The sequence below is a fragment of the Microcaecilia unicolor genome, chromosome 5, assembly GCF_901765095.1.
Source record: "Microcaecilia unicolor chromosome 5, aMicUni1.1, whole genome shotgun sequence".
Lineage (NCBI taxonomy): Eukaryota > Metazoa > Chordata > Amphibia > Gymnophiona > Siphonopidae > Microcaecilia > Microcaecilia unicolor.
The window spans coordinates 245,452,671-245,596,849 of record NC_044035.1 but is presented as its reverse complement, the minus strand read 5'-3'; positions in this window follow the sequence as shown (position 1 = coordinate 245,596,849).

Below are 144,179 nucleotides of genomic sequence, written 5' to 3'. Positions count from 1 at the left end.
TTATAGAATTTCTCTCCACCTACTTAGCACTCTTCAATAAAGAAGCCACTTTGTATGTAAGATTTGTGGTGGAACCTTTGGGTAACTCAATCCTCCTTGGAGAAGTTGGCCTTACTCACGATTTCTGAAATCCTCTCATTTCCTCTATCTGGGTGTATGAGACACAGATCAGTGACTGGAATTTTCTTTTGTCCTTGGAAAGGTAGCAGCTCTTGATGGAATGGTTTTGTCTGTTTAAGCCTCTTCCTTAAGTCCTGAAAAATAGCTCACGCTGATGGAAAATCATTTTCTCCTCCAGCGGATCGGTGGATTCCATCTCTAAATCACTCCATCCTTATTGTGAGTTTGGGATAATACACTGGTGCAAAACTCTAAAAAGACACACGCTCTGCCATTTGGAACAGATGGTAAATTAAAAAGAATGGGGAGTCTTGCCTTTGGTTATTTCTGCTCTAAATTGTAAAACTCTTACAGCTGTATACTAACTAAGTTATGTGTTTAATCCTTACAGTGGCAGTATCCCAAACACCTCATTTCAGACTTTTAATTAGGAATGATGTCAGGTGGATTGCACAGCTTAAGTGGAAGAATGAACAAGAAAACAAATGGATTTTACTGCATAACATTTCTTTGTTGACTCTTGTTACTGAATTTGGAGTAGAGGTCTTGGCTCTACCAATTCTGTGCTCACAATACATTCCCATTGACTACACCATGGCAGCTTGAGGGGGGGGGGGGGGGAACATTACTTTTCATTTTGGTCCAGTTATACTTGTATGTTATAATTGAGAGCACAAATGCAATTAACTTGGTGGATTTTTTTAACCACTATTAGGAATGTGCATCGAAAAATGACGTGGAGGGGCATTTTCAATACAACGTCTAAATCTGAATTTGGACGTTTTACACAAAACGTCCAAATTCTGAACAGGAAAGAACGTCATTTTTAACAAAAAAAAACCCCATATGTCTTTATTTTTTGAAAATACTGTTTTGAAAAACAGTTTGTGATTTGGACGTTTTGTTTTTTGGTCCATATTCGAACAAAAAACGTCAAAATGCAAAACGCACAAAATCAAGCCATTAGGATACAGAACACATGAAAAGTTTCAGTCACAGGAAAGCATTCATAGAGGATAACAACGTTCAAACTGCTGTAGAATCAGTTCTGTTACACTTGTGGAGGAAACTGTGAACCCTCCAAAACTCACCAGAAACCCACTGTACCCACATATAGATGCCCCTTCAACCATAAGGGTTATGGTAGTGGTGTACAGTTAGGGATAGTAGGTATTGGGTGGGTTTTGGGGGGCTTAGCAAACAAGGTAAGGGAGCAATGGTGAGATGTGTGCCTGGGGACATTTTATAAAGTCTACTGCAGTGCCCCCAAGGATGCCCTATTGCTTTCCTGGGATGCCACTTTTTCATTATTCTACCTGATGCCAAGCTTTCTATTTGTTATAACATCTGAGCCTTGTGTCTATTGTTTATTAGTAGATTTGGGCTTTGAATTCAGATCTATAAATAAAAAGGAGGTCTCATTACATATATCTAAACACCAGAGTGCTATTTTTCCATACTTCATAGCAAGAGTGTACATTCCCTAATTACCTCCCAATACAACTGAAGCTTTTACCTCCTCAGTGCATGTAAATAGTTTCATCCCTGTGTGGATTCTCTGATGCCATGTAAGGCTTTCTTTCCCATCAAAGCTTTTACCACACTCGGAACATGTAAATGGTTTCACTCTATTGTGGATTTTCTTGTGTATTGTGAGGCCTGCCTTCTGCCTAAAGCCTTCATCACACTCAGGGCATGTATATTGTTTCACTGCAACATGGATTCTCTGGTGGAATGTGAGGTTGTCCTCAATGACACTTTTACCACACTTTCTATATGCAACTGTTTTAACTTCCGAATGGATTCTATGGTTCATTGCTAGACCAGTCCAACAGTGAAACAATATACATGCCCTGAGTGTGGTAAAGGCTTTAGGCAGAAGGCAGGAAATGCTGAATTCCAGCAACATGATTCTTGTCTAGCTCTTATGATCCTATTGATGTTGTAATTTCTTTTGATTTTCTTTATTTTAGTACATATTGTAAATGATCACTCAGAAAGTTTGCTAAGTGGGTAACGTGGAGGGGCATAATCGAATGCAAACGCCTATCTCCATGGGCGTCTATGTCCGAAAATGGGTATGTGAAGAGGCGGGACAGACCGTATTTTCGAAAAAATGGACGTTTTTCAGCTGGGCGTTTCTTTTTTTTAGCGATAATGGAAAGTAAAAACGCCCAGCTCAAAAACGTCCTAATCCGAGTCATTTGGTCATGGGAGGGGCCACGATTCATAGTACACTCGCCCCCCTGACATGCCAGGACACCAACTGGGCACCCTAGGTCAGTGCGGTGGACTTCAGACAACGCTCCCACAGGCTTAGCTCCCTTACCACAGGTGCTGAGAACCCAACCTCCCTCCCCCAAAACCCACTACCCACAAATGTACAACACTACCATAGCTCTTAGGGGTGAAGGGGGCACCTACATGTGGGTACAGTGGGTTTTGGAGACCTCCCATTTACCAGCACAAGTGTTACAGGTAAGGGGGATGGGCCTGGGTCCACCTGGCTGAAGTGCACTACAGTACCCACTAAAAGTGCTCCAGGGACCTGCATACACGCAGGCCTCTAGGACTTGTTACTGCTATATAACATTGGCACACCAGTTGACACCTGAAGACTAATCTCTCCGAAAACGTCCTTTATTGGAATAAGCACGCTTACTCACAGTTAACTGCAGATCAGAGGTTGTGCTCCACTGGCAAAGAGTCTCCCTGGTACTGAGATTAGCAGTAGGTCCGAGCTGGCAGAATGCTGTACAATGCCCTCTTTCAGCCACATTCAAGGTAAGAACTAAGTTCTGTAACGTGGCTAACACGTGAAAGGGATCTAAAACTGGCTTACAAAATGGCCACTACCTCATGGACTACCGGAAACAAAACAGGGCATACTCTGACCCAGTAAGCAGAGGGAAAAGCACCATGGGAGTAGAGCCTACCAGCTACCAACATCGTGAGCATTTGCCACAAGCTAGTGGAATTACGGAGCCCAATACCCTACACCCACCACAATGCATTGCTGATGTGACTCTGCAGTGCGCATAACAGAAAAGGTGTCACACTCACCAAGAGCCACATCAGAACCAGGGAAAGGCTGTCACAGGATAGAACACATTCTGCTGTCATGGAGGTGGGTACGGCATTTGAGGCTGGCATACAGGCTGGAAAAAAAGTTTTTAAAGTGGGGTTTTTTTGGTGGAAGCGGGTTAGTGACCACTGGGGGAATCCGGGGAGGTCATCCCCGATTCCCTCCAGTGGTCATCTGGTCAGTTGGGGCACTTTTTTGGGACCTGTTCGTGAAAAAAAGGGTCCAAAAAAAGTGACCCAAAATCGCGGTAAAAACGCTTTTTTTTTTTTTTCGATTATCAGCTAAAGACGTCCATCTCTCCTCGGCTGATAACCACGCCCCAGTTCCGCCTTCACCATGCCTCCGACACGCCCCCGTCAACTTTACCCGTTTCCGCGACAGATTGCAGTTGGAAACGCCCAAAATCGGCTTTCGATTATACCGATTTGGGCACCCACGGGAGAAAGACGCCCATCTCCCGATTTGGGTCGCAATATAGGCGTTTTTCTCTTTCGATTATAAGCAGGATAGTAGAACTTGAAACTATGTCATCACATACAGTTCCTGATGCTTTCTCAAGCATCAGCTTGAGAAAAATTATTGTACCTCTTTTTAGACTAAAAATATTTGTCTAAGATAATATTGGGGTAAACACTAACATCCTGGTTTCAAAGGTATGCTTTTTTATGAGTCTGCTATGTATATTGAAGTTCACATATGGTGCAAGGCTGTAGCAGGCTAATGTAATACATCTTGAATCTTCCAGTTCTACTACTACTACTAGTTATCATTTCTATAGCGCTACTAGACATACGCAGCGCTGTACACTTGAACATGAAGATACAGTCCCTGCGGTATAATGGAAAGCCGATTTTGGACGTTTTCAACTGCACTCCATCGCGGAAGCATACAGAGTTGATGGGGGCATGTCGGAGGCGTGGCGAAGGTGGAACTGGGGCGTGGTTATCGGCCGAGGAGAGATGGGCTCCTTTCGCCGATAATGGAAAAAAAGTATGCGTTTGTAGCTAGAATTTAGGGCACTTTTCCTGGACCCTGTTTTTTCACAAATAAGGCCCCAAAAAGTGCCCTAAATGACCAGATTACCCCCAGAGGGAATCGGGGATGACCTCCCCTGACTCCCCCAGTGGTCACTAACCCCCTCCCACCACAAAAAATGATGTTTCACAACTTTTTATTTTCACCCTCAAATGTCATACCCACCTCCCTGGCAGCAGTATGCAGGTCCCTGGAGCAGTTGTTAGGGGGTGCAGTGGACTTCAGGCAGGTGGACCCAGGCCCATCCCCCCTACCTGTTACAATTGTGCTGCTTAATGCTTAGTCGTCCAACCCCCCCAAACCCACTGTACCCACATGTAGGTGCCCCCCTTCACCCCTTAGTAATGGTGTAGACTTGTGGGCAGTGGGTTTTGAGGGGGATTTGGGGGGCTCAACACACAAGGGAAGGGTGCTATGCACCTGGGAGCTCTCTTACCTTTTTTTTTGTTTTTGTAAAAGTGCCCCCTAGGGTGCCCGGTTGGTGTCCTGGCATGTGAGGGGGACCAGTGCACTATGAATCCTGGCCCCTCCCACGAACAAATGCCTTGGATTTATTCGTTTTTGAGCTGGGCACTTTCATTTTCCATTATCACTGAAAAACAAAAACGCCCAGCTCACAAATTGTCGAATAAAACATGGACGTCTATTTTTTTTCGAAAATACGGTTCGGTCCGCCCCTTCACGGACCCATTCTCGGAGATAAACGCCCATGGAGATAGACGTTTTCGTTCAATTATGCCCCTCTATGTGAGCTAAAACAACCATAGATATCAAAATGTAAGGGGGTTACAAAGTTTCCTTGCTTACCAGAGTGGCTACAGAATACTCTGTCAGTGAAGTGGAGCAGTATAGTATTATACAAGTATTGTGATACCACAGTGGGGGGGGGGGGGGGGGGGGTGTTAATGCTCAGAGTATAAAACCCTGTATACTGGGATGAACTGCTTTCTTTTCCTACCACCTGTACTTGGGAAAGGGAAATGGGACTTGATATACCGCCTTTCTGTGGTATTTTGCAACTACATTCAAAGCAGTTTACATATATACAGGTACTTATTTTGTACCTGGGGCAATGGAGGGTTAAGTGACTTGCCCACAGACACAAAGAGCTGCAGTGGGAATCAAACCCAGTTCCCCAGGATCAGTCTACTGAACTAACCACTAGGCTACTCCTCCACCTCCACTTGGGAGTGCTAGAGCTCCAAATTTGTGAATTCACTATACTGTGACCCAGGTACACAGAATTGCACTTATCCACTTTGCTGCCACTTACATACCTAAAAAAGTGCTAGATTTACATACACAACTGGCTTGTAAATGTTTGGGCCCCCAGTTATACAGGTCCTTGGGCCAGCTCTTTTTAACATTTTAACATTTTAACAGTTGCGGCTCTATGCCATGGAGGCTATCTCTTCTCCCATACTCCCCGCCTAGTTGGCCGTGGAGGAGGCGTCGGGTTACTACTCTCGCCCTCCTGTAGCTTCCAACCCCTCCTCCTACCACAGTCTCACTGCTTCTCATCCTTTGAAGTCCACTCCATCCGTCTATTCTACCCGTTGCCACTCAGAGTGGCAGTCATTTACCGCCCCCCTGATAAATCCCTCCCTTCCTTCCTCACCGACTTCGATGCCTGGCTTTCTGTTTTTCTTGAACCCTCATCTCCATCCCTCATTCTCGGAGACTTCAACATACACGTTGATGACCTGTCCAACTCTCACGCTTCTCAGTTCCTCACTCTAACATCATCCTTCAACCTCCAGCTTTGTTCCACCACCCCTACTCACCGTGATGGCCATTGCCTTGACCTCGTCCTCTCCTCTTCCGGCTCACCCTCCAATTTCCACACCTCAGCTCTTCCTGTCTCTGATCATCACCTGATCACCTTCACACTTCTTCACCCTCCCCCTCAGCCCCGCCCAACATTAACCACTACTTCCAGGAATCTCCAGATTATTGACCCTCCCACCTTATCATCTAGTATTTCTAATCTCCTCCCCTCCATCATGTCCTCCGAGTCTGTTGACGAGGCTGTCTCCGCTTACAATGCCACTCTCTCCTCTGCTCTGGACACCCTTGCACCATCCACCTCCCGTCCCACAAGGCGTACTAATCCCCAGCCCTGGCTGACCCCTTGCATCCGTTACCTTCGCTCCTGCGCCTGATCTGCTGAACGCCTCTGGAGGAAATCTCGCACCCATTCAGATTTCCTTCACTACAAATTCATGCTATCCTCCTTCCAGTCCTCACTATTCCTTGCCAAACAGGACTATTACACCCAATTGACTAATTCTCTCAGCTCTAACCCTCGTCGTCTCTTCGCCACCCTTAACTCCCTCCTCAAAGTGCCCTCCGCTCCCACCCCCCCGTCACTCTCTCCTCAATCACTGGCTGACTACTTCCGCGACAAGGTGCAAAAGATCAACCTTGAGTTCACTACCAAGCCACCTCCTCCTCTTCACCCTTCAACCCTCTCCCTCAACCAACCAACCCAGACCTCTTTCTCCTCCTTTCCTGATATCTCCGAGGAGGAAACCGCCCGCCTTCTTTCCTCCTCAAAATGCACCACTTGTTCCTCTGATCCCATCCCCACCAACTTACTTAACACCATCTCTCCTACTATCACCCCCTCCATCTGTCATATCCTCAACCTCTCTCTCTCCACTGCAACTGTCCCCGACACCTTCAAGCATGCTGTAGTCACGCCACTCCTCAAAAAACCATCACTAGACCCTACCTGTCCCTCCAACTACCGCCCCATCTCCCTCCTACCCTTCCTCTCCAAGACACTTGAGCGCGCAGTCCACAGCCGCTGCCTTGATTTTCTCTCCTCTCATGCCATCCTTGATCCGCTTCAATCCGGTTTTCGCCCTCTTCACTCGACAGAAACAGCACTTTCTAAAGTCTGTAATGACCTGTTCCTTGCCAAATCCAGAGGCCACTACTCCATCCTCATCCTCCTGGATCTATCCGCTGCTTTTGACACTGTCAATCATGACTTACTTCTTGCCACACTGTCCTCATTTGGGTTCCAGGGCTCTGTCCTCTCCTGGTTCTCCTCCTATCTCTCCCACCGCACCTTCAAAGTTCACTCTCATGGATCTTCCTCCACCCCCATCCCCTTATCTGTTGGTGTTCCCCAGGGATCGGTCCTTGGACCCCTTCTCTTCTCAATCTACACCTCTTCCCTGGGCTCCCTGATCTCATCTCATGGTTTCCAGTATCATCTCTATGCTGATGACACCCAACTGTATCTCTCCACACCAGACATCACCGCGGAGACCCAGGCAAAGGTATCGGCCTGCTTATCCGACATTGCTGCCTGGATGTCCAACCGCCACCTGAAACTGAACATGTCCAAGACCGAGCTTATCGTCTTTCCACCAAAACCCACTTCTCCTCTTCCTCCACTTTCTATCTCAGTTGATAACACCCTCATCCTCCCCGTCTCATCTGCCCGCAACCTCGGAGTCATCTTTGACTCCTCTCTTTCCTTCTCTGCGCATATCCAGCAGATAGCCAAGACCTGTCGCTTCTTCCTCTTTAACATCAGCAAAATTCGCCCTTTCCTCTCTGAACACACCACCCGAACTCTCGTCCACGCTCTCATTACCTCTCGCCTGGACTACTGCAACTTACTCCTCACCGGCCTCCCACTTAGCCATCTATCCCCCCTTCAGTCTGTTCAGAACTCTGCTGCACGTCTCATATTCCGCCAGAACCGATATACTCATATCACCCCTCTCCTCAGGTCACTTCACTGGCTTCCGATCAGATACCGCATTCAATTCAAGCTTCTCCTTCTTACCTACAAATGCACTCAGTCTGCTGCCCCTCACTACCTCTCTACCCTCATCTCCCCTTACGTTCCCGCCCGTAACCTCCGTTCACAGGATAAATCCCTCCTCTCAGTACCCTTCTCCACCACCGCCAACTCCAGGCTCCGCTCATTCTGCCTCGCCTCACCCTATGCTTGGAACAACCTTCCTGAACCCTTACGCCAAGCCCCCTCCCTGCCCATCTTCAAGTCTTTGCTTAAAGCCCACCTCTTCAATGCTGCGTTCGGCACCTAACCCTTACCGTTCAGTGAATCCAGACTGCCCCAATTTGACTGCCCCGATCGGACCGACCGTTCACTTGTCTATTAGATTGTAAGCTCTTTGAGCAGGGACTGTCTCTCTTTGTTAAATTGTACAGCGCTGCGTAACCCTAGTAGCGCTCTAGAAATGTTAAGTAGTAGTAGTAGTAACATCTTTGTGAGTGATATTGCAGAAGGACTGTCCAGTAAAGTTTGTCTTTTTTGTGGATGATACCAAACTCTGTAATAGGGTGGACACCCCAGAGGGTGTGGATAGCATGAAGAGAGATCTAGCGAAGCGTCAAGAATGGTCCAGAAATTGACAACTAAGATTTAATGCTAAAGAATGGAGGGTCATGCACTTGGGCTGCACAAATTCAAGGGAGCAGTATAGTACAGGGAGTGAAGAAGTACTGTGTATGAGAGAAGAGTGGGACTTGGGGGTGATTGTGTCTGATGATCTCAAGGTGGCCAAACAGGTAGAAAATGTGATGGTCAAAGCCAGAAGGGTGCTCAGGAGCACAGGGACAGAAATGGCCAGCAGGAAAAAAAAGGTATTGGTGACCTTGTATAAATCTCTGGTGAGGCCCCATTTAGAATACTGTGTGAAATTCTGGAGACCACACCTACAAAAAGATATAAACAGGATGGAGTTGGTCCAGGACAGCTACAAAATTAGTCAGTGGTCTCTGTCATAAGAAATAAGAAATTAGTAGCAGCAGATAAAAAGTAGGGTAGTGAGGGAACAGAAACAAAAGGGAGTTGCCATGGAAACGGTCACCTATTCCTTAGTTTGCTGAGACAAACTGAAGAAGATTGTCAGGGACCCCTTCTGTCTTTCAGACCTTGCATTTATATAGAGTTTCTCAACCCAAAGTTGAGGAGTGGCCTAGTGGTTAGAGCATCAGTCTTGCAATCCAGAGGTGGCCAGTTCAAATCCCACTGCTGCTCCTTGTGACCTTGGGCAAGTCACTTAACCCCCCATTGCCTCAGGCACAAACTTAGATTGTGAGCCCTCCTGGGACAGAGAAATATCCAGAGTACCTGAATTTAACTCACCTTGAGCTACTACTGAAAAAGGTGTGAGCAAAATCTAAATAAATAAATAGTATGGTGACAGACTTAAAGACCTCAATATGTGTATTCTGGAAGAAAGGAAGGGGAGAGGGGATAGGATAGAGACATTTAAATACCTCTGTGGCATTAATACACAGGAGGTGAGCCTCTTTCAAATGAAGGAAAACTCTAGAATGAGAGGGCATAGGATGAAGATAAGAGGTTATGGGTTCAGGAGTAATCTAAGGAAATACTTTATTCACGGAAAGGGTGGTATGTGAAATAGCCTCCTAGAGGAGGTGATGGAGACACGGACGGTGTCTGAATTTAAGAAAGCGTGAGACAGGCACTTGGAATCTCTTAAGGGAAGAGGGAGATAGTGGTTCCTGAGGATGGGCAGACTGGATGTGCCATTTTGCCCATATCTACATTCACGTTTCTCTGTTTCTACAAGGTTGCAGAAAATGTTGAAATCAGAAAGTTGTTTTACTTAGATTGCAGTTGCCTTCCAGAGTACCTATAATTTACAGCCTGAGAAGAGAGATGTTTTGCTTTAAGAGTCAACAATCCATTTCTAGTGTAGTTGTGCACCATTCCCCCATTAAAGAGTCATTCCATCATTTAGATAGCAGCATAATGGATAGGACAGAACAGACAGCCATATTATATATGAGACCAACAGATGTCGCTGAATGTGCCTTAAATTTTATGATGAGGCAACACTTCCATTCTACATTACCAAAAATGAAAAACCCATCTATATTAATGCCATTTCTGCTGTTCATAGTACACTTCCTTATATCTATCAATCTTGTAGGCACTTTTTCTTTTTTGCATCTGGTCCTCCCATTGCACCTACTAATACATTAGAAAAATAAGCTGAAAGCTTCAATTAGCCAAAGCAGACAAATCAGCAGAATATAAGATTATTCAGTCCCCACCTAACCAATCTCCATTAGGTTAAGCATTCATAAACAAGTACAAACACCTTTTACACTGAGAATCATTTGTCTGTGATAATGTAGAAAGACAGGCTGTTTGACATTATTAGAAGTGGAAGGAAGGGTACTAAGAGGGACCAGCACAGGATCTAAGCATGCATATGCTAATCAATTCATCACCAGAAAGGCTTTCTCATTAACTTAATATAGACAGATCCCCCTCATTACACAGGAGCCCCATGTTCAATTCACCTTTCTTCATGATGAAATGTCTCCTTTTTAATGGCAGTGAAGAGTGGTATATGGAATGTGTCAATTTACTGCAATGAACTGGAACCTATTACAATATGCAGGTCTTATACCAATACAACACAATACTAGTTTTTATAAACCACAATTACCCAACCAATATGATTCAATGTTGAGTACAAATAAGAAAACTATCTCAATAAACCAGGATGTAACAATAATAAGATTCCTAACATAAAAACAGTAAGAACAAGTAAGTTAAAAATATCTGAAAGCGATAGCTCTTCAGCTTCCTCCTAAACTGAAAGTATCTAGTTTCTTGTACTCACATAAGCTGTACATTTCCCCTACTTGTTGTATACCAAAGACTTCATTTGATGCCATATTTTACCCTTTCATTGCCACCATTTCATTTACTCCTTTTCTCTGATCAGGTTTTTGCTGTCACCCTCCTCTGCCTGAATCCAAGTAAAACAGAGATTCCGGGGATTTCTAACAGGTACCTGACTTCAAAATACCATTTTGGAATGATGAACTGCCTCAAAAATCACAAGCCAGGAATTTTGGGACACTGCTAGAATCATCACAACCTATACAAACTACTCCTATCAGCTGCGGCAAATAAAAAATCCCTCACCATATATTGAGAAGACAAGTTTGATAATAGAGATCCATGCCACGATAAGATTCTTGGCTAGATTACTGTAATACCCTGTACATTGGTCAAACCAGAGACAGTGTGCTTCAGCATTAACTAATTGAGAACACTGCAGCATGACTGATAGGTGGTTGCAAGTGGTGTGGCCAAATTACATCCTTCTTGCAAAAAGTGCACTGGCTACCGCTACTCTATAGGGCCAAATTTAAAATTCTATCTTTGATTTTCAAGGCCCTAATGAAGTAAGTGCTCAAGCCTACAGTTAGGTATGTATATGCCGACCTATACTCTAATCTATAACGCAAATTTCACTTGTAATTGCAGTTATAGAGTTGGCACTTAGGACTAGGTTCTATATATGGCACCAAAAGAATTGGCACCAAAAACAGCACTATTCTATAAGCCACGCTTAAAGTTAGATGGGGTTTATAGAATAGCACTTATGCCTGGGATTTGCACCTAACTTTAGGTGCAGCCATTTGCACCAACTGGAATGTGGTGCAAATTTATGCACCTACATTAGGTGCATACTCCCGTTATTCTATAACAATGCATGTTAATTTTAGGATTGCCCCCATTCCACCCATGACCCTCCTATTTCCGCGCCCCCTTTGTCAAACTGAGTGTAAAATTTAGGCGCAGATCCTGTGCTTACTTTTACGTGTGTTTAGTTCAATTAAATTTAATTAGTGACAATAATTGCTTGCTAAAAAGCCAATTATTGGCACTAATTAGCTTGCTATTTAATTAAATTGTGTGCACAAATTGGAAGCATATCCAAATTTGTGCATGAAATTGTTGGCGACTTTTACAGAATTTATTTGTGTCTAATTGTTGGTGCACTTTCTTGAATCTACCCCTTAATGCCTGTGGCAGCTGACTATCCACTCATTCTGCATCCAGACTAGCTTGTCACACACCTTGTAACTAAGTCCAGTTCCATATTCCTTATGCAACTCTACAAATAATCTGCCCTCAATTTAGTCATCCATTTATTTATCCCAGTGCCTTCATCCTTCACATCTTGTCTATTTATATGTCTCAACTGCACGTGCCGGGTCGGCTGCACATAGGTATTTCATTGCATTGTACTGATATTGCAAGCATCTATGTTGTTGAATGTTTTAATGTGTTTCATTTGTATTGTGCTGACATCATAAATATGTATGTTACATGAATATTCTTCCAGGCTACCTATTATAGTGTATCATTTACATTTTGCTGACATTTATCATATTTCTGTTATATGAATGTTCTACTCTCCTGTTTTAAGATGTATATTTCTGATACTACATCATTTCACAGTTTGCCTGTCTCCAAGTTTACCTCACTGGGGGGAAGCTATCAATGTGAGCTACCATTAAGATGTGTTATTTTACTGTTAACTCCAGTTATTAGAACTAGGTATCATTGCATTGTCCTAAAATAGCACAAGTTAGTAGTACAATAACACATCTTAATGGTAGCCCACATTGATAACTATGTCCCATTGATTTTATTTTATGGTTACATTTGGTCATTTTATTGTTGTTACTCTGTAATGTAAGTGTTTTATGTCAAGCTATACCTGTTGTACACTACTTTGGATGAATTTCTACAAAATATGATTAATACATTTTAATAAATAAATGAATAAATAAGAACCATTTCCATCATTCTTTTACTGTCCCTTTCTTGATTTTCCCCTTTTCTGTTTCTCTCTGCACATGTGCAAGGCTGTCTTATGGGGTTTGTGACCTCTGTAGTCTTACAGGGTACTATATACAGTGGGGTGCTGCCATATTGGTGCCTCCTTTCCCATGCAATTTCATCATGTAAATTCTTCTCTTCCATCTGTCCTCACTGGGTATTTCAGGTAGGGTTTTATCCTGGTTCACTTCTTTTCTGTCTTATCGCTCCTTTCAAGTATTGTCTTCCAACTCTATCTCTGAGAAAAGGGAACTACACTGTGGCATCCCTCAGGGATCAATTTTCTCCCCCCTTCTTTTTAATTTATTTCTTAGTCCTCTTGCTGCACTGATTCAAACTTTTGGTATTTCAGTCCATCTATACGCTGATGATATCCTTTTACTCTATCCCACCTCTCCACTTTTTCCATTGCTGGGTCCACTCCATCTATGCTTTGATGCTGTTGCTGCTTGGCTAAAGGGCCATTATCTAGTCCTCAATACAGAGAAAACAGTTGCCTGCTGGTATACAAATGCCTTATCACCACCTTCCTCTCCCATTCAACTCTTCAAGATTTCAATCACTAGCTTCCGTTATTTGGGTGTAATTCTTGACTCTTCCCTATCTTTCTTACCACAATTGTCACATCTGTCTATAGTTAGTTTTATGGTCTTTTGGCAACTTCGAGCAATTTGTCATCTCTTTGATTTCAACCAGTTTCATACACTCATTCTCTCCTTTTTTACTTCTTGACTTGATTATTGCAATTTTATTTATGCAGGATTACCACATGCAACAATAAAGAAATTACAAACCCTTCAGAACGCTGCTATCCATCTGTTCTGTCGTGCTCGTCATTACGATCATACCACACCTCTGTTGAAACACTGTCAATGGTTGCCGGTCCAACAGCAAATTCTTCATAAAGTAGCAACTCTGACTTCCAAAGATATCCAAGTAGGTTCCCCTGATTATCTTTCATGTCTCACAATTCCTTACTTACCAGCCAAAGTGCTTCGTTCCATAAAAGATCACTGTCTTGTCCTACCGAGTCCCAATTTCGCCCTCCTTGAATCCACAAGACATAGAACATTTTTCTTTCTTGACCCTCATACTTGGAACAATCTTCCTCTCCTTCTCCACAGCAATTCTTCCTTTAAAGACTTTAAATTAGAACTTAAAATATGGCTTTTCAAACAGGTCTTTGGAATAGCGGACAGAGATCGCCAGCCTCCCCTCTCCCTTTTTCCTGTTGTTTTATATTTCCCTCTCTCTGTCCCCTCTTTTCTTTGTTATCTCACCCTCCTTCTCCCCTCCTTCCTTTAGTTCTATCTTTTTTCTTTCTGTGTGATTGCATTACCTTCCTATAAAAAAATGGAGTTCCTTTCTTTCTTTTCTGCAATTCTTTACCTTGTGCACCACTCTGCCCTGCCTGATTAGCTAGAGTGGTATAGTAAGTAGCAATAAACTATAAATTATGTAAGTACATAAGTGCATAAGTAATGCCATACTGGGAAAAGACCAAGGGTCCATCGAGCCCAGCATCTTGTCCACGACAGCGGCCAATCCAGGCCAAGGGCACCTGGCAAGCTTCCCAAACGTACAAACATTCTATACATGTTATTCCTGGAATTTTGGATTTTTCCAAGTCCATTTAGTAGCGGTTTATGGACTTGTCCTTTAGGAAACCGTCCAACCCCTTTTTAAATTCTGCTAAGCTAACCGCCTTCACCACATTTTCCGGCAATGAATTCCAGAGTTTAATTACACATTGGGTGAGGAAACATTTTCTCCAATTTGTTTTAAATTTACTACACTGTAGTTTAATCGCATGCCCCCTAGTCCTAGTATTTTTGGAAAGCGTGAACAGACGCTTCACATCCACCTGTTCCACTCCACTCATTATTTTATATACCTCTATCATGTCTCCCCTCAGCCGTCTCTTCTCCAAGCTGAATAGCCCTAGCCTCCTTAGTCTTTCTTCATAGGGAAGTCGTCCCATCCCCGCTATCATTTTAGTCGCCCTTCGCTGCACCTTTTCCAATTCTACTATATCTTTCTTGAGATGCGGCGACCAGAATTGAACACAATACTCAAGGTGCGATCGCACCATGGAGCGATACAAGGGCATTATAACATCCTCACACCTGTTTTCCATACCTTTCCTAATAATACCCAACATTCTATTCGCTTTCCTAGCCGCAGCAGCACACTGAGCAGAAGATTTCAGTGTGTTATCGACGACGACACCCAGATCCCTTTCTTGGTCTGTAACTCCTAACGTGGAACCTTGCATGACGTAGCTATAATTCGGGTTCTTTTTTCCCACATGCATCACCTTGCACTTGCTCACATTAAACGTCATCTGCCATTTAGCCGCCCAGTCTCCCAGTCTCGTAAGGTCCTCTTGTAATTTTTCACAATCCTGTTGCGAGTTAACGACTTTGAATAACTTTGTGTCATCAGCAAATTTAATTACCTCGTTAGTTACTCCCATCTCTAAATCATTTATAAATATATTAAAAAGCAGCGGTCCTAGCACTACCCCTGAGGAACCCCACTAACTACCCTTCTCCATTGTGAATACTGCCCATTTAACCCCACTCTCTGTTTCCTATCCTTTAACCAGTTTTTAATCCACAATAGGACATTTCCTCCAATCCCATGACCCTCCAATTTCCTCTGTAGCCTTTCATGAGGTACCTTGTCAAACACCTTTTGAAAATCCAGATACACAATATCAACCAGCTCCCCTTTGTCCACATGTTTGTTTACTCCTTCAAAGAATTGAAGTAAATTGGTCAGGCAAGATTTCCCCACACAAAAGCCGTGCTGACTCGGTCTCAGTAATCCATGTCCTCGGATGTGCTCTGTAATTTTGTTTTTAATAATAGCCTCTTCCATTTTCCCCGGCACCGACGTCAGACTCACCGGTCTATAATTTCCAGGATCTCCCCTGGAGCCTTTTTTAAAAATGGGCGTTACATTGGCCACCCTCCAATCTTCTGGTACCACGCTCGATTTTAAGGATAAGTTGCATATCACTAGCAGTAGCTCCGCAAGCTCATTTTTCAGTTCTATCAGTACTCTAGGGTGAATACCATCCGGTCCAGGAGATTTGCTACTCTTCAGTTTGCCGAACTGCCCCATTACATCCTCCAGGTTTACCGTGAAGTCAGTGAGTTTCTCTGACTCGTCCGCTTGAAATACCATTTCCGACACCGGTATCCCACCCAAATCTTCCTCAGTGAAGACCAAAGCAAAGAATTCATTCAGTCTCTCTGCTACGTCTTTGTCTTCCTTGATCGCCCCTTTTACCCCTCGGTCATCCAGCGGCCCAAACGATTCTTTCGCCAGCTTCCTGCTTTTAATATACCGAAAAAATTTTTTACTATGTTTTTTTGCCTCTAATGCTATCTTTTTTTCGTAATCCCTCTTGGCCTTCTTTATCTGCGCCTTGCATTTGCTTTGACACTCCTCATGCTGCTTCTTGTTATTTTCAGACGGTTCCTTCTTCCATTTTCTGAAGGCGTTTCTTTTAGCCCTAATAGCTTCCTTCACCTCACTTTTCAACCAGGCCGGCTGTCTTTTGGAGTTCCGTCTTTCTTTTCTAATTTGCGGATTGTGTATGGCCTGGGCCTCCAGGATGGTATTTTTGAACAGCGTCCACACCTGTTGTACAGTTTTTACTCTCTTAGTTGCCCCCCCTAAGTTTTTTTTTTTTACCGTTCTTCTCATTTTATCATAGTCTCCTTTTTTAAAGTTAAACGCTAACGTATTTGACTTTCTGTGTACAGTTACTTCAAGGTCAATATCAAAACTGATCATATTATGGTCACTGTTATCAAGCGGCCCCAGTACCATAACGTCCCTCACCAGATCATGCGCTCCACTAAGGACCAAGTCTAGAATTTTTCCTTCTCTTGTTGGCTCCTGCACCAGTTGCTCCATAAAGCTGTCCTTGATTTCATCAAGGAATTGTATCTCTGTAGCGTGTCCTGATGTTACATTTACCCAGTCTATATTTGGATAATTGAAGTCACCCATTATTATTACATTGCCCATTTTGTTCGCGTCTCTGATTTCTTTTATCATTTCTGTGTCTACCTGCTCATCCTGGCGAGGCGGACGGTAGTACACTCCTATCACCGTTTTTTCCCCTTTTATACATGGAATTTCAACCCACAATGATTCAAAGGTGTGATTTGTGTCCTGCTGAATTTGTGAGGGGGGAGGAGAGACTTGTGAGGAGAAATAGTGCTGGCTAGAAGGTGAGGGGAATAGAAGGAGATGATAGGCACTGGAAGAGAAAGAAAGGTATTAGGGAAAGGGCTGAAACAAAGAGGGGTCAGCGTGGAGCAAAAAAAAACAGGAAAAGAAAAAAAGAGTGGGAGGGGAAATCAGGAAGACAGGGCAGAGAGAGAGGGAAATATGAGAAAGCTATGAAGATTGAGGAACGGGGGAGGGGGTAGGTAAAGGAAAGAGTTAGGTAGGAGGAGTGGCCTAGTGGTTAGGGTGGTGGACTTTGGTCCTGGGAAACTGAGGAACTGAGTTTGATTCCCACTTCAGGCACTGGGGAAGCTCCTTGTGACTCTGGGCAAGTCACTTAACCCCCGATTGCCCCATGTAAGCCGCATTGAGCCTGCCATGAGTGGGAAAGCGCGGGGTACAAATGTAACAAACAAACCAATCAGGGAAGGAAAAGAAGGGGAACAGGAGCGGCATTGCAGTTCAAACCTGCAGACCACGCAACAGGAGCCATTAACCAGGGGTGCATCTTAGGCAGCAAGAACTCCCCACCACCCTCCCATGGCCTCTGCTAGGGTACTTGCTGCAGTCAGGTAGAGGTTACCCAAATCACAGCACATGAAGAAGAAGATAACCCTAAGGAACCATATTGGTGCAGGGGCCACATAAGGTTATGTTCAAAGAAAAGGTGCCCTCTGGAGTGGGGACACCTGCTAATGAGTTGAAATGGTGGCAACCCCCCTCTTACACAGAGGGACTTGCATGGTGATGCATATAGGCCCCAGCGGCAATCTCTGGAAATGTTAAGTTGCATGATAATGATACAATGGCTCCTGACTCCAGAGGCAGTGTGGCTCACGGGGTTATCCTACAGTTAGAATACCACGGTGTTCAGGTTGCAAAATATTGTAAGCCTAACAGGAATATTGTTGTTTTTTTCATGATGATGTTGTATTGTTTATGCTAATACTGTGGCCATATAATAAACTTTTTTATTCAGAAGAAATAATGGATAGCGGCCTTTCTAGGATGCAAGGGAAGGTAAAGGGAGAACAGATGGTGAAAGGAGCAACTAGTTGACAGTTCCCCCCTTTGAGGGGGCTGCTGTTCTGGAGCCACTGTCACATTCAAAGAGGGACACTGAGCTGGAGCCACCACCAAAAGGGAATGGAGGTACCAGTTTGAGGTTTCCCAAGGACACCAGCTGTCTTAGAGCCAGCCCTGTACATGTGCATTAGGGATGAGGAGGCCTCTCTTCTAAAATTCACTGATATTTATCTCAACACTACTCTTTTAGGGATCTGTTTAGACACATTTTGATTCTGACAATTAAAAAGAAAAACAACAACAAGAAAATATATTCAGAGTCTAGTTTGCTTGCACTGAGTTGAATTTATGCAAACACTAGCAGATCTGAACTAATTGAAGTGTTAGAAAATTTGTACTATGTGTGAAAAATCTGCAAATGTATTTGCACCCAAGCCAGGTGAATCTGAGATCTGAAGGATGTGCAAATGGTTCAGTTACCTGAAACAATTCATAGTCCTCCTAGGTTTTTAAAAAATCTATAGTGCAAACTATTTTCAATGGATTCCTTCAGTAAAATTGTAGAAAACCTTATCCTATATAATAAAACGCACCTCCAACATTCTGAAGCTAACTGCATGGCTGAGGCATTCCTGCTCTCTGTATCCATCTCCTGAATTGACATCACGTACTTCTGAGTTCATCACAAGCAGAAGTGACCAACCACACGAGGTTTCTCGGCTTCAGAATGTTGGAGGTGCATTCTATTAAATAGGATTGGTCAGTTCCTTGAAGCACAGCCAGAGCTCAGCGTCCTGCACAGTAATGCTCAGACACCAGAGAGGGGGGGGGGGGGGGGGGGGGGGGCTGACACCAGAGAGGGGGGAGAGGTATCTCTGTCACACACATACTCTCTCTCTCACACACACTCTCTCTCACACACACACTCTCTCTCTCTCTCACACAATGTCTCTCTCTCTCACTCTCACACACTGTCTCTCACACACTCTATGTCTCACACTGTATCACATTCACTCTCTATGTGTCACACAGTCACTCACACACTCTCTTGGTCTCATACACTCAGTCTCACAGAGAGTCTGTGTCTCACACACTCTCTCTCTCTCGCACACACTGTATCTGTGTGAAACACTCTCTCTCTCTCTCTCTCTCTCTCTCTCTCTCTCTCTCTCTCTCTCACACTGTGTCTCACATACGCACTTGCACACACTCTCATTCTCACACACACACTCTCTCACACCCAGACTCACTCTCTCTCTCTCTCTCTCTCACACACACACACACACTCGCACATTCACTCTCTCTCTCACACACAGTCACTCTCACATACACTCTCTCAAACATACATACTCCGAGGAAAACCTTGCTAGCGCCCGTTTCATTTGTGTCAGAAACGGGCCTTTTTTTACTAGTAAATAAATAAGAAAGAAAGAAAGAACGAAAGAAAAGCAAGCTCATGACAAGATATGGGTAGGGTTCAAAAGGTTTGTGTTAAAGCAGTTTGCTCGTGAGGATGTAAGAAGAAGAACTTACAAATGTGTAGTATATCTTTATTGATCCATAGTTTTAGAAACTATAGGTAAATGGGGCACTATGCTACTTTTTTTTATAGGCCTAAAGATGCAGATGAAACCAGAACATATCAATAATATTTCTGGGATATTTTTAGATGTGCTGTAGTTCAGCCTGGGCTGAGAGATTCTCGTATTCTGATTTATGGCATCAATCCAGCTGGTAGCTGTTTACAGGAGCACTGGAACAGCTATAAATCAATAAAATAAAATGCTCATAAGACCTATTGAATGTGTCTAGATATGCGTCTTAATCTCTTCCTTTACCCAGTGAGAACAGGCAGCAGCAGCAGCAGATTTAAGGGGATATATCTAACAGTAGTGGGCATAATAATGAACCCATTCAATGTTCAGTGGCATGAGGGCATAGCAATGAAATGTCAAAACCAGGTGGCACTGAAGGTGAAACCGAATGGCCCTTGAGGCACAATGCTTATCTGAAAAAAAAAAAAAAAAAGGAAAAATTGACACCCCAGAACTACAGTTGCAGAGATTTGGCAGAGTGGCACAAGATTTTGAAGCTGTTCATCTATATGGTTATTTCTGTAGAGTTTGCATTAAGAGAACAGTAAGAGGGACTTTATCTCGTATCTGACATGGCTGATGTTGGCAGAATTTTCAGAAGTTGTGGCTATCACTGCTAATCCATAATCAATGACACTTCATTCTTCCAGCAATGTCCTCAAATCTATAAAAATCAAAAACTTTGTTAATTGGTAAGTTATTGCCTATTTCTAGATGTGTTTCGCTAAAGCCAAAGTGCCTATTAACATAGTAACATACATAGTAGATGACGGCAGAAAAAGACCTGCACAGTCCATCTAGTCTGCCCAACAAGATAAACTCATATGTGCTACTTTTTGTGTATACCTTACCTTGATTTGTATCTGCCATTAAGGATGGTCTGTTCACCTGTCTGTTTGTTTGTATGCATTGGTTTGTGTGCACATATGCAAACAAGTCTGTGCTGAAGAACAGTAGGAGATGCAGCACGGAAGAGCTGAATGTGCCATGGGGTTATCAAGTTCTATTGTATTGGAAGAATGGGGCAGCTGCAACAGTGGTAAAGATGAGATGAATGTGCTGTGGGGATGCAGAACCCTGTGGAAGAAGGACAGTGTAGCCGTATCAGTATTGGCAAAGAGAGCTCAGATGTGCTGCTGTGATCCCAAACTCCATGTTACAGGAAGAACAGGGCAACTATGGTAGTGACAAAGAGGATCAAAATATGCCACATGTCAAGCTCCGTGGCACAGGAAAACGTGGCAACTGCAGTGGCTGTGAAGAGCAGCAGAAAGTGCCATGAGGATCCTATGCACTACATCACAGAAAGAATAGGGCAGCAGTGCCAGCAAGAAGAGGAGCTGAATGTACTGCAGGGGTTCCGAGCCCTGTGGTTGTCACACTGTAAGTGTTCACTTTTCAACTTGTTTTAATGTACTGCTAATAAGATCATCACACTTACATTTTCCCATAATCATTTGTTCCTGCAAAAAATGTATTAAGTCCGTGTAGTGGGGAATCCCTTCTAGAAACTCCATATGCATCCCCAACATCACACTTATTTATAAATATTCATAAATATGAAACCTATTTTGAAAAAAAAACCCTCTAGGATCCTTTCTCATGCTAAGCAAATATTTCCACCATGTTTATCCAGACTTCCTCTTTCATCAGAATGCCATTTTCCTATCCTTCTTCTTATGTCTCCCCTAGACTCACTTTCATTCTTTCTCTTTCCTACACCTTTGTAAAGCACCCAGATTCATCCAATATACACCTCATTTTAGATCTCCATTTTCATTATCTTCTCTTTTTTTACTCTCATACATTTGGGGGTGATACTAATATATATATATATATACAGTGGGGGAAATAAGTATTTGATCCCTTGCTGATTTTGTAAGTTTGCCCACTGACAAAGACATGAGCAGCCCATAATTGAAGGGTAGGTTATTGGTAACAGTGAGAGATAGCACATCACAAATTAAATCCGGAAAATCACATTGTGGAAAGTATATGAATTTATTTGCATTCTGCAGAGGGAAATAAGTATTTAATCCCTCTGGCAAACAAGACCTAATACTTGGTGGCAAAACCCTTGTTGGCAAGCACAGCGGTCAGACGTCTTCTGTAGTTGATGATGAGGTTTGCACACATGTCAGGAGGAATTTTGGTCCACTCCTCTTTGCAGATCATCTCTAAATCATTAAGAGTTCTGGGCTGTCGCTTGGCAACTCGCATCTTCAGCTCCCTCCATAAGTTTTCAATGGGATTAAGGTCTGGTGACTGGCTAGGCCACTCCATGACCCTAATGTGCTTCTTCCTGAGCCACTCCTTTGTTGCCTTGGCTGTATGTTTTGGGTCATTGTCGTGCTGGAAGACCCAGCCACGACCCATTTTTAAGGCCCTGGCGGAGGGAAGGAGGTTGTCACTCAGAATTGTACGGTACATGGCCCCATCCATTCTCCCATTGATGCGGTGAAGTAGTCCTGTGCCCTTAGCAGAGAAACACCCCCAAAACATAACATTTCCACCTCCATGCTTGACAGTGGGGACGGTGTTCTTTGGGTCATAGGCAGCATTTCTCTTCCTCCAAACACGGCGAGTTGAGTTCATGCCGAAGAGCTCAATTTTTGTCTCATCTGACCACAGCACCTTCTCCCAATCACTCTCGGCATCATCCAGGTGTTCACTGGCAAACTTCAGACGGGCCGTCACATGTGCCTTCCGGAGCAGGGGGACCTTGCGGGCACTGCAGGATTGCAATCCGTTATGTCGTAATGTGTTACCAATGGTTTTCGTGGTGACAGTGGTCCCAGCTGCCTTGAGATCATTGACAAGTTCCCCCCTTGTAGTTGTAGGCTGATTTCTAACCTTCCTCATGATCAAGGATACCCCACGAGGTGAGATTTTGCGTGGAGCCCCAGATCTTTGTCGATTGACAGTCATTTTGTACTTCTTCCATTTTCTTACTATGGCACCAACAGTTGTCTCCTTCTCGCCCAGCGTCTTACTGATGGTTTTGTAGTCCATTCCAGCCTTGTGCAGGTGTATGATCTTGTCCCTGACATCCTTAGACAGCTCCTTGCTCTTGGCCATTTTGTAGAGGTTAGAGTCTGACTGATTCACTGAGTCTGTGGACAGGTGTCTTTCATACAGGTGACCATTGCCGACAGCTGTCTGTCATGCAGGTAACGAGTTGATTTGGAGCATCTACCTGGTCTGTAGGGGCCAGATCTCTTACTGGTTGGTGGGGGATCAAATACTTATTTCCCTCTGCAGAATGCAAATAAATTCATATACTTTCCACAATGTGATTTTCCGGATTTAATTTGTGATGTGCTATCTCTCACTGTTACCAATAACCTACCCTTCAATTATGGGCTGCTCATGTCTTTGTCAGTGGGCAAACTTACAAAATCAGCAAGGGATCAAATACTTATTTCCCCCACTGTATATATATATATATATACACGTTTAATATGAGGTGTTGCCTGCATAAGTGGGTTTAAAAAAATCTCTCTGCATTTATATGATATAGATCACTATGGATAATCTGAAAATGAGCTGCCTAGTTTTAGGTGAGAGGAAAAGAATGTAAATGGTTGTATTCTGTATTCTGGGCATACTGTAAATATGACAGAGTCACTCTGCTGCTTATAGAGCTTCACTGCTTACCCATAGAGGCATGTGTACAATGCAAACTATGTACAATGATATTCAACACAATATATGGAAGGGCTCCCTTTTATCTGTTAAATAGGATACGCCTCCCAAATGGTAACAGGTCCAAGGTACTATGAAATACACTGGCACTGCATTTTGCTCACCCCAAGGTGCTCAAAGAGAATGTTCTCATCATGCTTTGCTTATGAAGTGGCTGCAGTTTGGAACTCACATCCTCACCAAGACCCCGATACTCAAAGCTCTGGTGCTGAAGTGAACAGTGCTAGTTCCATACGCTTTTCATTTTATTTTTCACTTGAAAGGTTTATATTTAAGTACAGAAAACAGGTGCCAATTGTGTGCTTTCACTTTCAGGTTTGCTCGGACACACACACATTTGTTTTTCAGTACTGATGCTTAGAGGCTTTCAAAACAAATGAAAACTGGCAGGTTTTAAAGAGAAAAATCACAAGAAATTTTCTCTTCAACCCTCTCGATGCCAGCTCTGAGCTGGTGTTATGTTTCCAGAGGGAAGTGCAGGGTTTGCTTGTACACAGTTCTCTGAGCATTGGGAGGCAATAGCAAATGGCCTCATTTAAATCCGTTTGACTACATTTAAATACAATTTGCAGCCATCTCTGGTCCACGTGCTGTTTCTTGCACTAGAGTCCTCTGAGCATGCTGCACAGATTAGCACTGGCGCTAGTCCAATGCTATTTGATTCTAATACTGGGGTTAGGGTTTGAGCATTGGGCCCCAAATTAGGATATTTCAAAAGGTCTTAAAATCTATCACTCACAGTTGCTGCTGTTATAATGTTCATACTAGGGTCTATCTAGTTTTCTTATATTGGAATCTGCATAGAACCTTACAGTATTTGTAGATGGTAAGAGAAAACCTAATGTAGTCTAGTAACTTTCACAAGTAAGTGGCTTCTTACACATGGAAATGACCTTGGAGTGGAGGAGTAGCCTAGTGGTTAGTGCAGTGGATTTTGATCCTGGAGAACTGAGTTCAATTCCCACTGCAACATTGCAGCTCCTTGTGACTCTGGGCAAGTCACTTAACCCTCCATTGCCCCTGGTACAAAATAAGTACCTGAATATATGTAAACTGCTTTGAATGTAGTTGCAAAAACCTCAGAAAGGTGGTATATCAAGTTCTATTTCCCTTTCCCTTATAGAATACAGCCTAATGGAAAAGTATGCATGAGGATTTGATGGCATGTACTTTGTCAGTAAACATGAGTGGAGGAGTAGCCTAGTGGTTAGTGCAGTGGGCTTTGAACCTGGGGATCTGGGTTTGATTCCTACTGCAGCTCCTTGTGACTCTGGACAAGTCACCTAACCCTCCATTGCCCCAGGTACAAAATAAGTACCTGTATATAATATGTAAACTGCTCTGATTGTAACCACAGCAAGGCAGTATATCCAGTTCTATCCAGTCTTGAGCATTTGGGGTAAAGCATGGGCAGAGTGTATAGTGAATTGATTTGCACTTTTATGACCACTGACAAGTCAGTTATGACCCATGACCTGCATAACTAAAGGCTCAAACTTAAAATGCCTGAAAGCTGCATCTTTACTTTCTGCTGAGAGCTGTAAATTCGAGGTCATACTGATTCAGCAAGGAGCACTCTTCCCCTCCCTGACAGAATTGGTGCCATTGACTCTATAAACAATAGATACATGTTTAAATTATAAATTCTATCATGTACATGCTAACCTCTAGGCATGCACATTTATACCAGCTACAGAGATGCTCTAAGGTGCCCTTTTACTAAGCTGTGGTAAAAGGGGGGGGGGGGGGGCTGCGCTAGCGTCATTGTGTGTTCTTGATGCACGCTGAGGCCCCCTTGTACCGCGGCAGATAAAAGGCTGTTCATTCTTGACAAAAAGAAATGGCACAGCCATTTCAGTGGGAGCCCTTACCACCATTCATTGAGATGATGATAGGGGCTCCTGTGCTAACCCAGCAGTAAACGGGCAGCCTGCAGCGATGCCTGATTACTAGCTGCTTAAGTTCTGGCGCCACAAAAATTGAAAAAAAATCCTGTAGTGCCGGAAACGCTGCACACTGGGGATGAAAACTACTGCCAGGCTCCTGCGCTAGCCCAGCAGTAGTTCCGGATTGGCACATGGCAAGCCCGTTGCCGCGTGCCAACCCTTTAGTAAAAGGGCCCATACGTGACTGTGCCTTAATAGATGTGTGTTTTCAGCCATTTGTGCTAGTATTCTATATTTAAAAAGTAAGCACCTGCTTTTCTTTAGAAAACAGGCTTAAAAGAGGCTCCGTAACCAGCGTCTTTATTAGGCACCCTGTTACAGAATTACCCTCCTCATGGCTAGTATTTATCCATTTCAGTTAGGGTGAGATTTGAGCAGGAAGATGTGACGCTCGATGTTATACAGATAGCAGCAGTATTCAATGGCAACTCATATAACTTATGAAGAGAGGGACATATTTACTATATTTATTTGGATAAGTTACTGATATATATTTATGTCAGTATTTTCAGTGTTCTGGCCTGAATGCTTAGGTCCAATGAAAATCCACCTAATGATAAAGCTGGATGGGGAAAAACTAGAAATTCTGCATTCTTTTTCCTCACTCCTTTGCTTTGGAATACTCTGCCTCGCTTTCTTAGAGAGGAATCCTCTTATTCTCTGTTTCATTAAGACCTACCTTTTCACCCTAGCATTCTCTTCAACTTGACAGTGGAATACTTTGAGAGAATGACTAACCTGCTTATTTTTGAAAGGAGAAAAACGTCCATGTTCGGGAGATGGGCATCCGTTTCCCGTGGGCGGCCAAATCGGTATAATCAAAAAGCCGATTTTGGTCATCTTCAACTGCACTCCGTCGCGGGAATGAATAAAGTTGACGGGGGCATGTCGGAGGCGTGGTGAAGGCGGGACTGGGGCGTGGTTATAGGTTAAGCAAAGATGGGCACGCTCGACCTATAATGGAAAAAAGAAAGGCATTTTTAGCAAGAATTTAGGACACTTTTTTGGACAAAGTGCCCTAAATGACCAGATGACCACTGGAGGGAATCACCTCCCCTGACTCCCCCAGTGGTCACTAACCCCCTCCCACCAAAAAAAAAAAACACTTGCAAAAACCTTATTTCCCAGCCTCTATGCCACCCTCAAATTCCGTACCCACCTCCATGACAGCAGAATGTGTTCGATCCTCTCACAGCCTTTCCCTGGGTCAGATGTGGCTCTCGGGTGCACTGCAGGGTCACATCAGCATTGCATTGTGGTGGGTGTAGGGTATTGGGCTCCGTGATTTCACTAGCTTGTGTTACAGTCTCACGATGTTGATAGTTGGCAGGCTCTTCTCCTATGGTGCTTTTCCCTCTGCTTACTGGGTCAGAGTGTGCCCTGTTTTGTTTCTGGTAGTCCACGAGGTAGTGGCCATTTTTGTAAGGCCGTTTTAGATCCCTTTCGTGTGTTAGCCACGTTACAGAACTTAGTTCTTACCTTGAATGTTGCTGAAAGAGGGCGTGGTACACCCAGTGGTGTAGCTAGGTGGGGCGCAGGGGGAGCGGTAGCTCCCCTAAACAGATTTTTATGAAAAATGGCGCCTATGCCACATGCAAACCAATATCTTCTCTGCCCCCTCCCACGCGAGTCGTGCGTCTTCTGTCTCTTCTGCCGCTCTCTCCCGTCTGCATGGTCATTTTGACTGAAGCGTTCTTCTTCTACCGCCGGCGATTGACACAGCCAGCCAGCGTTGGGGCCTCTCCTGAGGCGCGTCCCACCTCTGCGGAAACAGGAAGTTGCATTACAGTAGGCGGGACGTGCCTCAGGAGAGGCCCCGACGCTGGCTGGCTGTGTCAATCGCCGGCGGTAGAAGAAGAATGCTTCAGTCAAAATGACCATGCAGACGGGAGAGAGCGAGCTGAAGAGAGAGAGAGAGGTGTAAGACGCGGGGCAGTGGAGAAAGATGTAAGTCGCGGGGGGGGGGGGGGGGGGTGGAGAAGGGAGAAAAAGCTGGCCAATTTCGATTAGATCGAAGTGAAAGTGAGCCATCTAGTCCACTGTATTCAAGGAAGCCAGACAATTTGATTAATTTGTTTTCACTCCCCCCGCGCAGCCTTTTAGGTACACAAATGGATTATTCTGTTGTTTGTGCATGTTTCAGGGACAAGTGGTTTATAAGTCAAAATAAAATTAAATATTTTGTTTCCTGCAGATCTCTTTTGCTTAAACATAAATGGGCTATAAGCCCCTAATGCAGTCCATTGGTTTTCCTATATTTTATTCTTGTGATGACTTATCTTGTGCCAAAACTAAAAACTCTTACCTCTATTTGGTCAATGATAATAGGAATGCTATCCACCCTAAAAAGTTGTTTTGTGGCTGTACATAAGGAATTGTGGTATTGAATAAATAAGTGTATGTTTGTGTCCCTAGTCATGCATCCTAAATGTATATAATCCTTTCAAGAAATCCAGTTAGTTTAACATTAGTGGAACATAGCCACAGAAGCATGGTATGGTCGCATTTTTAATATGATAATACTAGGACCCAGGTAAGGACCAGGTTATTTTGAGTTAATCTTCACTGGCCCAAACTTGCTTTCCTTGCACTGTTTATAGAGTCTGGCTTCCTTGGGCAGAGAGAAGGGGGGGGGGGGGAGGTCTCTATTTCAATTTTTGCTGTTGGTGGTGAAGTTTTCTTTTTATTTTTGTGGCTCCCTATTTGGTATTGGATTGGTATTATGGAATATTGTCACAATTTGGGTTTCTGCCAGGTGCTTGTTACCTGGGTTGGCCACTGTTGGAAACAGGATACTGGACTAGATGGACCATTGGTTTATATTATATAGATGAGGGTCTGTCCATGTTCTGTATGTGTGACTGAGGTGAAGGATTCTGCAAGCATGTAGCATTTATGTAGGAATGTGTAACAGTGCAGTTTGTTCCAGTTTCCCAATAGTAGGTTAATTGATGCTCCAGAGCCCAGCGTAATATATTTAGCACTGTCTTTTCATAGGTGGGTTAGGGCTGTTATGGTGTGGTAAGTTTTGTGTTGTATGGCATTGTTTCCTAAGTTGGTTCTGGAGTACCCCCTTCCAGTCAGGTTTTCAGGATATCCACAATAGATATGAATGACATTGATTTGTATATACTGCCTCCATTACATGCAAATCTTTTTCATGCAGATTCATTGTGGATAGTCTGAAAACATGAATGGCAAGGGGGGGGGGGGGGTACTCCAGGACCACCTAGGGAAACACTTCTCTAGGTTCCACTGTAATATTTATAGCACCGTCTTTTCATAGGTGGGTTAGGGCTGTGGGTTAGGGCTGATATGGTGTGATAAGTTTTCATTATAAGTTTTTTGTTGTCTTTTTGCAGTGGTTTGTGTTATTTCACAAAGTGTCTATCCCTATTTGAAAGTAGACTCTAGGGCAAGGTTTGGTGGCACTTGTCACCCAAGTAAAAATGCTCCAGAATAGTGTTCTTCACATCCTGTAGAGTCACCACACAAACAAAAGCCCATCTGATTTAAACAAGGTGTCTAGCAGTGGAAGGAATGTGTGTGCTATTCCTGAGGTGATGGTCACGATTTGAATATTTTTACTTTGTAGTTAAGAAGACAGGTTGCCTTCTCTGGCCAGTCCAGGGATCTCTTCTGCGTCCTGCCTCCTGATGAAACTTACTGTTTCCTTGTAGGCAGGACACAACAGAGACAGCCTGTATTAATCAGTGCTCGCTACAGCCCCTGAGCAACAACACAGACACTGCTGTGTAGCTGACACCAGCTAGCGCCTATTTTATAAAAGTCTGCTCTCCCTGAGATCAAAACCTGGCTACGCCTCTGGGTACACCATTCTGCCAGCTCTGAGCTACTGCTAATCTTAGTACCAGGGAGACTCGTTGCCAGTGGGGCACAACCTCTGATCTGCAGTTAACTGTGAGTAAACGCGGTTATTGAAATAAAGGACGTTTTTAGCGAGATTAGTCTTAAGGTGTGAACTGCTGTGCCAAGGTTATACAGCAGCAACAAGTCCTGTCCCTGGAGCAGTTTTAGTGGGTAATGCAGTGCACTTCAGGCAGGCGGACCCAAGCCCATCCCCCCCTACCTGTACCACTTGTGGTGGTAAATGGGAGCCCTCTAACCCCCCCCCCAAAAAACCCCACTGTACCCACATGTAGGTGCCCCCCTTCACCACCAAGTGCTACGGTAATGGTGTTGAGTTGTGGGGAGTGGGTTTTGGGGGGGATTTGGGGGTCTCAGCACCTAAGGTAAAGGAGCTATGCACCTGGGAGGTAATTAATGTTTTTTCCTATTTTTTAAAAGTGCCCCCTAGGATGCCCGGTTGGTGTCCTGGCATGTGAGGGGGACCAGTGCACTACAAATCCTGGCCCCTCCCACGACCCAAAGCCTTGGATTTGGTTGTTTTTGAGCTGGGACGCTTCGGTTTCAATTATCGTTGAAAAACGAAAACGCCCAGCTCAAACAAACGCCCACATCCAATGCATTTGCCTGGCACAAACCGTATTTGCAAAACTAAAGATAAACGTTCATCTTTTTCGAAAATACGATTCGGCCCACCCCTTCACGGACCCGTTCTCGGAGATGGACGTTCTTACACATGGGCGTTTGCGTTCGATAATGCACCTCTATATGACACAGCAGTTCTCCCCCCCCCCCCCCCCCCCCATGTCTCCTTCCCATCCAACCCCTGTTTAATTTTAGGTGTTTTCCTTTTAGTTTATTACCCCAACCCCTTTTCTATCTCTTTCTTTCCCATCTTCTGGGGTTCCTGAAAGATTGATGTGTGGGGTTTTTTTTTCTATCCCTACAATTTTGGAGTTCCTTTCACTTGTTAGTAATTTTATTGTTACTTTTCTAAACCACTTTGATTTGTGTTCAGTATGAGTGGTATAGCAAATGTTTAATTAACAATAAACGATAAAGATATTGGTTAAATCATTTGTGCAAGCTGCTTTAGGGCCCAGTTTCTGTCCTAAGCCCCTGCATGTCTAACACCATCCTTACGACAGTGGTTCTCAGACCTTATGCTTATGATCACTGTTTATAGCATCCTAAAAGTTGCCCTAGTCACACTACTGTTCTTCATCCCCCACTCCCACCCCCTCCTTGTCCCATCTTTGGGGACTGCAAAGGAGGAATTGGCAGGATCAAATGCTGAGGTAGGGGTGTCCAGTTGCCAGAGTTCAGTGAAGCTTTCAACTCTAAGGGAACCTTCTTCTTGGGCTCCTTCCAGGTAAGGGTAGAAACAGGACAGTACTGAGTCACCTCTACATGGTCATCCGTCAAACTCTGAGGGCCCAAAGAGTCTTCTGCCGGATACAATTTGGTTTTTGCTTTCCACTTCACTGTGGTGAAAATGAGAAATATAAAATGGTAAGTGAAGAATCTGTGACCAGGAACCCTCAGGATCAGTATTTATCCTTAGCAGCCATCTTGAAATTCTCTTTAGAAATCATGATCCAGGTGTTTTATTTTATAGTAGATCATCCTGTGCTAACTGGGCCATATACAGAGTCTTTGGTGTTATTTCACAAATCTCAGTAGTGAAGAACCAGGAGGGTGGGGTGGAGGAGGAGGGGGAAATTTTAAAATTAGAATTGAGTAGAGAGGTTATAAAGAGCAGATCTTCCATTTGTCTTGTATTTTCACAAGAATGGAGTGAGATGGGAGAGAAGATCAATGGCTCAATCTTGGATGAAGTGTATAGAGAAGAGAGAACCTGATTCAGATTAATTGAGGACTTCATCTGTACCTGGTGTCATGTAAGCCAGTGCAAACAGAGATTATAATGACAAAGAGGATTGTAAAGCCCATGTAACTATGTTATGTCTATAGTCATAAAGGAAAGTAATAATGGGAGGTGGGATTGGGGACAGCTTATTTTTCAGATGTTTATGAAGAACTGTGCCATGCAAGTTTTATTCCATGCTCTGCTTAACCTTCATCCTATCTGTATTGTGGCACAGCTTGTTACAGCAGAAACCACTGCTCACTGTTAAATTAAACCATTACAGCCACTGACAAATGCTTGCATTCAGACTTTCTGACAGGCGAGGGAGCAAAATTAATGTTCCCAAAAACAATTTGTTATAGTGGGATATGAAAATATTGATAAAAGTTTAGCTATTAATAGCCTGAATATCCTTGTAGGGACAGAAAGTAAAAGCTACCATCACATGACCCAAGAAACAGGTTAGGTGGTCAAAGTGAATGCTTTTGATGGAAGCACTGGTGCAGACTCAAGAAGGATAAGTTAGTTTGCTTGTAGATCTTTATTTTTATTAAAAATTTTGTATATACCACCTACATCAATAAAAATATATGTTATAACCAAACATATATAAAATCAGTGAACATTATATCAAGCATTAATAATGTGCAATATACATATAATTTGATTCCGTTGGATTCTTAATGAATCTCCTCTACCTATATTAAATCCAACAGTTACTTCCTGTCTCCTAGCTTCTCCTCTTATTCTCCAGGAAGTGAATATGTTTTAACTAACTTGTGAAATTTGTTTCCATCCAAAGTTCTTTCAGAAGGTATTTATCTGACTATGGCCCTCATTTTGAAAAAGAGATCAAATATTTAAAAAAACACCCATAATGCAAAACGTATAAATGCTCAGAGTCATTTTTAAATTCACTGCAATATCTTCACACTCATATAATTTTAGATTTAAAAATCTCAAATATTAAATTTAAAATATTAAATTTGAAATAGTTATATTTTAAATGGTTAGATTTTGAAAAAATTAAATATAGTGAGAATAGTCCATCCCAAATGGTAATAGCCAATCAATAAATGGCTATGAAATACTTTTCAATCATTGGCTAAAAAACCTCCTCAATATGCATGGTGTTATGTTCTTAACACCAAGCATATTTAAATATGAAAATAGAAAAAATAGCTACTCCTTAATAATATAAATGTTCATTAAAGACCTCAAGTTCTTCTTATAATCAAATATATTTATCTCAGACTTCAATATAAACTATCCTCCATAATATTTGCAAACCAAAAGGTCTTCAATGTAAATAGAGCTTAATCAAAATTTTGCTTTCTTGTTGAAATCTTCAATGTAGAAATGTTGGCATGGGCAAATGATCTCTCAAATGTCAAGGATGACAGCATGTATAATATAAAACATAATTTCTATCAATCTATTTCTGGTGAATAGAAGTAACAAAACCACCATCCTTTTTAATGACTTTCAGATCCAAATAGATCACAGATCATAATGTATGTTACATTGAATGGTAGGATAACAAGTGTTTAGCCAATTTAAAAAAAAAGATAGAAGACCTTTTTTCTGTGTTTCCCCAAAGCATACATAGTTGATAAAATGTACCCACATTTCAATTTGACATCTAAAAAGAGAATTCTTAATCCAAGTCTCTCATAAATAAAGCTGTCCCAGAAACCTTCTGATACAAAGAATTCTCAAACACACACAAAAAAAATGTAAGCTCTATCTTTGCCAAACCCACTATAAAATTCAAGGATACTATGGTCTAGGTCTTTTCTCCAAAAAGTCTCTGGCTATACCAAGTGCTTCATCCTGTGGTATGCTCATATAAAATGTGAGACATCTAATGTTACATAGCCATATATTTTTTTGTTGAATGCCTCATTTTAGAAGCCCTATTCATAATTTACATGTGCAAATACCAGCATTTACATGTGTTTACACATGTAAAACCTCAAAATATAAGAACATAAGCATTGCCATACTGGTCCATCAAGCCCAATATCCTGTTTCCAGTAGTGGCCACTTCAGGTCACAAGTACCTGGCAAGATCACAAGAGTAAAACAGATTTTATGCTGCTTATCTTATAAGCAGTGGATTTTCCCAAGTTCATCTTGATAATGGCTTATGGACTTTTCTTTCAGGAAATTATTCAAACCTTTTTTTAAACCCTGCTAAACTAACTGCTTTTACCACATTCTCTGGCAACAAATTCCAGAGTTTAATGTACAAATATCAAGTGGGCATATTGGGGAAGTGCTTTGGATGGTTCAAAAATCTACACGTGCATTCCCCATTACATAAATGGAATGCATGTGTATGACCCACTATTTCAACATCAAGATTTACAGCTGCTCTTTCCACATATAGGTTTGGTGAAGGTCTGGTTTGGTCCACTTTTTACCGGAGGGATTAAGGGAGTTCAACCCCTTAATTTGACAATTGCCATGGCTTATTTCCCCCTCCAAAAGGAAAATAAATAAGGTTTGTGGCCTCTGTTGACAATTAGTGTCATGCATACTTGAAGATTTGCACAATGTCAGGCCTGCACTTAAATATATAGTTGTCAAATATCAGATTATACAAGTAAGTTACTGCATTTCCTCCATTCAGTATTTCAGTGTGTTTCTTTGTGAAATGGTTGCTCCCAGGCAACTACACAGGGATTTCTGTATGTATGAGATAGCAGATCCTTTTCTTAAATGCTGTCAGAATTGTGCATGTCCCAACATGGATGGATCAATTCAGATTTTTATGTTCTATCTAAAATGGGTCTGCACATGTTTATTTGAAGAATTTTCTAGGTTTGAGAAGATTCACTAAGCTGATGTCAAAGAGAGAGATGCTGTCCCCTTTTCTCCAAGCTTGGGGTCCAGTGTATGAAAGGATGAATATAACATGTCACTTAGGTTGGGAGACCAAGTAGGCACCAGTTTGAAGGCTATTTTATAAAGACATATAGGGGTCATTTTACAAAGGTGTGCTAATCCTTAGTGAATGCTAAATGCTAGTGACACCCATAGAAATATATGGGCAACTCTAACGTTTAGCATGTGCTTGTTTTTAGCACACACTAAAAATGCTAGTGAGCCTTTGTAAAATGACCCCATAGGTACCTATATATCTTCATATAATAGCCATGTGAAACTCACACAATCATAGTTAAACTTAGTCACATACATTTTACACCTGCTTAGGAGATAGTATAAACAAACATGGCTGTAGTATGTACAGTATGTAGGTGTGTATTTTATTTCCTACAAACATACTTCATGACTCCACCCACACTTTGCCCCGGAAATTACACCTGAACATGTCTACATGTAGGTCACATAGAAAAATGCGCCTTCTTGTCATCACACATGCTTGTGTGCACATATCTCATGAGATGTTTTTTGTACCTAAAAAGTCTCACAAAAATTAAGATGTTTGCATGAAAGGTCCTTTATGAAATTACCTCCATGAGTCAGAAGGCATACCACAGGAGCTATAAGGAACTGCCAAGATGCTGTGCTCCTGTGGATTTCCCTAGGGAAAAAAGCCCTGTATCTTTAGTAGGAAAAGAAAGTATCCCTCATGGAGAGCCATATGAGGAGGAAGACAAGAGGAACAGCGTTGAGGAGTACCCATGAATTCCTTCCGCTCAAAGGAAGGAATGCTACTGCTTGGCCTGATGGTTCTTGCAGATGGTTAAACAGATCTTTGTCTGAGAGAAGGAAAGAAAGGGTTTCTTAAATTTTCCAAGAGCTAGAGTGAATCTGAGTAGAGGAGTAGCCTATTGGTTAGAGCAGCAGGCTGGAAGGCCCAAGTTCAGATCTTATGGCAGATCCTTGTGTCCTTGGGAAAGTCACTTTACTCTCCATGTTTTGGGCCAAGTTCTGGGCAGACTCTGGTAAGCATTGCCAGTCTGGGTCATTCCCTCCTTTGTTAGGCAGTAGTAATATAGTGATGTCTCACGCTATATGGAAGATGGCAAAGGCAAATCACTCCTGTATCATGCCAAGAAAACCATAGTGGGGGGGCCCTCATTGTTTTCTTGCCAGTAGCACTGTTCCCTCTAAGCTGTGTGGAAGTCTTCCAACTGCATTGCTACCAGTGGGGGGTGGTGCTTCACTTTTGTGTTTTTAATTACTAGGAACAGGCACATTTCCTGGAGTCCTGCAGAGCTTGCATGTCCCTCACTATTGAAAATATGAAAATGAAACAGCCTGCACCCCCCTCCCCCCCCCCCCCCCCCCCCCCCCCCCCCACTGGCAAGACTGTAGGTGGAGGACTCTTGCACATCTTAGAGGGAACAGTGGCCCAGCAGTTGGATAAACATGAAAGCACATCTGAATCTGGAGAGCAAACACCCCTCCCTGAGGAGAAGAAGCCCCAGTGTTGTATCAAGAGTTCTCAAGAAACTAGAGGGTTGACCTATAAAAGGAAGGGATTGGTTCTCTGCTTGAAACAGTATAGCTGCCCAGAGCTTCCAAGTAACCCAGTTCCAGAAGACAGATTTTAAGCCTGTCCTGAATTTTTGACAACTATATTTTGGTGCATTATGGAACCTGCAGGACTGATTTCAATGGTTAAAATCAGGGACTACTAGATTTCAGAAGTAAGTCCAAATCCGGACCAGCTAAAAAGTGTCCTTCTTGGAACTGTGTAACAGCAGCTTTGCCTGACCCTAAAGATTAGACTTAGGAATTTACCAAGTATGCCTCTGTGATTTTCAACTTGTATCATTTACATTAAAATATGTAGTTTTCACAACCTGCTAAACCTGGGTTGAACTTTTGCTTTACTGCTTTACCACCTAATTCTATAATCTTAGAGCCTAATATTCAGCTGGCAGTGATCAGTGTTTTGATAACCTCCACTGGCATTAAACCTGGAAATTCAATGCCAGGACATATCCAGGCACCAGTATTGATTTTTCAGGTTTCCAGAACCGGCTAAAACATAGCCAACTAAGTGTGAGGTTCAGCACTTAACTGGCTATGCATTACCACATAAAGATAGAACTGACTTTTATGAGATCCTAATAAAAACATTCACCCTTATTTCTAACTCCTGTTACTCTATTTTATATGTCTATAAGTTCCACCACCTCTTGCACCCTGTGCTGTCTATTAAGATGTTTTAATATGTATTGTGTTAACGTTGTAAGTAGCATCCCATGCAATAATGTATATTATTATTTTAATATGTTCATTGCTGTTATTGTCTATTGCCTATGTTCGGTCTTGGGTGAATTTCTTCAAAAAAGTGGTAAATAAATAAATGTATGAATTGTACTATATATATTGTCACTCCTAGACCATGGGCAACCTGTGAGTCAACCAGAGAAGAAAACTCTCTTTGAAGGGGAGGGGGGGGGGGGCATGTATTTTGTTACTGAGAGCACCATTGAAAATGAACTCTCAGATCATTTGCCATGGCCTTTTTTCCTAACATCAGCATGTATCTTAATGTAGTGAATGTAACCTTGATCATGTTTAACTCTGACAATAGAAACAGAGTTACAGGAATGCTGTTCTGTATATAGAGCTGGAGTTAGTGTCTCCAGATGGGTTAGTTTTGTATCTTCCGTAACTGGAATGAATTTCACTCTTAAGCCAGGGTATATAGGGTGCGATCTCAGTCACTCATATTTCCTGCTAATGTTTCTCTCAATTCTTGCACTACAGAGCGCTTCCTTCTGATTGAAGGCAACAAATCAAGATGCTTTGGGAATCATTTTTTAACTGGGCCAGTGGTGCCCAATACAGTTGATGACTATTTCTATATTATTCTGAAGCAAAAAAACATAAAAGTAGATCTATTCCATAAAGAAGTAATACCAGATGTCAGATTTAAGGCATGCATCCTTCTGTCCAAAGACCAGGAGAGAATGTCTTCAGCAATTTGGCTCAGAGAGTGCAATAGAGCAGAGGTGTTCACATGTTGAATCCCAGACATTGTAACATAATCCAGCTGGAAGCTACTATAAAATTAGCCATGAAAACCCATCTCACGTCACACAACATTTCCTCAGAAACTTGTGTGCTTTTCTCTATTATCACAGTGTCTGGTTTTCTTGCATCAAGCTTCTTAGTTTTTCCAACCCAATGGTAGTTGGAAAGAATTATTCATAAGGGTTTGAGAATATTTTTCTGTTTATATGTCTGACTTAGGGTAACATAATCTCTGAACATTTAATGGAATAGGATCAAATATGGCATGGGGTAAAACCATTGAAAAGATATACTGTTTGTAATTGGGCCAGACTAGACCGGGATTTCAGAGAAATAAGCTTCTCATCAAAATGGCCCAATGCCTTTCTACAGGATTAGTAGTTTCAGCATCTGTAGCAATGGCAAGATATAAACTTTGATATGGTGAAACTTTGCAGTTATGAAATTGCTCCTTTCAAACTGCCTCTTCCCTCTTTTCTATTCTCCTAGTCACAGACAAACCAAACCGACACATTACCACTCATGCAGACACAAAACACACACACAGTTCTAACCACAGGGCACTTCATTCAAAGCATGTGCTTGCACAGACCCCATGCTGACTGATGACATACTGCCATCACCATACACATTTAATTTTATTTTCTATCCAAACAAAAAGAATCTTTGAGTACTGCAGGATTCAAGCCCCTCCTCTCCCTTTCCTCCAAGTCAAAGACACACACAGAAACAACGCAGCTGCAGAAACAACACACACGCATGTGTGTGCATGTGTGCACTCACACACACACATACACACACACACAAGCAGAGGGGTTGTAAAGAATTCCATGAGAGAGGTGTGTGGCCAAGATGGCAGTTGTTTGAGTTTAGTGCTCTGTGTCTCTTTTACCTTTGGTTTTTCCTATGGGTAAGAAGAAGGGGAAAATGAGGGCTTTTCCCCTCGGAACCCACGCAACCTCCTCCTCCTGGTCCAATGGATAGATTTGTGATACACGAAGGTCCACAGGCATAAGGAGCTGAGGTATTTGAGCCACTGAGCATTGCTGCGGAGGAAGTGACCCCGACATATTCTCTGGCCTATGAGACCTCTCTCAGCCCCACCAACCGTACACCATCACAGCAACCGGGATCCTCCTCTGGAGAAGGTGCAAGACCTGCTCAACTGTCTTCCGAAGTGCTGGCAACTGCATGTGACCAAGAAAGGGAATCCATTTTAGGCTCTATTACACAGAAGACCGTGTTAACTGCACCGGTAAGAGAGGAGGGAATCTCTGATATTCCTTTAGCGATCTCATCACCGATCTGGATGGCTCTTCGAACGTTGGTTTGGGCTCACAACTGGGTCAACTGTCTTCATTTACTCCTTTTGAATTTTGCCCACAGCATCCTGCAACAATTTCCCCTTGATTCAATATGGAAAATGATCCTACAACTGGGACAGGCTTTATCTGTATCTTTAAATATATTTGGAATCAAAATTCAATCACAAGAGGATACATTTGAACAACTTGAAGGGAAAGTTACTGCCCTTAAACTTGAAATGGAAGAAGGATCCAAGGTACAGATGTCATTAATAACATTAACTTAAGATTTAAAGTAGAGATGTTGGAAAATCAGGCTAAGGCCTTAAATCTTCGTTATTAATTTTCCAAAGTTACCATTAAGATCCTCACGAGAAGTATTTATAAGGTATTTTGACTGAAATTTTGAAATTATTGAAAGATTCGCTGCCCCTTGACATAAATTTATTAGGTGCCATCAATTAAGAAGAACACAGATACTGAACAACAGTCTGAAGTGAGAGCAGCAGCATTAAATGTTTCACAGATTTTGGAAACTTCCGACTCAGAATTAACAGAGCTCATAACGCTGATGGTGACCTGATTTTGCACCTTTTCTTTAAATATAAGGAAACTTTGTTTATGGGTATGAATTTATCTGGATGTTGTGATGGATAAGAATTTATGGATAAGACTTTATCCGGATATTGTGCAAGGAAGACTGAGATACGTAGAAGAGATTTTCTATTGATGCGACCTGCAGTTTTCCAGCTAGGAGCACTTTTCTTTTTAAAAATTCCTTGCAAATGTATTGTTAAATATAGGTCCATAAAATATGTTTTTTCTATCCTGTTCAGCTATCCTTTCCTGGCTGCTAATAGAAAGGTTGGTTCGGCTTAGTGCGTACCACCCTTAGATTAAAGATATTGCTTGACTTAAATATTACTGGAGAACTAAACTGCACTCATTTGCTGCCTTAATTGTTTTTTTTATCTATCTTTTAGTTAGATTATCTCCTTAGCCACAGTGATTCACTTCATCCCCCACTTATGGTGGACTTTAGTAGTTAAATTCTAAACTAGAAATGCTCTTTGGTTGAACCTTTATAAGATTTTTCTTTATATTTGTATGTGTATAGATTTAACTACTTTTCTACACAAGCAGGTTTTGCTTCATTACTTATGTTTGTAAATTCATAATTTAAATAGCAATTAAAAAAAGAATTCCATGAGCCATGGGCTAAATGATTTCCCCAGTTACTCTCTATGGGGCAGTAGCATAGCCATGTTGAGGATGTGGGGGGAGCAGAAAGCTGACTGATGACAGTGCAGGCGCTTATTTTAAACATGACAGATCACGTGAAAAATAGGCGCCAATGCCTTCAGAAGTCCGTTTGGGGGAGTGGCCACTCCCCTGGTGACCCACCTAGCTATTCCTCAGCTATGGGGCCCTTTTACGAAAGGGTTGCCAGAACTATTGCCGAGCCAATGGAGAAAATATTTCTGTTATTTTTTATCACGATGCTAATCCAATTGGGCAGTGCCACACGCTGCCCGGTTACCAACGGATTACCACGAGCGCCCTTACTGCCACCTCAGTGGGTGTCGGTAAGTGCTCCCCACCACATGGCCAGGGTGCAATCAAGTCTACAGAGCATGGAATGGGTCTGGTCTGTTCTAATCATAGGCATCTTGGAATAAGAAAGTTTTCACATCAGTTATGGATTTTGATAAGGAAGATGAAAGACGCAGGTGAACCGGCAGTTTATTCCAAAGTTCAGGGCCTTGAACTGAGAAGATAGACTGATGTGTGGTGTCATGGCGGATTTCACAAAAGGAGGGGACTATGAGCTGGTTCTGTTGGTCTGAATGAAGAGCACAAGGGGGACAATAGGGAGTAAGAAAGTGGGACAAATAAGGAGGCTTAACTGAAGAGAGGTTCTTGTAGACAATGAGCAATTGTTTGAAGGTTAAGAGAAGGGTGACATGGAGGGGCATAATCGAACATAGTCGGCGAAATAGATCACCAGCAATCTATTTTGGCGGTGGCGCAACAGCTGGCCGGAACCGTATTTTCAAAAAAGATGGCCAGCCATCTTTTTTTTCAATAATATGGTTTAGCCCGGCCAAATGCCAGAGTTCGCCGGGTTTGAGATGGCCGGTTTTGTTTTTCAGCAATAATGGAAAAAAATGCCGGCGATCTCAAACCCGGTGAAATCCAAGGCATTTGGTCATGGGAGGAGCCAGCATTTGTACTGCACTGGCCCCCTGACATACCAGGACAGCAACCGGGCACCCTAGGGGGCACTTCTAAAAATGTTTAAAAAATATACAAATAGCTCCCAGGTGCATAGCTCCCTTAGCTTGGGTGCTGAGCCCCCCAAATCCCCCCCAAAACCCACTCCCCACAAATCTACACCACTACCATAGCCCTTATGGGTGAAGGGGGCACCTACATGTGGGTACAGTGGGTTTTGGGGGGGTTTGGAGGGCTCAACACTTACCACCACAAGTGTAACAGGTAGGGGGGGATGGACCTGGGTCTGCCTGCCTGAAGTGCACTGCACCCATTAAAAACTGCTCCAGGGACTTGCATACTGCTGTCAGGGAGCTGGGTATGACATTTGAGGCTGGCATACAGGCTGGTAAAAAAAGGGTTTTATTTTTATTTTGTTAGTGTGGGAAGGGGGTTGGTGACCACTGGGGGACTACGAGGAGGTCATCCCCCATTCCCTCCAGTGGTCATCTGGTCAGTTGTGGCACCTTTTTGAGGCTTGGTCATGAAAATAAAAGGACCAAGTAAACCCGGCGAAATACTGCTTAACGCCGCTTTTTTTTCCATTATCCGCAAAAGCCAGTCATCTGGTAGCCATGCCCATGCCTGCCCATGTCCCGCCTTCGCTACGCCGCCGACACGCCCCCTTGAACTTTCGCCGGCGCGGCGACAGGAAAGCAGCAATGGTGTCAGAAAAGCCGCTTTCGATTATACAGATTTCGCCGCTTTTGAGAGATTGCTGGCCATCTCCCGATTTATGTCGGAGGATCGCCGGCGATCATTTTCGAAAATAAGCCTGATGGTCAAATTTCCTATGGCTGATAATAACTTTAATAACTGTGTTTTGCACTAGTTGTAAATGGCGACGGTCCCAACTCAAAGTCCTTTATATAGAGAGTTACAATAGTCAAATTGACCAATGAATACGAGAATGTTAACTGCTGGAGGTTTAATGGAAAGGATAATGCGAGTTTTGAGTGCCATTTACTGAATCCAGTCCATGTTGTGTGACCATTTCCATTAAATCTGCATTCATCTGTTTTACTGTTTTTTCTATGATAGCTGTGAACCTTTTTGTTTATAGTCTACAGCCTATGCTGCAATTAACACTTCCATCTTTAGGTATTAATTCACCCCTCCTTTATCATTCATGTGTCAGATTTGTGCTGGTCTAATTCTTTAAAGAGCTTACCTCCTATTTTGCAAATTATACTGCTTCTTTCTCTCCATGTATTGGTGAACGTTTTCATTCATTTCTGCTATCCATCAAAATTCTTGCGTTACCAAGGGAGCAGCCACTCCTCCAAACGGAGTTCTGACGGCATTGGTGCCTATTTTTCATGTGATCTGTTGTGTTTAAAATACGTGCCGGCACTGTCGTCACTCGCTCCCCCCACACCCTCAACATGGCTATGCTACTACTGCCCTATAGAGAGAAAGTGGGGAAATCATTTAGCGCATGGCTCATGGAATACTTTTTTTGTTGCTATTTAAATTATGAATTTACAAACATAAGTAACAAAGCAAAACCTGCTTGTATAGAAAAGTGGTTAAATCCATACACATAAAAATATAAAGAAAGAAAAAGAAAGGTTCAACCAAAGAATGTTTCTAGTTGTCCGAGTTTAAGGATAGAGACAGGCTCTGGTAGTTTGATTTCATATTGAACCTAACCACGTTTTGAGTATTTGGGTGTTTACGATGCTGTTAAATATGCCTGGAGATAGTAGGACTGGAGGAAATAGCATAATGGTTAGTGCAGCAGGCCTTGAGCCTGGTGAACTGGGTTCAAGTCCCATACAGCTCCTTGCAACCTTGGGCAAATCACCTAACCCTCCATTGCCCCAGATGCAAAAACTTAGATTGTGAGCCCACTAGGGACAGAGAAAGAACCTGCATATAATTGCTATAGAAATGATTAGTAGTATAATTTATTTCTTAAAGGCCTATTCCTCTTTCTGCTCTTGGAATGTACAGTCTTGGCATGCACTGATTCTTATAGATTACTTTATGTGCATGGATTAATTTTCTTGTTCTCACTTTCAGTTTTTCAAAAGTTTTATGAGGCAAGTCCACAATTCCAAAGCTGTATGAGAACACCAATATTCCAATCTGATTGATAGCTTATATATTATTCTGTGCTGTTTAGGCACTTTTCAATGCCTGTTTTTGTCTTCTGTATATATTTTGCTGATCTTTTCTCTCAATAATTTGTGCTGGGTTCTTGCATCTTTTTCTATTCTGAGATATTTATATATGCTTTTCTGCTCAAGCTGATTTATACTACAGCCTTATATCAAAGAGATATTTTCGGCTTGCCTAAGTTTTCCATTATGGAAAGTTGCCTTTGCACATTTGTCCAGCACAAACGTCAATCTGAGTTACCTGAAAAACTCTTTACTTCTTGAGGTTCTTCTCTCAAATGACAAATTTAGAAGCTATGCAGTTTTGAATTATCCACAAATAATAGCTGTAATTTTATCTGATGGTCATCGATACCTCTAGAATAAAAACTAGATCCAGAACCCAAGAATGGTGGCAGAGAATCTCTGGAATATTCCTTGCTGGATCAATGACATGCTGTCCTACATAATAATTTAGATGGAGTATAGTTTATCACATTTTTATGATAAACTAGATTTATGCTAGTAATGCAGGGTTCACTCTGTACATTTCAAGGTAATTTGATAGCCAAGTGTCTGTCCCTTACAACAAGACATAATACTTTTATTCAGGAATATCCATATGTTCCTTTTTTAGGGGCCCTTTTACAAAGGCGTGGTAGGGCTACCGCATGGGTAGTATGTGGCAAAACAGCACTACTACATGGTGCTCTGTAGCGCCATGGGGTAGTTCTGTGTTTGCCATGGGGGGCAATGATATGACATACCTGGTGGTAATCGACCATCGGCACACACTGTCCAATTACCACCAGGTTAGCGTGTGAGCCCTTACTGCCTACTAAATAGGAGGCGGTAAGGATCAGCCAGTAAATCACCACATGCCAATATTTTTATTAGTGCATAGCCATTTACAATTTCTATTTAAAATCATGGAAATTCTTGCTGCAGTACAAGTGGCCTTGGCGCATGGCAATTTTCACATGCCACACTATTGCAAGCTGCTTTTTACCACAGCTTTGTAAAAGGACCCCTAAATGCCCTTTTGTTCTTATTAGAATGAATGGGGTCAATATTTAAAAGGACTTATTTAAGTAGCAGCATCTGCTATACCAGGGGTTCCCAAACTTTTTCAGTTCACAGCACCCTTAGTTTCTGAGCAATTTTTCACAGTACCCCACCCCTCGGCCACATGGATCTCTGCACCCCCTGGCCACATGGGTCTCCACCCCCCCTAGCTACATGGGTCTCTATACCCCCTCTGGCCACATGGGTCTCCACAACCCCTCGGCCACATGGATATCCGCACCCCCCCCCCCAAGACACATAGGTCTCCCTTTCCCTGCAGCCCTCTCTTTCCAGAAAGTCCAGCACACCATTCCCTGCAGCCTCTCTGCTACCATAAATTCAGCACACGTCTGCCTTTCCCAAATCCAGCATCGCTCACTACCTTCCTTCATGCAGGTCCAGGATCACTGCTGCTTCCTTCTCCCGCCACTGCTGCAGTGCTTACAGCTTACATTTTCAGGCTGTCCACAATTCACACAGGCAGGCACTCCAGGGCCTTCCCAGTTTGCCACATCCAGCCCTCTCTGATGCAACTTCCTGTTGCGAGGGCTGGATGCAGCAGAGAGAAGTCCCCACAGTGCCTGTGTGAATCTCAGAGGTTCTTTGTTTACCACCAGGGTGCCACAGCACACAGTTTGGGAAATGCTGTGCTATACAGATAAGTTCCACCGAAACATATATTATCTAGCTACTGCCACTGAATATCTTTATAGACTGCTGCAGCACTATTCCCTTGATATTATACAGGTTGCCCAAATTTGGGCACAGATTCCAGATCAACACCCAAAATAATTAGATAATGGGCTCCAGTGATTTAAATTTTGGAGCTAACAAGCAATTGGCACTAATTATGATTTGGAAACCAATCTCATTATGCGCTATTCTGTAACAATGGGTGCCTAAACTGGATTGCACACAATTCAAAAGGGGACATGGTCATGGGAGGGGCATGGGCAGGTCAGATGCATTTGCAGTGTTACAGAATCGCAAGGATCCAGGTCCAATTTGCACACCAGGATTTACACCAGGTTTGAGCTGATGTGAGTCCTTGCACTCAGAGTTGAGCACCAGATTAACAATAATAATAATACATGACACTTGCATTATTATTATGATTATTGTGAGATATAAGGACACTTATATGTCACACGTACCACAAAAGTTCCATGTACTAAGGAAGTAATATTTCACAGAAAGGGTGGTGGCGGCATGGAATAGCCTCCCGGTGGAGGTTGTGGAGTCGAGGACTATTCCAGAATTTAAAAAGGCATGGGATAAGCATGTGGGATCGCTTGGGAACAGGAAGAATTAGGGGTTACAGAGGATGGGCAGACTGGATGGGTCATATGGCCTTTTTCTGCTGTCATGTTTCTATGTTGCTCACAAAAGAGTAAACTGGACTAACTCCAGGAATATTACACATGATGGTCAACTAACCATCAAGAAAAATAATGCAGTCACGTTAAAAATGTCTTAAACAAGAAGGTTTTCAACAGTTTTCAAAATACCATATAATAAGATTGCCTTCTTAGATCAATAGGTAATTCATTCCAGTGGCTAGCTGCCAAATAAGCAAATGTGCCAGAGAAAACCTGTTTATAACCACCTTTTTTGGATCTGGATATTGTAAAAGTAGAAAACATCTAGATCCAGGCGTAATAATTCTATGTGATAATTGTATGAGATTTATCATATACTCTGGTACTTCACCAGGCACAATTCGAAAACAAGGCAGCAAAGCTTAAAGACAATGATGCCCAAAGTTGAGCATTGAATCCAGCACACTGAATTTTATCAGTGCTGAATTTTCAATGTTATTTATAGTATCTGGCCCTATCTGGATATTGCTAGGACAGTCCAGGAGTAGAACTAGAGTGGAGACCACAAGTATCTGGGTAGTGTCAATTTTCAGTGCTGCTACCCAGATAACTTAGAAAAGCAAAAAACCTGCTCTAAGTCTATCTTAAAAGATACCTGGATAGTGGCTGAATATCTCTTCTGTCCAGATAGAGCCAGGATCCCACCGCTCTATCTAGATATTCAGCAGCAGCCATTATCCAGATACTGCCACTGAATATCCACATTTTTCTGCCCATGGCGGCCATTGTTTAAAATTACCACTGATCGCTGTGGGCTCTATACAGGGCAAAAGGGGAGGGGGTGATCATACATTCTATTTGCATCTATTGTAGTGAACAACTTGCAAACCATAGGCAACTGGAGGCTGCGGTTTTTTGAGGGTATTAGTTGGGTACCCTTTTGAAAGAAGAGATTGCTTTTCTCTTCTTAACCCTTGCGCTGTTTATTCTGGCTGTCTGAACAATTTGTTTTTGGTTTTTTTTGCAGTTTGTTAAATCTCAGTGGAGGGATGTTTGAGCCAAATGCAAGGGCACTTTTCAATTTTGTTTTTTCAGGCCATTCCATAATTTTGATGTTTAGTTTTTCTGTTGTCTCCTGTATGCTTCTGCTTCTCTATTGTGCTGTATAGGATCCTCCATATAAGCTTCTCCAGAACTTTTCTCTCAGCTTTAGTCGGTGGTACTTTATATTCTTCCCCAGTTCCATATAGAGCTGTCTTGGATCTGTTTAAATAATTTATTTTGGTCTCTTTCTTCTTCATATCTCTGCTGCTACATTTGATTTGTTATTCAACAATATGAATTTAAGATCTCTTTTAGGGATTTGTATTAGTTTTCAGATGAATGGTCCAATGAAACTATACAGGACCTGAATGAACTGAAAAGCCATTTATTTTCAGTACTTATTATAAGCTATGGGGCAAGGAAAGCAGCTTCTATCAATGCTTGGTTATTATGAAGCTCATTGGAAATCAACCCATGACCTTTGAGAGTAGCCACTAGAGACTTGCAGCTGAATCTACAGGCATATTGCACAGTCAAAGAGCAGGCCAGTGAATAGTTATCCTCTTGGCTACAGAAGGGAAGGCAATCCTCTGGAGAATCCCATTGGTTTACTTTTTGGTATTTAGAGGCCCTTTTACAAAAGGGCGTTAGCAGTAGCACTGGCTTAGTGCCCAGTGGTAGTTCCAACTTCCGTCGCACGCCAATTCCAGTGTTAGAAAATATTTTTACATTTTCTAGCACTGGGGGCATGCCCGGCGTTAATCGGGCAGTGCTGAATGCTGCCCGGTTACCACCAGGCTACCGCCGGAGCCCCTACCTCCTCCTAAATAGGAGGCAGTAAGGGCTTCCCCAGGAAATGGCTGCAAGGGAAGTGTGTAACTTACTGTATGGACATTTCCTTATTTAAAAGAAAAAAAAAAAAGCCTTAAGGCAGCGGTAAAGGGGGCCTTAATCAAGGATGGGGGGGGGGGGGGGGTCTTGTTTTTGCTGCCCAAATAATAACTATTTACTGGCTGCTTCCTTGCCTATATAGATTCTACGGCTTCAGCTGTATGTCTCTATGTTTTAGTTCTGAGGGCCAAGGGTTCAATTTACCATAAGCCTGGCAAACAGGTAGCATAGAACATCTTTAAAAAAGACAAGGGGTTAATTATCCTGCTAGCAGCCATATAAACCTATCACAGCCTAACATCCACATCCTATGGATGATGATGTCATCATAAATCTGAAGCAGAAAAAAAAAACATAGTGGGAATGACTAAGCGGACAAATCCAATATCTAAGGTCTTTTATTAAAAATGACACACAGGTCTCAGATGATGAATACCACACAATTTTAAATTATAAATAATATCCGGACTCAACACAGGCCATACTTTGGCATTGTTGTCTTTATCAGGATTCTATTAGAACATTTTATTTATTTCAGCATTTCTACCCCACATTTTCCAATTAACATTGTTTCAATGTGGCTTACATAGAACAAGGGATTTACAATAGAAGAAGGATTTCGAATTAACATTGTTTCAATGGTGCTTATAGCAAGACAGGGGTATGCATATAGAGAAAGGGAGGTCAGGATAGTGGTGGCTGATCTGTTAGCAAGTGTAGGAACTTACAGAGTGATGATTTCTTATAATATTTAGAAAATAACCAATAATTACTGTCTCAACAACACTTTTCTCTGGAGCTGCTGCAGCAAAGCAAACTAAGAAACCCAACATGCCTCTCCCATGTTAATGTCTCCTTTGCAGTTACACACTTATTTATTGGGATTTATTAACCACCTTGAAGGGATTCACCCAAGGTGGTATACAGTAGGTACAGTTTAACATAAAACTTACAATTTTGTTAACAGCATAGCAAAAGTAACATAACCAAGAATAAACATAAATACAATAAATGAGGTAAACTTGAAAACAGTAAATTGAAACCTAATAATAAAACTACCCTGAAACAGTATAAAAAATAAACACATTTAACAGCACTGGAATTCAAATACCAGAGATATAGAACAATGTTAGCATAATACTAATGATACACCTAATAAGCATGCATTAAAAAATTCAACTAACATAGATTTGATGCTAAACGTTTTCTACAATACGGTTTACCATATAGCAGAGGGACCAAGAGCAGATATATGATGGGAACAAGATGTATGGTACAGAGTCAGTTGGGATAATTTGGTTGTTAGCTAAACTCAAGGCACGTTCTTTGTATAGTTAAGCAAGAAATAAGGAACTGATCTAAGTTACAGTGTGTGTAGCAAACTAGTTCAGGTGCAGAATGAGTGTATAGTCAGTCACCCTATTAAAGGCTTGGGAGAAGAGCCAGGCTTTCACCTGCTTCCTGAAGTAGAAGTAGTCTTAAGTTATATGTAGCCCCTCCGAGAGTAAATTCTAGAGCATGTGGGCTACTCTTGAGAAGACTCGCTGGTGAGTATCACATCGTACAATTTCTTTTGATGAAGGTACAGATAGTGATGATCCTTGAGAGGACCTTAGAGGTCTTAAATGTGTATAAAGGGCTAACTTATTCTTGTAGTACTCTGGCCCATTTTGTCTGAGGACCTTGAAAATGAAACAGAGAGTTTTAAATTTAGCCCTGTAAGGTACTGGTAGCCAGTGTAGCTTTTGCAAGAGGGGTGTAGTGGTCATGCCACTTGCAGCCTTCTATCAGTCGTGCTGCAGCAATCTGATCAGTTGGAGCTGATGCAAACTCTTCGTGATGTACAGGTCATTATATTAGTCTAGTTGTGATGTTATCATAGCATGGGCCACTGTGATCAGACTTGTCTTTTCAATATATGGAGAGAGATTTTGTAGCTGTCATAGGTGATAGAGACAATTTTTGAAGGTTGCTTGAATTTGTGGGATCAGAGTGAGTGATGTGTCTAGCAGTATCCCAAGATTCCTGACCTGTGATTTTAGGGGGAGTTCATACTTTCCAAAAAGTATTTTGAAGTTGGGTATTTATCCACTTGTGTTTGGTACAAAAAGAATCTGTGTTTTATTTGGGTTCAGGCAAAGTTTGTTGTTGTGTGCCCATTCCTGAGTTGCGGTTAGGCAGTCAGTTTACTCAGAGCTATGGGTAGATCTCATTCAATGGGTATGAGTAGTTACACATCATCAGCATAGATGTAGAATTTTGTGTCCATTGATCGAAGCAGCTCAGCCAGAAGCTTGAGGTAGATATTAAATAAAATGGGAGATATTATGGATCCCTGTAGCACCCCACAGTCCAGTGGCCAAGGTAATGATGTGCTGTTGCTGAACAGAACTGATTGTTGTCTATCTGGCAGATAGAATTTGAACCAAGTAAATACTGTGCCACTGATACCTGTTTCTGTCAGTCATATAAGCATAATATTATGATCCACAGTGTTGAAGGCTGCTGAGAAATCGAGCAACACTAGTATCGAGGCACATCCCCTGTCACGGTTTCTGTGCAGATCATCAAGAAGGGACACAAGAACTGTCTCTGTTCTGTATCCAGGTATGAAGTCAGATTGACATGGGTCTAGCCAATTACTTTCAATTAGCCAGTCATTGAGTTGACTGCAGACTGTCTGTTCTATAAGTTTTGTCAGGAAAGGAATGTTAGAGACCGGTTGGTAGTTTTCAAGCTTGTCCTGGTCCAGTGAGCTCTTTTTCAGTAGGGGGTGCACTACAGCTCTTTTCAGTGTTGTTGGCAGCTGTTCTTTCATAAGAGAGGAGTTAACAATTTTAGTGGCCCCTTCAATGAGGCCTGTGCTCGTTGATTGTACAATCTTTGCTAGGCAGGGATCAAAAGGGCAGGTTGTAGGCCATAGACCTTTCACGATATTTCAAGAGTTTCCTCTGTGATCTGGTTGAATTAGTCCCAGATGGCTGGTGTTCTCTTCATTAGCTGGTAGGAGCTTTGATAGGACTGTCTGTAGATCCTGATGGAGATCTTTAATTTTGTTGGCAAAATAAGTGGCAATATCATTGCTGGTTAGTTGTGACTGGGAAGGCTAGTTCTGTTGTGGGGTTTGCAGTAGGCTGTCTACTATTTTAAATAGCTGCTTAGTTGAATTAATACCAATTAACACCACTTAAGGGTCATTTTTGGCAGTTAAAGCCAATTGGTGCACACTTAAATAATCAAATTAGGCACTATTCTATAACTTGCGTTCATAATTTTGACATGCTAGTCATAAAATTGTGCACCCAAGTTTATAGAATTAGTGAGAGTATGTTCAGATGTTATTCCTGATCTTTCAGTATTGCTCTAAGGGATTCCGTTACTACAGGGACAAACACTGCAGACTTTCACCAGAGTAGTCTTGATATTTCATGATCTTCTCCAACTATTTGTCTTCAACATGACTGTCTCCTGGTATTGCCACATCTATTACCCACACCTTCTTATTTTCAACCACATTAAAGCTAGATGTGTTGGGTGGCAAGTGTTCATCAGTCTGTATCCTGAAGTCCCAGAGAATTTTGGTTTGTTCCTTTTCTACCATGATTTCAGTTTTGAGGTCCCACCAATTTGTGGTTATGGGCAAATGATACTTTCAGCAGATATTCCAGTGTATCGTGGCTGCTACTTTGTTCTGTCTTCCCTTGTAGACTGGTGATCTTTTTGTAGCCAGTTACTAGATGGTCCATAGTCTCTTTGGCTTTTTTTGCCCAGGAGGCACTTGCTGACATTGGACATATGATCGATTTTAGCCTTTATCACATTTGTTCAAACCAGTTGTTCCTGGGCTACTATGATAAATCCTTTGGTTTCTTTTTTCTAAGTCCCTTTTTTCAGGCACTGCCACAATTTGGATTTGTCAACTTTTCCTTCAGTATTTCATAAATACTATACCACTTTTGTCTTCAATGTCTTACTTGTTCTTGTTTGTAGACCTGCGTGGCTTCTTTAGTCTTCAGTAAACATTGTTGATTTTCTAGTTTTAGTGCATTCTCTTCACTATTGTTAATGTAGGCAGTCAGGCCTCATTTCTCCTCTTCCACTGTTTGTAGCACCTGCAGCAGTCTTCTTTCTCCTATGCAACACAGAAAATAAAGTCTGTCAACATCACTGTGGGATTGCAGAGCATGGTTGATAGTCATGATTTTTCATATTTTTCAATCCAAAGCTTCTAGCTCTGTCTTTAATGACAAGTATGGCCCAGATGTTGGTGGCCTTGATGGTATTTCTACCATTCATTTTAGACTTTAGGATTATCCTAATTCTTCTTATGTATTCTATGGTGATTATGGGGCCCTTTTACCAAGCCATGTATTCTTTTTATTTATTTAGATTTTGCTCACACCTTTTTCACTAGTAGCTCAAGGTGAGTTATATTCAGGTACTCTGGATAGTTCTCTGTCCCAGGAGGGCTTACAATCTAAATTTGTACCTGAGGCAAGTGACTTGCCCAAGATCACAAGGATCAGCAGTGGGATTTGCACTGGCCACCTCTGGATTGCAAGACTGGTGCTCTAACCACTAGGCCACTCCTCCACTCCTCCTATGTGTGCCCATCGTGCGCCAAATTGGAGTTACCACCCAATTACTGCATGGCCCTTGGGGTAATTTCAATTTTGGCGCGCGTCCACTATGTGCGTCAAAAAAAAATTATTTTCTGATGCGCGGCAGCTACGCACGTCAAGTGACATTTGATGTGCATAGACCATTACTGCCCGGTTACCATGTGAGACCTTAATGCTAGGTCAATGGCTTCCAGTAAGTTCTCAGACACAAAATGGATGCGCGGCAATTTTAATTTTGCCACACATCCATTTTCAGCAAAAATGTTAAAAAGGCATTTTTTGTAGGTACGCTGAAAAATAATTCTGTGTGCGCCCAAAACACGCATCTGCACTACTGCAGGCATTTTTCAGCACACCTTAGTAAAAGGACACCTGTGTTCTTTACCATGGTATGTTTGATGTTATCCACCTGTAGGATGTTCAATCCCTTGATGATCTTATTATGTGGCATTTAAATGCCTTCAGTGTCAACCATTTTCTCCTTTTTAAGAGGCAGGGTGGCACATTTTTCTAATCAAAAATTCCATGACTATATCTTCACTAAATATTTGGACAGTATTTAGCAACAATTCAATTTCCAGTTGTAATTTTACATACAGCTTCTAATCCATGTACAGTAGATGTGAAACTTTGGAAATTGTTTTTTGAGTCTGGTAGCCTAAGGCTCTCTTTCTCAACATTACTGGCAGTGGAATCATAGAGATCATAAACAACAAAGGAAAGAGTGAGTTGCCCTGAAATATTTCTTTCCCCTCATTCCCTTTCCTCCTTTCCTGAAGTTACTATTGAGGAAACTACACTTCTCCTTTCTTCCTCAAAATGTACCACCTGTTCCTCTGATCCCATTCCCACCCACCTTCTTAATGCCATCTCTCCTACTCTTATTCCTTTTATCTGTCACATTCTCAACCTCTCACTTTCCACTGCGACTGTCCCTGCTGCCTTTAAACATGCTGTGGTCACACCTCTCCTTAAGAAGCCTTCACTTGACCCTACTTGTCCCTCTAATTACCGACCCATCTCCCTCCTTCCTTTTCTCTCCAAATTACTTGAGCGTGCTGTTCACCGCCGCTGCCTTGATTTTCTCTCCTCACATGCTATTCTTGACCCATTACAATCTGGTTTTCGCCCTCTCCACTCAACCGAAACTGCGCTTACTAAAGTCTCCAATGACCTATTACTGGCTAAATCCAGAGGTCAATATTCCATCCTCATTCTTCTTGATCTTTCCGCTGCTTTTGACACTGTCGATCACAGCATACTTCTCGATACCCTGTCCTCACTTGGATTCCAGGGCTCTGTCCTTTCCTGGTTCTCTTCCTACCTCTCCCTCCGCACCTTTAGTGTTCACTCTGGTGGATCCTCTTCTACTTCTATCCCTCTGCCTGTCGGCGTACCTCAGGGTTCTGTTCTTCGTCCCCTCCTCTTTTCTATCTACACTTCTTCCCTTGGTTCATTAATCTCATCCCATGGCTTTTCCTACCATCTCTATGCTGATGATTCCCAAATCTACCTTTCTACCCCTGATATCTCACCTTGCATCCAAACCAAAGTTTCAGCGTGCTTGTCTGACATTGCTGCCTGGATGTCTCAACGCCACCTGAAATTAAATATGACCAAAACCGAGCTTCTCATTTTCCCCCCCAAACCCACCTCCCCGCTCCCCCCGTTTTCTATTTCTGTTGATGGCTCTCTCATTCTCCCTGTCTCCTCAGCTCGAAACCTTGGGGTCATCTTTGACTCTTCTCTCTCCTTCTCTGTTCATATCCAGCAGACCGCCAAGACCTGTCGTTTCTTTCTTTACAACATCCGTAAAATCCGCCCCTTTCTTTCCGAGCACTCTACCAAAACCCTCATCCACACCCTTGTCACCTCTCATCTAGACTACTGCAATCTGCTTCTTGCTGGCCTCCCACTTAATCACCTCTCCCCTCTCCAGTCGGTTCAAAACTCTGCTGCTCGTCTCATCTTCCGCCAGGGTCGCTTTACTCATACTACCCCTCTCCTCAAGACCCTTCACTGGCTCCCTATCCGTTTTCGCATCCTGTTCAAACTTCTTCTACTAACCTATAAATGTACTCACTCTGCTGCTCCCCAGTATCTCTCCACACTCGTCCTTCCCTACACCCCTTCCCGTGCACTCCGCTCCATGGATAAATTCTTCTTATCTGTTCCCTTCTCCACTACTGCCAACTCCAGACTTCGCGCCTTCTGTCTCGCTGCACCCTACGCCTGGAATAAACTTCCTGAGCCCCTACGTCTTGCCCCATCCTTGGCCACCTTTAAATCTAGACTGAAAGCCCACCTCTTTAACATTGCTTTTGACTCGTAACCACTTGTAACCACTCGCCTCCACCTACCCTCCTCTCTTCCTTCCCGTTCACATTAATTGATTTGATTTGCTTACTTTATTTATTTTTTGTCTATTAGATTGTAAGCTCTTTGAGCAGGGACTGTCTTTCTTCTATGTTTGTGCAGCGCTGCGTATGCCTTGTAGCGCTATAGAAATGCTAAATAGTAGTAGTAGTAGTAGTAGTAGTAGTAGTAGTAGTAATGTTCACCTGCCCCACTTCTTCACTGGCAGATGGGTTCTTCTTCCACTGACTCATTGCTTTCTGCACAAGGCTTATGATATTTTCACCACACTCTAGTTTTTTCCAGGCATTTCAAAATCCAACTGTGTGGCAATGAGTCAAGGACCTTCTTATGAACAATCAAAGCTACAATCAAATTTATTTTTCAATATCTGCAGTTTTCTAGGATCATTTTATCAATCAGAAGATACTTCATACCTCTGATGTTTTGACAATTTACTTTTTTTGTTCCATTGGAAGCAAATTATTTCAAGTGATCCTGGTCTGTGTACACTATCATTCCTGTCAGTAGTTTGAACTTTGTTGGCAGACAGGGGGTGTTCGGGAGGGATGGACCACTCGTGATGGCAGGGTCACAAGGGGGTTCGGATCAGATTGATTGGAGACTTATGTTGTTGGATTGGGGTCAACTTGTGGGGGAGTTGGATCATGTTGAGAGGAGACTTATGTTCTTTGATTAGAGTCAGATTCTGAAAGATCCCCTTATATGGGTCCTGGCCGTTATTCAGCTGGGACCCACATAAGGTATTATATGGGTTGACTGAATATTGGCCGAGTCTTGTGTAAGTACCAACAACTGACTTTTATCTGGTCAGGTCCAGATATTCAGTATTGGCACCTGCACATGACCTGGCATTCAATATCGGGGACTAATTGTGCCTGTGGCGATCAGCATTTAAAAAAAATTATTTCCACCACCTGCTAAATATTGACTGTCTTTTGTTTGTTTTTTAAAATAATACCACTTAGAACTGTCTATGACTAGAGGGATATATATTTTTATTTTTAGACATTATTGTTACAAATCCAAGAATAAATTATTGTAACAGTAACAGATGTAGATATTAATACAAAAACATAAAAAAGAGGAAAGAGAAAAATAGCTGTCACCACACACTGTCTAGTACACAGTCTACTATAAGGAGATGGGGAAATAAAAAACAAATTCAATTCAGAAATAACTGACAAGAATTTTAAATAAATTCTAAAGGGTAGACTTTCTAAAGTGTTTAAGTGGAAAGGAAAGGCTCCTGCCTGCTAAAACCCAATCAGTAGGCCATTCTAAGATATGGGACTTAAACTTTACAATGCCACTCAGTTTCTCCTCTGATCACAGTGGCACTCTGTAGTTAATCCAGGACAGTCCATGGGTGGTGTCGGGGAAGATCTGGCAGAGATATTCCATGAGTGCCTGCATAGCTATGTACTCGTTTTACAAGAGTGTGCACTATAGATGACAAATGGAAAAAAACAACATTTTGAGTTTTTCTGCGCTTTTTCATTTGCCAAAGACATGAAATGTCATGAGAAATGTTGTTTCATGTAAATGTACATCCCTATTGACTTTTTGGACTGTCCTTCCTTAATCTTGGCCTCCTGTGTTTCCAGATTTTCTCTCTACATCTCTGCATCAGTCTTCCTTCCAGTACTCCTTTCTTGACATCCTCTTTCTCTCTCTGTACCAACCATTTTTTCCAGACCTCTTCATTTTCTCTGTACTAGCTTTTCATATGATTTTTTTTTCTGAATCCTGTTTTCTCTCTCTGTACCATGCTTTCTTCTGATGTGCCTTTTGAAGGCTCCTCTTTCTTTCTTTCTTTGCATCCAACTTTATTCTGGCATTCACAATTAGGTCACTTCATTCTTTTTCTATTTCACTATCTATGGAAGCCTTTATTTGTTTTAATATGTTTTATCACATTATGCACTTTTTTCTTTAATCTTTAGAATTAGAGTTCTTAAATTTGCATCAGTTGTTTGTGTAGCTTTTTCCTTGGCATTATTCCTATTTCCTCTGGTTTTTGATTAACTCTTTACATATCCTCTTGCTTTAAATATACCACCTGATAGTTTAACCAGGCAGAAGCGACTCTTACCTGGGTAAACCCCACTAAATGACTGAGCACACAATATTCAGTGGCACTTAACCAGTTAGTGCTGCTGAATATTGCCGCTAACCAGTCATCTCCTAGCTGGTTAGGTTATGGGCAGGCTGAGGGTGGGGCATGGGTGGAATGAAAACTTAGGGGTCCTTTTACAAAGGCATGGTAAAAAGTGGTCTGCGCTAGGTGGGCGCATCTTTTGAGTGTGCACATCTTTTGAATGTGTGCTAGGTCACATTTTACCATGACTGGGAAAAAGGCCATTTATTAATGGGCCGGGAAACAGGCATGTGCAAAAATTAAAGCTGGTGCGCACCTATTTATGTCCTGAGCCCTTACCGCCAACCATTGACTTAGCAGTAAGGGCTCACGTGCTACCTGTGCAGTAACCATGCAGCGTGTGCCAACTTGAATGCTGCAGGCTTTTTTTTATACATGGATATGTAGCATTAGGCCATAGCTGTACACCAGTGCTGAATAACCAGATATTAGGTTGCTCCTGGGAGTTACTCAAGGATCACTGAAATTCAGCCCTGGTACCCAGATAATTACCTGGTTAACTTAGGACAGTCTTTCTTCTTTCCTAAGTTAACCAGGTAGCTATCTGGGAACCACATCTGAATATCACTTCTGTCTCCACCCAGAATCTCTTACTGGACCGCCCTGGCATTGCCCAAATGATGCCAAGGCAATTTGCCTGGATTATCAGTTGCACTCTCCAGGTAGTGCTGCTGGAAATCTGGGTTAAATCATGCTAAATATCAATCCCAATTTTTTTTCCCTGTCATTCTTGAAGTGGTCACCTTACTTAGCTTTGGTATCATATAACAGGGTCAACACGTAAAGCCATCTACAAAATCAGGTGAGAATGACTTATTTTCTGCCCTCTTTCCTGCAGTTACACGAGTCATCTTTGCACTATCTTGATACTACATTAAAATTATAGAAATTCATACCTGATATTTTAATAAAGAGATGGCATTTCCAAAATGCATGCCTCTCTGGGAAATAACTACAGTGCTCACTCATAGTAACATTCTTACCAAATCCCTCTTTTAAAACAATATCACTACAGTAGTGTATTTCTACATTAACCATAAAATTGTGTGGTACTATACATGGAAATACTTCCTGTTACGGGCAGTTTAAGAGTTGGGAGAGCTGAGAAACCATTTCACACCATCAATGAAAAGTTCAAAGAAAGAGGGGTGTTTTTGCACAGGAAGTGTTAATAAAAGCAGTCAAAGGGCAAATGTTAAAGCAGTTTAAGTAGAGCACTACCTTTCCCCTCTCCCTCATCTCTTAATCACCATAGGGAGAGTAAAAGGGTCCCACCCAACTTGGCCAGCACTACCTCCTGACCACCACCCACAATACCCAATAGTTGTAAACATGCTCTCTTAACTCCACTTCTGGGCTAGCCACCTTTTCCCTTTTTCTACCAGGCCTTCATACCATGTAGCCAGCTGCTGTTTCACCTGGGTGCCTCCCAGTTTAGCCAGAGCAGAAGTATCCATTGGCTCCTCTTGTCTTCTCTCCTCCCCCTTTTCTTCCCCTTGCCAGTCCATGGGTTCGTCACCAAACCCACCACTCACCTGCTCCTCATCTGATTGGGTAGGCTCAGAACCACTTCCCTTAGCCTAGTTCTCTGTGACAGGTTTTCCCAATTCCCCCCTCTTGTCCTTCTCCTAGCAACCTCTGGGGGCTGTTGGGAATGGAAGTCCCTGTTTCTATGGTATGTCCTACTCAGGGGCTATTGGGAGTTGTAGTTTTTCCCTTTCCTCCATTCTTCAGGGGAAAAGAACCCTCTCTCTTTCTCTCTCCAGCCTCCTCCTTCCCCCTTGCACTTTCATTCTCCCTCTCCTCCTCATATTCCTTACAATATACATACATAGGAGGAATTTAAAATGCAGCTTCTGTAGGGATCCATGTTTCAAACTGCGCAAAAGTTGATTTGCAGAGTAGGAGCCAAAATCAGTAATCCAAAGTTGAAGAATCTTGTGTAGAAGAGTTGGGGAAAGGCTTTTTTTTATAGGTTTCATAATAGCAATCTATTAGGCCTTTGGTGACAGCTGGAAGAGGCCAGCATTTGTCAAAAAGAGATTCCATGGAGTCCTCTGTGTACTTTTGCAATAGAGGATGAATATAATGGGAAAGTTACAAATACACATACCAGTCAGTGGAGGGGAGATTGTAGGTATCTTTAAGATTCTCAAATGATAAGACAGGATCATCAGGATCTAACACATGGGTAAGAGTAGTTACTCCCTCTGCACACCAGCAATGAAAACAACTGGGCTTCACTCACAGAGGAAAGTCAGCATTGCCAACTATAGATAAGTGTCTGGAGCAAAAAGAATGAGACTGGGCATCCAAATAGCAGATGACATTTAATGTGTGCAAGTGCAAAGTAATGCATATGGGAAATAGGAATCCAAACCATAGCTAAGTGGTGCAAGGTTCCACATTAGGAATCACCGCCCAGAAAAAGGATCTAGGTGTTATCATTGATGATACGTTGAAACCTTCTGCTCAGTGTGCAGGGATGGCTAAGAGAGCAAATAGAATGTTAGGAATTATTAGGAAAGGAATGGAAAAAAATGAGAATGTTATAATGCCTTTATATTGCTCCATGGTATGACCGCACCTTGGATACTGTGCAATTATGGTCACTGCATCTCAAAAAAGATATAATGGAATTAGAAAACGTACAGAGAAGGGCAACAAAAATGATAAAGGGGGTGGGATGACTTCCCTATGAGGAAAGGCTAAAGTGGCTAGGGCTCTTCAACTTCGAGAAAAGACAGCTAAGGGGAGATATGATAGAAGTCTATAAAATACTGAGTGGTGTGGAACTTGTAGACATGAATTACGTGCTTACTCTTTCCAAAAATAATAGGACTAGGGAGCACTCAACGAATAATTAAACTCTGGAATTCATTGCTAGAGAATATGGTAAAAGCAGTTAGCTTAGCAGGGTTTAAAAAAAGTTTGGATAATTTCCTAAAAGAAAAGTTCACAAGCCATTATTAAGATGGACTTGGGAAAATCCACTGCTTATTTCTAGGATAGGCAGCATAAAATCTGTTTTACTTTTCTGAGATCTTACCAGGTACTTGTGATCTGGATTGGCCACTGTTGGAAGCAGGATACTGGGCTTGATGGACCTTCAGTCTGGCAGTACCAGTATGGCAACGCTTATGTTCTTACTCATTCTTTATTTTGTTTCCTTACTGATTTAATCAGTCTTTTTTTATTTGTTTTCACCTTTTATTATTTCTTTATTTTATTATAGAAGCATTGCACTTTGACCTTTAGAGGGACTGCAGTTAAAACTAAAGCATGACTCAGGCATAGTATTCCAAAGCTCTCTGCTTCACACTGGTGCTGCCATCTGTATGCTTGAAGTATTGCTGGTAAGCTGGGTTTTCTTTAAATTAATACTTATCAGAGCTGTCTATTTTAAAATTATATATTTTTGTACTGTATTGATTATGATTTCTTTCTTTAGTTTGTAGGATTTATCTTATGAATTTATGTCCCTTTGGAATAGTTGTTTTTTTTGTGAATCACTGATCTCTTGTAAGTGTCTTTTTGTTTAACCCCCCCCCCCACCTGTTTTTATTGATTTGATTCTTATGATTTGAAGTTTTGTATATATTATTTATTATTTATATTATAATATGTTTAGCTGCTCCTGACAGCCCTTTGGCTACGATGAAACATGGTCCTTTGTGAGATAACCATTGCTTTGAGATGAAACATTTTTTGATTTTGGTTCAAGCAGTGATCCTCTCAAAATTAGATTATTGTCGTGTCTTATATTGTCTTCTTTCAGTCAACTTGACTGCTAGACTTCAAATATTGCAAAACACTGTTCCTAAGATGATCATGGGGCAAAAGAGATTGGATCACATTACAACTACACTAATCAACTAACATTGGTTACCCATTAAAGCCCGAATTATTTTTAATCTTCCATGTTGGGTATATAAAATGTCCTATTGTGTATGTCCAGAATACTTATTTTCTTTATTTTCATTTCTGTTATCCTCTATTTAATCACATGCTATAGATTCACGCCTTCTTTATTTTCCATCATTTGTAAAAGTAAGATTTAAGAAATCTCTATTGACATCATTTTCATATCAGGCAGTTTCAACATGGTGTTCACTCCCAGTTGAAAGCATATCTGTTGAAAAAATTTCTGCTTCAGTGATAACAATTTTTTTTGGTATCTGTTGTTCATTGTTGTGTAATAGCTAATTCTTGTGTTATCTGCTTTGAACCACTGACTGGGAGTTGGCAGACTGCAAGCACTGTTACCATTACCATTCCTGAATAAAAACTTGAAAACACTGATACTTATATTCTGCTCTTATGACTGCTTTCTGTGACATTTTCAGACTATGAACTCCTCTCTTGTGCTCCTCATAGCTACAGGTGTTTAGCCTACCAAAAAAGTTCAGTGGCAGCCACCTTGCTCTGCTCTCTCCTGTCCCCCCCACCCAGATCTGGCATTTCTCCCTCTCCCTCAGCCCCTGGTCAACCTCAACATCTTTGCTGTTGCAGCAACAGTGTACATCTGCTGCCTTCATCGTCCCCACGGGCTTTCCTATGTGCAGTCCCGAACTTGCTGACATCACTTCCTGTTTCCTTTCTGACCGAGGGGCAGTTGCTGGACCAAAGGCAGGGGGGGGAAATGCTGGATCCGGGGGTGGAGGAGCGAAAGATGCAGGACAAAGAGGGAAGGGGAGTTTTGGAAGGACCACCCATCTTAACTGTGGGTCCACCCAAAATGATAGATCTGACTGTGCCACACTTTCCAGCTATATTTTATTGACAGTCTCATCTTTTGTATTGTTGTTGCTTAGCCTCCCCTTTCACTGTGTTAAGTGAATTGCTAAGATTGTTGCTTAAATTATTATTTTCATCACTGTTGTGACAACTTTACAGTTGCCAGGTGCTTTCATGCATCACTCCCACCTTTTAGTACTGGGTGGGGCAACCATAGTCCTTGAGGCCAGAACCTATTTGGGTTTTCAAGATTGTCACAATGAATATGCATGAGATTGATTTGTGTGTACTACTTCCATTGTATGCAAATCAATCTTATGCATATTCTTTGTGAAAATTTTGAAAACCCAACTGGGTTGTGGCCCTCAAGGACCATGGTTGCCCGTCCTGTTTTAGTTCAAATGCCTTGAAACATATTGTCTGAATTTCTCACCAAGGATTCGTTTTTCTTCCACAGTAAGATACAGCTCATCATTACAGTATAGTCTTTTGTTTTTTCCATATATTGCCCCATCCTCCTATATATCTAAAACCTGATTTGGATGAGTATATAGAGTAGTGATTGCCAAACCTGTCCTGGGGTACTCCAGTCAGTCAGGTTTTCAGGATATCCACAATGAATATACATGAGATAGATTTGCATACCAAGGAGACAATATATGCAAATTAATCTCATGAATATTTATTGTGGGTATCCTGAAACCCTGACTGGTTTGGGTTTCCACAGGATAGGTTCGGTACACCTGGGGGAATTCTGTGCTACTGCACAGCACATAATTTGTGCTGAATTCGCCACCTCCACAGACAATGCAGAATTACTACTACTACTATTTAACATTTCTAAAGCGCTACCAGGGTTACGCAGCGCTGTACAATCTAACAAAGAAGGACAGTCCCTGCTCAAAGGAGCTTACAATCTAAAGGACAAAAAAGTGCAGTCAATCAAATTGGGGGCAGTCTAGATTTCCTGGATAGAAGTACAATGGTTAGGTGCCAAAAACGACATTGAAGAGGAGGGCTTTGAACAAGGATTTGAAGATGGGCAGGGAGGGGGCTTGGTGTATGGGCTCAGGGAGTTTATTCCAAGCATAGGGTAAGGCGAGGCAGAAAGGGCGGAGCCTGGAGTTGGCAGTGGTGGAGAAGGGTACTGAGAGGAGGGATTTGTCCTGTGAGGGGAGGTTACGGGTAGGAGCGTAAGGGGATATGAGAGTAGAGAGGTAATGAGGGGATGCAGATTGAGTGCATTTGTAGGTTAGTAGGAGAAGCGGTACCTGATCGGAAGCAAACGAAGTGAAGTGACTTGGAGAGGGGTGATATGAGCTTATCGGTCTAGGCGGAAGATAAGATGGGCAGCAGAGTTCTGAACAGATTGAAGGGGGGATAGATGGTTAAGTGGGAGGCCAGTGAGGAGTAGGTTGCAGTAGTCAAGGTGAGATGTGATGAGAGAGTGGATGAGAGTTTGGGTGGTGTGCTCAGAGACGAAGGGGCGAATTTTGCTGATGTTATAGAGAAAGAAGCGACAGGTCTTGGCTGTCTGCTGGATAAGGACAGAGAAGGAGAGGGAGGAGTCGAAGATGACTCCGAGGTTGCAGGCAGATGAGACGGGGAGGATGAGGGTGTTGTCGACTGAAATAGAGAGTGGAGGGAGAGGAGAAGTGGGTTTGGGTGGAAAGACAATGAGCTCAGTCTTGGCCATGTTCAGTTTGAGGTGGCGGTTGGACATCCAGGCAGCAATGTCCGATAAGCAGGCTGATACTTTGGCCTGGGTTTCTGCAGTGATTTCTGGTGTGGAGAGGTAAAGCTGGGTGTCGTCAGCATAAAGATGGTATTGGAAACCATGAGATGAGATCAGCGAGCCCAGGGAAGAGGTGTAGATTGAAAAAAGAAGGGGCCCAAGGACAGATCCCTGAGGAACTCCAACAGAGAGTGGGATGGGGGTGGAGGAAGATCCATGAGAATGTACTCTGAAGGTACGGTGGGAGAGATAAGAGGAGAACCAGGAGAGGACAGAGCCCTGGAACCCAAATGAGGATTGTGCAGCAAGAAGTAAATTATGATTGACAGTGTCAAAAGCGGCAGATAGGTCGAGCAGGATGAGGATGGAGTAGTGACCTTTGGATTTGGCAAGGAACAGGTCATTACAGACTTTAGTGAGTGCTGTTTCTGTCGCGTGTAGAGGGCGAAAACTGGATTGAAGCGGTTTTACAGTCAGCCTTTGCAGACAGAGTGGCACAGATGCTGGCAGCTGAAAAGTGACTCCCACTCTCCCTACACACTCACCAGTCCAGCACATAGGAGGAGGAGCTGCACAGCCGTTGGTTGGACTGCTTCCTCCTCTGCTGCAGCTGTTCCTTTAAGCTGTGTGGCTGTATGGAGGTCCATGTTGCAGTGGCGTACCAAGGGGGGGGGGGGGCAGTGGGTGCGGTCCGGCCTGGGTGCACGCCGCTGGGGGGGGGGTGCCGCACACCTGTCCGCTACGTTCGTTCTGTGCTCCCTCTGCCCCGGAACAGGTTACTTCCTGTTCCGGAGCAGAGGGAGCATGGAAACGAACGAAGCGAACAGGCGCTCTGCACCCCCCACCCCCCCAAGCTGCGTGCACCCAGGGGGGGTTCTTTCGCCGGGGGGGGATGTCGCGCTGCACCTGAGGGGGTGGGGCGCATCGGTGATCCGCCCCTGGTGTCAGCCCCTCTAGGAACGCCACTGCCATGTTGCTCAATGGAACAGTCAGACCTGGAATGGCAGAGGAGCAGAAAGCAGCATGATGTGTGGCTCTGCAGCTCCTCCTCCTCCTATCGGGCTGGACTGGTGAGTGTGCAGGGGGGTGGGGGGGTCTTGAAAAATGGAGATGGATTGTGGGTGCAGGGAGGGGGGCTGGAGAAAAGGTGGAGTGTGGGTGCAGGGTGGGTGCTGGAAAAAGGTGGATGCTGTGTGTGTGCAGGGAGGAGGCTAGAAAAAAGGTGGCTGGAGTGTGGGTGCAGGGAGAAGGGCTGGAATAAAAAGGTGGGTGAGATGTATGTGTGTGCGTGCGCACCATTGGAATGGGGTGGAGGTCTGCATGGAAGTGCATGGGAAACTGCGGTTGGAGTGGGGTTGGGGGTATTTCATGCCTGGGGAGATGCCAGCCCTTATAATACGGGAATTCTGTACAAAAAGAATTGAAAATTCTGCAGAATTTTGCATTCTTGAGTTGCAACTTGTTTTGTGCAGATTCCCCCTGGAGCAGTTTGGGGATCCATATGGCCCTATTTACTAAGGTGCGTTAGTGTTTTTAATGTGCCTACAATTAGCGTGCACATTGAATGTGTAGGTGCATATAAGGATATTGTAGGCACGTACACGGTTAATGCGCATACATGGTTAACGTGCATTAAAGATGCTAATGCGCCTATATCTCAGATTAGTAAACAGGGCCCCGACTATAGAGAGATTGTAATTATAATTTATTATTATTTTATAGGGCCATATAGGTGCCTATGTGCCTTTATACAATTGCTCTATATATGCGTGCATGTAGGTATTCTCTGTATGAATGTACATATGGTGCAAGTGTACCCCGGGCACACCTACATGCAGTGTGTATATAAATATTTGTGTTATAGTCAGCACATTTAATTATATTATACAAGGAAAAAAGCCCGTTTCGTGAAAAAATGAAACAGGTGCTAGCAAGGGTATCGTCTAAGTGTGTTCTCGTTTCTCTCCCCTGCCCTCCCCTCCATGTCCAGCGATTCTCCCATCCCTCCCTGTCCAGCGATTCTCCCCTCCCCTCCCCTCCATGTCCAGCAATTCTCCCCTCCCCTCCTCTGCACTCCCATTCCATCTCATCCATGTCCAGCGATTCTCCCCTCCCCTCCCTTTCCCTCCCCTCCATACCTGAGGTCGCAGCGGCGACAGACTTGGCTTGGCTTGAGTCACTTCTAGCCTTCCCTTGCTTTCCCTCTCAGTGTCCCTCCCTCTTCTGACATCATTTCGTCTTTCTGCGAGGGTGGAACACTGAGAGGGAAGGGAACGCTGGAGGCGAGCTGATGTAAGCTCATTTGCATACGGTTACAAACCTAGACAGCCAGCCATCCAGGGATGCAGATGGACAAATTATTATATGTAGATATACACAAACAGCCACACAGTAAAAAGAGGTTTTACATGCAGAGTTAGGGTTACTGCAACTGATCAGCACAAGTTGGGGATTTTAGTTCCTGTGAATTTTATCCCAACACCAGCAAAATGCTCCCAGAAAATGAAAATAACAAACCAGAAGTGTGACAATAGTAAATGTACCTTTATTCTATTGAATCCAGAATCTAAAAAAAATAAAAGCATATCCTTTTTTCACCAAGTCCTATTCATACAGTAGCAGAAACAAAGCAGAGGATGCTGATTCCTGGTTGTTGGCGGTATTGTGGTCCTGTTCTACTTTCTTCCCGTTTTCCCTTTCTCTTTTTTCTTGGGGGCCATGCTTTGTTTATTTTGATAACATGTTCACATCCTACTATGACTGGGTATATGCTAGTTACTGATTACGTCTATACACCTTATTGGTATATATAATTCTACTTAATCTTTATCTGTGGCCATTATATTTTGCTACGAAAATGTTTTAGTTTCACAGACTAGGATGAAAGCCAATACATGTGGCTAAGCTGGATATTTTTGTTGTGATTATTCTTTGGTATGCGGTTCATTATTTATGACCTAACAGGGCCTCATTATTTTCTGATCTCAACAAACTGTTTCTAAAAGAATCTGATTTACACCCTTCTGATAAGAGTTTGTGCCTATTAGAAATCATCTGCCACCAGCCTTCATTCTTTTATCTAATTTTGTGTCCATGGTTACAGGCTGCTTCGTTTGTTTGTGGGCCTTTGTTTTTCTTCCTGAACTTATTATGCTGTTATGGCAATACAAAATCTCAGGGTTACTCTTTGCAGAAGATTTGTTGAGTTTCAGGTCTCCCTGAGCAGAAGCCTCTAGGGTTTCAGGACTGCTTCAGGTTATAACAGTATTGCAGCCTTCGTGCCAAGGGCGGCAGGGCAGGCAGTCCGGGTTCCCTCCATCTTGTGTCACCAGTGGCTTTGGTCTGCTTTGGGACACTGAATCCTCTTGGCAGCAAGACACAACAGAGACACCATCCCTCTAGGTCACCATTTACACTCATGTAAAGATTCCCCAGAGGTAGGGGTGAGGGGCTAGTGAATGGGAAAATGAGAGAACCAAGTTGTTTACAAATATATAAGCAACACAAGTGAATTCCAGTGATCATTAGTCACTTCAAGAAAACATTTCTCTTGCTTTACACACATTTCCCCCCTCTTTCTATAACATGGCGCTAAAGGTGAGGCACCAGCTGCACACATAAATTTATAGAATGCAAGGATTTACGCAGGCAAGTGTAGATATGTGCATAAGTGCTAGTTGAATATTCAGCTCTATTTTATAAATGATGTGTGCAACTCACTTACCATGAATATAACTTACAGAACAGTGTTCTGTAAGTTACATGCTAAATTGCCGCACTTAAGCTTGCCCACTTACACCTGTTATTGACATGGCGTAAGTGGTTTAACCTAAATATAGGTGCAATGATGCTGATTTATGCTAGTATTCTACAAAGGAACCTTGGCATCCAGATTCTGTTATAGAATTAGCACTCAGCGTGTGAAACCAGGGCACCTAAATTGTAGTGCCCAGTTATAAAGTTCTTTGCTTGGTGTATCAATATAGCTAACTCAACTTTTCAAATAGTAACATAGTAGATGACGGCAGAAAAAGACCTGCACGGTCCACCCAGTCTGCCCAACAAGATAAACTCACGTGTCATTTTTGTGTATACCTTACCTTGATTTGTACCTGTCTTTTTCAGGGCACAGACCGTATAAGTCTGCCCAGCACTATCCCCACCTCCCAACCACCCGCCCCGCCCCACCTCCCACCACCGGCTCTGGCACAGACCGTATAATTCTGCCCAGCACTATCCCCACCTCCCAACCACCAGCCCTGCCTCCCTCCGCCGGCTAGGCTTCTGGGGATTCCTTCCTTCTGAGGAGGATTCCTTTATGTTTATCCCACGCATGTTTGAATTCCGTTACCGTTTTCCTCTCCACCACCTCCCACGGGAGGGCATTCCAAGCATCCACCACTCTCTCCGTGAAAAACTACTTCCTGACATTTTTCTTGAGTCTGCCCCCCTTCAATCTCATTTCATGTCCTCTCGTTCTACTGCCTTCGCATCTCCGGAAAAGGTTAGTTTGCAGATTAATACCTTTCAAATATTTGAACGTCTGTATCATATCACCCCTGTTTATTCTTTCCTCCAGGGTATACATGTTCAGGTCCGCAAGTCTCTCCTCATACATCTTGTAACGCAAATCCCATACCATTCTCGTAGCCTTTCTTTGCACCCCTTCCATTTTTTTCACATCCTTCACAAGATACGGCCTCCAAAACTGAACACAATACTCCAGGTGGGGCCTCACCAACGTCTTATACAGGGGTATTAAAACCTCTTTTCTTCTGCTGGTCACACCTCTCTCTATACAGCCTAGCAATCTTCTAGCTACGGCCACTGCCTTGTCACACTGTTTCATCGCCTTCAGGTCCTCAGATACTATCACCCCAAGATCCCTCTCCCCATCCGTACCTATCAGACTCTCCCCGCCTAACACATACAAATGTCTCTTTACCAGTGTCCAGTGGCATTCCTTGGTCAGCTGCCACCTGGGGCGGTCACCGCTGCACCCCCCCCCCCCCCCAGGGTGCAGCGTCATCCCTCCCTGGGTGCAGCATGAAACCCCCCCCCCCCCAGGTGCAGCACTACACTTCCCCTGGTGTATCGCCTCCAAGCCCCCCCCCCCCCCCCGGTGCATTCTTTTTGCCTGCTGGGGTGGAGGGAGCAGCCACTCGGCTGTTGGCTCCAACAGTTCAATGCTCCATCTGCTGTTACTTCCTGTTCCGGGGCAGAGGGAGCAGGGAACCAGCAGAGCTGACAGCTACGCGGCTGCTCCCAGCACCCCTCCTGCAGCGTGCACCCGGGGCGGACTGCCCCCACCACCCTGCCCTCGGTACGCCACTGCCAGTGTCCATTGCAAATAACCTTTCCCAGTTATTTGAGGGGAAGTTTATCTTTAATTTAATTTAGCATGAACATTTGTGTTCAGCTTTACCTTTCAGCTCAAGGCAGATTACAGTAAAAATATAAAAATATTTAACATTATACTTCGATCACAATTTTGAAGTACATAAATATCCCACTAATTCATATAAACTAACAGGTATTTTCGAAAAGCCAAGTTTTCAATTGCTGTCTAAGCAATTGATAGGAAGTGATCATTCAAAGCTGTTATTAAACCCCAAAATGTACTTTTTCCTTCATCAATATGTCTCATTATCCTTGAGATATCACAGTATCCCCCTCTGGTGTTAACTGAGCTCAATTTATCTAGTGTTCTGGCCATTTATGTAATAGTGCAGGCTTAGGCCTCAGTACTGGGTGTCATATATAGTCTGTGTTGCTTGGTGAAAGTCCTGCCCATGCCTCATTGCACTCTTCTATATGTGCCAAAGGTAGAATGGCATCTATGGGTTTGTGTTTACTACTGAATTAATTAGATTGCTGTCTGTGATCACCATAGCAGCTGGGAAGATATGAGTAGGGCACATAGAACTGCATGCCAGCAAAGTTTATCTGGCATACCTAGGTAACTAAGAGGGGCATAATCGAACGGGGCCGGCCATCTATAAGGGCGGCCATCTCTAATAATGGCCCCGTTACGCGGTGTACCCGACTGTATTATCGAAACAAGATGGCCAGCCATCTTTCGTTTCAATAATACGGTCGGGGCCGGCCAAATCTCAACATTTGGGCTGCCCTTAGAGATCACCAGCGTTAGAGATGACTGCCATTGGTTTTCGCCAATAATGGAAACTAATGGCGGCCATCTCAAACCTGGCCAAATCCAAGCCATTTGGTCATGGGAGAAGCCAGCATTTGTAGTGCACTGGTCCCCCTCACATGCCAGGACACCAACCGGGCACCCTAGGGGGCACTGCAGTGGACTTCACAAAATGATCCCAGGTGCATAGCTCCCTTACCTTGGATGCTGAGCCCCCCAAAACCCACTCCCCACAACTGTACAACACTACCAAAGCCCTTAGGGATGAAGGCGGACACCTAGATGTGAGTACAGTGGGTTTCAGGTGGGTTTTGGAGGGCTCACATTTACCACCACAATTGTATCAGGTATGGGGGGGATGGGCCTGGGTCCGCCTGTCTGAAGTGCACTGTAGTACCCACTAAAAACTGCTCCAGGGACTGCATAGTGCTGTCATGGAACTGGGTATGACATTTGATTCTGGCATAGAGGCTGGCAAAAAAATGTTTTTACATTTTTTGGGGGGGTGGGAGGGGGTTGGTGACCACTGGGGGAGTAAGGAGAGGTGATCCCCGATTCCCTCCGGTGGTCATCTGGTCAGTTTGGGCACCTTTTCAAGGCTTGATCGTGAACAAAATGGGATCAAGTAAAGCTGGCCAAATGCTCGTCAGGGTCGGCCTTCTTTTTTCCATTATTGGCCGAGGACGGCCATCTCTTAATCACGCCCCTGTCCCGCCTTCTGTACACTGCTGACATGCCTCTTTGAACTTTGGCTGGCCCTGCGATGGAGAGCAGTTGAAGCCGGCCAAAATCGGCTTTTGATTATACCAATTTGGCTGGCTTTAGGAGAAGGCCGGCCATCTCCCGATTTGTGTTGGAAGATGGCCGCCCTTCTCCTTCGAAACTAAGCAGGTAAGTGACATAGTTTGACAGAGACCTTATAGAAAAGAGAAGGCTCCGCTTTCCCTCCAACACACAAAGCCTAATTACATAACACATTAGTACCCAAGGAAGTAATCCATTTGTTTTGCTCTTTTTCGGATCTACACTCTCAAAGATATCCTTGATGTCTCTTTGCACTGCGGTTTTCCTGTTCATCCAAAGATTTATGGATGCATAACCTTTGCATTACCCTGAGGCATTTTCTTTCCAGGATATACTGACATTGTGTGGTTTAAGACGGTTAGTAAACATTTCCCTAGTACAAGGATACCGACAGATTGTAAGTGAAGCTTCCAGGTGGTTACATAATAGCTGTACAGATGTCATGTAGAATTATAAGATGTCTCCTTCATTTCCACTCAGGACATGCAGTAGGCTGGTATCATTGCATATGTGACACCTGTACCTAGGAAAGAAACAAGCCTGAAGAGACATGTATCGAGGAATTAGATATGATCAAATGCATAACTATTATTTATTGTGTCCTCATAGGGGTGGGAGTGGGGATGGAGATAGAACTGTGGCTAGGATTACATAGTACTCACTGTGTTGTTCTTGTAGCTACTTCATCTCTAGGACAGTCAGGACCTGCTGCTGAAAGAAAGAGAGATGGCTATTGGCTTCGTGTTTGTACTTGGCCTCCTTCCTCAGCATCTGCCTCTTCTTTCTGATGTCTTCCATGTCCCAGTTATCATGATTGACATCGTTGACCTGCCTGTTGATGTCTTGCTAGGCACACTGTTTGATGTGAGTACCATCATTCCCAAAAATAGTGGTATGTTGCCTCAGGGCAAGTCCAGTAGCTATCACTGTCTCCTGAGTGGAGAAATTGACTTTATTAGAGTTTGGTCCACTGTAATGGTGCTGTACAGAAAAGAGAGTTTCTCAGAATTGCTTTTGAAATATGTTCAGATATCCACTTGCCAATGAAACAATGCCCGGATAATTGTCGTTTATTATCAGGATAATATTTAACCACTGGTTCTTTGAATTTCACCAATATATGAATGCAGTGAGCTAGTGGCTGCCTGGACAGTCACCAGTATCCAGGGATTTCTGTTCTCTCTCTCTCTGGTTAATGATACATGGATGGAAATGCAAATTACAACCTCTATATTCATATTAATATGCATATCATTTACATGATTGGGAGTGGTGGCCAATTCAGAATCAAGGGGGAAAAAAAGAGGGGTCCACTCCTTCCACAAGAATGCAAGCAAAACAGACCAAGCAAAACAGACCAAGCAAAACAGATCAGTTCAAACAAAGATGTGAGAGCTTCAAACAAAGTTTATTGGGTCCCAAAAACTTTGTTTGAAGCTCTCATATCTTTGTTTGGACTGGTCATTTGGACTTGGTCTTCTTTCACCCTTGGTCTGTTTTGCTTGTAATTCAGAATCAGCCCATACTGTTACTGGGTTAAAGGAGCTAATGTGATCATAGGTTACCATTAAATAATGGTACTATATCTGCTCAGAGATGTTCAGGGGATCCAGTAGGGATAAAGGGAACCACCCCTGATCTAACTATTGAATCAATCATCCAAGAGACCACAAAGGAATGGGATAAGGGTGTGATCTGAATGGGAAGGGGCTTGGAAAACTCAGCTAACAACACTGAGGTGGTTGAAATTCTTTATGTATAGCATTGCCTGCATTGTATATTTTATACAATGAATACTTGACAAGAAAGCAAGCTTTTGATGTTGCATGAAAGGTAGGTAATAGGGTACACTGGTTTGTGCATGCAGTTTCAATATCAATATCAATATGATTCTTATTAACTGCTAATTCCCCATCTTGGGTTCAATGCGGTTTACAGATAGTAGAAAGCATTATACAAAGAATATAAAAATATAACAGGATACAATCTTACAGCAAAAGCAGACAATCATTACATATAAGAATGTACAAGTTATGAAAAAATACTCAGAGTATAAAGCAAAGTAACTAAAATAGAACTATAATTATTACCTGGGTTGAACTGACCATTCAGGCAACTGGGCAGTGCCCGAGGGTCTAGAGCTGTAGGGAGGCCCAGTCCTTCTCCCCCATGTTATCCAGCATCTGCCCCTGCTCCTGGTACCTGTTAGCATCCCATCCAATGGTTCTGTACTCTTCCGTGCACCCCAGACAGAAGAAAGCCAGTTGCAGAGCTTGACACACAGGTACTCAGCATGACTCAGCCAGTCCTGCCTCCCTCTGATATACACTTGGGGGCTAGAGCAGCACAGCCATGCGTGACACTCTGGCAGAGGCACAGCCTTTGGGCTCAGGGCAGGCCCACTCGGCAGCAGTGTACCTTGGAAATGGCCAGCTTTGCTTTCTCTCCCCCTGCCCATTCCATGGTCCAGCATCTCTTCCTCTCTTCCCCCCACATCTATTAACAGGCCTTGTTATGATCACCGGCAGTGGTAGCGATTCCTAAGTGCTGTGTGCAGCTGACTTGTAAGCCTTTCCTGTGCCACGACCTGCCCCCTCTGACATGACAGTGGGAAAGCACTGGGGTCACTAAGAAGATGCGAGTGGGAATCACAGCTGGTGACCTGAAGGAAGAAGCATGTTAAGGTAGGCTGGGGAGAGGGAGGGAGATGCCAGACAGAGAATGAGTAGGGGGAGAGAGAGAACTTGTGGACAATGGGAGGGACAGAAGGAGTGATGGAGGGAGACGGGGAGCAATTCTGGATCCAGGGGTAGAAGGGAGGGTGAGAGAGAGAGAGAGAAATAACTGATGGATAGAGAAGTAAATGATGAGCAATGGGACAGACGGAATAGGAAAGAGAGAGGTTGATGAGCATGGGGGTGACCTAAAGAGGGGGACCTGCATGAGTGGAAGGGAGAGAAGAAAGAGAAAGATGTTGGATCAGTGGCAGAAGGGAGTGAAGGAGAGATGGTAAACAATGGGCAAGATGTTGGACATGGGGGAGGCATAGAGGAGAGATCCTGCACAAGAGGAAGAGGATTTGCATGAGGGGAGAAAAAGAGATGTTGGATCCGGAACAGAAGGGAGTGAAGGAGGGATGCTAGATACTGGGAGGGAAGGAAGGAGATAGATAAATGCTAGACCATGGAGAAAGGGAGAAGGAGGGAATGGAAAAGAGACAGGAAGATGCTGGGAGTGGAGTGGAAGGGACAGTGGGACATCAAGTTAGGAAAGTAGGAAGGGGAGAAAGAGGGAGCAAGTGCTGGGCTACAAGGGTGGAGGGATGGAAAAGGAGGGGGACACTGGGACTGGTGGAACCATGTGGGGGTTGCTAAGGGGGGAGGAGTGGCAAGGAGATGAATGAGAGGAGGATAATGAATACAGAAGGTAGAAAATGGTAATGGAGAGAAGATGAAATATAGAAAGGGAATAGAAGGCAGGGGAAGGAGATGGAAAGTTGATAGGTAGGTGAAAAGTAAAAGAAGAAGGGTGAAAGAGGGTTAAATTTGAGTAGACAGGCAGAAAATAAAAGAAGGGAGGAAGAGCTAAAAAGGAAAGATCAATATGTTAGAGACAGATGTAGTGAGGGAAAGGAACAAGACAGGAGAAGACTGGAGAAAGGAGAAAAGACAAATGGACAGCAGCCACTGGAAAGAGAATCAATCAGTAGAAGACAAACAGGAAGCAGAAAAGAGAGACTGGGAACAACATGATGGAAAAATAAAATGTCCACACAAAAAGGCATAAAAAAGTATTTTATTTTATTTTACATTTATTAATTGGAATACATTAACTTTGGGAAATGTGTATAGCAGACATCTTTGTATTGTGTTCAGTAGAAAAGGAAGTGCATTTCTGTTTATTTCTCCAGTGTGACCCCTTGTTCTGTATTTGGCAAGGGTCTGTTGGTGTGGTAGTAAAACAGGTGAAAGAATTGGGGAGGGAATCAGGGGGCCCGAATATGTCTAATACCAGCCCTGACCAGTTGCGCTCACTTCTGCTACAATAAATGACAGATGGCTATTCATAGAGTTATCCTAGAACACATTAGGTTTCTGTTAAAGTGAGCATTAAAAATGTTATGACAGATACTGAACCAGTGATCTCAGTGGAATGGAAAGGTGGGGGTGGGGAGGGGAGGGGAGAGGGCCCATGATCCTTATTGCCTAGGGACCAAGATTACTGTCAGACTACCCTTGTTATTAACTGTCAAACAAAAAATGCACTCTGTCCATGGAATTTGTATCTGAGTCCATTTATGTGAATTGCACTGGTTGGAAGGCAGCTGCTTTCCAGGAAGAAAAATTCTGCCTAGTAAGAGTCTGCTGTAGCCAGGCCATGCCTAGCTGTGTTTTGGCTTTCTGGTTATATTAGTTCTTGTTTCCTAATTGACTGATTTCACAAATCTGAAGACAGAGCTTCCCAAACTGTGGATTGGGACCCCAAATTAGGTCACACAACATTAATTTGGGGGTCACAACCTGGGTAGACTCTCTATAGATGAATTATCATTCTGCATCTCTGCTGGGTCACACTATTTTACCAGTTCCACTGAATATAATCATAGGGGCAATTCTATAACCTGGAGCCTAGAGATACACACCACTTATGCACATCAAAGATGCCATTTATGGACAGGAGCCGTGAGTACTAGGAAAGAGAGACCATGATCATGTATATAATATCACGTTCATTGTTGATTTAAATCTTGAATTGATAATGAATGTGACTGTTGGGCAGACTGGATGGACCTTTCAGGTCTTTATCTGCCGACACTTACTATGTTATGTTATATATATGTTACTATGCCATAGAGGGACATAATCGAATGGCGCCGGCCATCTATTTGGCCAGTGCCACAAAGAGCAGTCCCGAACCGTATTATCGAAAAAGATGGCCGGCCATCTTTCGTTTCAATAATACGGTTGAGGCCGGCCAAATGTCAGAGATGGTCGGGTTTGAGATGGCCGGCATCGGTTTTCGCTGATAATGAAAACTAATGCCAGCCATCTCAAACCCGACCAAATCCAAGGCATTTGGTTGAGGGAGGAGCCAGCATTTGTAATGCACTGGTCCCCCTCACATGCCAGGACACCAACCGGGCACCCTAGGGGGCACTGCAGTGGACTTCAAAAATAGCTCCCAGGTGCATAGCTCCCTTACCTTGGGTGCTGAGCCCCCCAAATCCCCCCCAAAACCCACTCCCCACAACTGTGCACCACTACCATAGCCCTTAGGGATGAAGGAGGCACCTATATGTGGGTACAGTGGGTTTTGGAGGGCTTAACATTTACCACCACAAGTGTAACCGGTAGTGGAGGATGGGCCTGGGGCCACCTGCCTGAAGTGCACTGCACCCACAAAAGTCTGCTCCAGGGACCTGCATACTGCTGTCAGGGAGCTGGGTATGACATTTCAGGCTGGCATAGAGGCTGGCAAAAAAATGTTTTTTAATTTTTTTTGGGTGAGAGGGGGTTGGTGACCACTGGGGGAGTAAGGGGAGGTGATCCCCGATTCCCTCCAGTGGTCATCTGGTCAATTGGGGCACTTTTTTGAGGCTTGGTCGTAAAAATGGACCAAGTGAAGCCGGCAAAATGGTCGTCAGAGCCGGCCATCTTTTTTCCATTATCGGCCGAAGCCGGTCATCTCATAACCACGCCCCTGTCCCGCCTTCCATACCCTTCTGAAACGCCCTATTTAACTTTGGCCGGCTCTGCAACAGAAAGCAGTTGAAGCCGGCCAAAATCGGCTTTCCATTATACTGATTTTGCCGGCTTCAGGATATGGCCAGCCATCTCCCGATTTGTGTCGGAAGATGGCCAGCGATCTCTTTCGAAAATAAGCTGGATAGTGACTAATTACAAGGGAGGTGTACACATGAGCAAAGCATAAGTGGGTCATAGGCATGTAGCTATAGTAAGGTTTTGTTTGCCAATGACAAGTCTGGCAATAGCATCCTCTTCTCCTCCCCAGGCCTACTTCAATCTCTGGTGTTCCAGCAGAGGTGCATTGGGGCATGAACAATGCCAATTCACTCCTGCCCATGACCTTGTCCACTTCAAATATAATAGCCGCAACATTTTGCCATAGTCTTATGGTGCACAAGACTTAGGTAAAAGGTCACGACTGCTATGTTAGATGCAGCCACACCAATGGGAACAAGTGAGTGGGCATCACTCCTGCTCCAATGGACCTCCACTGGACTACCAGAAATTAAAGTAGGCCATGGGGAGGGCTCTCATTGCCAAACCCATTGTTGGCAAACAAAACTCTTACCAGTTTTGTTTTCCAACAATAGAAAAAAGGAAATTCCATTGTAAACAACTGCCCATTCCTATGTGAGATAACAGAGGGTTCTAAATTTTGTATTTAAAGCTTAAATCTCTTGGTTGACAGGGAACTGCTTGTAAGAACCAGAGAAAGGAGTGTGAATATGTAAACGTGGAGGGACATAATCGAATGAGGCGCCTAAGTTTTCATGAGGGCGTCCTCGCAGGACGGCCCCACAGAGGGGAAACCTGTATTAGCAAAACAAGATGGGCATCCATCTTTCATTTCGATAATACGGTTGGGGACGCCCAAATCTCAACATTTAGGTCGACCATAGAGATGGTTGACCTAAATGTTGACATGGTCGACGTTAGAGATGGTTGTCCCCGGTTTTCAGCCATAATGGAAACCGAGGACGCCCATCTCATAAACAAACAAATCCAAGCCCTTTGGTCGTGGGAGGATCCAGAATTCGTAGTGCATTGGTCCCCCTGACATGCCAGGACACCAACCAGGCACCCTAGGAGGCACTGCAGTGGACTTCACAAATTGCTCCCTTACCTTGGGTGCTGAGCCCCCCCCCCCCCCCAAAACCCACTCCCCACAACTTTACAACACTACCATAGCCCTAAGGAGTGAAGGGGGGCACCTACATGTAGGTATAGTGGGTTTTGGGTGGGTTTTGGAGGGCTCCCATTTACCACCACAAGTGTAACAGGTAGGGGGGGTTGGGCTTGGGTCCGCCTGCCTGAAGTGCACTGCAGTACCCAGTAAAACTGCTCCAGGGACCTGCATACTGCTGTCAGGGAGCTGGGTATGACATTTGAGGCTGCCAAAAACAAAAAAAAAATAAAGTTTTTTTTTTAGGGTGGGAGGGGGTTGGTGACCACTGGGGAAGTAAGGGGAGGTCATCCCCAATACCCTCCGGTGGTCATCTGGTCAGTTCGGGCACCTTTTTGAGGCTTGGTTGCAAGAAAATATGGACCAAATAAAGCCGGCCAAGTGCTCGTCAGGGATGCCCTTCTTTTTTCCTTTATCGGCCGAGGACGCCCATCTCTTAATCACGCCCCAGTCCCGCCTTCAATACAGTGCCAACATGCCCCCATAAACTTTGGTCGTCCCTGCAACGGGAAGCAGTTGAGGACGCCCAAAATCGGCTTTCGATTATGCTGATTTGGGTAACCCTGAGAGAAGAACGCCCATCTCCCGATTTGTGTCGGAACATGGGCACCCTTCTCTTTTGAAAATAAGCCTGAAAATATTTGTCCCTGTCAAAAAATCCAGCACGTTCACATCCCTTCCCTTAGCTGTGGTTTCCTATCATTTGGGGGGAAATGACCAGTGTCTCCCTAACTGGTTGATCCTGGAGTTTTGCCCACCACTATATCTTGCCATTAGCCAGAAGGTTATCATTTTGCAGCTGCTCTTCTTTGATTTGGACAGATGGCATTATGTCATAGAATATGGCTCATAGTAGTTTGATCACTCTCACCACCAAAAAACCCTTTGGTCTGCCCTCCCCAGTGCTCAAAGATAGCACACAAAGCAATCAAATTAGGGGTGTCATAGTTGCACATTAGTACTGCTACAGTGACCACTCATCTATCACACTAGTTCTGTCAGATGTCACCCTCCAGCCCCAGTCAAAATATTAGTACTGAGTGTAGATTTTAGGGATGTTGTATATGATTATAAACAATAGTGGATATGTTATCAACATGCCCTATGCTGCTCCTATGCTACATGAAAGCATATGGAACTAACAAGCAGTGTAAACAATGGCTCTGTAGTACTCACTATATACAAAACTTGTCTTCCAATACATAAAAAGTTTGACATATTTAAAATATGTCAAAAGAAGCCTTATACTTATAAATACCTGAAATAAGTGGCATAGCCACAGGTGGACAGAGGCCCACCCACTTAGGGCTCAGACACAGTAGCAGTACATCCTTGAGGTAGCTGGCAGGAATCCCCAAGCCTTGCCAGCTGAAGACCTTCCTGAAAATGCCCAGCGCTCTCCTGCCCACTTGACAATCAGTGGCAGTGCCCGATGCCAACACCGTTGCATGCACTGAAGACTGCACATGTGCCAAAAACTGAGTTTGCACAGGTGCTGGCATCAGCAGCTCAGGGAGCTGCTTCTGACTGCCTAGCTGGGCAATAGAGTTCTGGACACCTTCAGGAGGTCTTCAGTTGGTGGGGCATGAGGATCCCTGTCAGCTCAGGTATTTATATATATTTCTAAGTTAAGTGCATCTCTATGTGTGTCGGGGAAGGGGAGAGTAGCGGAGAGCAGGAGGGGTAGGGGCAGGGGGGCAAAGAGGACATTTGGTACCCACCAATTCCAAATATTTGCAAGTAAGTCCTCTTACTCTAATTGAATATTTACAGAACACATATATGTCATGTAGATTAAGAGATGCCACCAATATTAAGGGGCACTTTTACTAAGCTGTGGTAAAAAGGGTCCTGCGCTAATGGCAGGGGACATTTTTGTCATGTACTGAGGCCCATTTTACTGCAGCAGGTAAAAAGGCTGAAAAAAAGACATGGCCATGTGGTAAGATTGCTCTTACTACATGACCATGCTGGGGGGAGCAGTTACCTCCCATTGAAGTGGCCATAAGGGTTCCTGCGCTAACCCAGTGGTAATTGGGTAGTGCACAGCGCTGCCTGATTACTGCCTGGTAATCCCTGCACGCTAGCACCGGAAATGCCGCACACTTGGGGTGAAACTACCTCTGGTGTCTACATTAGGCTGGCAGTAGTGCAGGATTGCCGAGCAGTAAGCCCGCGTTGGGTGGATCGCTGCTTAGTGAAAGGGCCCCCTTAGTGAGTAGGTGTTTACCAGAATGAACATGTCTGAAGAATGGGCCCTGAATCAAAGTATGAAACAGGCAGTCTAGGCTTTCATTTATTAATAAGGCAGGAGTCCTGAGCCCTCCCACCGTAGGCTTTGTTCTTCAGGGGAATGCTTTAACCCTCTTTCCATCCCCATCTTCTTTAGTGAATCCTTTCTGCCCTAGTCACCAGGTTAGGAGGTTTTAAAAAAAAGGACACACTGCTATTCTATATGATTCCCTGACCGCTATTAGTGTAGTTAATTTTCCACTTCTTTTATTTCCTTAGAGATTCAATGCATCTGTTTTCATGCCTGTGTGACTCAGAGCTTGCAAGAGACAGGCAAGGAAGACTGAATACATTTCTCTCAATGATTAGCTCACATACTGCATTAGGAATGGGCGAGCGCATCTGAATTAAATTTGAATCGCCTTCAACAAACTAGGAGCAGCGTGGAAGGGAGAAGGTGTGTGTGTGTGTGTGTGTGTGTGTGTGGTGGGGGGGGGGGGGTGGAGGTTTGAAATCTAAATCCTATGTGATTTGGTTTATCAAAGCTGAGCCTATCTTGATGTACCTTCCATTCACATGTTTGATCTGGCTTGTTAAAATGAGACAACAGTACTTTTGGTTTGGATTTATTTTTGATATTGAATCTATTGGCTCAGTCTTCAAAAGCACTTTTTTGCATTGCAGCAACTGCTCTCCAGATAAATGCTGGTGACTGGGATTTTCAGAACCACTAGTCAGACAGAGACGGGGAAATGGTAAAACTACAGGACATGAGCTGAAGTTGCAGGGTGGCAGACTTAGGAGCAATGTAAGGAAATTCTTTTCACAGAGAGGGTAGTTGAAGCCTGGAATGCCCTCCTTAGGGAGGTGGTAGAGACAAAAATGGTGATGGAATTCAAAATGGCGTGGGATAAACCCAGAGGATCTCCAGTTAGAAAATAGATAGTATAAAAAAAACCTACACATAAATGGCTGTTGAGTGATGCTTAGATGGCGACTCCGGCTGTGATGAACTAGGACTAGTGCCGGGCAGATTTGTGCGGTCTGTGTCCCATATATGGCAATCCGGTTTAGGATGGGCTGGAAAGGGCTTTGACAGCAACTTCAGAGACTGGAACCTGAGGACAGTGCTGGCCGGAATTTTACACTCTATGTCGTGCAAATGACAAGAAAGATAGGCTGGAGTGGGCCTTCAACAGCAGCTCCAGTAGCTGGAACATAAGGACAGGGCCAGATGGACTTCTATGATTGATGTCACAGAAACGCCAAAGAAAGACCATGATCAAGTATTTTACATCGCATTCATTGTTGATTTAATCATGAATAGATAATGAGCGTAACAGTTGGGTAAGGAGCGTAGCCAGTCCTGTTAGTTTGGGTGGGCCCCGAGTTAACCCAGGTGGGCCTTTCCCACCCCCACCCCTACCCCTACCCATACCAATACATAATTTTTTTTGTTAAACTTTCCCTCTGCCCTGCTATCGTCATGCTTCTCATCTGCCCCCCCCCCCCCCCCAAGCTGCGATTGCTTGTGGTTGGTCCCTTCTCCTTCTGACGTCACGTTTCTTTCCCTGGCAACTTTACAGAGTGCCCTCCAGGGCGGGGCAGTGATCGGGAGTGCGATTATGAACCCTACGAACACTACATGGCTTCACTGCCACACTGCCACGGAGTCAGCTTCAGAACGTTGGAGGTGCAAATTATTATATTAGATAATTTTATGTTATTTATTATTAGTTTCCTGAACCCCTGAGGCAGCCCTTGCATGGGTGAAACATGGCCTGTGTTGGGCTTTTTTGTTGCGTTTTACCTGCTCTAGTGAATAAACCTTTGGAGAAAGCTTTCCCAGCTGATATTCAGTGCGAGTTAATCAGCCAGCAATGGCCACTGACCGGTTAATTCACATCTCGGCAGATAACTGGTTATTTTCAGTGTCAATTAACTGGTTATCACCACTGAAAATGCCCGATTAGAGCCAAAAATAAGCTAGTGATGTTGGGACAGTTCCGGGGCCATTCCGGGGGCTTGATCGGTTAAGTCCCGATATTCGGAACTTAAGCTGTCAGGCTTAACAGGCAAATAGCAGTCCTATCTTTGCCCATTAAGCCATGGCAAGTTAAGTCTGAATATTGACTTATCCAGTCATGCGTTAGCCAGCATTGCAAGAACTAATATTCAATGTCAGTTGCCAAAAACAGCCCAGCATTGAATATCCAGTTTGAATGACAGCGGTGAACAGTGAAAGCACTGCTCATCGCTGACTGATCTGCTGTTTTTTGCCACCATAGCAGATTAATATCTCTATTAATCATATTATCTAGATATTCAGCACTGAAATAGTGGTACTGAATAGCCAGATATTTTTTAACTGCTGCAGCCAGGGTTTAAAAGACATGCTGATGTCAGCAGCTGAATATTGACCCTCTCATATTTAACGTGCTAACCAGAAGTGGCATCTGTCTGTCGGCAAGCACTGGAATGCATATGTTCACTTTTTTGCAAAGCTTCACCTTATGGTACAGAATAGTGGGGTGTGCATGCGTGCATCATCATGTGGTGGGGGTCAGGTAAAAAGAGATAAGGGAGACAGGAAAGAGAAGTAAGGGAAAGGAAAGATGAAAGGGGTGATGGGAGTACTGCCCTGTAATGGCAAAAGAAAGCACCTCCGCAATATCTGGTTATCTGGTTATCTACTAACTGGATAAAGTTGAGGTAGCAAAAAGATGGTCTTAAATGTTCTGGTTAGCGAATTGAATGTTGCTGCTAACCAGATAGCAACACTGGTCAGAGTTGCATCCTGTGCCGCCCAGTATCCAGATACTGGTGCTAAGTATCCAGTGTTATTTTTAACCCATGGCAGCTGCCATTGACTACCATGGACCATATTGGCTCCTATAAAACTACTACTAAGTTATGGATGGAGATCAAGATGACAGATAGCAACACCCTGAGCATTGGAGCTCCATTGTGAAGTTCATGAAGGCTGCTACTTTACTATGGGGGAACGTATGTCCTCATTAAGAGTCATCTACCTGCCTTTTGGCTCCATGGACTTCTTTGTGAAGTGGGTGTCTCAGCAGAGGGCATAGGAGGCACTGAAGGAGGGAATTTATGTCACTAAGTTCCAATGGGTTATCTCACACGTCACTGCCATTTGCATCGGTGGCTAGTCATGATGGAAGATTAGCCTAGCAATTAAAACACTAGGCTGAGAACCACAGAAGCCAGGGTCCAAATCCTAATGACATTCCTTTTGAGCTTGGGCAAGTGTCTTTCAGAAATTCAGCCAGACCCACTTTGAATGGGCTGTGTCAGCATTGCCGCACAGCTTAGTAAACAAGGGGGCATGATTGAGTTACTACTGAAAAAGCATGAGCTAAATCCAAATCTATATATATAAAAGGCACTTTGAAGCCTCAAGCCGGAAACTTGAGGCGCCAGAGATATCTGGTTTGGCCTGCAGGCTCCAGTCACTGTAGCTCCGCCCTCGCGTCAAAACGCGATGATGTTGAGGGCGGGGCGGCCCTCGCTTCAAAACGAGATGACGTTCAGGGCGGGGTGGCCCTCGCAACCACGTCACTGAGGGACGAAGGGAGGAAGAGGACAGGTGTGCAACTCGGAACGGAGGCACGGAGGGGGTGTCTGTAACTCGGGAGGGAGGACGGGGGGGGGGGGGGGATTACCCTGCTAGCGCCCGTTTCATTTTTTCCAGAAACGGGCATTTCTTACTAGTAAGTAAATATGACCTTCCAATCTTACAGCAGAGATTTGGCTGTCACTGTAGAGAAGCCAGGTTGCCAAAGCCACTGGAAGAAAGACACCAGACTCGTCAGATCTGAAGGCTCTGGAACAACCCCCTTCCCTCCTTCCCACATCCAAAACACTCCCCTGCCCCTCCCTGTACCTTACAAGAAGGTGGAGGCAGGAGGGCAGGAGCAACGGCTCCCCCCTCCTGCCTCGGGCCTGCCCGGAACAAAATGGCAATGTCCAGGCCCTGCCCAGTGCATTCTGGGATGCACTGGACAGGTCTAAACACCATATAAGGGAAAGAAAACTCTTTATATGGTGTTTAACCCTACCCAGTGCATCCAATAATGCACTGGGCAGGGCCTGGGTGCCACAATTTTGTTCCAGGCAGGCCAAAGGCAGGAGGGGGGAGCCATTGCTCCTGCCCTCCTGCCTCCACCTTGTTGTAAAGTACAGGAAGGGGCGTGGGTATAGGTCAGGTACAGAAGGGAGGGAGGGAGGGGTGGGTGTGCCTGTGCAGAGGAAGGGGTTTGGTCCACTGGACCACCACAGAAAATTAAAAAAAAAGATTTTGGGGGGTCAGGGTCTACTGGACCACCAGGGTAACAGTGGCGATTCAGTGTATCAGAGCTGTCAAATGGATTTGACAGCTCAAACTCGCAAACAGCAAGGATGCACAAAGGGGGATCCGTGCAGCTCATTTGCATGGGGATCTCCTTTGTGCATTGCTGGCTGTTAGCGATTCGCTCAATTTTAGCGAGGCAGCTGCATTTTATGTCTGCCTTTGTGCATTGGGGCCCGAGGGAAGTGTGAATAGTGAAATTGAATGTGAAGAGTTTGTATGCATCCACTTTATTAGAATCCTCAAAGGATGTCCAGGTGATGAAGGCAAGCTTGTTGGTGACTTTCACCCTGAAGCCAGATATGAGCTGGGCATTACAATATTTCTTTAAGAATAAAAATAAATGGGTCAAAATATTGACCAGCCAGGCTGATCAGTGTTTTTTCTAAGCTACCATGGCTGAAAGAAGTCTGGCTAGTCAGTGCCGCTAAACGTATAGTGGTTATATCCAGTCTGCTATCCAAATTTTATTTAATTTAACACATTTATGTTTTGCCCAACCAGCCAGTTCAGAGCGGATTATAAAAGAAAAAATAAAATAGCAATGTACAAAAGAGTTTCATAAAATACAATACACAACCAATAAAAAAACAAGATAGCAACTTTATATATCACGGCACTTTTGACAAGTGAGGAGCTATTGGTTAAACAGAGCTAGCCAAGTATTTGTTAAATAGCCAGGTCTTCAAATGATAACAGAATATCATATATTTTCTAATATTTTGAACTGAAGATGGATGAAGATTCCAGAGCTCCATTTCTTTACCTACCAATGTTTGTTGTTCTATGCTTTTCAATTTACAAAGAGCCTTGGATTGATTAACCAATTTTATTTCTGCTACTGAAAGTAAACTTTGTGAAGGAGTATAAAGCTTGACAAAATCAGTTAAATAACTAGGGCTGGATCCATGAAGAATTTAAAAAATAAAAACCAAAATCTTAAACTCAATTATAGCCCTTACAGGTAACCTAACCACATGGTCAAATCTCCTCCCACTTACAACTGGATAAAGTTAAGACTTTATCTGGACTGGAAGCCAGTTAACAGCCTGAATATCATCGCAAAATGGATAACTCTGCGGACATCCCTCATTCTTCCCATGGACTGGCCTAGCACTATTCGATAGCACTGGAAAAGTAATGATGTTCCACAGTGTTATCTGGATAAATCCACTGAAAATCACAGGATGCTTCAGTCAGTGGCATTTAATTGGCTAGCAGGTGCTGCCTCCCAGATAAGGGGCTTTAAATAGTGGGTTGGAATTGTTTTCTGGTAAAAAAAAAAAAAATTGAGGGTGTTCCTGGATTTCTCGAGGGCAACCCAAGAAAAGTGGAGAGCTTTCTTTGACTTGAGACAGCAAGGGTGTCTGTTACAAAGGCGTGCTAGTGGTTTTAGCATGTGCTAATCATCAGTGCACGCTAAACGTTAGAAACGCACATAGGAATATATGGGCATCCCTATCATTTAGCGCATGCATATTTTTAGTGCACGCTAAAAACACTATCGTGTCTTTGTAAAAGAACCCCCCCCCCCCCCCCCCCCCAAGTAATTTCCTACTAAACATCTATCAAGTATGCTGGTACCTATTACTTTAGTGTTTTCAGTGAAACATAGCCCGTGTTGGGATCCTCATTAAAGGTTTGCTGGTTAAGGAAAGGGAAGAGGGGATTGGATTTGATATGCTGCCTTTCTGTGGTTATGAAGTGATTTACATATTATACAAGTACTTATTTTGTACTTGGGGCAATGGAGGGTTAAGTGACTTGCCCAAAGTCACAAGGTTACACATTCTTAGACCCCCTTGGTGCTTTTTTCTGGTCTAGAATCTGTTACATTTACATATGAAGAACTATATAGAAGGGAAGACTCCAGAGGGTTTTGTATTAATTTACAAGTCTTATAATTTGGTGTCATTTGCAATTGTTCTTTCATTACATATTTCTTGTTATATTTCTCTTTTTCTTATTCCCTCCCCCTTTTGAGAACTAGAATCTTGAATGTTTCCTGTTATTTCTTTTTCAATTTTGTTTTCACTTTTTAATATAGATTTCATAAGGGACACTCAGTTATTTTCCTTCACTTAAAATCTTACTGTCTCCCTGTTCGTAAATTCTCAAAACAGGAAAAAAAAAACTACTGCCAAGTTGTAAGATTGACAAGTAAGTTTCTTAGGCAACAAAACATTTTTGTATTCACCTCTTGTATGAAAAGATGGATAAACACAAATCCAATTAACAATAAACCCATGCTGGTGTCTCCTCTAGGCTGAATCCAGGGGCCAATATTTATGTAATTGGGCACACTACTCCCCTTACCTTTTGAGTCCTTAAAGAGAGGGAGGAAGGAAGCGTCATTTCAAGGTTATGCATTCATTTGATGCTTTGCATTGCACAGGGAACATGAGCGGGTGTGGGGCAAGAAGCTTTCAGAAATTCAGCCAGACCATGGTGCACAAATGAACAAAAAACTCTTTAATAGCGTGGTTTAGAAGACAAACATACAGAAACCTATTCCTCTCACAGGCTGTTAACTCAAGAGTGTACGCAGCATGGAATTTAAGGATAACAAACAAACTCCCCTGTTTACTAAGCCAAGCTAGTGGCTGCATGCGCTAATGCCGACACAGCCCATTCATTTGAATGGGCTGTGTCGGCATTGCCGCGTGACTTAGTAAACGGGGGGAAAGAGTCTGGTTCCTACAAGAATCATAGTGTTCATGGAATTGCAAGGTAAAAGGCTTTTCCTGCTTCACAGATACTCAGCGGCAAATGAGAGGAAGTCCATAGAAACTGAATGGGCTTCCTTATCATTTGCTGCACAGGAATCACTAATGCGGCTTTGTAAAAGAAGCCCTAAGTCTGGTATGGCTCCATCCTTCATAGGTTCCATTGCAAATTGCAGGAACATTTCCCCCTGTAGAGAATCCAGAATCTCCCTACTTCTAGTCAGCTCTGTAAAAGGGATGCCCCAATCAACATCTGCATATTATCAATAGTATTTTCTCTTTCAAAACTATATTTTAATAGCTTCAATCAATCTTCCTTACCCTGTAACTTCTGCAATATTATCTTTAACATACACACCACCCCCCTTTCTTCCTACCCTGTCTTCCTGAATAGATTATAGCCCAGTATAACTATATCTCAGTCATGCTTCTCCATAAACCAAGTTTCTGTGACCTCCACTAAATCCAAGTCAGCCTCTAAATCTAGAGCCCCATTTCTCATACTGTAGCATTAGTATTCATTGCTTTCCAGATGTTGCCCTTTTTTCTATTTTTATAGAGATATATAGAGGGGAAGTTATCAAGGTGACATTAAAGACAAACTTTTATTGTACCTTGGTTACTATGTCTGGACTCTGGAATTGAATATCCCTGATCAGCCACTGACCCAGAAATTATACAGGTGCCGGTGGATATTCAGTGCAACTAAGTGGGCAAAGACAGGACTGCCTTTTGTGTGGTCTTACCTGCCAGCTTATGGTTGCCAGATGTTGTAAATTTTCCAGCCCAAACCAATACCAAAACCAGTGACAAAAATAGTGACTCAAGGTTAGGTGAGGAGCAATGGGGGGGAGGGGGGTCATCCATCCATCCATTCCCCCTAGCCTGCTCACCTATGTGCTGAGTTCTCAATCCTCTATGTGTGCTCACTGTGCTGCAGCTCAGCTGGCCAGCCCGTAGAGTTGTTCTGCATCCCCCTCCTCTCCTTGTCTGCCTGCACTGAGTGATGTCACTAGCCAAGTCACCTCATTATTGGAGGACTCACCATAAAAGTCGCCCATGCTGGGGTAGACGCATGTATTGATCATGGAGCATAAGAACATGGAGCATAAGAAGATGAAGTATAGGTGCTAGGCATGGGATGAAATAGGCAGAGGAGGAGGTACTGGATGGGGGATGCTCGTCAGGAGTGAGAGGAAAAGAGGGAAGACATGCTGAACAGGGCCAGAGAAAGAAGGGAGAGGTGCTGAACATGGGGTGAGGGGGAGGTAGAAAGAAAAGGGCAAGTTAGTGAAAGACTAGGGAATAAAATATGCTATAGATAGGTTTGAACAGTGGTAGATTGATGGAATTTAAAGGAGATGAGGATTAGATGGTAAGAAGAATTGAAATGTGAGTCGATAGAAAAATAAATGGAAGAAATAATAAAGGATAAACTAAAAAATCAAAGTCAGATGGATGTAGGAGAGGAGAGGAGAGGAGAGAAGTCTCAAATGCAAAGGACACCCTGAAAAGAGAGTTAAGAAAAGATGGAGGAAAGCAAAAATGAGAGACTGGAACCAGCACAATTAATAAAATGAAATGACCAGAGAACAAAGGTAGTAAAAAAGAAATTTTATTTTTAATTTACTGATTGGAATATACCAAGTTTTATAATTTACATGTACTATCTTGGATCTCTTTCTATTTCTCTGGTTTTGCTGCATGCAGAGTGTGGCTTCTTAGGGTTTTGATTTAATTTTTGTATATGTATTTCTCTGGTTAGTTTATAGTCACTTGTTCTGTACTTGATGCGGGTCTATTTGTGTTCTAACCCCCAAATTCTATAAATGGCAACTAAAGTTGAGCAAACAAATCTTCACCCGTGGAGGGGCATAATCGAACAGGGCACCCAAGTTTTCATGAGGGCGTCCTCGCAGGACGGCCCCGGGAAGGGGCGGGGGAAACTCGTATTATCGAAACAAGATGGGCGTCTATCTTTCATTTCGATAATACGGTTGGGGATGCCCAAATCTCAACATTTAGGTCAACCTTAGAGATGGTCGTCCCCCGTTTTCAGCCATAATGGAAACCGAGGACACCCATCTCAAAAACGACCAAATCCAAGCCCTTTGGTCGTGGGAGGAACCAGAATTTGTAGTGCACTGGTCCCCCTCACATGTCAGGACACCAACCGGGCACCCTAGGGGGCACTGCAGTGGACTTCACAAATTGCTCCCAGGTGCATAGCTCCATTACCTTGGGTGCTGAGCCCCCCAAAAAAACTCCACTCCCCACAACTGTACATCACTACCATAGCCCTAAGGGGTGAAGGGGGGCACTTACATGTGGGTACAGTGGGTTTCGGGTGGGTTTTGGAGGGCTCACATTTACCACCACGTGTAATAGGTAGGGGGGGATGGGCCTGGGTCCACCTGGCTGAAGTGCACTGCAACCACTAAAACTGCTCCAGGGACCTGCATACTGCTGTCGTGGAGCTGGGTATGACATTTGAGGCTGGCAAAAAATATTTTTAAAGTTTTTTTTTATGGTGGGAGGGTGTTGGTGACCACTGGCGGAGTAAGGGGAGGTCATCCCCGAATCCCTCCGGTGGTCATCTAGTCAGTTCGGGCACCTTTTCACAGCTTGGTCGAAAGAAAAAATGGACCATGTAAAGTCGGCCAAGTGTTCGTCAGGGACACCCTTCTTTTTTCCATTATCGGCCGAGGATGCCCATCTCTTAATCATGCCCCAGTCCCGCCTTTGCTATGGTGCTGACACGCCCCCATGAACTTTGGTCGTCCCCGCGACGGAAAGTAGTTGAGGACGCCCAAAATTGGCTTTCGATTATGCTGATTTGGGTGACCCTGAGAGAAGGACACCCATCTCCCGATTTGTGTCGGAAGATGGGTGCCCTGATAGCCAACTTAATTGTTTAACAAGCTAATCAGCACCGATAACTGGCCAATAATAAGCAATTATCGGCAGTAATTGGTAATCATTAGAATTTATGTGCACAACTTTCTAAGCGTATTCTGTAAAGCGGTCCATGTAAATTCTAATTCATGGACCACAAAAGGGGGCATGGCCATGGGAGGGGCATGTGTAAGGCATGGGCGTTCCTGAGAATTATGCGCACTGTTACAAAATATGCCTGATCGGCACCTAAATAAGATGTGGGCATTTATACCAGGTTTTAGTTGGCATAAATGGCTGCTCCTAAATTTTAGTTGCAGGACAGCCGCTACGCATATTCTATAAACCGTGCCTAACTTTAGGTGAGGTTTTTAGAACACCACAAAGCATGGTTTTTTTGGTGCTGATTTTTGTGGCTCCATATATAGAGAATCTAGCCCTAAGTGTGCAACTGAGATCAAGGATTCTGTTATCATGGTATTTCAATTTAGGGGTCTGTAGAAATCTAGCTTGTTCAGTTTTCCTCATAGGTGTCATGAAATACTAGAACCCAGTGCAATATTTATGACGCTGTTCTTTTCTGAGTAGCCTTCTTGTTGTGTGAGTTTTGGAAGTTAGTGCATTAACTGTGTAGATCCTGAATGGCTTTTTTAAATAGGGTTTTTGGTCTCTTTGCAGTATACCTGATACTGAAGAGGTTTATGTTGCTGTCACTGATATGGCACCAAAATTATAAATTTTTGCAGTTCTGTGAAGGAAATATCCTAATTCCTCACAGTGGGAAGGATTCAGTGAATGCAGAATGTATGCCCAAAAAGAAAAAAAAAAAAAAGAGAACCACAGTGCAGTTTATAATACCAGAATAAAATGAGTTATAGTAGCTTTATTTTTTGTATTATAAACTGCACTTGGGTTTATATTTTTCTACTTCTTCTTTGGCATATGAGTACCTTGTGTCTCTTTAGATTTTTTTTTTTTTTTTTACAAAAAATACTTACATTTAACATTGTGCTGTTCAGTGTGCAGTGTCAGGAGTTGGCATGTTCTAGATCAGAGTCCCAGGCTACATAATGAAACAGCAACATGTGCTGTAAATAAAGGACCCCTCTATCAAATCAGTGGTACCACCACTTTACTGCTAATCCAGCACTACAGCCCGACATGAAGGTGTTTTTTTACTACTGCTTTTAGCTCCTAGCCAATACTCCATTGCCCTCCCCTTGTCCCTTCCTTCCTTCTCACCCATTACTTCCCTCACCCATAACTGTCTTGTCTGTCTGTATTATTTAGACTGTAAGCTCTTTTTGAACAGGGACTGTCTCTTTGTGTCAGGTGTTCAGCGCTGCATGTGTCTGGTAGCGCTATACAAATGCTAATAAGAATAAGAATTTATGAGAACATTGGGCATTTTACTTGTTTGAATGATCTAAATACTTAGTAGGAGATCCTGTTTCTGCTAAGTATTTAGATCATAGCACATTTCTTACATTTGTTAGCTGCGTTATCTATCTATCTATCTATTTATTTATTTATTTATTTATTTGTAGCATTTGTATCCCACATTTTCCCACCAATTTGCAGGCTCAATGTGGCTTACATTTGCCGTAGTGGCAATTGCCATTTCCGGTAACAGAATTACATTCGGTATTGCACCTTCAGTCACCATGTTCAAATTGATCAGTGAATTTTATCCTTTTTCTTAAATAGATGCTGAATTATTGGATGTTTTTACCCTTACATTTGCAATTTGTCATATGTGACTGGTATGTTTTGTCCTCATTTTGTGGGATTTTGTTCTTATTTTGTGGGAACGATTTCTCTATGTAATGAGTTTTAGTCTATAGGAACTAATTCTTCACACGTTATACCATTCACTATTTTTATCCATGTTTTACATTCAGCATTATATATTTTATATCTATTTAAATATTCAATTTTTATGTGTTCACACTGGTATTTTGCTCCTTTATAATTAATCAGCAATTTTATTATTAATGTATATGCGTTCTCAATTTAATGATATGTTATCATTTTAATTACATAGTTTATTAATTATGTACATTTACTATTATATTCATTACCTGCACAGCCCATGTTTGCTGTTTTCTTATTGTTTATGTATGAGGAAAGGCTAAAGAGGTTAGGGCTCTTCAGTTTGGAAAAGAGACACATGAGGGGAGATATGATTGAGGTCTATAAAATCCTGAGTGGTGTAGAACGAGTAGAAGTAAATCGATTTTTTACTTGTTCCAAAAGTACAAAGACTAGGGGACACTTGAGGAAGTTACATGGAAATACTTTTAAATGAAATAGGAGGAAATATTTTTTCACTCAACAGATAATTAAGCTCAGGAACTGTTTGCTGGAGGATGTGGTAACAGCAGGTAGCGTATCTGAGTTTAAAAAAGGTTTGAACAAATTCCTGGAGGAAAACTCCATAGTCTGCTATTGAGACAGATATGAGGAAGCAACTGCTTGCCCCGGGATTGGTAGCATGGAATGTTGCTGCTAATTGGGTTTCTACCAGGCACTTGTGACCTGGCTTGGCCACTGTTTGGAAAACAGGATACTGGGCTAAATGAACCATTGGTCTGACCCAGTATAACTACTCTTTATGTTCTTTTTTAAAATTATTTATTTATATTTTCAACATAATTACACATCGATGTTCATACATTGAAATGAATAGATTTAGTACATAACTTCAAGTATTTATATAACAAACAAAATCTTATCATATTTGTCCACAACATGGGGATCCAAGATTAGGAAATTCTAACTAAAACAAAGTGACACATATCACAACTGAACTAGAAGGACGTTAGGATCTTGCAGCCTAGACAGTACAGCTATGTGGGAGCAGCCATCACAGATGGGTTACATATAGCCTCCTTAGCTAGAAGAAAATATTTTAATTTAATAGGACAGAAAAAGAGGTAATTTACTCCGTCTAAAGAAATCATACATCTAGATGGATATCTAAGGATAAAGGTTCCACCCAGGGAAAGGATTCTCGGTCTCAATGCCAATAACTCCCTTCTCCTGACTTGAGTTTCTTTGGCTAGGTCTGGAAATATACGTATTTTCCCACCCATAAAATTAACATTCATTTTCCTGAAATAAGAGCGCAGAATTAAACTCTTATCCGACTCCAAGGCAAACATAAGTAACGTAGCTCGATCTGGAATCTCAGAACGTTCTAGAAAATCAGTCAAATTATCTTGAGGAGGTTCTGAGTCTATAGGCATAGACTTTGTAATGTATTGCATTTTAGACACTAAAGGATGACTTTCAAGAGAAATGTCCAGAACTTCCAAAAAATACTTTTTCAATAATTCAGCTGGAGTAATAAATGAAGAAATTGGAAAGTTAAGTACTCTAAGATTACTCCTTCTAGCGTGATTTTCTATATATTCCAATTTCTTTGCCTGGATTTTGTTCTCTTTAATAACAGCCACCACTGTAGTCTGCGCAGATTTTAAATTAGATTCAAAAGTCTGAATTTTTTCTTGATGGGATTTGACTCTAGTGGTAAGCTGATTGAATTGTTCCTTTAATTGTCTTATTTCAGCCTGTGAGGAATTAAGCATTCGCTAGAGGTTCACATTCACCCCTTGAATGGCCTCCCAAATCACATCCATAGTGTCAGGTTCTCAGGTTCAGAGCCCGCGGGGCCGGGCTCTGGAGCAAACGTGAGCCCTTGGGCTGCTGACGAGGAGCGACAGCAGCAGGCAAAACCCACCAACCAACACTGGGTAAGCACACCGGCAGGGACTGCAGGCACTGCCCAGCGAACCGGAACACCTGGACTGGAATCCCCCGGACTGGAGGACACAGGACTGGAACACTGGACTGCAATCCCCCGGACTGGAACACACACCGGACCGGAACACACTGGACTGGAGCACACCAGACTGGAACACACACCGGACTGGAGCACACTGGACTGGTCCCCCGGACTGGAGGACACAGGACTGGAACACGGGACTGGAGCACGCTGGACTGGTCCGCACAGCTTCACCTGTGCTTAGCTACTAAGCCCCCCAGGAGTTGAGCTTCTGGGTTCGAGTAGCCGACAGGACTTACTGGATACCGGGTGACATAGGGACCAGGACTGGAAACAGAAGTGCTCCTAACCCTAAACTGATCTACGTGCTCCCAAGCCCTAAACCAGCAGGAGTGTTCCTAACAGTAAACTGACAAAAGGACTTCCTAAGCCCTATACTAAACAGGAGCTCCTAATCCCTGCTCAAGAAAGGGACTTCCTCAGCCCTAGACTAACAGAGCAGGGAACTAAACACAAAGCTAACACAGGTGCTACTAAGCACCAAGCTACAAGCAGAGCTTTACACTAATAAGCTAAACACAGAACTAACCAGCTACCTAAGCACTGCTCTAGCAAGCTAGATACAACTAACAAGGTGCTTCCTAAGCACTACTCTGGTAAGCAACCAGAAGAGCTCCTAGCACTAAAAGGGAAGACAGGGGAGCCACAAGGAAAAAACAGGGAAGATAACACATAAGCCAAAAGTGCTTCTAAAGCACCAAACACCAACAGCAAAGACTGCAATGCTCCCAATAGCACAAACACCAGAAGTACTTCTAACAGCAAACTCTGCAGTGTTCCTAACAACACCAAACCCTGAAGTACTTCTATCAGCAACAGAGCTTCCAAAGCCCTACACACAGCAATGCTTCCAAAACCAAGAGGGAAAGCAGGGGGACCAAACACACAAACACCAGTGCACACTGCACTAACACTAACCTGGACCTTAGCAAAAGCAAGCAGGGAAACTAGACACAGAGTCAGAAGTGCACACTGCACCACCCTACCTACAGCAAACACCACTGTTGCAAAGGCCCTGAAGGAAACAACACCACTTCCTTATCAAGGCCCTCCCTGATGATGTCACACTCCCTAGACCTAGGCAAAAGCACACTGACCCAGAGAGGCCCAACCCACACCAATGCAAAACCGTGAAACACTTGAAGCCAGTACACCCAAAGAGAGTTAGAGCAACTCAGACTACACCCACAGCTGCAGTGAAGAGACAATTAGCCCCATGCTGCTGGAAGCTGCCAGCACAGAGAGACAGAGCCAGCTCAGAAAGGAAAGAGAAAAGAAACAGAAGCCAGCTAAGAAGCTGACCCTCAGGAAAGAGGTAAGTTTGAGAGGGGTTCAGACCCCAATCATAACACATAGTGATTATTGCAGGCTTTTCCATACCACCTCCTAACCCTAAAAGATTTACCTCTTGGGTTAAGGCTAGGGACGAATATCCCCTTCTTGCTGTATCAGTACCTGGGGTTGAAACCAGAACCGGACCTCCTACCGCCGACGATAGTCTGCCCCCTTCGGACGCCTGTTCGATCAGCGCTTCCTCTGTTCCACTACTCCTTCCAGGTTGTGGTGGGGTCAAGCCTGCCAACGGGCTCAAAGTAGCGCCCTCTGTACTGTGCTCCATGTATGTCATTTCGGAGGTTCCAGTAGCAGGATCCCTCGGTCCCGGTGGGCGGATTCCAAAGGTCTCAAGTGTGGGCTGTGTCATGGCGGGACCACCAGCAGCGCTCGAGGAGGTATGAGCCGCCGCTTTTCCTTTCCTCTTCCCCATTTCTCCTAGGGAGCGCTCCGTGACATAAACCCACAAAACTGAAGAAATCCAGAGCTCACGCTCACACGTCTAGTTCGGCAGCCATCTTGGATCCTGACTACTCTTTATGTTCTTATGTTTATGTTCTTATTTTATATGAGTCATTTTAATTGTCATCCTTCAAACACTTGTTTTGGAACCACATTGGTCTGCTGCCTCCTTTGGTTTTGTTGTGTTGTGGACTGTCATTATGGGGACACTTCTGCTCTTTTTTTGTTCTAAATTCCACATACCACATAGTCATTTCCTTAAAAAAAAAAAAAAACTTTTTACCCTCTGTGGTAAAAGGGGGCCTCGGCACATGGCACATCCATGTACTGATACTATGTAAAATGGGCCCAGAGTGAAGCAAAATTATTTATATTTCTTATTTATATAGCCTGGGAATATGTTGCTTTTCCTTTTTCTTGGGCAACAACATGACTAATGTTCTAAGTGAGTGAACATCCCGCTCCATTTCTGGTGCTCTGAGGAGCCCCCCCCCCCCCCCCCCACACACACACATACTACCACCACCACCATTTTGGGTGTCTCAGGTGGTGGTAGGAAGAGGGGCAAGAGCACAAGTTGATCCCTTGTCTCAGGCAGCAGATTGCCTTGAGCCTTCCATTCATCAGAGAGCAGATGTACTGGGCAGGGCTTGTCTAACTCTTAAGGGGCCCCATTAAGGGGACTAAGTATCCGTGTCCTTAAAGATTGACATCAGAAGTAACACCTGATACTAAGCACATTTAGGATTTGGAAAACAGCTGCTGCTGAGCAGCATTCCACTGGAGTGGTTAGGACGGTTGTCCCCTTAATTCCCCAGTGGTTTTTGTCTTCTCCAAATTCAACTGGCAAGGGAAACTGGTCACTGTGACAGCATCAAGGTAATAACTGGCTATGGGCTCCTTTTACTAAGCGACGGTAAGCCCAACGTGGGCTTACCGCTCGCTATACAGGAAGTACCTCTGGGCTACCGCAGCAGGCTGCGGTACTTCCCACCCCTTGTGCCGTCATTTCCGGCACTACAAAAAATTATTTATTTTTGTAGCATCAGAGTGTACCCGTTAATCAGTCAGTGCTACGTGTTGTCCAGTTACAATGTGGGAGCCCTTACCCCCACCTCAATGGGTGGCAGTAAGGGCTCCCCCCCCCCAAAACAAATGGCAGCATGGCAAGTGCTTTACTTGCCGCATGGCCATTTCCTGCAGGAAGGCGAGATTTCCCTTTTGCCAGATGTGGTAAATGGGGGCCTTGGCGCACATGTAAAACCCGCACTGACGCCAGTGCCGGCCCCCTTTTGCCGCAGATTGGTAAAAGGGGTCCTATGTTTCTACGATCACAAAGATAACTGGTTATGTGCTGGTTTGAAAAATGTCAATATTATATGTTTATTTTTCTAAAATGGATGTTTATGTAGCATGCACCCAGCCATTTCTCCATATTTTTGAACAAGTTTTCCAAATTTCCAAGTTTATTTCATACTTTTTACCCCACTCTACAGCACTGCCATCTAGGCGGTTTACATTCTAAACAAATATAGTAAACAGAGAGAGAAAGTGTCTGAATAACACATCACAGTGGAAAAAATATTTGATAGAAAAGCGAGGGGAGGAATACAACAGGCTCTACAATGGCAGAGTCTGTTCTAAAATACTGGTTCACAGAGACCGCTTTGACAATCCATGAAAGTTGTTTGCTTCTGATTGTGGGCTATAGTCTCATTGTGTAAAATACAGCCTTGTACTTTTTCTCGTATTCAACATTACAATCTAACATCACATCATAAGACTCCTGAGGCAGGCGCTTTGGCGCGAAACACAGCAGCTATATCACCTTTGATGTTATCCAATAAAGACTTTAATCATCCATATGTCTCCTTCACTGTTTGGAAAGAGCCTACTCTCCCTACTCGTTCTCTGCTCTACCTAATATACTGGTATATAGTTTACAGGGCCGGTTTTAGACTGAGGCGACCGAGGCGGCCGCATAGGGCCTTGCATTTAAGGGGGCCCTGCGCGGCGTGCCTCAGTCAGCCTGAGCCTCCTCCGCTCCATCCCCGGCACTTTAAATTTACCTTGCTCCGCCTCCGACGTCTGCGCAGCGTCAGTGAAAGTGCTGCCTCTCTGACGTCTCTCCACCAGCCTTCCCTTCGCTCATTCGGTCCCTCTGTGTTCCGCCCTCGAGGAAATGATGTCAGAAGAAGGCGGGGCACTGAGGGAACGAACAAGCGAAGGGAAGGCTGGTGGAGAGACGTCAGACAGGCAGCGCTTTCACTGATGCTGCGCAGACATAGAAGGCAGAGCGAGGTAAATTTAAATAGTTGAACTAGAAGAGAGAAGAGGGCGGGCAGGTGGACATGGGAGTGGGAGGGATGGGGATGGGGAAAGAGGAGCATTGACAAGGATGGACATGGATGGGAAGACAGGGCTCAGGGAGAGAGGATTAATTGCTGGACATGGATGGGGAGGGAGGAGAATTGATGGATATGGATAGATGGAGGAGGCAAGGGAGAGACGAGCATCAATGGACATGGATGGAGCCCAGGGAGAGAGGAGAAATTGCTGGACATGGAGGAGAGGGGAGGTCAGGGGAGAGGAGAATTGCTGTATATGGATGGATGGAGGAGGGAAGGGGAGAGAGGAGCATCGATGGACAAGGATGAACATGGATGGGAGGACAGGGCCCAGGGAGAGAGGAGAAATTGCTGGACATGGAGGGGAGGGCAGGGGAGAGAGGAGAATTGCTGGATATGGATGGATGGAGGAGGGAAGGGGAGAGAGGAGCATCGATGGACAAGGATGGACATGGATTAGAGGACAGGGCCCAGGGAGAGAGGAGAAATTGCTGGGCATGGAGGGGAGGGCAGGGGAGAGAGGAGAATTGCTGGATATGGATGGATGGATGGAGGAGGGAAGGGGAGAGAGGAGCATCGATGGACAAGGATGGACATGGATGGGAGGACAGGGCCCAGGGAGAGAGGAGAAATTGCTGGACATGGAGGGGAGGGCAGGGGAGAGAGGAGAAATGTTGGGCAGAAATGGAGGGAAGGAAAGACAAAGGAAGGAGATGCACATGGATAGAGGGGAAGGGAGAGAGGAGTGGAGGAGTGTCCTAGTGGTTAGGGTGGTGGACTTTGGTACTGAGGAACTGAGTTCAATTCCCACTTCAGGCACAGGCAGCTCCTTGTGACTCTGGGCAAGTCATTTAACCCTCCATTGCCCCATGTAAGCCACATTGAGCCTGCCATGAGTGGGAAAGCACCAGGTACAAATGTAACAAAAAAAAAATACTGGACATGGATGTAGGAGAGGGGAGGAAAGTAGATGTAAATGGATGGAGGGGAGTGAGGAGAAATGCTGGATATGGATGGAGGGGAAATTGCTGAATTTAAGGGCTGGATCGAAACACTTTGAAGGCAGATGCTGAAACTGGAGAAAGGATAGGGACAGGGCTACAGATGGTAGACAGGACGCATAAGGACACAGGTGGATGGTGGACATGGTGAGAGAAAAAATATCAAATGGAAAGAAGACACTGCATAAAACAGAAGACACTGGGACCAAAGCGAATAGAAAAACTAAATGATCAGACAACAAAGGTAGAAAAAAAGTATTTTATTCAGAATTTATTAATTGGAATATGTCAGCTTTTGGAAATGTGCATCTGTGATATTTTGCATGTAAGTTTCAATTTTTCTAGTATTGCTGCATGCTGAGTCTGACTTCTTGAGGTAACTTTCCAGTTCAGTATTTTGCCTTCGTATCTGTTGTGTCATGTGTTTTTCATATGTGATCAAGGTGCAGTATCCTGCTAGCATGTAGTATTTGCATCCCTTTTTGTTTTGTTTTTTTTCATGAGGTAATGTATTGGTGTTTTAGAGCCTGGTGTAATTACAGTTCTGCCTTTCCACGCATAAGGTTGTAGCTTGTCCTGTCCTTGGAATTAGTGCTGTTATGGTTTGGTAAGGTTATGAGTGTGTTTTTGCACAAGTTTGTGTATAGTGTTTTGCAGTGGAGAGATTGTGTGTCCACATCTCTGACCCCCCGGGGTTATGAGAATTGGAACTACTAATTGTAGTGGACTTGAACTGAATAATTTCGGGGGGGGGGGGGGGGTTCATGATAGCATTGTGCTTATTATTTAAATCAGTTTTTCTGTAGAAGTTTAGCTTCATTTGTCTTTATTTGAAATTTCATAAATTAAAAAAGTTTCTAAAAATTGAATAATCTTATCAATGGGGTGGAGCTGGGGTGGGGGCGGGGCTAGGGCAGGGGCGGGGCTAGGATGGGGACCCACCAAATTGGTCTGCACAGGGCCCCGCACTTGCTAAGACTGGCCCTGACAGTTTATCTGTAATTTCTGAGGATTATTGCCAGTATTTTATAGGGATGGGTAGTCATTTACAATGACAGAAGAAATGCCAGCACACAGAATGGAGAGGCTCTTCAGATCCACATTAATAGCAGAAGCAGCAAACAATGAGTCCAACACAAATGTTCAGAATATGTCTCAATTAAAATATCACCCGACATGGTCCATGTTTCGCCCGCACAGGGGCTACTTCAGGGATACAGTACTAAAAATAACCATAAAATCATATAAACATACATAACAAATTCAATCTACAAATCATAAGTCATGCATAATGTGAAGGATCCAAGTGGAGGAAATATGTGCACTCACAGCATATAAAAACACTGTTAAAACAATTACATGCAGACATATAAAATACGCAAGGTCAGGCTGAAAAGCTCAGTGAATATAACAAATAATAAAAAGCAAATGAAAGTAGTCTGCACAATATAACTGAGTCAAAACAGCCATTACCAGGAATGCTGTAATAAGCTGTAAAAAAAACTGAAATGGAACCTCCATAATACAAAATAATTGTGAAAAAATAAAAATGAAAATTGATTGAAAGAAGAGAATATAAACAACCACAATAATTCTATATACCAGCTGAGGCAGTGTGAAACACTAAGCAATCTTTTTATAAAGCTGCAGTAGAAAGAGACCTACGGTAGTGTGGGCGCATCTTTTGGGCACATACTGGGCCACTTTTTACCGTGGCTGAGAAAAAGGCCATTTTTAATGGGCCAGGAAATGGGTGTGTGCAAAAATTAAAACTAGTGTGTGCCTATTTACCGCCAGTCATTGACTTAGCGAAAAGAGCTCACATGTTATCTACATGGTAACCATGCAGTGTGTGCCAACATGGCCATGCTGCCGATAACCACCAGGAATACCCCGTGGTAGAAAATAGAAAAATATTTTCTATCGCTGTATTCGGCATGCACCAAACCAGGAATTACCACTGGGTGCACTCGCTGCCCTGGAGGTAGTGTCGATTTGGCGCACACTACCCATGCATTAGCCCTCACATGGCTTTGCAAAAGGGCCCCTAAATACTCAAGAGGTGTGGCAGAAGTTTTTCAGTGCTATAAAAGGATAGCCTATAAGGACCTTGCAGCTTGAAAATTTTGTAATAAATATCTATGAGAAACATCTGGGTCAAGTGAAAATTTGAACAGCATAAAAGAATTTTAATGCTCAAAACTGAAAATAAATATTGAGACAAATAATAAAATAAGCATCAGAGAAGGAGATTACTGAAAGTCTTACAGCATATCTCCAGTAGCAGAAGAGACTTTGGGGTAGATTTAGGAGAAAGATCTGCAACACATCACCACCTAACCTTTTACTCTGATTAGTGTCTTTCTATGCCTGTCTGCTTAATTTGAATTTTATCATGTCATCTTATTCTCTATGTAACACCAACTTAACGTGTACTCTGGAATGGTGAATACCATAACAGAACATTGTAAGCCACATTGAGCCTGCAAATAGGTGGGAAAATGTGGGATACAAATGCAACAAATAATTTAAACTTGCCAGAATTCCTGGATTTTTATTATATTTGTACCTGGCACTTTCCCACTCATGGCAGGCTCAATGCAGCTTACATGGGGCAATGGAGGGTTAAGTGACTTGCCCAGAGTCACAAGGAGCTGTCTGTGCCTGAAGTGGGAATTGAACTCAATTCCTCAGTTTCCCAGGACCAAAGGCTACCACCCTAACCACTAGGCCACTCCTCCACTCAAGTGGAAGTGATAACTAAGAGGTCTACTTCAGTAGTGACTTTTGCTATAGTGCCAGATTGCAATAATATTCTTCATTTGTATTTCCGCTATATGAATATGGGTTCTAAAATTTGTATATATCCTGATTTAGCTAGAGAAGCACAGTTGAGATGACAGGCCTTCCTTACCTTACGGGTAAGGGTTTGGCCTTAGGCACCATTTTTGTGTTGAAGTTTCCTTGGATCTGTACTGTTGTCTTTGAGACAAAAACTTATATTTTATTTGACCATAAGCAATTAATGGATTTTTTAATATGCAAAGGAGGAGTTGAGGGTGCACGTTCAAACTCCTGGAGATTAGAATTCGCTGTATAGACAGGCTAAAGGGATTGTCTTGGGCTCATGTCTATAAACTTATTGAATTTTCTTTTCCTATCTTCTTGGATCTATTTCCTAAATTGAGGTCAAAGGCTTTTCTTTCTCTTGTGATTTATAGTTTATTTCCTTTATGATATTGTTATATTGCTTTTTTTCACTGTGGGGAAAAAATGGTGGTTGTAATATTTGTAAGATATAATAAAAAAAAAAGATGATGAATTCTGCTGGACTAAGGGACCCTTTTACTAAAAGGTTGCTGCGTGGCAACCCGGAACTACCGCCGGCCCCACGCGTGAGCCGGCGGTAGTTCCACACACAGTATGCGCCATTTTCTGCAGGGGGTTACTTGGCGGTAATTGGTCAGCATTGTGTGCTGCCCAGTTACCACTGGGTTAATGCGAGAGCCCTTACCGCCATCTCGATGGGTGGCGGTAAGTGCTCCCCTGAAATGGCCATGTAGCAAGTGCAAACTTACTGCACAGGCATTTCTTTTTTCGGCTTTTTTATCCTTTGTGTTAAAGGGGGCCAATCCAGGTCATAAATACCTGCCAAGATCCCCAAAAAAGTACAAAACATTTTATACTGCTTATCCCAGAAATAGTGGATTTTCCCCAAGTCCATTTAATAATGGTCTATGGACTTTTCCTTTAGGAAGCTGGCCAAACCTTTTTTAAACTCCGCTAAGCTAACCTCCTTTACCACTTGCTCTGGCAATGAATTCCAGAGTTTAATTACAGGTTGAGTTAAGAAAATGTTTCTCTGATTCGTTTTAAATTTACTACATTGTAGCTTCATTGCATGCCCCCTAGTCCTAGTATTTTTGGAAAGCATAAACAGATGCTTCACATATACCCGTTCAACTCCACTCATTATTTTATAGACCTCTATCATATCTCCCCTCAGCCGCCTTTTCTTCAAACTGAAGAGCCCTAGTTGCTTTAGCCTTTCCTCATAGGGAAGTCGTCCCTTCCCCTTTATCATTTTCGTTGCCCTTCTCTGTACCTTTTCTAATTCCACTATATCTTTTTTGAGATGCGGCGACCAGAATTGAACACAATATTTGAGGTGCGGTCGCACCATTGAGTGATGCAAAGGCATTATAACATCCTCATTTTTGTTTTCCATTCCTTTCCTAATAATACCTAACATTCTATTTGCTTTCTTAGCCGCAGCAGCACACTGAGCAGAAGGTTTCAACGAATCATCAACGACGACACCTGATCCCTTTCTTGGTCTGTGATTCCTAACGTGGAACCTTGTATAACGTAGCTAGAATTCGGGTTCATCTATCCCACATGCATCACTTTGCAAAAGCCACCGCCACTAACGCAAGCCCCTTTTACCACAGCTTAGTAAAAGGGCACCTTAGGTTTCAGTGTTCCATCTTGTTAGCCTGCAATTCAGGACTGTGACCAGAAGTCACAGCATACAGGCTGCATGTGTATGTGCACACCTGTTTGCTTGTTTAGCATTTTGGATGAACAGGGACCAAAGAGAATAATGAGCAAACCTATGTAACATCCTCTCTCTCCCTTTCTCCATAAATTCTCCTCCATCACATTCAAGTCTTCCGTATTGGTCTACTTCTCTGCCCTCTGTTTCATTTTTTTTTTCTCACATCAAGTATTTTTTTTTCACTCTGTTGAGAAAATTCCAATTAACCTCTCAGCAGGAGGGGCATTCTGGGGTAAGACTTCACTAAACATGACAAGCCTTGCTCTAAGGAAGATGACAGGCGCCCCATTAAAATCAGGTTAAACATGTTCCTTTGTATTTCTCCATTTCAATCTACTTCTCACCATACTGTAAACAAAACAAAACAAAATAAAATAAAAATCCGGCTGCAGGCAGTAGAAAGTGGAAAAAAATATTAAGAATTCTTTAGGTTTCCTTAATAAATGTTCCCACAGACAGAACTCAGCCTTGTGTCCCAGAAAATTTCTTTTTCTCATTTTTCTTTGACAATTGTTGCTTCGGGGGGGGGGGGGGGGGGGGGGGGGGGGGGGGTAACAATTTCCCATTAAAAACTTTAAAAGGGGTAGCTATGTTAGTCTGGTATAACAAAATTGACAGAGGCAGGTTACACCTACATCTGTCATTCTCCCATTAAAAAGTTTAATAGCTATATGGATGTACTATGAAAAAAATGCACATTGGGGAGGGGCTAATTTTATAACAGTGCCCATGGTTTAAGAGGGCAAGTATTGTAGGCACCTACGTAGATGCTATTTTATGAAGACATTAGCATAAGTGACTGAAATTGCACCTACCTTGCAAGTGTGGACACTTCACCTTTCTCAAGCAGGCGTAAATGTCGAAGTCTGGATTGTGCATATATTTTTAAATCTGCATGTGTATTTGCAAAATCTACCTAACTTCTGCCCAAAATCTGCCCCTGTACATGCCCACTGCATGTCATGGTATGTACTTTTATGCCAGTTGGTAGTTTACAAGATCCCATTTAATGTAAATTGGCATTTTACTTATGAAAATGGCTTTACCAAATTACTCTTAACAAGGGCAGTTTCCAAAAGTCATTTACTCAGGTAAGTGGACTATTAGAAATTTGCAGCATGTATTTATTTATTTGTTACATTTATACCCTGCTCTTTCCTGCTCAATAGCAGGTTCAGTGCGGCTTACATAGTATGGGTTACAAGTATCACAGAAAGAACATAGCTATACAGTAGTAGAGTTATGATGTGGTTGTTTAGAGTAGGTTAAGAAGGGTGTAATGGGCAAGGGAGAAGGGGGATGGAGGTAGTGGTGGTGTGGGATGGGCTCGTAGCTTAAGTTGGGTTATGGTCCTTTGAGTTTGTGTAGCTGGTCAGAATCTATTGTTTCACTTTGATTGTAACTACCCTTTGCTACCCCTCTTTGATGATGCTGCCCTAGGCGATGGTCTAGACTTGATGAATTGTTAAGCCAGCCTTGCAGATTTGTACACATATAACATTTTAGGAAGCTAAGGGGCTCTTTTACTAAGCAGCGTAAGCGCCTTCTTGCGCCCAATGTACGCTAATTCTGAGTTACCGCCCGGCTACTGCATGGCCTTTGTGGTAATTTCATTTTTGGCATGCATTCACTACGCGCATCCGAAAAATATTTTTTATTTTCTGGTGCGCATCAGCTAAACATATGGCACGCATAGGTCATTACCGCCTGGTTACCGCATGAGACTTTACCGATAAGGTCAATGGCTGGCATTTTTTACAGGTGCGCTAAAAATTGATTCTGCGCATGCCCAAAACACTACCGCAGGCCATTTTCAGTGAACCTTAGTAAAAGGACCCCTAAAAAAACATATAAAAATGAAGAACATTTGGAAGAAAAAATACCTTTCTATAATGGCCAGAGGACTCACACATCAAGCACAACTAGAAATGATTGGAGAGATGCTAGCTGGCATAGACCATGAACTGAACTTCTTTCCCCTCAACCCTTGATTTGTTGGACAAGCAGAAAAGGGTGGAGGATGGCCCTGCTGATATGCTGGAAAATATACCTCTTCTGGCAGAGGAGGGGATCAGGGATAGTGAAGGGACCCTGCCTCGACATCCAAAACATCTAGAAGCGAGCTGAGTTTCCCCTTCATCCCGGGAACTAGAGATATTTAGTGACAGCCCTGGGGATGAGACTTTGATCTGGATCGCCCATTCATGATGTTTGCTTTGAGGGTACTCCCTTGTCAAGAGAGATGAAGCAGTTGAATTTGTTGAAGCTTGGTGGGAAGGAATTGCTCTTCAGCACCTTAGGACTTCTCCTTTCTCTTCTCTTCCCCAAACCCTAGAGCTAGGCCCTAGAGAGAGCACAAGGGGGATGGAAAGTGAAGCCCCTCAAGTGTCAGAAGGTTCACTCTTGGCCAGGAACTCAGGGTGCTACCAATTCCCTTGGGGAGTCTTCTCCAAATGTGGATGTAGAAAACTCTGTGAAGTTGAGATGGTGATTGACTTGACAACCCTATCCCTCCTTCCAAACATTTGTTACATATAAAGAACTAGGTCTCACCTGGATTCTCCCAGCCTTCTACAGGGGGGGGGGGGGGAGCATAGGACCTCAATTAGGTCTAGACACAGAAGCATGTTCCCCAGTTCCTATTCCAAGGTAGAAGGGGACCCTGTGGACATAGATTGCACACATCTATTGCCAAATCCTACAAAGCAAATAGGTTAGGGAATTAAGAGTGGGAGGGGGAGTGAAAGGCCAAAAAAAGAGGACCATGACTTTTTATAGAATGTTATCTCTTGGCCTCAACCTCCTCTGTGAGACAACTATCTTAAAAAAGAATAGGATGGCATTATATTGGTGATTAAAAAGGGCTGAAGGAAAGTATGCTATCTGTGGGAGGATAAAGAAGAAACTTCTTCACCTCTTCCCCTGGATCCATGCAAGAAAGAGAAAATCATGCAGCTGCCTGCACTCAGTAAGTCAAACGATAAAGCATGGCATTTTAGTTTTGCACCCTCAATGTTAATGGTCACAGGATGGGTCTACACAGGCTCTCTGTAGTCTCTTTCTTAAAACCCATCTTCTTTAACCTGTTCTCTCTCTTGGCACAGAGGTTTATTCTTTACCTGCTGAACACTATCCAGCTTATAATCGAACGAGAAAAACGCCCAAGTTCCGACCTAAATCGGGAGATGGGCGTCTTTCTCACAAAAACAAATAAAGCGGTATAATCGAAAGCCGAACTTTGGACGCTTTCAACTGCACTCCGTCGCGGATGCGGACAAAGTGGATGGGGGCGTGTCGGAGGCGTGGTGAAGGCGGAACTGGGGCGTGGTTATCACCCGAACAGAGATGGGCGCCTTTCGCCGATAATGGATGCGTTTGTAGCTAGAATTTAGGGCACTTTTCCTGGACCCTGTTTTTTCACGAATAAGGCCCCAAAAAGTGCCCTAAATGACCAGATGACCCCCAGAGGGAGTCGGGGATGACCTCCCCTGACTCCCCCAGTGGTCACTAACCCCCTCCCACCACAAAAAATGATGTTTCACAACTTTTTATTTTCACCCTCAAATGTCATACCCTCCTCCCAAGCAGCAGTATGCAGGTCCCTGGAGCAGTTGTTAGGGGGTGCAGTGGACGTCAGGCAGGTGGACCCAGGCCCATCCCCCCCCTACCTGTTACAATTGTGCTGCTTAATGCTTAGTCGTCCAACCCCCCCAAACCCACTGTACCCACATGTAGGTGCCCCCCTTCACCCCTTAGGGCTATAGTAATGGTGTAGACTTGTGGGCAGTGGGGTTTGAGGGGGATTTGGGGGGCTCAACACCCAAGGGAAGGGTGCTGTGCACCTGGGAGCTCTTTTACCTTTTTTTTGTTTTTGTAAAAGTGCCCCCTAGGGTGCCCGGTTGGTGTCCTGGCATGTGAGGGGGACCAGTGCACTACGAATGCTGGCTCCTCCCATGACCAAAGGGCTTGTATTTGGTCGTTTTTGAGATGGGCGTCGTCGGTTTCCATTATCAGCGAAAACTGAGGTCGTCCATCTCTAAGGTTGACAATCTCAACATTTAGGTCGACCATCTCTTAGGTCGACCTAAATTCTGAGATTTGGGCATTCCCGACCATATTATCAAAACGAAAGATGGACGCCCATCTTGTTTCGATAATACGGGATACCCCACCCCTTCGCGGGGACATCCTCAGAGATGGGCGCCCTTAGAGATGGGTGTCCCTGTTCGAAAATGCCCCTCCACGACACTTGCCTTCTTTGCAGTTTGCAAGACAAACCCAGTTGCTAGGTGTGTTGTTTTTCACTTATTATGGTTTTCAGCGATAAGTTCAATATACCCCAACAGAATATTTATTAGCAGACAGCTGTCTATATAGAAGCATCAGAAGGAAGCCAAGTGTCATGGGCAAAAGTCTTTATTCAATCTGTGGGTTATAGCTGTATAGTGAATTGTGCAAATGAAGACAAATGCTTCCTTCTTCAACCATACAGCACTGTTATCCAGTCCAAGGGGAAATCCAGTCAAAGATGAAGATCAGTATCAAATATCCATCAAAATTTGTGCATCCTCAATATAGTTGGCAATAAATAGTCAACATATATTTTTTCACACAGCTATATAGTTGGTTAGGTTGCTCTTACTGAAATAAATATGTTTTTGGCTTAATTTTTTATTTTTCTAGCAAAAGAATCCAGGCTGACAGCACTCTACTTTATCCGCCCACAGTTCAGTTTGGAAACTGACAGAACAAACTTCCTCAGGCCACTGTAATGAAGATAACACTTCACATAGCCAGGAACTGCTCAGAGATGGAGAGAAACCAGGGCACTGGAGAGAAAGATTGAGAGGTACAAGGGAGGAACAGGAAATAGATCCTGGGAATTACAGACCTCAAAACACCAGGAAACAGAAGGTTGCTAGGAAGAAGGGTCCTAAGGAATTTGAAGGAAATGATGTCAAAAGAATGTGATAGTAACTGCAGAAGCCAGGTAAGCTTAATCAAGGAATTATTTAGAGAGAACTTTCTCTTTATTATAGACAAGAGAGACTGCCTGAGCCAGAGAACTGCAAAAAAAACCAAAACAAAACTTAAAGCAGCCAGAAAAGCAAGAATGATTTAAAGGGAGACCATGATAAACGGAGAACTATCATTCCAGATGGTCCTAGTCCTGTAAGAGTTGAGGTTCTGTGGCATAGGGTTAGCAGAGAAAGAAGATAGCATTGGGGTATTTGCTTGTAGCACAGGGTTTGCTAACCTCTGTTTAATGCCTACTATAGTGGTTTCCAAATCTGTCCTAGGGGAACCCCAGTCAGTCAGGTTTTTAGGATTCTCGCCATGGATATTCATGAGTTAGAATTGCATGCAATGAAGGCAGTGCATGCAAATCAAACTCATAAATATCCATTGCAGATATCCTGAAAAGCTGACTGGCTGAGGTACCCCCAGGACAGGTTTGGGAACCTCTGGCCTATTCTATGTACCTTGAATGCCCTCTTACCTAGGCCTAGATATAGGTGTGCAGGGGCATTTTCAATATGACGTCTAAGTCGGACTTTGGACATTTTATACTAAACATCCCAAATCTGAATAGCAGATGCAACCATTTTTGAAAAAGCAAAATGTCTGTCTTTTTTTTTTTTATGCCATTTGTAATGAGACTTTGTACTATGGGCATTTGTCTTTTCAGGCCATTTTTGGGAAAAAAAAACATGCAAGTGAAAACGTAGGAAATCAAGCCATTGGAATGTAGGAGGGGCCAGCATTTTTAGCAAACTGGTCCCCCAGACATCTCAGGAGAGCAATGGGGCACCCTAGGGGACACTGATGGGCTTCAAATTAATGCTCCCAGGTACACAGAGGAGAGGAGATGCTGGTTAGGACCATTAAGGGAAGGTGGATGGTGAACACACAGAAGAAATGTCAAAAGGACAGAAGACCCTGGAAAGAATTAAGAAAAAGCAGAAAAGAGAAATGGGGACAAAGCAATACTCAGACTACAAAGATAGATACATTATTTTTTTCTGAATGTATTAATTGGAATATGTCAGCTTTGGATCTCTACCATAACCAGTCTCCCTTACCTATCTTTCCACTTGCGGAGAACCTTACCTAAGAAAGTTGTCCTCAGTAATATTTCCACTCCAGTGGTATTAGTTTCCAAAGAAAAAGAAAACTACACCTTTATCAGATGCAGCTAAATGAGTTTCTTGAACCATTTCATATGGCTTAATTCACATGATAATTTATCTTTTTAAAACTCTGCAGGCCCCAGACATTATAAGAGACTAGCCCTAGCCATTGCCTCTACATTTTTAATATCACAGTCATTTCCCCCTTTCCTACATGTCATATCATCCCCTCCCCCTTTCCCGCAGACACACAACCATCCTCTATGGCATACATATCATGAAAAAAAAAAAAAACCTCTACCATCCATTTGTACATCTAATATAGAGCCAGATGCATCAACCAAACGTTAAAAACTAAATCGTTACAGTCCCTAACGATTTTAAAAAAAACGAAAAATGCACCAAAAAAACAGGTCGCACATGCTCGGTGCGGTATTGAAAAGTACAATGTATCAAAGAATCATAATCCCCGTCCATAATCGGCCCCTAAAGCATGCGCAGAGCAGCCAAGCGTTTTGCTGGCTGCTCTGCGCATGCTACAAACGTCAAAACACCAACAACAAAAAAACAGAAACATGTGGCTCCCTGCTTCCCCTAGCAAATCCAAGAAGACAGGAGGAGCCTCCACTTTTGCTGTTTTGCTTTGATTTTCCGTGGAGGCTCCTCCTGTCTTCTTGGATTTGCTCTTCACCTCCCTGCTTCCCCCTGCATATAGAAAACAAAAATCAAAAAAAGGATCGGGAGAGGGCAAAGGTGCTTGTCAGGAGCGCCCTGTATGGACGGCCTTGCACCCCCCTTGCCCCCCCCCCCCCCCGAGGTTGCCGCTGTTCCCCGCTTCTGCTCGTATAAAATAAAAAATTAAAACAAAACTAAAACGTTTAGCAGCCCCAGTCCCCCTCCCTTCCTGTGTCTCTCTGTACTCCTTCTCCCATAGCTCTGCCTCCCGGCATCCTCCGCCCCCGTGCCCCGCCCCCCTGAGGTCATCGCTGCCACTTCCCCCCTCCACCGGAACCCCCTCCGCATTACCGGCCCATGCAGCACCTCTCACCTCTGTATGAAGGTGCTGCACGGGCAAGAAGACCGTCTGATCAGTGTGAGTCTTCAGGACGTCTCTCTCCTTCGTCTTCCCTGAGCTGGGCCCGCCCCCATCTGATGTAAGCTGCTAAACTTTTCATTTTCATTTTTGTTTTTCGGGCGGGGGGGGGGGGGGGCAAGGCCATCCATACAAGACGCTCCTGACGAGCGCCTTTGCCCCCTCCCGATCCTTTTTTTGATTTCTTTTTTTCTATATGCAGGGGGAAGCGGGGAGCCACTGTTTCTGTTTTTTTTGCTGGGTAAGGCTCAAACATGCTCTGGATTGGCTAGGTTTTTTTTTTTTACATGACAGTCTTTGCCAGTCTTTGCGAGTCCACACAGCCACAACGAGAGGTACAGACCTCTCGTAGATTTTCCAGCGTTTTTCCTGTGTTAAGTCAATCGGAAAAGGTTAGTGCATCTCGTTACAATACAATTTCTACAGGAATCCCTCATCTGCATTCCGTTTTCGTTAGCTGCTACCCTCGTCGGAAAATGTCCTTTAATGCATGCCACGGTTCAAAAATTGGTCGTTAAAGGGTCATTAAAGTTTAATGCATCTGCCTCATAGTCCTCTTTTCTCTGGATCTGGGTGAACCATGGGCACAGTCAACTATCCAATTTTGAGTGCACCGATGGTCTGCATGGAGTGATAATATTACCTCCCCCCCCCCCCCCCTTCAGATTCACATTGTGAAATAAATCTCAGGACAACTTGGGGACTTAGCTCTGAGTGTTCTGCCATCTTTGGCTGTACAAATTATTGATGATCATGTGATCTGTTGAATTGACACAAATAAATAAAAAAATGTTGAACAGCAACAACAAAGTACTGATTTACATATAAACAACAACTTAAGAAACACTTATATTAAAATTGAAAATCTGTCCAGACCAGCAACCAGCAACCTTTCGATACAAATATTATTTCAGCCCAACATGTTTCAGCATCAGGGGCTCATTCCATCCACTGGTATTCAATGTAACAGGCCTTCTGGTCACTTGTAAGCTGCATATACTGCACACGGTACAGTGGTTTGACCCCAAAGGAAAGCAAAACCAGCCAAAAGAGAAATAAGTAAATACATTTATTCATGCTACTCCAAATCTTAGATCCATATATGAAATCTTTAAGGTTTTTCTTTAAAACATACATACCACCATTCACTGTCTAGAACATTTTTAAAAAAATCTCTCTTCTTCTAACCACAGTTTCACTCCAACCCCTAAAAAATTAAAAAAAAAAAATCCCATAACACCAACAAATCACGTTTAAGGATACTCTGTGTTTAACCCATGCATTTTAAAATTCTGTTGCTGTTTAGTCCCCCTACCTCCAGACATCCACCACTCTCTCTGTAAAAGTATTTTGTGATGTTACTCCTAAATTTATCACCCCACAACCCCAATTCATATTCCCTAGTTGTACCACTTTTCCACCTCTGGAAGAGATTTATTTGTATATTAACACCTTTCAAGTACTTAAAATTCTGTGTATCATTTTTCCCCATATCTCTCCTTTCCTTGGAAGTTGCATCAGATTGAACAGAGATGGATTTATGTGTTCAAGACAGTCTGTCCATATGAATTGGATTCAAAAATTGAATGGTTTGTGTTTTTTTTTTTTAAATACAGACCGGAACTACTGAGCAGAAGTGGAACCCTGAGCGTTTGCATAAAGCCAGGCACCATCTTGTTTGGGCTTTATGCACTAGTAACATAGTAACATAGTAGATGACGGCAGAAAAAGACCTGCATGGTCCATCCAGTCTGCCCAAGACAAACTCATATGTGTATACCTTACCTTGAATTTGTACCTGTCCTTTTCAGGGCACAGACCATATAAGTCTGCCCAGCAGTATTTCCCGCCTCCCAACCACCAGTCCCGCCTCCCATCACCGGCTTTGGTACAGACCGTATAAGTCTGCCCTCCCCTATCCTCGCCTCCCAACCACCACCCCCTCTTCCCCCCACCTGCTCCGCCACCCAATTTCAGTGGTTGATTTGACTGTTCCCTGATGCAGCCGGTTGGATTGGTGAAACAAGAACCTTTGTTGGGAGTGCTTTATGCCCCCTACCTTATCAGAGAGAATGTTTCAGCATGAGGATCGAATTGTAAAGACTGGAATCCTCATTGATGGGACTGAGTTGTTACAGATAAGTGACTGGTTTCAACTGTAAATGCATTTCAAATGTAAATGCACATGACCACTGTGTTTGGCTATTTTGTTCATGCTGAACCTATGTAAATAAGGTGACTGGGTTCTTCTAGAGTCTGCCTTTACTGAGGGGGTAAGTGTCCCCCCCAAACGTGCCCACATGGAGCGGCAGGTGCTATGCTTTGCGGCTCATGTCGGCGTCGGGCAGAAGGAGAGGGGGCACGATGATGTGTGCTCAGAAGGTGGAATTGGCTGATGTTTTTACGTTTAAAGATTTTATTGAAAAAAAAAAAAGAAACAAAGGTACATAACACAATGTCATCATTATACGAACATGCCACTCCATGTACCACACAACTACAATACAATCACTAAATAACATTTTATTTTTAACCCCTGTTGTACCCTCTCCCCCAACCCCTCTTCACTTCCCTTATTCAAATGAGTAAACAAGAGAGGACTCTGACCTCTACTACAAAACCCTAGGTCACTTCTGTAATTAAAATTCCTCTCTTAACTTCAACCCTCCCTATTACCCATGTACATCATTGATATCCCAAAAACCACAAGAAAACCCAAATTGCAACCAAGTTATACGGTAAAGGAGGTAATTTAACATATTTAACAATATAATACCCAAATTCTCCTATCGTGTTGAGGAGATGTTCTAGTGAGCGGTGAGGGTTCGTCAAGGTCAGTAAAATATCATCCGCAAACGCAAGAGTTTTTATCAAAAATGTGGACGTCCAGATCCCTGAAATTGCAGGGTCTTTTTGAATGGTACGTAACAACGGCTCTAAATAAAGAAGGAACAACAAAGGCGAAAGCGGACATCCCTGCCTCGTCCCTCTGGCTATCGGAAAGGAAGGTGAGCGTAGTCCATTAATCAATAGGGAAGCCCTGGGTTGAAAATACAAGGTCGAGATCGCCCGCCTAAACCAGCCAGTAAGGCCCACATAATCGAAAACTCCAAACAAATAGTCCCAACTGACCCTATCAATCGCCTTTTCGGCGTCTAGGCTCACCAAAAGTTTTTAAAATGTGTTTAGGCGTGAGCTGCTAACCAATCAGTGGCGGCTCATGCCTAAAGAGGGGAAGAGTGAAGGATGCAGAGTCGGGGAGCCGTGGAGGTGGAAGTCTTCCTGCTCGTGCAGAGGAAAGAAAATCCCACCCTGCCCTCCCTCATAAAAGTGGTTTGTCAGCAGTTTGTCGCAGCGGGGTGGGGGAGGTACCTGAGCTTATGCCCTTCAAGGAGGTCCTTGAAGGAGGCCTTACCTTTCACATGGCGATGAATGGTAGGTCTTTGGCATCAAGTTAAGCCTAGAGGTCTAGGCTTGGGGGTTCAGTTAACTTGCCCTTGATGTATGGCAGGGCAAGGGGAAGAGGTATTTGATAAGGCTTACTGTGGTCAACTTGCTGCAGATGGCAGGTAGCCCAGTTTCCTTTTTTTGGTTGAATGTTAACTCGGGTAACTGGCTTAAACCACCAATAAATGAAGCGGTGGCCATGTTAAAACCAATAAATATTTTGACATTTTGAAAAGGTTGTTTGGTGTCTTATTGTTGGGTGGGAGGGGGGGGGGGGGGCGACAAGTCTCACATCCCTTCTTAATGAAAGGTTGGAGTTTTTTTTTATGCCAATGATTGTGCTTATGTCAGAAGTGGGACTGTGTTTCTCTGAGCTGCTGTCATGTAAGTCTGAAGCTTTTTTTCTCCACCTTAAAATTTGGATAGTATGATGAACAGATAGCACAGCACATGGTGGCTCTACTTAAAACAGTATATTTGGCTTTTGTCAATAATTTTATAAATGCCATTAAAAACCCAGGGGTCCTGCCCAGTTAAACCCCACTGCATTGGCTAACTGCTGATATTCAGCAGTACTACCTGGTTAAATGCCGTTTAATATCTCTGCTAACTGACCATTCCCTAACTGGTTAGGTTATGGTTGGTCTTGGGATGGCGCTTGGGTGGAGCTGCTAAGTAGTGATATTCACTGCTGTCCTAACTTTAGCCACTGAGCTAATCAGGCACCAGTGAGCATTGGCTGGTGCCTGGTTACCTTCTAGGTAAGTGCACGTACCTAGATATTCAATGCCAGGAGCCACACGTGTCCCAGCATTGAATATCTGGGAGTGGCTTACAAGCCAGGAGCCACTCATGTCTTGGCATTTAATATCTGGGAGTGGCTTGCAAGCCAGGAGCTGTCCGTGTCCCGTCATTGAATATCTGGGCGTGGCTTACAAGTCACTTACCATAATGGTTCCCCCCACCCCCACCCCAATATATTTTAGCTTTTGCACACAATAATTACTTTATAATATTACTCCTCAAGGGGGGCAATTCTATAACAGGACAACTTCATTTAGGTGCCCTGGTAATGTGGGTTGATCGCCTATTCTGTAGGGACACCCAAGTGTCCTTATTGAATATTACTATACAATTAGGCACCCCCATTTACACCTGCCACAGATCTGGTATACATGGGGGCATCTAAATAGAGTAGACACATAGAAAACATACCTGCATGTAAGTTGCCTACTTAAATGTCTGCCCCGCCTATGGCCCACCCATGCATGGTCCATATGAATGTGCCCCCCCCCCAAACTTAAAAATACATACTATGCCATTTGAGTGCCTATTTGTAGAATATCATTTAGGTGCCCATATTCCATTTTCACAGGTACAGTGGGGGAAATAAGTATTTGATCCCTTGCTGATTTTGTAAGTTTGCCCACTGACAAAGACATGAGCAGCCCATAATTGAAGGGTAGGTTATTGGTAACAGTGAGAGATAGCACATCACAAATTAAATCCGGAAAATCACATTGTGGAAAGTATATGAATTTATTTGCATTCTGCAGAGGGAAATAAGTATTTGATCCCCCACCAACCAGTAAGAGATCTGGCCCCTACAGACCAGGTAGATGCTCCAAATCAACTCGTTACCTGCATGACAGACAGCTGTCGGCAATGGTCACCTGTATGAAAGACACCTGTCCACAGACTCAGTGAATCAGTCAGACTCTAACCTCTACAAAATGGCCAAGAGCAAGGAGCTGTCTAAGGATGTCAGGGACAAGATCATACACCTGCACAAGGCTGGAATGGGCTACAAAACCATCAGTAAGACGCTGGGCGAGAAGGAGACAACTGTTGGTGCCATAGTAAGAAAATGGAAGAAGTACAAAATGACTGTCAATCGACAAAGATCTGGGGCTCCACGCAAAATCTCACCTCGTGGGGTATCCTTGATCATGAGGAAGGTTAGAAATCAGCCTACAACTACAAGGGGGGAACTTGTCAATGATCTCAAGGCAGCTGGGACCACTGTCACCACGAAAACCATTGGTAACACATTACGACATAACGGATTGCAATCCTGCAGTGCCCGCAAGGTCCCCCTGCTCCGGAAGGCACATGTGACGGCCCGTCTGAAGTTTGCCAGTGAACACCTGGATGATGCCGAGAGTGATTGGGAGAAGGTGCTGTGGTCAGATGAGACAAAAATTGAGCTCTTTGGCATGAACTCAACTCGCCGTGTTTGGAGGAAGAGAAATGCTGCCTATGACCCAAAGAACACCGTCCCCACTGTCAAGCATGGAGGTGGAAATGTTATGTTTTGGGGGTGTTTCTCTGCTAAGGGCACAGGACTACTTCACCGCATCAATGGGAGAATGGATGGGGCCATGTACCGTACAATTCTGAGTGACAACCTCCTTCCCTCCGCCAGGGCCTTAAAAATGGGTCGTGGCTGGGTCTTCCAGCACGACAATGACCCAAAACATACAGCCAAGGCAACAAAGGAGTGGCTCAGGAAGAAGCACATTAGGGTCATGGAGTGGCCTAGCCAGTCACCAGACCTTAATCCCATTGAAAACTTATGGAGGGAGCTGAAGCTGCGAGTTGCCAAGCGACAGCCCAGAACTCTTAATGATTTAGAGATGATCTGCAAAGAGGAGTGGACCAAAATTCCTCCTGACATGTGTGCAAACCTCATCATCAACTACAGAAGACGTCTGACCGCTGTGCTTGCCAACAAGGGTTTTGCCACCAAGTATTAGGTCTTGTTTGCCAGAGGGATTAAATACTTATTTCCCTCTGCAGAATGCAAATAAATTCATATACTTTCCACAATGTGATTTTCCGGATTTAATTTGTGATGTGCTATCTCTCACTGTTACCAATAACCTACCCTTCAATTATGGGCTGCTCATGTCTTTGTCAGTGGGCAAACTTACAAAATCAGCAAGGGATCAAATACTTATTTCCCCCACTGTATGTGTGTACTTATTTGCCTAAATATCAGTATTCTGTACATTTAAGAACACAGGCCCTGATGCTCAAAGCTTACTGTGCTTGCAACATTTGATTTAGACTGGTTATAGCCAGTTTAGCACACGTGTTATTCAGCACCTAATACTCAAAGGGGTTCTGTGTTACTTTTACCATTCACCATAGAAGTTACCGATAATCCTATGCAAATGTATTACAATGAGCCGATTAGTATTAAAATGATCATTCCGTGTGATGCACAGACAGTTCCGTGCAGTGCAGAGAAAAGAGCACCTACCGTTAACATTCAAAAATTTCCAGCAGATCTGGAGCTGTCGTTGCATGAGGGCAACTTCTCGGTGGAGCAGTCTGCATGCATTTTTTAATAGTATCTGCATGTGTGGGTGAAAGGTGTCATGTGCATGTATTATGTGTGTGTGTTTTAACACATAACAGTAGTGTTAAAAAGTTGTCATGCAACAAAAAAGAAAGGAAACTCTAAAGTGGCATCACTGGATGTACGCCTTTTTTCCTGGGCATGCGCAGAACATGGACACTTACAGAAAGACTGTTCTGCGCATGTTCAAAGGCAATTTCTCTACTGAGCTGCTTGCAGAATTTCCATGCATCTCATTTGCATGTGATTTCCTTCGAGCATCGGTCACTATTTAGAAATTGGTAAGTTCAACTGCGGCTATTTAATTCACGTGGTATTTAACAGTGACTTTTGAGCATCTGCCCCACAGTTGGCATGCAAATGTAAGTGATTTGTCACAGAATTGCCCTTCAGATATCCTGAGGTGCATCCCCATGCATACCCCCACCCCCCTCCCCACTCTGTCAGATTGTCAAAGTAATGCTTTGATGTTTCTCTTATATATACTATCTGCTAACACATTTGCTTATTTCCGATCTGACGAAGAAGGGCAACCTTCGAAATTTAATCAAGAAATGTATTAAGTTATATCCAATAAAAAAGGTATCATCTTATTTTCTTTTCCACGTTTTATTCTGTTTGATTTCTATTGATAACCTTTAAGAGTGGACTAATACGGCTACCACACCTCTCTACCTGAGGTGCAGAGAAAGGCACAATTAGTCATCTGACTGCATGTGTATGTAAGTAGAGAGATCAGAAATTTTGCTTTTTGTCTGCAAACATTTCCTATAGGGCTGTGCTATTATAATGCCAGGAGTCCAGGTTTCTGTCTGTACTCTCCTCAGGGGTACTTTTTAGAAGCCTACATTGGATACATTAGAACCTTTGAATTTTTTAGCTAATCTTCAAAGGGAAACACAAATAACCTCCTTTTTAAAATTTTCCCTCAGATAACTCCTTTTGAAACTTGACCTCCTACGGTTCAGCTGATTGCTTGAGTATCAGAAGTGCTTATCTGAGCTTGTAGACTGATAGCCACATACAATTCTAATAGCAGTCCAAGCTTCAATTTGTCCTTGGTTTCTCTCTCCCAAGAGATTTTCATCTTAGGGCAGCATGCTAGGATCAAGAGCCTCTGCATGTGTAGCCAACTTGGGGCCCTGTTTACTAAGGTGCGTTAGAATTTTTAACACACCTACAATTAGCGTTCACGCTAACCGTGTAGGCACCTATAGGGATATTGTAGGCACTAACACGGTTAACGCACAAACATGGTTAACGTGCATTAAAAATGCTAACGCGTCTATAACACAACTTAGTAAACAGGGCCCTCGGTCTTCTATATCAGCAGGACATTTTGTTGGTGTCAAAACTGTCTGGTGGCAATGCTTTCTTATTCAGCATTACCAGATAACATTTTTTGTTGTTGTTGAAAGGGTTATAACATTTTAAACAGCTTTCTTGCATATCACTTTACTCTCATCATTTAGAGCTCATCCTGAGGAGCCACAAAACAATACTGCCTATAGCATACTAGTTGCTTCTTCAGAATGAGACATATCAATACTCCTCATGACAATAAGTACAGCTATTAAGCCAGGTCCATGGCTTATCTTAATTGGCTGACAGATGAGCAGGTGTATGGCACTGTTGAATCCATCAGCATTAAACCACGCCAAGGTAAATTGTATCAATACTGACTCTCGAAGAACAGGGGTAGTCATTGGAAAATATTAATTTACAATCACTGCTGGGCAACCTCTCATTAAGCAGAAGAGTGTTAACCCTAATTGATTCAAGCACCAGTACTATATCTTGCTGAGTTCCTCTCAGCCAGCCATCTATAGGAAATTGATCCAAGCTTTTTACAGTCAGCTTACCCCATCCTAAAACTGCTGGAAGAGAATGTCTGACTGTGTTATCTAAGTAGAAATACATCAGTGTAATATCAGTGTTCCAGTCTTCGGCTCTTTTTGTCTCCATGTATGCACAATGCCACCACCCGTTTCCTAGGGATTATTCCCTTTGAACGTAGTGGGTTCACTCTCAGAAGCTGCAGTGTAAACATACTACATAGAAATCAGTTCTTGGGTTGTGAACAGCAAAAGCTGTGAAGTCAAGCCTAGGATACCACACTGTTTGTTACCTCTCTCAGTACTCCATAGGTATGTTCTACATGAGCAGGGCCGCTGAGAGGGGGGCAAGATTTCCCAGGCCTGGCCTCCCAGGGGGGTGTGGGATGGGGGTCTATCTCCCTCCTGCACCTGTATGTCAGGATCTGGGTGACTGCACAATAACCCAGGTCCTGGCACAAAGGAGCTGCAAGAGTGACCAATTGAGAGAGGAGAAGAAAAGACACAGGAAGGTAAAGGGGTGGGGGTGAGGCGGTGGCTACCCCATAGGGGGGAGCGGAGGAGGCAGCAACCTGAGTGGTGGCGGCAGCCCTGCCCTGCCCTGCCCCAGCTCTGTCTCTCAGAAGCTCTGCACACGAGATGAAGTTTATTCACACACACATATGACCCTGTCAGTGGCTACTTTCTACTGTGCAAAAAAACGGGTACAACTTCAGGGAGATATCACTGAATTAGGGTTTCAAACTGTGACCAGTTAAACCAGGAGGCTGTAGGCACTAGGGATGTGCATTACTTTGAAATAACATAGGAAATGTAAATGACATTTGTCGTTTCAAATGACAGGCGTAAACCCTAAAATGACAAGTTTCTTTACAGTATTGTTAAATTTAAGCCTTCCGTTCCCCACCTCCCCAGTGTTAATATCTAACAGGCACCACCCTTGTACCTATGACCATGCTTCAGTGTTGCTGTTGTCCAGCTGTGCCCTAAAAATATATATACACTAAAATAACATATACTGTTTGAAAGAAACCCATAATAATAATAATTCATATGAATATTTTTTCAACTTTTTTTTAGTATGATGGGATCACACTAAACCATGTCCAACAAATGCATCAATTTTGGTGTGCATCAATTTTGGTCCTGAACACAGCTCTCTCATTTACTGCTTTAATCTTGTTATAATCGTACATCACGATTTTTCTATAAATGCACATTTAAAACACATGTACTTTTTTTTACATATGGAGTATTTGGGGTGCATGCACATATCAATTTTGCTAAAGTGTGTTTTTATCAGGGTAGATATTCAGCCTGTGGTGGTCAGTGTTTTTTTTTTGTTTGTTTGTTTTAATGTTGCTTGTGGTTGGCTACATTATCCCTTGAGATTCAGTGCCAGGCCATGTATGGGCCCTGGCACTGAATAACTGAGGCTAAATGGGGGAGGGATGGCTGCCAGAGCTTATGCAGACCCCAGATGAATATCGGCTGGGACCTGAATAACTTAAAAAACAATTTCCCCCTGATCCCCCTGTGCCCCCTTGAAGCATCCTGCCTCCTTCCCTCCCCACACCCCCACAGGCCTCTACCAGTCTAAACCCCCCCACCCAACCCCTCAAACATCCCCCCTCCATGGTCTATGTAGGCCCCCATGGGCCTACCTCTATCCCTGGTGGCCCAGTGAGGGCAATGGGGGGAGAGGCAGGAGCATAGCTTGCAGCTGCCTTCTGAAAATGACTGCCATGCCCTTTTGGAGCAGCTTGCTGTACTTGTTAAGTACCGTGAGCAACCATGAGAGATCATGACAGCCATTTTCAGAACACAGCCGCAAGTGGGCTTTGCTCCTATACCCATCGCCCCCATAGGATCACCAAGGTTATCAGGTAGGCCCATGGGGGCCTATTTGGACCAGGAGGGTTAGGGGGCCATTCCGTGGGGGGGGGGGGGGGGGGGGGGGGGGAGAGGAGGGTTTTGAGTCTTGTGGGTTGGGGGAGAGGAAGGTAGGTAGGAAGGGGCTTTTTCAGGGCCAGGAGGAGATTAGGGGGACTTAAACTTTAAAACCTACTTATGCGTGTCCTGGCTGTTATTCAGTGCCAGGCCCAATTGGTAAGTGGGTGAATTACCCATTTAGGTTTTATGATGTTTGAGAACTGTTTTGTGATTGCCCTCCAAAATCGACTAGAGGAGTCTGGGAACCTAAGAGGGGAAGTCCTACTTGTTTCTCTTGTATGTACTTTGGTTTGGGGATAAACCAAATAAAAATGTTTTTCTGGCATTGTGAGTCCTGGCATTGAATAGGCACCTGCTTAACTCTGGCTCCTCCCCAGTGCTACTCCCTGTACCACCCTAGTCTTGCCTACTTTTAACATAGTAAATCAGAGATGATATTCAGCAGCACTGCCCAGTTTAGTGTCGCTTAATATCAGCAGTTGGGTGACTCACTGCAATTTAAGTGAGCCAGAGCTTCTCCTGCCCACTTAAATTGCTCTGAATATTGGCTGGTGAGGATCTAAGATAATTATTTCCAAAGAGGTTTTTTTTCTATTGAAAATATAAACATAAAAGTCAGTAGATAAATTGTAGGTGGAAACTTTTCATTGGATTAACCTACTTACAGATGTAGTAACTTCTGAGAGCTATGTCACTTTCAACTAATTGATGCAAAACAGAGTAACTACAATCTTGCTTCATATTATCCATTCAGTGGATGGAAACCTCCATCAAAAAATGCTGTAAACTCTGATAGAAATCAATATAGAGCCAGAAGATGGATTATCTTTTAATGTAATCCCTTTAGTTCTAATTGTAGATTGCCTCTCACTACAGGTGAGGATAACCCTAGAAAAGTACATAAAGGGTCATTTGAAAAGGGGAAAAGAAAAGTACAGATAAAGGAGTAGAGGAGTAGCCTAATAGTTAATGCAGTGGGATTTGATCCTAGTAACCTGGGTTCAATTCCTATGGTGGCTCCTTGTGACCTTGGGTAAGTTACTTAACCCTTCATTGCCCCAAATGCAAAAACATAAATTGTGAGCCCTCTAGGGACAAAGAAAGCACCTGTATATAATATGTACAGCACTGCATAATCTAGTAGTACTAAAGAAATGATAGCAGCGGTAAAGGGTCTTGGTGATCAGGACAGGCAAATGCTCCCAGGATTTCACTGTAGTGACAAACGCACTAAGAGGGGAATTTCTGGTTTCTACTCCGGTATCGGGCGTTTCCACTAACGGGGAAAGGAAAAGCCCTGCTCAGGAGAGCGATCTATCGCTCAGCCCGTTGGGACCATTGACCCCGACGACGACGCGTGCACCCAGAAGCGTTGTACCGACCGCCGAAGACAGTACGGGGTCGAAGGAGTGGCGCGCTCCGGAGGCAATAGCGACGCCAAATTCGACTCTAGGATCGGCGCAGGGAGCCCAGCGATCGCCCGGGATAATGGTGGGGGAGACCATGGAGGAACCGCCGACAACAGCAACATACCTCATTGCTGTTGTCTTGGCGATGCAGCCCCTGGTAAAACTCCACGAGGTCTCGCTGGAGACGATTTGGACGGCTTTAGAATCTCTCCACAAGGTTTGTACCTCATTCATTACTGTCTCCTTGAATAATTCAACGCAGATAAACTTCTTAAAAAGTCAGTCTGAAGGGTTGTTGAAAAAACAAACTGACTTGGAACGACAATTAGAAAAAATTTCTCAACAACAATCATTGATTTCAGGGGACCGAATACTAACTCATAGGAAATTAGAGAATCTTGAAAATCAATCAAGAAACCTGAACTTAAGATTGTTAAATTTTCCAAAATCTAAGTTTGTCACTCCCAAGGATATGTTTGAAAAATGTTTGAAAGAGGTATTCAAATACCCCGAACAATCATTACCTCCACTTCAAAAAATCTATTTCTGGAAATGAAGATTTCCCCACAAAAAGATATTCCTAAACCTGATTTACCTGAGAAATTGGACTTAACAAATTTTCTAGAGCAATCAATGGACAATACAGAGACTAGAGCAACCTTAATTGTAACATTTGTTTTCCTACAGGATAAAGAATCTTTAATGAGACTTTATTTTTAAAATATTCATCTTAAAGGAAGCAAGGTCTCTATATTTCCAGATATTGCACGATGGACACAACAGAGGCGAAAACAATTTCTGGACATGAAACAGGAATCTCTTACAAATGGGGCGATATTCCAGTTACGATTTCCGTGTAAATGCATGTTGATATTTAAGGAGAAAAAATGTATATTTTTTGAACCTGAACAATTGCGGTCTTTCCTTGATATGAAGAGGAACCAGCCCTTAACCCAAATATCAAGTCCCGAAAATATTTAAAGAACCGCTGCTAGTATACTTCAATTTACTTATTTGTTATGCTAACTTCCTTTGGCTTTATACCGTCTCGAATCCACCATTTTATATTAGTGGACTATAATTCCATTTCTTAAGAAAATTTCTTTGTAATGATATTCTTTATATGTTCTTTGAAGTTTGAAATGGATGTATCTATTCAAAGAGATGTATCTTTGTTTAATTTGAAATTAATAAAGAAATTTAAACCATAAGAGGGGAATTTTCAATATGACGTCTAAGACCGACTTTGGACGTTTTGCAAACATGTGCTTATCTCATGCTGTTCATACTATGTAACAGGGACTTGTAAGTAACATAACTTTTGATCTAGACCTACTTTACTTAAGTACAGATTATCTGTAAAGATCTCTTTAAAAAAAAACCTACCTCTCGTGTGCAATTGTATATTAAATCAACCTTTTTGAAGCTAAAAATACGGTCTCTTTGTGTTCTGATTATATGGTATCTTTTTATATATACTTAATTTATTTAATTTATTGCAATTATCACCTTTGGTGATTGGTGGAGAAATTAATATCCTAAAACTTATAAATACAGCGCCTGCTCTTAAATTATAAACAGTAGCAAGTGCTCTAGAGCTCTTTCCCCCAAGATAAATCATTTCTTGTAACAAGATGATGATGTCTTGGCAGCACTGGCACCTGATCCTTCAGCACCATCACTTCCCCTTTCCTTATTCAGGGTTGCTGGTGGGTTCAGGTCTCAGGCTCATCAGCTCGGGCAGTTGCAGGTCAGTCACTACCATTCCCTTGGGGCTTTCCCCCAAGGAACACACAGCTGTTGCTCCAACCCCCTTCTCATCAGGGCTTCCTTGCTCTCCTCCTCAACATCCTCAATCTCTGCAGTGGGGATAGCTCCATTCTCCCCCTCGTCGTGAGCCTGACAGCAAAAACACTCTGGGGCTGGACTGTCTCCATGAGAGCACACCAGACAAACCTCTCCAGCCCCTCTCGGGCTTTGGGCCTTCATGACTGTGATCCAGGGTCTGGAGGACTGGTGACACAACTTTACTCACTTCAAGTGGCCCCACTATTGCTCCCGTGGCTCACCTCCAAGTCAGCAAGTCTTTGCTGCAGTAGATTCATAGGCTTTTGCAATTCAGCTATATTGGTGCAGTGCTCTCTCTGATCCTCAGTGGTAGATGGATAAAGATCCTCCTCGAGTCCCATAATCATCAAGGCCAACATATCCATGTGGACCTGTAAATCAGTCACTAAGGCTTGGCATGTTATTTCTGTCTCTGCAGTAGACCTCATGGGTTTCCCCCACCTCTTCGACTGCGGGAGACATGCCGATGCCGACTCTGCAACTCCTTCCCCCCCTTTCCAGGTACTCACTGTTCTGATGAGTTTCTCCAGTCTATTTACATGGGCTTTGCTGGGTGGGAGAATATAAAAGTTTAATGGGTCAGTACCAACAGCTTTACTCCTGGTCTTAAGCCACAAATTTGTAAATCCATAAGGCTTTCAAAAAGACAGTCCTTCTGGCATTACCAATGGAATTGTCCTCCTTAACTCACAAATCATAAATCCTGTGGTCCTCAAGCAAAGACTGTCCTTATTTCTCCCCCAATGCCCCATGTGTGGGCACTCGTTTGTGTAACCCGGGTCTCACCCATCCAGCAACTCTGGTCCTCGGCCACAAACAAAACATATATGCAGGTCCTTTCTATCAGGCCACTCTGACCAAACTCATCAGTTCCAGTTTGTTTGCAGTTGAGCTTCGGAGTGGGTCAATGGTCCAGAATAGCAATCCGGGGATTGGGAGAGAATCATAACTCTGTTCCCAGCTTCTTCTCAGCCCTTTAGTGCAGGAACTACACAGTGCTCTGAGGGCTTTATACAAACTTTAACTTTTATTAGAAAAAATATTGCAACAGGCAGAAATTGCAGATCCAGCTTAAACAAAAAAATATCCACTTATTGTCAAACCAGTCTAATTCAATTTCTTCTGTTGCTCTGCTTGAGAGTTCCCTTACCACTCTTCCTCTTGGGTTATTTACAGGGCACTGTTGAACTTGGGTCTAAATACATATATACAAGTCTCCTGTTCATGCCTATCTTGTGGAGTTTATTCCCAAAGGTTGTACTCCTCTCTAATGTATTAAACCACTTGTGCGGGTTCAGACCCCTTCTCAGTCTGACCCTCCACCTGTGTAACCACTCTCTTGATCCACCCTAGTCCTGGGACAAGCTCTCCCTAGCTCTGATCCCCTGCTCCCATGCTGGGTCTTCTTCTTACCCACCCATAGCACTCACATTCAATTCAATTCAGGTCTTATATATCGCTAATATCCCCTAGTTGGGGTATGGTAGGTACAATATTAAGTTGAGACATGGTGTAGTATTGTAAGCAGGGTATAGGTTGAGTCAATGTTATAGGTAGGACTTAGGTTGTGTATGATCTTTTTGGTTTTGGTCAGCTTATTGTTGGGACTATTTTGTTAACTTGATGCAATATAGGGATCCATGAAGGGTATGGGGTGGGGTGATGAGGTTCGTGATTCGGGAGTCCATCAGAGGTTTGGAGAGTCATGTTGATTATGTAGTAAACTTTGGAAAGAAGAAAGTTTTTATACTCTTCCAGAAACTGAGGTAGTTAGTTTCTGTTCTGATGACCCGAGAGAGTGAGTTCCATAAGAAGATCCCAGCTACAGGGAATAGTGAGTCGAAAATCTTGTGGAATCAGGTTCCCCTAAAGCTCGAAGGGGCTAAGATCAGTTGATCCTTCAGTCTGTTGGAGTGGACGATGCAGACAGATGAGATTATTATCAGCAATTTGGAGATAGTTCCCTGTAGAATCTGGAAAATAAGGCAGGTGATTTTAAACCTGATTATGTCAGCTGTAGGTAGCCACTGTAGTTTAATGAGGTATAAGGAGATGCTAGTTTATCTTTTCAGTTGGAAAATTAGTCATTGCCGCTGTGTTCTGTATGATTTACAGTTTTGTTTTTTTTAGATATTGGGTTTTAATATCGACAAATAGGGTGTTGCAGTAATCCACAGGTGGAGGGATCAGCATTTGGAGCAGTAGCGCAAAGGCTTGTTGATCAAAGAATGACCTGATCAGCTGTAATTGTCTCATTTTAAATATTGTTTTTTTCCAGAGGTAGTTGATATGGGCTGAGAATGATAGAGCGGAGTCTAGAATGACTCCTAGGACTTTTGCTTCTGATTCTACTGGAAAGGTTTTGTTGTTGGCCTCAATTCCTTGGTTCCAGACCCAGAGGATTTGGTTTTTTTTTTGTGTATTCAGTTTCAGTTGTTTGTCATTGCCCAGGTCTGGTTGCCACTTTATGGAGCCTCTTGCAACCAATGGATCTCTCAATTCCAGGACTCCCTTCTCTCCTTCAGGTCAATGGAAGGGGGATGTGCAGACAACTCACCTACAGGCAGCCAAGATCCTCCTTCAGGCACAACTCTCACCTTTATGCCCTACTAATCTCCTCCTCCTTGTCACTCACCTCAGGGACTGTCCTTCTTCCTGCACTTTCCCTCTGCATTCTGTTTCAAAACACTCCCCAAACTCAGACTGCCTAGTCACTTCTCCCCCCCCCCCCCCCCCCAGTGACTCCTCAACAGGGATTCTGTCTCTTAGTAATCCCCATATAATGGGGGATTACATAAAGTTCAATCCTGACCATGTAAGTGCTATAGAACATAGAAGTGAATTATCCATTGCTGAGAGAGTTTAGTAGTGCCTGGTTCAAAGAGTATATACCTGGGGACTACCTAGACAATTGCCTGAATTATAAAATCTTGTTTTGCACTGTCTTGGAAGCCTCTAGTCAGGCAGAAACACAGTTTTCCAGAGACAGTAAGATAATGTTAAGTAAGCCACTGCCTAGAATAGTATTCAAGCTAGAGGATACATGTACTTATGCAGTTTAAAAGACTATTAACTTAGTACCACAATGCTAAGGTATATATATATACATATGCAATTCAAAAGAATAATAATCTAGGCGACTGCCTAATTTCCACATATTTATTTGTTGCGTATCGATTACTGATAATGCTTTACTGAAATCTATAAGGGCCAGACTGTTTTCTGCACTCACCATCTTCTTCAACCCCACATCCTGGAAATTTGAGATGCAGAGAAGAAGATCCTAGCAATTTTAGAAGTCTGTAATTTGTGTCATAGTTCCAACAGAGATAACTGGTGTCTTAGTGCCGGTTCAGTCTGCCAAAGTTTGTGAACAAATGGAATTATTCCCACTATACAAAAACAATGAAACCTGACAGAACATAACTGCCTGATTTGCAAATTAGACAAACCCAGATTGTCCCAAAACGCAGCAGCTAAATTGATTCTGGGGGGCAGAGCTACTGGATCATGCTTCCCATTGTTTGATTAATTGCATTGGTTGCCAGTAAAAGCACGAATCAAATTTAAGTTATTATATTATATTTTATTAGGATTTATTTACCCCGCCTTTTGAAGAATTCCACTCAAGGCGGTGTACAGCATGAATAAGTCAAGGCATAATGTTTGTTTTTAAGATCTGTATGAACTAGCTTCCGAGAACCTTCACAATTCATTTGTTTTTACTCAGTGACGAGTTCATTAAGTTTCTTCTTAAGAGGTTAGATTAAAAAATCACCTCAATCATTGATTGTTGGAATCTACTATTTGATTGAGATCTTTGGTGGGTAGTGGTCCCCAGAAATATGGATACATTACCACGCAAAAGTTGGAATGTCCACATTAGATTAAATTAGATTAAAGCAGGGGCGTAGCCAGACCTCAAGGTGGGAGGGAGGGAGCCAGAACCCAAAGTGATGAGGCACATTTTGGTCAACCTCTTCGCCACCCTCTCCAATGCCAACTTGCCGCCCTCACCCACCTCCGCTTCTACTACTGCTGCACATACCTTGGCTGGCAGGGGTCCCGCCACCTGAAGTGCGTTTTCCAGTGCTGATCTCCAGCTCCCCGCATTTCCTGCCCTGCTCTCTCTCCTCATGTCATGTCCGGCATGCTCGTTTTAATGAAACTAAGCATGCGTTCATGCTCAGTTTCATGAAAACAAGGCAGGAAATGTGGTGGCGCCGGAAACCAGCGCTGGTAAAAATGATTCAGCAGGCAGTGGTTGGGGACCTCCGCCAGCCAAACCGGGGGTACAGATCCATTTTTTGGGGGGGTCAGGCCCCCATGCCCCCCCCCCCCCCCCCCCCCCATAGCTACCCATTTTATTTACACCAATATACAAAAAAGAAGTAGTCCTTTTCTTTTTGGCGTGGTTTGTTGGGTATTTAAATAACAAACCAGAGAAGCCCATTTGAGACTTCACTGAGACCGCTTTGGCAGTCCACGAAGGTTTATCACGTTAGTCCTGGTAAGTTTCCTTTCTAATTTACATAGTCCCTACTTATGACAATGTTGTATAACCATTTTATAGAAGCTATAGAGACTGATTGGCATTTTTGATCTAAAGAGAATCTCGAGATTGGACTCCATTCGGGACAGCTCAGACATCCCGTATAAGTGCATGTTTTCATTAGTTCATAGTGGAAATTCTTTTATTCTCCAAACCTTACTTATTTTTTAGTCACCCCATTTTTAATATTGAACACTGTCCCCTTTGCTCTTGAGTCTCAGTGTCTCCATTTTCCTAGTCACAGAACTAAAGCAACAGTCTAACAAGATACATCTTTTCTTCTGTACCCTTTTTACAATCGGCAGCACATCATAAGGTCAGTAATTACAGATAACTTTTAGAAGGATCTGTTACACATGAAATCATTTTTTCTCAGCACTCCCCAATGGTGTTTTTATCTATGTGGTTCCAGCACAAACGGTTTTTTTTGTTTTACAAAAAGCTCTACTTATGTAAGATTTTATTTTTACAAATATCTATATGTTTTTTGTCAAAAATACACATATACATGTTGTTTTATTCACATTATCCTGCTTATAATCGAAAGAGAAAAACGCCTATATTGCGACCCAAATTGGGAGATGTGCGTCTTTCTCCTGTGGGCGCCCAAATCGGTATATTCGAACGCCGATTTTGGGCGTTTCCAACTACAATCCGTCATGGAAACGGGTAAAGTTGATGGGGCGTGTCGGAGGCATGGTGAAGGCAGAACTGGGGCGTGGTTATCGGCTGAGGAGAGATGGGTGTCTTTAGCTGATAATCGAAAAAAAGGCATTTTTACCGCGATTTTGGGTCACTTTTTTGGACCCTTTTTTTTCACGAACAGGTCCCAAAAAAGTGCCCCAACTGACCAGATGACCACTGAAGGGAATCGGGGATGACCTCCCCAGACTCCCCCAGTGGTCACTAACCCCCTCCCACCAAAAAAAACCCACTTTAAAAACTTTTTTCCAGCCTCTATGCCAGCCTCAAATGCCGTACCCACCTCCATGACAGCAGAATGTGTTCTATCCTGTGACAGCCTTTCTCTGGTTCTGATGTGGCTCTCGGGTGAGTGTGACATCCTTTCTGTTATGCGCACTGCAGAGTCACATCAGCAATACATTGTGGTCTGTGTAGGGTATTGGTCTCCGTGATTCCAGTAGCTTGTGGCAAATGCTCACGATGTTGGTAGTTGGTAGGCTCTACTCCCATGGTGCTTTCCCCCCGCTTACTGGGTCAGAGTGTGCCCTGTTTTGTTTCTGGTAGTCCATGAGGTAGTGGCCATTTTTGTAAGCCAGTTTTAGATCCCTTTCACGTGTTAGCCACATTACAGAACTTAGTTCTTACCTTGAATGTGGCTGAAAGAGGGCATTGTACACCATTCTGCCAGCTCTGACCTACTGCTCATCTCAGTACCAGCGAGACTCGTTGCCAGTGGGGCACAACCTCTGATCTGCAGTTAACTGTGAGTAAGCGTGCTTATTCCAATAAAGGATGTTTTCGGAGAGATTAGTCTTCAGGTGTCAACTGGTGTGCCAATATTATATAGCAGCAACAAGTCCTAGAGGCCTGCGTGTATGCAGGTCCCTGGAGCACTTTTAGTGGGTAGCGCAGTGCACTTCAGCCAGGTGGACCCAGGCCCATCCCCCCCATCTGTAATACTTGTGCTGGTAAATGGGAGGCCTCCAAAACCCACTGTATACACATGTAGGTGCCCCCTTCACCCCTAAGAGCTATGGTAGTGTTGTACATTTGTGGGTAGTGGGTTTTGGGGGAGGGGGGTTGGGTGCTCAGCACCCGTGGTAAGGGAGCTATGCATGTGGGGGCGTTGTCTGAAGTCCACCGCACTGACCTCTAGGGTGCCCAGTTGGTGTCCTGGCATATCGGGGGGGGGGGGCGAGTGTACTACGAATCGTGGCCCCTTCCACGACCAAATGGCTCGAATTAGGACATTTTTGAGCTGGGCGTTTTTAGTTTCCATTATCGCTAAAAAAACAAACAAACACCCAGCTGAAAAACGTCCATTTTTTCGAAAATACGGTCTGTCCCGCCTCTTCACGTACCCGTTTTCAGACATAGATACCCAGGGAGATAGGTGTTCGCGTTCGATTATGCCCCTCCATGTCACCTTATAATTCATATATAAGTTTTGATATATGCATATTCATTGTATTCATTTTATTTACATTGTTATTTTATAATTCATATTTTATATATATGTATACATTTGAAAATATTTTGTGCTGAATATATGTATTGATTTGCTACACCGTTTTATAAATTTGTTCACTGAACATTTTGTAGACTCCTGAAGCAGGTGGAAGCTGCTGTGTTGAGTCACTCTTGATATTTTACAATAAAGACTCTTTACTTTTTCATACGTTGTCTCCTTTAATGGAAAGAGCCAACTTCTCCTACTTCCTTTTCTGCCCCTGTAGCTACACCACTGGATTAAAGACATGCTACAAATGCAACACTACACCATCTGAATATTCTGGTAAAGTTCTATATGCCTTTAAAAATTGCTGCTGCTGGTTGTGGCATAATAAATGGATGACTCATCTCTTTTATCCCATTGCCTCCTACTCAGTGGTCCTATCCATTTAAATAGGAGTGCTGAATATGTGACTCTAAACTCGGGGGCTCTTTTAATTCAAAATGCTAGGGTTTTGCACTTACTGAATAATTATTTTATTTTTATTAATGCGCAGTAAGTGCAAAGCCTGTGTGGTAAATACAGAGGGCATGTCCAGCATCTGCCCTGCATTTATCACACATGGCAGATGGTTACCACATGGACAATGTGTGACATACCTCAGCAGATAGAGCAGGTCTGCACTATCTGCTCAGACCTGTAACACGTCCCCTTACTAAACCTTGCAAAATAAAGACACCTGTTGTGGGAGCGCTACCAGTTTCTGCTACCAAACTTACATCCCCAATGCAATTCCTTCATCTACCCTCCCCTCATTCCTCATTGATCTGATTCCTCCAATCCCATTAAGAGATCTCCCTGCTCCACCAATCTGACCCCCTGATATGCCCCTAAATCTAAGCCCCACCTACATATTCTCAAGTAAACCCTCCACTACTTGAACATCCATATTTGCAACTGGAATTGGACAGGTAGGAGCACATGAGGACTGCTCCCATCTCAGCCCAATTGACTACCTAGGATAACCTCCAGATAAGTCCCAGTAGTGGTTGGGAGGCTGGGGGAAGGTTTTCTTGGGAACATGATGGCAAAACTTGGATTTGTGGGAGGGTCTTATTGGGGGTTGGTTTCACGGGGGATTCTCATAAAGAGATTGTGGATCAGATTGGAACAGATAGGGAAGGAGGATGACAATGGGGGGAGGGGCAGAACACCTACAAAATTAAGTTTGGGGCTATGCAGTAGGACTGCTGGCTGCTGGTAGCATGGCTGCACTTACTGCCTTCTATAGAAGTGGTGCAGTGTGGTATGGCAGTAAGTGTGGTGTGGCAATGAGGACAGGCCCTGAAGCCAGGATAAACTGGAGCCACACTCTGGGTTAAGGTGAACCAAATAAAGTACTAGGTTGGGGTCCTGTTAATTCACAGGTGGGGGAGAGAAAATAAACACAAAATGTTCCTTAGACGTAACCAGGTTCTCTAGTGGCCTGCTCCTGTCTTTCAGCATGGCAGTACACTTTACTTGTTTCTAGACTGGTTCTCTAGATTTACGTATGTAGTCTTTAGCAGTTACTTGGGTCTGGGGTTGCCAACTAAATCCAGATTCATCCGAGAGGGTTGATCCAATCCTGCAGGGCCGTCAAGAAGGTGGGTCAGAGGGAGCAAGATTTACCTGGCTCAGCCTCCAAGGAGGTTCCTGGTGCCAGCGATCGAAAGAGACTGCTTTGCTGGCCACAGGTCCTTCTTCCTGCCGTGTCCTGCCTATGTGGAAACAGGAAGTTACTTCACAGGAGGTGGAACACAGCAGGAAGAAGGACCTATAGCTGGCAGAGAACTTTTTTCTCATTCACTGGTGCAGGAGGGGGGCTGCAGTGGCGGTAGGGGGAGCAATGAGGCAATGAGGGGAGCAGTGGCAACAGTGACAGCTGGGGGTGGGGTTGTGGTGGCAGCAGGGCCCTAAAGATTGCTTTTCCCAGGCCTAGCTTTGTCTCTCAGCAGCCCTGCAGTCCTGGGCTTACCCCATTGCATGCAGGAACTTGTGGTTCTGATTTCCCCATTGGATTACCTAAGAAAAGCAAGGCTACAAGTCCCTGCATGCACTGGGGTAAGCCCAGGACTGGATCAACCCTTTCACAAGGTTATAAATTGAGCTTGACCTACCTGATTATAGCAGCTGCAGTTCACAAGTAGATGGTGGAGGCAAATGCAGTTGGGTGTTGCTGCTTCTCTTTGGACCTCCCTAACCCGTGCCTGCATTTTCATACTTCCTGGACCATACCTTCCTGACTCCGCCCTCCTGTGTCACTTTCACCCTGGATGGGACTGTAAATTTCAAGGAGGTTAGATTGAGACACGAGATGGCATGTTCCATTATATGGGCAGAAGCCAGTATGTGGAGCTTGCTAGCATTTTAGTTCACTCAAAACAATAGCAAACACTGTTGAAAACTATAGCAAAAGAGGAATGCCTAAACACAGTCCATCTGTAAAAAGTCTAAAGCTGTTCCAGTTGGATAAGCAGTACATTGGATAAGCAGTACATTAAAAGGTGAAGGATAAAGGATTTTTTTAAAACTTATTTGACAGCTTTTTATTTATTTGAAAGCATCCCACCTCTAGACATATATCATGAAATAAAATTGAATATCACTAAAACAGCTTTAAAAAGTATTGTAGCTGATAGAAACAGCAGTAATAATCTGTATTTTGTGCAAATTTTTCTACACTGTTCTATAGAATACAGTAATACATGGCTAAATTAAAGTGAGGATATCTTGTTCCCTGATGGGTTCATCTTAACTGTTATTGTAATCTGCCTTGGAAAGACTGGTGTTATAAAGATGGAATATATTGAAATTAAATGGAAGTAAATTAAACTCTTCTTTCATTGGGGCAAATGGAATCACATCTTTACTTCATCTTATTTTTAAAAAATTTACATTTTAGATACACAAATGGATTATTCTGTTTTGAGCATGTTTCAGGAACAAGTAGTTTTATAAGTCAAAATAATAAAAATTTTCTTTCATGCAGATCTCTCATTTGTTTAAACATAACTAAATGGACTATAAGCCCCTATTGCAGTATATTGGTTTTCTTATATTTTATCTGGTTGATAATAAAAGAAGATCATTGTGAACACTGTCCACCCTAAAAGCTTGTTGTGTGGTTGTCCATGAGAAATTGTGATATTGCATAAATGTGTGTTTGTGTTCCTAGTCATGCATCCAAAGGTTTCATAATCCTTTCAAGAAAGCCAGTTAATCATTTAACTCATTAGTGGAACATAACCACAAAGGCACTGTATGGTCGCATTTTCAATATGGTAATACTAGAGCCCAGCTAAAGAACAGGACTTGTTTTTTAGTTAGTCTGCACTGGACCAAACTTGCAGTCCTTGTGCCATCACCATCCAGTTGGATAGGCAGTGCCTTAAAATGTAGAAGATAAAGGATTTTTTTAAAATTGACATTTATTTTTACCCCTTTTTCAGCGTTATCCTGCCTGTGCTTTTTTAGCACATCTATGCTTTTGGTGTTGCTGCTGCTGCAGTTTAATACTACCCGGTATGTAATCTCTTTGTTCTCTATCTTGCTTTTTTGCTTCCATTTCACTCTTGTACTTACATGATGGTGCCTGCACTTTGACCTCTTACACATTTTTCCTTGATGTACCTTTTCTTGATGTACTTTTTCTAGATGTACTTTTTAGGTTATGGTGTTGTACCTATTTTATATTATCATTACACTATTATGCAACAGTGTTTGTTAATGTGAGCACGGGTGTTTTGCTTACTTTTACTGATTACGTTGTTCTACCATTCTATTATGTCATAACCACGTTTTTATATGGTCACTACTGTCTTATAGAGCTGTATGCATATATTCACATTTTATGATATCTGTATTGAGATTTCTGTATCATATACACATATATCTTAGCCTCATTATCATTTCTATTACAATTTACATTTTTATATTTTGTTTTTATTTTTAATTATTATGGTCCGTGTTGGGTCCCAAAATTTGTTTTGAAGTTCTTACTTTAGTGCTTGGGCTGGTCATTTGGACCCGGTCTTGCCTCCACCCTTGGATTGTTGTGCTTGTGTTTCTGTGGAAGGCATGGACTCCTTTTTCCTGTTTCCATTAGAATAGCATGCAAGTCCCGGGAGTAGTTTAGTGGTGGGTACAGTGCACTACAGACAGGTGGGCCCAGGCTCCTACCTCCCCCTACCTGTTACACTTTTGGAGAAAACTGTGAGCCCTCCAAAACTCACCAGAAACCCACTGTACCCACATATAGGTGCCCATCCACCTGTAAGGGCTATGGTAGTGATGTACAGTTGGTGGTAGTGGGCTTTGGGGGGCTCGGCAGACAAGGTAAGGGAGCAATGGTCAGATGTGTACCTGGGAGCATTTTATGAAGTGCACTACAGTGCCCCCTTGGGTGCCTTATTGCTTTCCTGGGATGTCAGGGGGACCAGTGTACTAAAAATGCTGGCTCTTCCTACATCCCAATTGCTTGATTTTGTGTTTTGCACTTGGACTTTTTTTTTTTTTAGAATGAACCCAAAAACAAAACATCCAAATCACAAAACCTTCTATTTTCAAAAACAAAGGATAGACGTTTTTCTTTTTTTGAAAATGACCTTCTTTGTTATTCAGATTTTGGACGTTTTTTGCAAAACATCCAAAGTCAGACTTAGACATCATATCGAAAATGCCCCTACATGGGTGCCCCACTGCTCTGCTGGGATGTCTGTGTGGCCATTCTACTAAGAATACTGCTCCCCCCATACATCCCAATGTTTGTTTTTTTTTTTTTTTTTGGCCTTTTGCCTTTGGCCTTTTTTTTTTCAGAAATGGTCACAAAAGATAGAGGCACTGAGCACAAGACATCTAGAAAATGGGCCATTTTCAAACAGAAGGACAGACGTTTTCTGGTTCAAAAATCGCTATGTGCATCACTTGATTTTGGAGATTTTCAGTAAAACATCCAAAATCGGATTTAGACATCAGATTAAAATGCCCCTCACATCTACATATCAATAGACAAAAAAGGAATAATTCTTATTTGAGTCTTTCCCCGCCTCTTGTAGTCTATTTCTTCTCTGCTTAGCCATTTGAGAATTGTCAACTCATTCAGTAGTTTAGAACAAACCAAACTGACATAAAAAAAAAGAAAATTTAGAGAAAGAGTGAACACATCTGAGTGGATGAAAGAATGTGATGACACCAAGTAGGCAAGAATATAACAGAAGCCAGCTCCCCTCTTCACTGTCTACCCACAAAATACAGCATTAATGATCAAAGAGAAGAAAAACAAATTACTCTAAACCTAGTCTGATCCCTTCCCTTTCTGTCCCATGGCACAGAGTGTGCTTTCTCCTCGGTCTCTGTCTTTCCCTGGGATTTACAGGATGTGCAGCAACTTCTTTGCTCTGCTTGTGCAGACATAAATAACATTGTAGATGGTTAAGCCATGCTGCTGAGGAGAAATGCGGCTGTCAGCTCAGGTGGGCTTAATACTACACTATAGGAATAAAGGAAAATAAACAAAAACCCAGCCAAACTCTAATGCAGTGTTGTAAGCTGCAAGAAGATAAAGAAAGATGGGCAGCTCCTGTGCAAGATGGTTGGTCTCTATAGTCTTATTTATACAAATCAATACATGATGATGATAGAGGATCCAGCCTATGAGATAAAAAGTTTCTAGCCAGCCGCACAGGGCTGAGCACTCTAAGTGAAGCTGAACTCTGGCAGTAGAGGCAAGTTCACCACAACATTTAATTCCATTATAATCGGTAATAGAGACAGTATCAATCACAGTTCCTCTGCCGTACTTGTGCACAGACGAAGAATTTAAAATGCTCAGATTTGCAACACATCCATATAAAAGGAAAGAGAGATTTGCCAGAGAAGTTGTTCCACTGATAGAGATGGTCAAACCACATGGGAGGAAAATTCTATTAATGAGGTTCAAAATTCAGGGGTCCTTTTACTAAGCCACGATAAAAAGTGCCTGCGGTACTGGCAAGCAACTCTTTGGGGACCCACTGGGTCATAGTTTTACCATATCTAGGAAAATAGGGGGGACTGGAAAATGGACATGTACTAAAATTGAAACCAGCACAGTCCATTTCGGCCTGTGACCTTTACTGCCACCCCACTGAACTAGCAGTAAGGGCTCACTGCTATATGTGTGGTGACCGGAAGTTGGCATGCACAACTGCTGATTAACATCAGAAATGCCATAGGTGGGTAGAAAGAAATGATTTGTTCCGGGTTTGTGGAAGCACGCCAATCTGAAATTACTACCAGGGGGGCGCGCTAGCCTAGCGATAGTCTCATTTTGCAATGCACTGCACATGCTTAGAACCTACTGTGCCTTTTTAAAAGGGCCCCTCAATGCTGGAAAAAAATCAGCGCTAAGCGTGATTTCTATAAAGGGTGTGCACTCTTTATAGAATCACACTTAGCAATGATCCCTTGCCTACTTTTAGGCACCAGACTTATTCTTGCTCAAACCTGGTGTAAATGCGGTGCCTAAGTTAGATGCACTGAGACTGTATTCTATAACTAAAAGTGCAAACTTTTCAAAACAATTCTGACACTATCCCATTGCCACGCCCTCTTTTAAGAGACACATTAGTAGAGTTAGATGCCATGCCTTCAAGTATAGTGCACAGCCAAACACATCACATATTTTAACGAGTGACAATTACTTCAATAATTGGTTGTTAGTTTCCAATTTTGATTTATAAGGGGTTTGTTTATTTATTAGGATTTATTTACCACCTTTTGAAGGAATTCACTCAAGGCGGGATACGGTAAGAATAGATCAAATGAGCAATAGACAATTACAGCAGTAAAAATATTCAAATAGCAATACAAAGTATGGCATAGTATACTACTTACAATGTCAACACAATACATAATTTTAATTGATAGCGAAAGGTAAAGCAAAGATGGAACATATAGATAGGTAAGAGAGTAAGAAGAGCTCAAAAGTAAGGTGACTAATTTAAAGAAAGTTGCACATGAGGTCAGAGAGATGGTTAAATATTATCTCAGCTAGGGTAGGAGTGGATAAACACGTCTGCAGCCCGTGTCACTCTTTGTGTGTGTGTGTGAGTGAGGACTAATAAGTTACCTATTTCTTCCATTAAAGGCCTGGTTGAAAAGCCAGCTTCACCTGCTTCCTGAAGTAGAGATAGTCTTGTGTTAAGCGGAACCTTTCAGGCAGTGCATTCCAGAGTGCGGGGGCTACTCCAGAGAAGGCTCGCCTGTGGGTATCACATTGTGTAATGTCTTTTGGAGAGGGTGTGGTTAGTGATAGTCCTTGACAGGACCGTAGTGTCCTTGGCAGTGTGTAGAGGATCATCCAATTCTTCAGGTACTCAGGGCCATTTCCTTTGAGGGCCTTGAAGATCAGACAGAGTTTTAAATTTAGCCCTTTATTGTACTGGTAACCAATGAAGTTTTTGCAAAAATGGTGTGATTGTGGTCACGTCGCTTGCAATCTTCTATGAGTCTTGCTGCTGCATTCTGAATCAACTGGAGCTGGTGCAGGCCCTTTGTAGTCAGACCATTGAATAGTGCATTGCAGTAATCCAGTCTTGATGTATCATGGCATGCACAATGGGATAAGATTTACCTTCTCGATGTAAGTAGAGAGGCAGCATAGTAGAAGCAGCTCTTGAAGGTTGCTTGGATTAGGGAATCAAATTGTTACTCAAATTGTGCGCACATCTTGAGCATGCATACAAATTTGAACATGTAAATCTGGGTGCCATATTTAGAATCCAGGGAAGCTGTTCCAACCCTAAAGGCCCTTTCACTAAGCTGCATTAGGTACTAACGCTCGCCTAACACAAAAAAATGGCCTAATGCATGGACACACTAGAGTGTTCTGTGTTAGTGTTTGCCATCTGCGTGTGCTAAGTGTGTGGTTTTTTCTTTTTTTAGTGTATTTTTTTGGGAGGGGACGTTTCAAAGGCAGAAAAATGGGCATAGATGCACTTATCAACTAGTGTGCTAACGTGCTACGGTAAATAGTTAATATGTCCATAATGCGGGAGCCCTTAGCACCTCCTAAATAGGAGGCAAAGTGCTCCCACATTATTGTTTAAGGGCCCCCTTTTTACAAGGTGCACTAGCATTTTTAGGAATATTATGGGCATCTACATGGTAACATACGCTAAAAACGCTAACGCACAGTTGTAAAAGACCCCCTCTTAAATGGCTGTGAACCAGGGCCGCTGAGAGGGGGGGCAGGGGGACAAAATTCCCCGGGCCTCTAAGAGGGGCCTGGCGCCGCAGTCCCCGGTCTCACCCGCCCGCCCTCGGCTCCGTCGACAGCCCCTCTCCGTCCGCCACCGGGCCCCTGCATTGAAATCAGCAGCACCTCACCTCCGTGTGAAAGCGCAGCGGCAGATCACCTCCCTTTGGGCTTTCCCTCCCTGTGTCCTGCCCTCGTCTGATGTAAATTCCTGTTTCTGCGAGGGCGGGACACAACAGGGGAAGGCCCGAACGGAGGTGATTTGATGCTGCACTTTCACACGGAGGTAAGGCGCTGCCAATTTGAATGCAGGGGGCCCGATGGCGGACGGAGGGGGGCTGTCAATGGGGCTGGGGTGGGTGGGTGAAGACTGGGACTGCAGCATTGGCGGCCTAAGTACGATTGGGGGGGGGGGCGGCGATGGCTGCCTTGCCCGGGCCCGGCTCAGTCTCTTGGCAGCCCTGCTGTGAACTACTGGACATTAGAACACAGCCAGTAAAAGATAATAGGAGAAGGCCAAATTTACGGCCACGCTAAAAATGGTCTTAGCGCGTGGGAAAGACTGATATATGGATGCACTAAGCCCATTTCTAGTGCAGTTTAGTTAAACGGCCCCTTAAATGGGTTTTTTTTTTTCAATCACATCTTAAGGCGTGGTGATCCTATGGACCCTATATAGTTTGAAACTTCAGAAGTGATATTTTGAACAAACAAAAATGTATCAAATCCCATATAAAATTTCCTAATAACACTTCTACTTATTTTTATAGTGCTATTGAATGCACACAGTGGTATATAATGGGGATAAGCATTCAGATATGTTTTTGCCTGAAGAGCTTACAATCAGATGATACCTGAAGGAAATGGAGATAAACTGACTTTCCAGAACTTTACTGTCTTCGCAACAAGATTGACTTGTCATTCCTCCTTCTGCGAGATAACCATGACACCTTTTGCCACTCCATTTTTGTCAAACCCAGGGCCCTAGCCTTTAGAACAGCTGCCACTCAACTCTCAAGGTCCTTCCCTCCCTCTTCCAATTTAAATACAATCTTAAAACTTTTCTTTTTACAGATGCTTATGGCTGACCTATGGACCCACGGGCAGTGTAATGGTAAGCACATTTGTGTTTCTCCCTCCCTTCTTCTCTCTTGCTGTCATTCTAGTTCTCCCTCTTTCCTACTGTCCAAGTCCAGTATGTCTATTCCATTCTCTCTCTATTCGTTTTTTTTAGATTGTAAACCGCTCAGACATTCACTTGATGGGCGGGGGTAGTAAATTATTTAATAAACTGAACTTCCCAAGGTCATAAGGAATGTCAGAAACAGGGTTTGATCCTGGCCGCTCGGGTTCCAATCCATTGCTCTAACCATTAGGTCACATTATCTCTTTCCGTGTAGAATGAATTTGCCTATCAGACTATTTCATTATAACAAGACATGGCATCCATACAGCCATTAAAAAAACTATGGGGCCCTTTTACTAAGCCGTGTAAGTGTCTACACACGCCCATGCAACCAAAATGGAGTTACCACCTGGCTACCATGTGGTTCTTCCAGTAATTTCAATTTTGTCGCGTGTCCGATATGCGCATCCGAAAAATTTATTTCAGATGCGGTATCAGACGCACACCAAGTGGAAATTTGACGCGCATAGGTTATTACCACACAGTCACAGCGTAAGACTTACTGCTAGGTCAATGGCTGGTGGTAAGGTCTCAGACGCCAATGGATGCGTGCCAATTTGATTTTGCCGCACATCCATTTTCGGCAAAAATTTTTAAAAAGGCCTTTTTTACAGGCACGCTGAAAAATGGACATGTGCGCACCTAAAACCTGCGCCTACACTACCGAAAGCCATTTTTCAGCGCACTTTAGTAAATGGACCCCTTAAGTGGAAATCAGAATTAATGCTAAAAGTAGGATATGATGTTTTTCTTTAGACATAATTCTGTACACCATAATCCCTACTGTAGCTACTAAGGATAAATTTTGCTCTGAAAAATAGTCAAAGACATCAAATCTCATGTCCCTTTAAACAGGAATAACTGTTGCATGGATTTGACATCTATGTACTAACTCATGTTCAGACAAACCTAGATGAAAGCTGCGTGCTCCCTGGCTGTGGCTCCCTGCGTGTGATAGAAAAGAAACATTTTTTAAAAAACGTCACCTGCATGAGTTATTGGAGTTCTGGTTATGAGTTATAGTTAAATGGCATGGTGACAGGTTGAATGGTTTCCTGTCACTCACATAAAGATAGCAGGAAAATATACTGCAGCAGCCTAAGTGAATTTATTGCTTATGAAAGGTGGCAGATTGTGACAGCCCTGGGAAGAGAACCTTCTATTTATCCACCCAGCAGATGCCATGCACCATCCTGAAAGGCTATAATCTACCACTATTTTGGACAATTACACTAAAGGGGCTAAACCTTTCAAGCCCTTGTTCCAAACAGGATTTTGTCATGATGTGGCCACAGCAAAAAAAAAACAAAAAAAAAAACTGACAAATAAAAAAACCACCAAAACTTTGCAACATAGTTAACAAGAACATTTATCTGATAATTTGTAGCCATTTCAGATTTTTATTTCAAATTTGTCTGAGTTTCTGTTCTTTTCGTCTCTCCTACTTGTTGCATTGTAAAGTTGGCAAGTATCAATCTGTGATAGGGCAGCGATAAATAAGTCATTCCCACATTAACAGTAATGAGATGCAAAACAAATGCATGTAAAGCAGCTCATTACTATGTAAATACTATTCCGTGGCTTGTGGTGTGCATGGGTGCACACAGCAAACATGGTATATGTAGTCTGTAAAAATAGCTGAGTCGCATCATGGAACGATACAAAGTCATTATAACCTCCTCATTTTTGTTTTCCTTTCCTTTCTTAATAATACCTAACATTCTATTTGCTTTCTAGCCACTGCAGCACACTGAGCAAAGGTTTCAATGTATCATCAACAACACCTAGATCCCTTTCTCTGTCGGTGACCTCCGAACATGGAACCTTGCATGTCGTAGCTATAATTCAGGTTCCTCTTCCCAAGATGAATCACTTTGCACTTGCTCACATTAAACGTCATCTGCCATTTAGTCTCCCAGTCTCGTAAGGTTCTCTTGTAATTTTTCACAATCTTCCCGCCATTTAACTACTTTGAATAACTTTGTGTCATCAGCAAATTTAATTACCTCACTAGTTATCCCCCATCTCTAGGTCATTTATAATATGTTAAAAAGCAGCCGGTCCCAGCACAGACCTCTGGGGAGCCCCACTAACTAATCTTCTCCATTTAACCCTACTCTCTGTTTTCTTTTAACCAGTTTTGAATCCACAATAGGACACTGCCTCCTATCCCATGACTCTGCAATTTCCTGTGGAGTCTTTCATGAGGCATTTTGTCAAACGCCTTCTGAAAATCCAGATACACAGTATCAACCGCCTCACCTTTATCCACATGTTTGTTCACCCCTTCAAAGAAATGTAATAGATTGGTGAGGCAAGATTTCCCTTCACTAAATCCATGTTGGCTTTGTCTCATTAATCCATGCTTTTGAATATGCTCTCTAATTTTGTTCTTATAATAGTCTCTACCATTTTGACTGGCACGGACGTAAGACTCACCGTCTATAATTTCCTGGATCTCCCCTGGAACCTTTTTTAAAAAATCGGCGTTACATTGGCCACCCTCCAATCTTCCAGTACCACGCTTGATTGTAAGGATAATTACATATTACTAACAATAGTTTCCGGAAGTTTCATTTTTCAGTTCTATCAGTACTCTGGGATGAATACCATCCACTCCAGGAGATTTGCTACTCTTCAATTTGTCAAAATTGCCCATTACATCCTCTAGGTCTATAGATTTTTTATTCAGTTTTTCTGACTCGTCAGCTTTGAATACCATTTCTGGCACCGGTACCTCTCCCAAATCTTCCTTAGTGAAGACCAAAGCAAAGAATTAATTTAATCTCTCCGCTATGGCTTTGTCTTCCATGATCGCCCCTTTTGCCCCTCGGTCATCTAGCGGTCCACTGATTCTTTTGCCGGCTTCCTGCTTTTAATATACCTAAAAAAATTTACTATCCAGCTTATTTTCGAAAGAGAAAGACGCCCATATTTCAACCCAAATTGGGATATGGGCGTCCGTTTCCCGTGGGCGCCCAAATCGGTATAATCAACCCAATTTTTGGCGTCCTCAACTGCAGTCCGTCACGGAGACGAACAAAGATCACTGGGGCGTGTCGAAGGTGTGGTGAAGGCGGGACTGGGGCATGGTTATTGGCCGAGGAGAGATGGGCATCTTAGCTGATAATCGAAACAAGAAGGGCGTTTTTGACGAGAATTTGGTCCGCTTTATTTGGACCCTTTTTTTTCAGGTCCAAGTCCCAAAAAAGTGCCCCAACTGACCAGATAACACCGGAGGAAATTGGGGATGACCTCCCCTGACTCCCCCAGTGGTCACTAACCCCTCCCACCAACAAAAACCCAACTTTACAAACTTTTTTGCCAGCCTGTATGCCAGCCTCAAATGCCGTACCCACCTCCATGACAGGCAGAATGTGTTCTATCCTCTGACAGCCTTTCCCTGGTTCTGATGTGGGTCTCGGGTGAGTGTGACAACCTTTTCTGTTAAGGGCACTGCAGTCATATCAGCAATGCATTGTGGTGGGTGTAGGCTATTGGGCTCCGTGATTCCACTAGCTTGTGTTAAATGCTCACGATGTTGGTAGTTGGTAGCTCTACTCCCATGGTGCTTTTCCCTCTGCTTACTGGGTCAGAGTGTGCCTTGTTTTGTTTCCGGTAGTCCATGAGGTAGTTGCCATTTGTGCAAGACACTTTTAGATCCCTTCATGTGCTAGCACGTTACAGCACTTAGTTCTTACCTTGAATGTTGCTGAAAGAGGGCATTGTACACCATTCTGCCAGCTCGGACCTACTGCTAATCTCTGTAGCAGCGAGACTTGTTGCCAGTGGGGCACAACCTCTGATCTACATTTAACTGTGAGTAAACATGCTTATTCAAATAAAGAATGTTTTCAGCGAGATTAGTCTTCAGGTGCGAACTGCTGTGTCAAGGTTACACCAGCAACAAGTCCTGTCCCTGGAGCACTTTTAGTGGGTACTGCAGTGCACTTCAGGCAGGCAGACCCAGGCCCAACCCCCCCAACCGTAACACCTTGTGGTGGTAAGGTGGGAGGCCTCAAAAACCCACTGTAACCCACAAGTAGTTGCCCCCCTTCACCCCTAAGAGCTATGGTAGTGTTGTACATTTATCCCTCCCACGACCAAATGGCTTGGATTGAGACGTTTCTGAGCTGGACATTTAGTTTCCATTATCACAACAACAAAAAAAACGCCCATCTCAGAAGGGACCAAATCCATGGCATTTGGTCCGTCCAAACCGTATTTTCGAAACGAAGATGGGACGCCCATCTTTTTCGATAATACGGTCTGTCCCGCCTCTTCACATACCCGTTTTCGGACATAGACGCCCATGGAGATGGGCGTTCACATTCGATTATGCCCCTCCACGTGTGTTTGCCTCCACCGCAATCTTTATTTCAAAGTCTCTCTTTGCCTTCCATATCAGCGCTTTGCATTTGACTTGACATTCCTTATACTGTTTCTTATTATTTTCAGTCGGTTCCTTCTTCCATTTTTCTGAAGGATTTTTCTTTTAGCTCTAATAGCTTCCTTCCCCGCACTTTTAAACC